This window comes from Trichosurus vulpecula, chromosome 1 (genome assembly GCF_011100635.1).
Source record: "Trichosurus vulpecula isolate mTriVul1 chromosome 1, mTriVul1.pri, whole genome shotgun sequence".
Lineage (NCBI taxonomy): Eukaryota > Metazoa > Chordata > Mammalia > Diprotodontia > Phalangeridae > Trichosurus > Trichosurus vulpecula.
In genome coordinates, this window is record NC_050573.1 from 102,269,098 (window position 1) to 102,371,780 (window position 102,683).

The window sequence follows — 102,683 nt, forward strand, 5'->3', positions numbered from 1 at the left end:
TAATCTTAATAGGGGAGATGAGATGCAATTGTGTACAATGTTGTTACAGTTCAGTCCAACAGATGAGATAAAATGGAGATCATTTCAGAAGGAAAGTGGTAGCATTAAGGTAAATCAGAAAAAGCTTCTTCCAGAAGGTAAAATTTTAGCTGAAACTTGTATAAAGCCAGGAGGGAAACACAGGCAGGAAAAAATTCCAAAAATGAGGGACAACCATTGAAAAGGAAAAGGGAGATGGAGTGCTGTGTATGAGGAATGGCAAAGAGGCCAGTATTATAGAGTACGTGGAGAGGAGTAAGAAGACTGGAAATGTGGGAGGAAGCCTAACAGAGTTTTTATTTGATCCTAGAGTAAATAGGGAGCCACTGGGATTTGTTAAATGGAGTGTGTAATGTGTGTGTGTGCGTGTGTGTGTGTGTGTGTGTGTGTGTGAGAGACATGGTCAGACCAGTACTATATGAAGATCACTTTGATATCTGGGTGGATGATGGATAGGAATGGGAGGAGACTTGAGGCAGTGACCTCAACCAGGAGGCTGTTGCAACAGTCCAGGTGTGAGGTGATAAGGGCCTACACCAACATGGTGGTGATGTCAGAGCAGAGAAGAAGGGCTATATAAGAGATATTTCAAAAGTAGAATCTGTAGGATTCGGCAACAGATTGGATATGGGCATGGGGATGGGGTGAGAGAGTTGAGGATGACAGGAGCCTGGTGGCTGAGAGGAGGGTGGTACCCCACCCCACCCCCTGCAGAAAAAGGGAAGTTTTGGGGGGAAAAGATAATGAGTTTGGTTTTTGACATGTTGAGTTTAAGCTGTCTATGGGACATTCAGATTAAAGTGTTTAACAGGGAAGTTAGAGCTTCAAGAGAGAGGCAAGTGTTGGATGAACGCATCTAAGAATCATCTGCAGAGATGATAACTACATCTATAGGAGGTGAAAAGATCACCACATACAGCTTAATGAAGCAAGAAACAGGATATTTTGAGATCTATTCAGCAGGCTCCCCATCCTCTCCCCTACACCCCCACCCCCCCCTCCCCCAACACAGATTTTTTACTACTAAAACTTTGTTGCTATGGTGTCCTGACTGGTGAGAACCCTCTATAACTGGCTAATGGTAGGTGTAAATTTCCATTGAATTCCATGCTATTTCAGTCCGATCCATTGTTCTAGCTTTCAGTAACTTTTTATACCTTGACATTACCTAGGTTGTGAACGGGGTGACCTGAAGGATAGCTGTGCCCTCAACAGTAATAGGGAAGATAAATGCTTAATGAGTATTGAATGGATGAATAAATAATTTAAATGAATGTCAGAAATGGAAGCAACCTTAAAAATCATCTGGTCCAATCCCATTGTTTTATGGAGGAGGAAACTCCAAGGAGACAAATCTTCTCCTCAACTTCCCTGCTCTTATGGATCCTCCTCTTAATAACCCAGCCTTGAAACCTAGGTATTATTTTTGACTCCTCATTCTCTCCTCAGTCATTTTTCACTCTTCACGACCCCATTTGGGGTTTTCTTGGCAAAGATACTGGAGTAGTTTGCCATTTCCTTCTCCAGCTCATTTTACAGATGAGGAAACCAGGGTGAAGTGACTTGCCCAGGGTCATACAGCTGATGCATGTCTGAGGCTAGTTTTGGTCTCAGGCTCTCCTGACCCTAGGACCTACACTCTATCCACCACACCACCTAGTTGCTCCTCCTCTCTCATATCAGTTGCCAACTCCTATGGATTCGAACTCTGAAACATCTCTTGGATTGGCTTCCTTCTCTCCCCTGGTGCAGGCCATCATACATAGCCTATTGGCTGGCTTCCCTGCCTCAAATCTCCCCTTACTCCAGTCCATCCTCTGTTCAACTGTCAAAGTGATCTTCCTAAAATGTAAGTCTTTCGATTTATCCTGTATATAGCTTGTTTGTATGTAGTTGTTTGGGTTAGAATGTGAGCTCCTTCAGGGCAGTGACTATCTTTAATATTTTTTTTTGTAACTGCAATGCTGAACATAGTGCCTGGCACACAGCAGGTGTTTAATAAATGCTTATTGAGAAACCGATTGGTCAATCAACTCCAGTGACTCCCTGATTGCCTCCAGGATCGAATACAAAGCCCTCAGTTTGACTAATAAAGCCCTTAGGAGTTTATATGATGATATTCAGAAGCAAATTTTCTTGCTCAGGATCCCAAAATTCTGAGCTAATCTTACTCTGGGATTTTTTTCTTCTGTACTTAGAAGTTCATGTTTTCAAATCATAGTGTTAGAAATGGATGGGATCTTTCAGGCAACAATCCACCCTTTCTCCCTAACACCCCCCACTCCCCCACACATCTACTCTAATCCAGCGATGGTGACCCCCTAGCTGTTCCTCACACAGGTCACTCCATCTTTTCCCTCAGAGTGTTTTACTGGATGTCCCCCATGCTTGGAAATTTCTCCCTCCTCATCTTCCCTTCCTGGCTTGCCTGGCTTGCTTCAAGTCTCAACTAAAAGCCCATTTTCCACAAAAAGCCTTTCTTGGTTCTCAATCTTAGTGTTTTCCCTTTGTTGATTATCTCCATTTTATCTTGTTACATATTGCTTGCATGTTGTTAGCCTTAAGTGTAAGCTTCTTGAAGATGGAATTTAAAAAAAAAAATTTATCTCAGCCCCAGAGCTTAGCACAGTACATGACACACAGTAGTAGCTTAATATATGCTAGTGGACTGCCTGAGGGACAAGGAAGGGAAAGTGTTTTGCCTAAAGTTACACAGAGAGTTAGTGACTTAGCCAAGCTTAGAACTCAGTTTCTCTCAAGCTAGCACTCTTCTCACCAAACCAGGTAAAATTGTCAGAGAAGAAGCAGGAAGCATGCTTTGCCCTGGGTACTGTGCCAATGAAGCAGTCTTGAATGCAGGGAGGCCAGTCAGTGTTCCTAGTCTTGTTGCCCATGGTGCCCAGATGAGAAGTAGCTGGGACTTCATTGTTGACTCTAGGCTCTCCAGGGAAAGGTCACAAGCATCTTTCTCATGTGGTCAAAGAAAACAGTAGGCACCATGAAGGTAGACAGAGGGGAGCATGAGAAGGAATCACAACATTAGCATTGGAAGGATCCTGAATGCACAGAATATAAGAACTGGTAGAGTGCTTAGAGATCCTCTAGTCTAACCTGATTTTACAAAGAAGGAAACAGAGGCCACAGTGGTGAAGTGCTTTACCCAAGGTCATAGGCTAGGTCTAGGACCATGTATAGTAAGTACAGTGAGAAGAAGTGGGACTGGTCTCACAAAACCTCAGTACAAATTCAGGCTCAGCTAGTTACTGTAACCTTTGTGTCCTTAGGCAAACAAATCACTTATCTTCCCTAGAGTCTCATTTTCATCATCTGCAAAATGTTGGGGGGAAGAGGGGAGAGTCGTAGCTGCGTAACCCTGGGCAAGTCACTTAGCCTTTCTGTGCCTCAATTTCCACATCTGTAAAATGAGGCAGTTGGACTCTGTGGTCTCCAAGGTCCCTTCCGGCTCATGATGGATCTCATGACCTCTAAGGCCTGTTCCAGCTCCCATAAATTGAAGGCCTACAAAGTCAGGCAGAGCCACAGGGATTTCAGAGAGCCCTGGAAGTTTAGACTTCCCCAGACGAAAGCAGGCAGGTGTCAGTTTTCCTTAAGGAGCTGGCCCCACCTCCAAGCAAGCTCATTACAGAAAGGTGTGTCCACCTTGTGACTGTGATTGTGGCATTTGGCCACTGGGTCCTTCGGGTGGGTGTGGGTAGGTGTGTCAGCAGAGGGCCCAAGGCCAGTACCTTACCCGAGTTATCTCGCTAGGGGAAAGAACCTTGGCCCTGACCTACTTACAGGGAGAGGAGGTGAAAATTCCCTGCTGCAAAAGGCTTCCGAAAGGTGCCGAAGCTCTAACAACAGTATCCAGAATTTTAGGCATGAGTTTATTTTTAGAGATGGAGGATGGAAGCAGAGAGAACCCCTGGGCTTTTATTTTTTTTAAGATCATGGTATCATAGAATCCTAGAGTTGGAAAGGACCTGATCCAATCTCTTCCTTAGTAGGACTCCCCTCTATAATGTGTCTCTGATAGGCAGTCTTCCAAGACTTTCAGTAACAGGGAACTCATTACTTGCTAGCAACATAGTCCATTGTTGGCTAACCATGGGTCAATCAAAAGACACACTTAACTCAGAGGACCTGGGTTCCAATCCAGCCTCTGACACTTACTACCTGTATAACCTTAGGGAAGTTACTACATCCTAATACACTTCATTTGTTCTTACCCGAAAGCTTAGGTTGGATTAACAATAATGATGATAATAACTAGCATTTAGATAATAATTTAAGGTATGCAAAATGTATCCCAGTTTCTTACAACTCTGGGAGGTAGGTGCTTTTATGATCCCCATTTTACAGATGGGGAAACTGAGGCAGAGGTTAAGTGACTTTCTCAAGGTCACACAGCTAGGAAGGGCCTGACAAAGAATTTGAATTCAGTCTTCTGTCTCCAGCGCTCTAAACATTGCACCGTCTAGCTGCTTTTAGCTTTAAGAGACTCTGAGGCTTTTAGCTTTAAGAGACCTTCCAGGACTAATTTGATGACTCCACAAACTTTAATTTTTAGGAAGTTCTTTATATTGGCCTGAAATTTACTCCTCTGAAGCTTATCAGCCACTGTTTTTAGTTCTCCCTTTTGGGAGCCACAGAATGTCTATACCTTTTCCAAAAATGTCTTTCAGATATTTGGAGGAAGGGATAATATTCTCCCCAAGTTTTCTCTCTTATGTGGTAAATGCCACTATTTGCTTCAACTAATCCTTGTGTGTCAAGGGCTAATCAAGTGTTTCTTTGGTATTACATTAGGTCCCACAGAGGATGCCAAAAAGCATAAAATATGGCCCCTGTCCTTAGGAGTTTAATGGCACATGACATTCAGAAGCAAACTGTCCGAACCATTTTTCTAAAACTATTTATTTTCTTGCTCATCCTGCCAAAACTCTGGGATAGACTAACTCTAGGGTTTTTCTCCCTGCATTTAGATTAGAAATTGATGTTTTCAAATCATGGAACATTAGAGATGAGAGAGATCTTACTCTGTTCCAGGCATTCTGCTAAATGCTTAAAAAAAAATATCCCTGCCCTCAGGGAGTTTACATTCCAATGGAAGTAACCACAGGGGTAACTGGAAGGAAATTTGAAAGAAGTTCTTAACAGATGGAAAGACTGGGAAAGTCCTTTCACAGAAAGAGACCTCCTAACTCCAGGGTAGGGCCTCTAGCCATCTAGCGGCCCTGCTACATTCAAAATTTAAGGAAATGTTAAGTTTCATGTGGACGTTAATTAAGGAAGCAAGCATCTATTAAGTACTTACTATGTGCTAGGCATTATCGTAAGCACTTTATAAATATTATCTCCTTTGATCTTCAAAACAACCCTGGGAGGTAGGTGCTTTTATTATAGACATTTATAATTGAGGAAACTGAGGCAAACAGGGTTAAGTGACTTGCTCAGGGTCACACATTTAGGAAGTGTCTGAGATTTCAACTCAGATCTTCCTGACTTCAGGTCTAGCACTCTATCTACCATGCCACCTAACTGTCTTTAACGAAAATAAGTTATTTTTTTTCCCCCGAGTTCATGGACCTCTAGAAATCTAAACAGGGATGTTTTGGATCCAAATGTAAGAATCCTTCCCTGTAAGAACAGAATGTTAGATGTACAATGGATGGGACAAGTATGATACAGTTGGAAGAGACTCCAAAAATCTTCTGGGTCAGCTCTCTCATTTTGCAGAGAAGGGAACCAGGGCCCAAAGATAGAAGTGATCTGGGCAAAAGAACTCTCTGAGCTTTTTTTTTTTAAATTTAGATCACGTAATTATAGAATTCCAGCGTTGGAAAGGACCTCAGAGGTCATCTGGTCCAACCACTACCTGATTCGGAATCCTCTCAATAATAACATCTCTGACAGGTAGTCTTCCAGCCTCTGTTTAAAGACTTTCAGTAACTGGAAAATCATTACCTATCGGGAGCATACTTCCTCGTTGGACGACCATGAATCAATCAATACTGACAACCCAGCTTGGAGGACAAGGGTTCCGATCCAGTCTCTGGCACTTACTATCTGTGGGACCTTAGCGTACTATACCCATGGACCTCAGTTTTCTCATCTGGAAATTTAGGATTAATCATCCTAATAATTAGATTATAATAAGATTAATAATACCTAGCATTTAAATAGCTATACAACCCTGTTAGGAAATATTGCAGGTGTATAGTAAGCAAAACAATGACCCCTGATATGAAGTATGATCAGAACTACTGACAGTCGCAGGTACAATTTATAAGATTACAAAATGCTGCATAGACATTATCTCATTTGGTCCTCATGGTACAAGTCAACAAGAATTTATTAAGTGATACTACATGCCAGGCAGTGTTCTGGATCAATGGCTCATTAAAGCAACAAGCATCTACCTACAGTATGCCAGGTTCTAGTTAGGGCTACAAGGACAAAAAAAAAAAAATGAAGCAATCCCTTCTCCCAAGGAATTTATATTCTATCCAGACAGATCTGACCACAAATACACATATGGATATTCATGACCATGATACGGAGTCAATGTTCAAAATAATAACCTTGTATGAACCTTGTATGATAGTTACTATCATTTCTATTTAAGCTGGGGCTCAAGAGATGAAGACATGTATTAAACTCTAGGCATACCAGGATTTGAATCCAAGTTTTCCATGTATAATGAGTACATGATGCTACCTTACATCACTTTAACCCAGACCTAAAACACCCCCAAAGTAGTCTCAGGCTGGGATCTATTCCAGAGTTCGTTCTCTCTCTCTCTCTGTCTCTGTCTCTCTCTGTCTCTCTCTCTCTCTCAATTATTCTCCAGCTTTCCTGTTTTCTAGTACTGACCCAAGTGTCTCAGAGCTAGCAATGCCTGGCAGCGATCTGGCATGAGTTCCCTTGCCTTATGGGGCCATCCTCAACCTCCGGAATTCTCTTCAGATCCCAGAAAGGAGAGGAAGAGGAGGAGGAGGAGGAAGAGGAAGAGGAAGAAAAAGATTAAAAAAGTATGAAAAGGAAGAAGGAGAAGAAGGAAGCAGGATGGCATGGGGGGGTGAGGAGGTGAGGGTAGGCTGAGGTTGGGTACTAGGCTCGAAGCCAAAATGACTTGAATTTAAAATCCAGCTGTGTGATTCTGGGCAAGTAACTTAACCACTTTCTGACTCAGTTTCCTCAACTGTATGGAAATAATACTAGCACCTCCCTCCCAGAGTTGTTGTGAGGATCAAATGAGATATCTGTAAAGCAATTAGCCCAGTCCCTGGCACACAGTAGGTGCTTAATAAATGCTTGTTCCTTCCTCTTCCCCTGGAAAGCATTTTCCTCATAACAACCCTGGGAGATGGTTTCCTGGTATAGTAGTGAGAGTGCTGGATTTGGTGTTTGAAGCTTCTAGATTAAAATCTTAATTTGTCCTGTCTCCTCCATGTCAAGGGACCTGTTTTTGCCCTTGGTTTTTTCAAGTCCCTATGCTATGGTAGCACTGAGTGTGAGGAGAAGAGGGAAATCCAGTGGGGCCAGTCTTCAGAGGAGGAACTGCAAAGCAGATGTCATACTCTTTCATATCCTGAGAAGAGATGGTATGGGTCATATGCACCATTGCTGTCTACTCAACCCAGGGTAGGGCACTAAGAAGAAATTCCTCTAAGGGACAGTGGCAAGAGCACTAGACCAGAGGGCCCCAACCTTCTTGAGCAGGAAGACCGTTCCCCTCCCTCCCCTTTTTGGAGGTAATTGGGGTTGAATGACTTGACCAAGGTCACATTGCTAGTCTGAGGCCACATTGGAACTCAGGCCCTCCTGATTCCAGCGCTGGTACTCTTGTCTATTGTACCACCTAGCTGCTCCATGGAAGGCCCCTTTTTAACACCAACGAACTTTACTATGCCTCCCTCTTCTCCTCCCCCACTTCCCTCAGTAGAGTAGTTATACCATTAAGAACATAGATTTAGAACTGAAAGAAACCTCAGAGGTCATCTAGCACAACTCCCTCGTGTTATAAATGGGGAAGATGAGTCTCAGCCAGCTTGAGTGATCCGTCTGAGATCAACTGAGTTAATGGCAAAGTCGACCTTCACACTCAAGACCTCTAGACTCCAAATCCTGTTCCACTGCCCCATACTGCCCGATATTCCAAGACTCCAACAAATCCAGGAGTGCTCTTAAATTAATTTGCAGTTCGTTAATCAACGCTCAGTCCACAGGTATCTATCAAGTGCCTGCTATCAGGCACCATGCTAGGCCTTATAGAAACAAAAGTGAAACATCTCTCGGGGTGCTTATATTCTATCGGAGGAAACTAAATATGCACATATAAATTAATATAAAATAGATACAAGGATGGAGGCAGCTAGATGACTCAGTGGATAAAGCGCTGGGCCCAGAGTCAGGAAGACCTGAGTTCAAATCTGGCCTCAGACATGTACTAGCTATGTGACCCTGGGCAAGTCACTTCACCTCTGTTTGCCTTAATCTACTGGAGAAGGAAATGGCAAACCATTGCATTACCTTTGCCAAGAAAACTCCATGGACAGTATGGTCTGTGAGGTCATGAAGAGTCAGGTGTGACTGAACAACAAGATACAAGGTAATTTTAGGAAAAGTCTTACATATAGAATGTGCGAATTGGGTTTTGCTTTGAAAGGAGGTAAAGACATTTTTAAGAGGCAGGGGCGAGGAGAAAAAGTAAACCAAATACAACCCCCACCTTGACAGTTACTCTCCCATTGAAGACTCATGCCCACAAATTGTATCCCCAAAAGCCAGCTGACTATAGGATTTCAAGTAACCCTATTATTACCCATGGGTCCCCACCAGTGTGCCTCCATCAACAATAGGGCTGTAGCCTGAACTAGCCTCTAGAGAAAGGAATCACTGAGCTTGTATAACAAGAACAAAATACTCTTCTTAAACTAGGGATTACCCATTCTTCCTATAAAAACAAGGTCCCTGGAGAAAGTGAGCACACCCTTAAAGTATGAAAAAATATAGGTGGCAAAGGATGACCTCACGGCCCCTGGTTACTGGAATTCCTTTTTCCTCTTTAGGGTCTGCATGAAGTTCCCCTTGGATAGAGGACTCTGTTGGCTCTGAGGTTTGGTATCTCTACTGAGTCCACAGGTAATAGTTCTCTCTGCCACTTTGCTTCCTGATGCTGTCATTTGTCCTTGGGGACTGCCAACATCCGTCTGTAGGTGACTGCTCCCTCACTGGCCACTACTGCTCTAATGAGGCCTCTGGATTACCAGACAAGGAAAGGGGGTGCGGAGAGGGAGGAATTCTCTCCTTCTCCCTCTCAGGGGTTGCTCCACTATTAGATTTGCCAGTTTCTGGACATTTGAGATTCTGAATTAGTTTGCTATCTTTACAGATAGCCCCAGAGGTGTGTCTAATTCTTTCATCCATTCTCAAAAATATTTCCTGTATGGTTCCATCTATCTTTATCCAAAGATCGAAGCACTAGGTCATTCCCAAAGCGATCAAGGACATCTTTGAATCTTGTTTCCACTTTTGATTGAGTGGGCCTGGAGTCAAGGAGGCCTGAGTTCAAATATGGCCTCAGACATTTTCTAGCTGTGTGACCTTTGGCAAGTCACTTAACTTCTGTGTGCCTCAGTTTCCTTAACTGTCAAATGGGGATCATAATAGCCCCTACCTCCCAGGGTTGTTGTGAGGATCAAGTGAAATAATATTTGCAAAATGTTAACACAGTCTGGCATGTAGTAGGTGCTATATAAATACCAGCTAAAATAATAATGACCATTAGTATTATTATATAACATATAATATATAATACAATACAATAAAATATATAATATAAAATATAATAATAATATTATAATATATAATGATATTAATATAATATTACATTATTATGTGATTATGTTAATGGGCATAAAGTCAGAAACCCCATCCTTACACAGACAAGGGAAATAGACCATGCAAAGACATGGGGATGGGAAATGTTATGTTGTATGTTGGGAACAGCAGGGATGCCAGTTTGGTTGGAATATAGAGCACATAAAGGTGAGGAATGTGTGATAAGCCTGAAAATATAGGATGGAGCCAGATCATGAAGAATGGTTTTACATGTCAAACTGACATGTTTCTATTCTACTCTAGAGGTAACAGGGACCCACTGAGGAAGGGAATGACAGGGCAAAAGCTATGCTTTGGGATATCACTTTGCTATGTGGAGGCTGATTGGGAGCAGAGAAATTGAAGGCAGAGAGACCAATCAGGAGGCTACTGGGTAAGTATAATGCTAGGTCAAGGGGCCAAGGGAGGGATCAAAGTGCTTTGGAACGGTGGGACCATAAACAGCTGGGGAGTGCCGTGGGGACGGGGAGAATGGGGGAAAGCCCTTAGAAGAATCTGAGCTGACACCCGAAGGAAAACGAGGGCTCTGAAAAGTGGAGATGAGGAAAGAGTGTATTTCAGGCCTGGGAAGTGGCCTGTGCGAATGCAGCAAGGCTGGAGATGGAATGTTGAGTCTGAGGAACAGCTCTGGTCCAACAGCAGGTAAACATGAATTGAATGCCGATCGTTCATCCCTTTTTGATTTACGCCTCATGATGGTAAGGAAATTTGCAAAAGCGCTGTCACTGTTGTTCTGTCCATCATTATTCATTTGTTTCAGTCCTGTCCCACTCTCCGTGACCCCATTTGGGGTTTTCTTGGCAGAGATCCTGGAGGGGTTTGCTATTTCTTCTTCCAGCTCATTTTTACAGCTGAGGAACTGAAGCAAACAGGGTTAAGTGACTTGCCTAGAGTTACACAGCCAATGTCTGAGGCTGGATTTGAACTCAAGTCTTCCTGACTCCGGGCCTAGACCTCTGAAGTTCCATCAGGTCCTGCTAGTTGGGAAAGGCTTCAGTTATCGGTAGGACAATATACTGTTTTTTATCTGCAGACCAGCTGAACCAAATGCAGAGAGGGTCATCACTAACGGGAGAAAACAATTTTTGGCTGTGGCAAATTACAAAACCAACTTTTAATGAATAATCTTTGCTCTAGAGTAGTAGCTGCAATCCACATAAAGATAAAAATAATAAAGATGACAATATAAAGATATATTTATCATATATTCATATGTATGTATACATATACATGTGGGTATATATGTACATGGGATATATGTATACATACATATACACAGGAATGTGTATATACATATGTGTATATATATGCAAATACACATATAGATGCATATATACATATACACACACACATATTTCATATATCTTAGGAGGAGAAGGTGAGGCTGGTGACCTTGCACAGCCCTCCCTCACTCAAATCAAAGTCAACTGCAAGTCATGTCATTATCTCCCTGACGTCACAGAAGGACAAACACAACACAAACAACAATCTGTAGCTGTACCATACACTATGGAAGATTAAAAGATTACTAAGACATGGTCCCTTCTGTCAGAGAACTTCACACTTCCACTAGATTATAAACGCCCTAAGGGCAAGGACTGTCTTTTTCTTATTTGTATGCCTGCTGCTTAGTAAAGGAGCAATAAATGTTTATCGGACAGAATTGAACACTCTAATAGTGGAGACAAAAGATGAAGGCAGCACAGCATGTTGGCTTGAAGGCCTGCCTAGGGAACCAGGAAGGCTGGGGTTCCAGTTATTGCATGTTGCTCTGCATTGGTAGAGGGACTTTCCTCAATGGTAGAACAAAGTAAACATAAGTGGGGTTCAAAAGAAGAAAAAAAAAAACAAAACACAGACACAAGTTATTGGAATACAAAATAGCACATAGGAAGTGCATAGGAGATAAAATATTGAGTCCTGAGAAAGGAGGGAGGTCTCGCTACTGGGTGGTTGGAATGGGGCCTTCTGCATTGGTATAATCAGAGGGTTGAACTAGATAATCTCAAAGGGCCCTTTCTCATCACTAATGTTCTGTGATAGGCAGATAAAAGAGAAATTGTACCCAACTGGAAATTCATTCATCCAAAGATCCAGATGGCTCCGGAAGTGAAAAGTGAGGCTGGTGACTTTGCACAGCCCTCCTTCACTTAAATCCAATTCACCCGCACATCATGGCATCACCTCCCCGATGTCATGATCCTCTTCCAAAACAAGGACAAACAACAACTTATCAAAGCTGTCACTCACGTATACCCTTCTGAGCCTAGTTTGCCAAAGAAGACAAACTTTCCTGCAGCAGTTAAGTAACCACACCAGGCGGGTTCATGCCTAAGGGCTTAAAAGAGTGATGGAGATATTGAGAGCTGTAGGTGCCAAAGGATCAGGGGATTTATCCCTTCTAGATAGGTAGCAAAAGAGAATGGGAGAAAGGACATTCAGAATAAATTAAAGGAAGCGCTAGTCAAGGGGAGACCATAGAGAAAGAAGGGAGCAGGAGAAAGGGAAATTGTTGCAAGGGCAGAGCAGAGACTTAAGGGGAGGAAACATCTGGCGCGTTGTCTTCATTTCTGAGTGCCACGTTTTAGGAAAGATGGACCAAATGGGCTGTCCCTAGAAGAGGGCAGTCAGAATGGTGCAGAAGGAGCACCTGATTTGAATCTGGGTTTGCACATTGATCCTGCTTCTCTTGGCTTTAGTATCCCCATCCACAGAATGACTTTGTACTACATCATCGCTCAGGCCTCTTATAGCTTGAGACAATGGCAAAATGACTTGAGACCATCAATTAATAAGCATTTATTAAGACCTACTGTGTGCCAGGCTGTAGAGATATAAAGATAAAAAAAAAACGAAGTCTTTGCCACAACAGAGCTTATATTTCTATGGAAGATAAAGCATATACACTAATAAATACAGTACACATACACAGAAATTTGGAGAGAAGTAAAACCAGTTAATAACTGGGGAACAACTCAGAAAAGGCCTCATGCAGTTCTGAACTGGCACCCAAGGTGTACCTCAAGGAAGCCAGTGACACTAAGAGACAGAAGTGAGGAGGGAAGGTATCCGGTGAGCAAAGGTAAGGAGGAAGGAGATGGAACTTCCTGTCTGGGAAACTGCCAGCTGCTGAGTTTGACTGCAGAAGAGAGTGTAAGAAAGAGGGTAATTTGCAGGAAGACTGGAAAGATTTGGAGGTAGAAAGGACCTCAGAAGTCACGGGTCCAACTCCCACATTTTGCAGATAAGGAAGCTCAGACCGGAAAGGTGGAGTCCAGGTGAGAGTCAGATTGAAATGCCAGGCTGCAGAGCTTGTATTTTCTTAGAAGCATTAGAAACCTTTGCATATTTTTGAGAGTAAGGGGAGACCGGTGACCAGTTTAAATTTGTGTATTAGGAATCCTCCGTCCACCTAGGTGGAGTATGGATTGGAAGTGAGACACAGGAAATGGGAAAGCTGCTTAGGAGGCACAAAGGGCAAAAGATTAGGAGAGCCTGTATTCTGGAGGGACTGAGTTGTGAGAAGTTGATAGATGTCAAAGATTTTTTAGAGGTAGATTAGACAAGAAATACCATACAGCAAAACCACCTATTGATGAGAAGTCAAGTCAAAAAGTATTTCTGAAGTTGTGATTGCCTGTTGACAGCAGCTACCATGTGTGAGACTGTGTGCTAAGCCTGGGATACAAAGAAGAGCAAAAGTCCCTGCTCTCAAAGAGCTCACCCTCTAAACGTGATGCAAACAACTACGAAAAAGCAAGACACACACAAGAGAAGGTGTTTAATGTGCACAAGTGGAATGCATTTCTTCGTAAGACGATAAGAATTATCCACTTAATGGAGATTTTAAAGAAGTGACCAGAGAACAATTGGTTTTACTACGTGCCTGGCACTTAAATGCTTCTTTCCCTCCTTCCCTGGAGAGAGGATTCTTGCAGTTAACTGGTCGGACTAGATGGCTGAGGAGGGAAATGAAAGTGTTGCGTTGAGGAGAAATTAGAGGGTCACAGTCGGAGAAAGGGAGATAGCTGGAAAGAGAGAGACAAATCGGGTGTGAAGAAAGTTGGAGGAAGACTTTGGGATCCAGGGGACTTCCAGGAGGAGCGAGCGGGAAGGAAAATGGAGAAGGCACGGCGGGAGGATGGGCAAACGAGGCTAGCCGAAGCTGGCGTTAATAAGCCACCCAGCCACCGAGGAGGGGTGTGGAGGCGTGCACGTTCCCAACTCCCATATGGTGGAAAGGAAATTAACCACAGAACGCGCGTGCGCGCGTACACACACACACACACACACACACACTCATGCACACGCACACATGCACACTCACACACGCTCATGCACACGCACACCACGCAGCCACCCCTCCACTTCCACCAAACACAAAGATCTTGGGGGGCGGGGGGGGGAAGGGAGTGGTGTGGCGAGCCCGGAGCCCCGAGGACGAGGACGCCCTAGCAGAGCGGCTTCTCGCTTACAAAGCATTGCGCAACAGGCGGCCGGGGCTCGCGGAAGGAGGCGGAGGAGGAAGAGCAGGAGGAAGGAGGGAGGCCGGGCGGTCGGGGCTGCTGCGTGCAGAAACAGCAGCTGCGGGGACGGTCGGGGAGAGGAGGGCGGGGCCGCAGCGGCTATAAAGCGTCCCTCGCCAGCTAGCGCCGGACATAAACAAACCTCGCTGTCTGCGCGCACGCTGACTCCGTTCACCCACGCGCTCGGCTCTGAGTTCCTTAGCTGGACACGAGACTAGGGCGCGGCTGAGTGCCTTCCCTGCGACCCGCGTTCCTTATCTCCCCAACCTCTCTCCCCAGGTAAGGCAAGCCTCTCACCCCCCAGCTCCACCACGTGGACCAAGATGGGGAGCCCAAGGGTCATTGGTTTTACGTCTCTGAGGCTGGACGGAGACCCGCACCTTAGAGCCTTGGGACCCCGCGGTGGGATCCTCGGGGTGGGCGGGGCGCGCAGCGCTCGCTGCAAAACTTAGGGATGGTTTGATCAAGGGTAGCAGATATTGAGGTTTAATGGGGAGAGGAGCGCTGGATCTCGGGCTTGGTTCAGCCGCCGCTTGGAGGTGGGAGAAGAGGGCTTCAAAAAGGAAGGGCGTGCTACACCCAGCCCCTCTAGGATGACTCCCAAGAGCGGAGGGTAGGAGCTGGGATCCCTCCCGATGGAGGTCTGCGAACCATGGGTGTACGAGTGTGTGTGTACACACTTGGGAAGAGGGATGGCTGTGAACACCTGGCACACATCGCCCTGGTTCCGTGCCCAACTTCACAGCTGGAGCCTCTGCCCGGGGGGTTCCTGCGCGACGTGGGCGCTTTCCTGGTTTGGGCCAGAAGAGGGAGGTGGGTCAGTGTAGACCTGAAGCCCGGAGTAGGGCCCTGCGGTTAAGGGACCCCTTTCTCTTGCCCTTCCTGAGACAAGGGAAGGGGGAGCGTGTGGGCGTGGGTGTGCTAGCTTGCGTGTGATGCACAGTTGGGAAAAAGGGAATGTGAGTGAGTGCCCTGACAAAAGGGTTCGACCGTGGGTTTCGAGCTATGGACTGGGAGGTGGAGGAGGAGGGAGAAGAGATAGCGCCCTCGGAGGAAAAGAGGTTGGGTGGGTGTGTCTGGTTGCCCTTGGGGCAGCGGTGTCGGTGGGGTGGGAGAGCTGGTTGGTTATCTGATTCATCTTGGACTTCTAAGTGATCGGGGGGCTTGGCGGGGGGGCGGTGAGCCGAGGTCGGGAGAGTGAGCCTTAAGGACCACCTCACCCAATCTGCCACCCCTGGCCGACCTCCCTTTCTCACCCTCAGTCCGGCCAGCCCCTCCTGCTTACAAGTAGTGGAAACAGCTGGAACCGCGCAGATACTACTTCTGCAAAGAGCTTGCCTCTGGCTTGTTTTAGTTCGGCTGTGATTGAGCCTCTCAGAAGAGGGCAGGCTAGGTAGGACTATAGACATTGCTCTCCCCCTGGAAAAAGAAAAGAAAAGGTGCCCGAGCCTGCAGAAGCGATTGATGCCCGCTCTCCCTTTGTGATTCCAGGCTGACTTCCATCCCCATTTTGTCTCCTTAAGGGCTGGTCTGTGTGCATGGGGTATTTTGGAAGCGGGAGCAGGGCTTGAGAAGATGCAATTCTGCCCTCTTGCTTCTGAGATTGGCATGGGAGGACTGAGGGGAAGAGCCCAGGACTGGAAAGTCAAGGCTACTTTAGTTATTTCCTTTGCACTTCAGTTGCTTGACTGTAAACCCTAAGCCTGAAATGCCCCCCTTCCTCCGCTCTTATTACTGACCTCCCTGGCTTTTTTTTAAAAATTCCCAACAACAAAAATCCCAGCCTTTTCCAACCCCTCATCATTCTGGTGCTTCCTCTGTTTCCTATTTATCCCGCCCATAATTGCTTTGTATGTATTTGTTGGCATGTTGTCTCCCCTCATTAGACTGTGAACTCCTTGAGGGCAGGGACTATTTTTCTATCTCCAGCACGTAGCACAGTGCCCGGCACATAGTAGGCGATCAGTAAATGTTTAATTGGTTAAAGTGAGGGGCTTGGACTAGCTCAGGCTTTCTCCGAGGACCTCTGAGGGTTAATGGATAGATTTCAGAGAGTCTGTGAACTTGGAAGGGAAAAGTAAATTACATATTTATGTTCACTAACCCTTACCTGAATTACAGTATTTTTTTAAAATTATTAATTATTTTTTTTTAAAAAACCTTTTTTTCTGAGAAGTGGTCCAGGGGCTTCACTAGACTACCAGGTTATAGAGAGAGGGTGGCCCGTGATACTAATAAGGTTAAGAACCTCAGATGATGGCTTCGGGTCCCTTCCAACTCTAAATTTGCAGGGTGCTGTGTCAGCCTCTGGGGAGACTACAGAAAAATGACACTCACCCACCCTCACCCCTCCCAGCTCCCTCTGGTTCTGGGTAGATGGCTAATTGCTTTTTCTTTACTTTCCTGGGGCTGACTCAGGGAGGGTAGGGTGGGTGGAGCTCTGGTTCTCTGTCCTTATCTTCCGGAGGACTGGGGAGACAAATTAGAGGCACCCCGTAGTTTTCTGGCTTTCTCTTTGTTGAACATCTTTCAGCTGAAGAGTTCACTTGCCCTGTGATTTTAGAGAATCTATTTTTTAGTCAATTTAAATAGATTGTGTGTAAGGGTCCTGAGTTTTTTCCCATCCACCCTTAAAGCAGCAACATCTCAGAAGACCCAAAGTACCTCCTACTTGGCAGAGCTGGGGTTAGTGCCTGTGGAGTAAATGACATTGATTCTTAACCACAGCTGCCACCGTCCTCAAATGTGAAGGCATTGGCCAAGTTTGCCATTCCCATTTTACAGATAAGGAAAACAAACTGAACTAGAGCGACTTGCCCAGGGTCACACAGCATGGGGCTATAAGAGCTAGGACTCTTAACACAGTTTTTCTGACTCCTAAGTTAAATACCATAATACCATAACCTCCAGCCTACCTGGCTTAGTTTCTCATTTTTCTGGGCAGGGCCTAGACTGGATGACCTCTAGGGTGACCTGGCTTACTCAACTCTGAGCCTCCCAAGGGCAGTGGAAAGGGAGACTTTTTGAGCCCCAGTATGTAATAAATTCAATGGCAGAAGATGGTGGAGCTGGAAGGAATTCTTAGAATTTAGAATGTTAGAACATTGTACGCTCCATACCAAATATTATTTTTAATAACAGCTAGTATTTATAGTGCTTCAAGCTTTACAGTTATCATCTCATTTGATCCTCACAACAGCCCTGAGAGGTAGAGGCTGTTATATCCTCATTTTACAGATGAAAAAACTGAGGCAGGTAAAAGTCAAGTGACAAGGGTATGGTCACACAGGGACCAGATTTGAGTCTGGTCTTCCTGACTTCAGGCTCAGGGCTCTTCCAACTGCTCCATCTAGCTGCCTCCTAGAAAGATAAGGAGGCTGGACCAGATCAGGAGTTCTTAACCTTTTCAGTGTCAAGCACCTTTTTGACAGCTGAAGCCTACGAATCTGTTCTTGGAATGATGTTTTTAAATGCATTAAATGAAGTCCATGGTATTAGAAATGCAGCCAATTATATTGAAGTAAAAAATTATAAAGCATAATATAAAATAAAAATAGTTGTTGAAGAATTCCTAGACTAGACCAGATTGTCTGTCTCTCTGTCTCCCCTGTCTCTGCCTCTCTTTTAGAGGCAGTCTGGGTTAAGTGACTTGCCCAGAGTCACACGGTTAGTGTCAGGTGTCTGAGGTCAAATTTGAACTGGGGTCCTCCTGACTCCAGGGCTTGTGCTCTATCCACTGTGCCACCTAGTGATCTCTTAAAGGTTTGAACTCGAAATTCTACCAACAAATCAACAAGCATTTGTTAAGTGACTGCTTTGTGCCAGTGTTGTGTCCTGGGGATAAAAAGAAAGGCCGACCCCCTCCCCCCAAAATAACAACAGGAACATCAAAACCAAGGATTTATTAAGCCCCAGTGCTCAGCAGTAAAGACCCAAAGAAATGGTCCTTGTTCTTTCAAGGAAGTAACATATACAAGATAAATGCAAGGTAGTTGGGTGGGGGTCAGGAAGAATTCAAATCTGGCCAGAAGCTCACTAATTGTGTGACCTTGGGCAAGTAGCATAACCTCTGTTTAATAAACCTAAGTATTTTTGCCCCTTGGGGTTGTGAATTGGACACAACTCAACAGTAACAACAAAGCTACTTACTTTCATGTAGAGGGTGGTATTTGGGTGGAGCTGGTGAGAACCACTAAGGATTCTGCTAGGTAGAGGTGAGGAATGAGTGCATTCCAGGCATATGGCAAAGAGCCAAGACAAAGATTTAGGGAAAGGAGATGGAGGGCTGAGTGTGAGGGTCATCAGCAAGAAAGCCTATTTGGCTGGATGGTAGAGAGTGTGAAAGGTACTAATTTATGAAAAGGTACCTGGGAGGTTCATGGATAGGATCTGGCTGGGGCCACTACTTTTAAATAAGGAAGTTATCGATCCTCCCTAAGTAGGAGGGGGGAGGAGGGATGGAGAGATGGGGGTTAGAACCTAGGTTTTTTTTTTCTTTTTAAAATATTTTTAAGAAATTAAATATTTTATTAAAAACTTAATATTAAACATCAACGTAAGTATCTTCATTTTACAGATGAGAAAACTGAGGCATCATCATAGTACTTGCTTAGTAACTTTTTCATGTAAATTAGTTGATTTTAAATGCATAAAATTTACTAATACTTTTTGAGTTCCTCCTAAGTCCTTTTCAGGATCTTCTGTCATTCTCATTCACTTTTTCTTTCTTTTTTAAAAAAAATTATTTGTTTTCAACATTAACTTATAAGATTTTGAATTCTAAATTTTCCCCTCCCCAAGACAGCATGCAATATGATACAGGCTATACATGCATAATCATATTAAACGTATTTCCACATTAGTGATGTTGTAAAAGATGAATTAGAACAGAAGAGAAAAACCACGAGAAAGAAAAAACAAAAAACATCCAAAAAAAGATAATGGTATGCTTCGATATGCATTCAGACTCGTATTTCTTTCTCTGGATGTGGCTAGCATTCTCCATCATGGGTCTTTTGGAATTGTCTTAGATCATTGCATTGCTGAGAACTAAGTCTATCAAAGTTGGTCATAGCACAATGTTGTGTTACTGTGTACGGTGTTTTCCTGGTTCTGCTCACTTCACTAAGCATCCGTTCATGTGAGTCTCTCCAGGTTTTCTTGAAATCTGGCAGCTCACCATTTCTTATGGAACAACTGTATTCCATTACATTCATATGCTACAACTTACAGAACCTAGGTTTTCTGAATTGTCCAAGGTCAGAGCGGCCATTCAAGCCTTTGCCAGTTATCCCACTGATCACTTGGGATGGAAGGTTAACACGTCTTTTCCATTTCTGATAATAATTTTTCCTCTGTTTTGCAGAGTGGGTGTGCAGACGTTAATAGTGATGGAAATCTAATTTTTGTGAGGCTCCCAAGAGATGAGGGCTGGGTGTTGCAGGGGAATAGTCTAAATCATACATGTATGAGAGAAACAACCTGGGTGACTGTGGGAGAGCTAGGGTGGGGGAGTAGGTTAGTAGGATTCCAATTGCCCTTGTGATTCTGAACTAGGACTGTTTGCCCCTTTGCTTAAAAAAACAAAAAACAAAACATGTGACACGTGACCTGAAGCACACCCACTGGGAAAGAAAGATTGTATTGTCTGATAATGGCCTTCAGGAAGGCCAAGCTTGCCTGGAAAGATCAACAAAGGCTTGAGTCAAAGTTTGTGCACCTTCTAGATGGCCAAGATGATTCAACGTTGGAAATCCTTGGATTTGGAGATGGAAGGGAGCTTAGAACAGAGAATGTTTGGAGCTGGAAAGGGATCTTAAAACTGTTGGAACATAAAATGTTACCATTCGCAGCATTGAACATAGGAAATTGGAAGTTCTTAGAGTGCTAGAATCTAGACCATCTACTAAGGCCATCTGCTACTGCTCACCACCTGACCAGTAATCCTTTCCACTACCTACGATGCCTCATTTGTGACTCAGAGAGGATGTGTTACTAGTCTTTGAAAGGCTATTGTGTGAGAGGGAGATTGAGACTTTTTCAGTTTGTCTTAAGGGGCAGAGCCTGGAGCCATGGGTAAAAGTTAGAAAAGAGCAAATTAATCGAGAAGGCTTCCCCAAAACACAACCAACCAACCAAACTTTCTAATAACTTGAGCTATCCAAGAATAGGATGAGCTGCCTCCAAGGGAGCGGATTCTCCCACTTCCGGGAGGCTTTCAAGCAGACTGGGTAACATCTGTGGTGATGCTGCAGTGGGATTTGTTTTCAGTTAGGGCTTGGACTAGATAGATGGCCCCTGTGGTGTCTTCAGACTCTGAACTTATATGATTTCTGGTGGTCCAAGACTCAGAAGACCTGGAAGGAGGGCATTCATTGGCTCATCCTCTCATTTTAACTGTAGGAAACTGGGGCCGAAATGACTGGTTTAAGGTAACCTACCTCGTAAATAGGTGGGAATGTACCCCTATTCTTCTTGACTCTAAAATATGATGCTGTTAAATACCAGCCAGTCTGTGTTTTCCTTGCTTGGACCAAACCACTCTCAAAAGCTTGAGGAATGTTTTGGTTATTTAAATGCAAAGGGTGTTTTTCTGACCTGAATCTTTTTCAGTTTTATATTTGATGGGCAGAGCCTCCTTGATAATCTACTTTGAGAGGCCTCCCAGTAAGCCTGGGTCGCCTTAGGGATTCTTCTAACTCCTGTTATGGTTTCCCTGACACCCAGCCTGGCCTGAGGCCTGCCTATCTGTGGTCTTGATTCCTTTTACCCTGACATATCTAGGGTGAGGCATGTAACAGAGACCTTAGTTAGTGTACATACATTTAGTACTGGAAATACTGAGTACCTCAGTACAGTTTGTAGAATTAGGAGACTGGAGTTCGGCCTTGCCTTTTACTAGCTGTGAGGTGCTGGGCAAGGCACCCAAGACTCAGTTTCCTCATTTATGAAATGGGTGCTTAAGCAGTGCTTAAGCTGCTTACCTCATGGGGCTCCCCCAAGGATCAAATGAGATAATGGATATTAAAAAAAACCAGCGTTTTTTGGGGGGGTAAATGAAGCATCCCTTATATAATCACAAGCAGTTATAGTGGGAAACCAAAAGGAATATAAAAGGATATAAAAGGAATATAAACCCACTAATTGCCCTCAAGGAGGTTATAGTCTAGTAGGCAAGGTAAGTCATAAATACTTAAGTGGATTTTTGATTTCATTGATTTGGATGTTCCCTTCAATGAAGCGTCTTTCAAACCATCTGTACCTGCCCGTCCTTTGTGACTCTTGTCCATGTCTTCCCATAAACTTTCCACATGGAATGCAACCAGATCTTCCTTGATTTTTTTTTTTCCTGATTTTGGAGAAATGAGGCAACCTATGAAGTACTTGGGCCGTCCAGCCATGGTACACTCACGGTAATCTCTTGGACCAGGTCATCTTTTTCTACTTAAGCATTTCTCTGAGATCCCAGCTAGGAATTCTTCAGGTTCCCTTTTTGCCCACACCGACTCTGCCTACTGGGTCATACTCTGTCTTAGTTCTTCAGAGACTGTCACATTCCATGACTCACAGCCATACAACAGCAGGAGAATATTAGTATTTTCGAAGGTGAACTTTTGTTACTGGCTGAAGCTTGGGGTCATTCAGAGAGACTTAAGTGATTTCCTGAAGGCCATCCAGCTTGTCTTCCTATTCCCTCCCCCCCCCCCAAGGTATCTGCTATTATGGAGAAGAGTCTCAGAGTCCAAATTAAAGAGGAATTATTCTGTATGGATGGTGAGGTCTCCCAGATGCTTCTGTGGGCAGATAATGGCTTGCTGGTTGTTTTCAAGCTTACTGGAACATTGTAGAGCATTCTGGAACAGATCCATAATGACTTAAAAGAGTATGGTCTAACCATCCACACAGGAAAAATCAAGTGGATGAAGCACCATCAATGGCCAAGGTCATGCTAAACCTTTAAATGGACAATCAGTAGAACTTGTCTATCAGTATATGTGTGGATATAGATATCTACACAAATACATACCTGTGCGGGAGTATGAATGCGTATGTATATATATATATATATACATACATATATGATAACAGAATATGAAAACATTTATACACATAACTAATACAAAATAGAATGTGATTAGAGCCATAATGGTATTATGGAAAGAACCCTGGCCCTGGAGCCAAAGACCTGGGTTCAAATTCCTGTGATACTTATGACCATTGTGACTTAGCCTTTCACGGCCCTTAGTTCCTTCATCTGTAAAATGAGGGGTCAGGATAAATGTTCTCTATAAAGCCCTGTGATCTGTATGTATATTGGAGCCTTTTCCAAATAATCTCTTCTTTTTAATGCACACTAATTCTTCTGTTACAGTGAATGCCATTGTAGCCCAGGGGCAGGTACAGGTTCCAAATAAGTTTTTGTTTTTTTTCTTCCATACCCTACAGTTGTAATACTGGCGACATTCATAGGATTACAGTGAATTCACCAGTAGCCGCTGGGCACATGATTGCCCAGGTCTCAAGTTTGGGGACTAGCCCTCCTGCAAACTAAAGCTTTTCATTCCCCTGGTGGTTATCCTTCGGGTCCCCTCTGCTCCAGTGTTTCCATGCCAGGAAAAACCTCAAGCCTGCCAAAATACCATCTAGACAAAAAGACCTACAAGATCCAGGAACTCAGCAGAGGGGAAGAGGTGGGTGGGGTACGGGGCCCTTCCCTCTGTCCCCTGCTGTGGGCAGAACAAGTCATCTTCCCCTCTCTTGGTTCAGTGCCGCATTTAGTGCCAGGGGATCATCTCCCAGCCCCCATAGGCTGGGAATGTGCAATCAATCGAATTCCCTGGACCCAGTAAGACTGTACTGCCATGAACCAGACATTCTCTGTCTTCCGTAACCTCCTAATGACTCAGGAGGCTGGAACTTCCAGAGGAGAGGGGCTGCTTTTTGTTTGTTTTTTGAGATGGGGGGAAGGCGGGACAATTGGGGTTAAGTGACTTGCCCAAGGTAACACAGCTAGTGTGTCAAGCATCTGAAGCCGAATTTGAACTCAGGTCCTCTTGACTCCAGGGCAGGTACTCTCTGTGCCACCTTGCTGCCCTGGAGCTATTTTTTAAGGGTTATAAATCCTTGAGAAATGGAGATCTTGCCTAGTAGAAGTTTGCAGATACATACACATTTGCCTTGGGCAAATAGTGAATTAACTTTTCTAAACTCAGCCTAGAATTCTAATCTTCTGTGGCACCAACTGGCTGTGTAAATAGGGGAAAGTTGATGCCTTTGGCCTTGTTTTTTTTTTTTTCTGCAAAATGTGGAGATTGGACAGGAGGACCTTAACAGAGGCAGCTAGGTAGTGTTCTAGTCCAGAAGTCCTGAGTTCAAATCCAGCTTCATATACTTCCCAGCGGTGTGACTGTGGGCAAGTCACTTAACCTCTGTCTCAGTTTTCTCATCGGGACAGTGGGGATAGTAATAGCACCCACCTGCCAGGGATGTTGTGAAGATCAGATGCTGTAATATTTGTAAAGTGCTTAGTACAGTGCCTGGCACGATATAAATGTTAGCTATTATTTACAGGGCCCCTTCCAGCATTAAGGAGTTGGCATGCCACGCCAGTAGGTTCTTTAAAAAGTCAAGTTGGTCCCTGTGCTCCTGGTGGTTAAATGTTCCCTCCCTCCTCAAATACTCTTGTAGTTACGGGATTAAATGTAGTACTGCCTATTAAAAAGTATAATCTGGCTTTAGTAGACTGTAAACTCTGGCACCAGACCCGTGCTTTATCCAGTCCAGGTGTCTCGCCAGGAGACCAGGGCCTGGCCAGCATGATTCTCGCCTCTCTGCTCCCCCCATCCCCCCATTCCTTACTTAAGGAATCCAAATAGCGTTGGCACTGCTAACAGAAAGGTCATGTCCAGCCTAGAGTGCCCATATATGGGTCAACTCACAGTCCCTCCATGGACTAGACCAAGAATTCTTAATCTGGGACCTATGAGCGTGTTTAAAAAAAAACAAACTCTCAATAGGTCATATTTCAATTTAATTGATTTTTATAATTCCCTGTGTGTTATTTTGTGCAATTTAAAACGTAATTCAAAGAAGGGATCCATAGGCTTCAGCAGACTTCCCCAAAGGGCATTCATACCACAAAAAAAGGTTAAGAAACCTTGGGCCTTTGCCCAAAGATGCTTCCAATACATACTGTGTCTCCCTATCAGACATTTTTAACCTGGGATCCACCAACCCCCCCCCCCCCAGTAGATTTCACATAGGAAATAAATGACATCTGTTTGCAGATTTTAGCATTTTCATCCCAATTATTTAAAAACATTCTGAGAGGGGGTCCAGGACACATAAAAAGTTTAAGGACACCTCTATAAACACATTCTCTCTCTCTCTCTCTCTCTCTCTCTCTCTCTCTCTCTCTCTCTCTCTCTCTCTCTCTCTCTCTCTCTCTCTCTCTCTCTCTCTCGTTATAAGCTTCTTGAAGAGGGGAACTTGGTCACTTTAATATTTGTCTTCTCCAGAGGCCTGGCACACATAGCAGCCACTCCTTGGAGACAGGAACCCCTATCTTGGTGGAAAGGGCATTCTGGTCAAAAGACCTGGAGTTTGAATCCTGGCCCTACTCCCACTACTTGGCTGACCCCTGGGCTAGTCCCCTTAATTTGTCTGGGCTTCATCTGTAAAAGGAGGTTGGACAGGATGGTCCCTTTTTAAAGTCCCTTTTTAGCTCGGAATCTATGCTGCTTTGAACCAAATGACCCAACCGCAGGTCTCTGCATACAAATTCAATAAAAAAAATAAATTCAGTAATTCAGTAATAAACAAGGCCGGTTGTTATGATAATAATTCAAGTGCTCTAATCCCATTATAGTGAATAAGACATAAATTTCACTCCGGGAGAGTAAATCACTGAGGAGGTGGCAGTAGAGATTTTTTGCAGTGGAATTTGCTTTGGATGTTTTTATGGCCTTTAGCAAACTTTACTCAGCTACTAATTAATTACTATTTAATACTTTAAATGTACCCTCACCACCACCCCCTAAACTTTTTAAAAAAGTGAAACACTTTTCACCTAACAGATAACAGACCCATATCCTCTGTTCATGGTTTATGTAAGAATGCATTTAAAATTCAGGTTGCCAACATTCTTCCAAGCTTGGGGCTGAAGAAGGGCCAAGAAAGTATCCAAGAAACCACAGTTTGATGGTTTGGTTCAGGGCCACGTATTGCCATGATCCGGAATTTCTCCATCTCCTGTAACTTCCTGTCCGTCTCTATCAGCTAGTCCCGGGCAGAAAAGTGTAGACTATTCTCCCCAAAGTAAAGCAGGAGTCTGAGGACTTCCAGTCAATGTGATTAACTCTGGGTTTGGCTCTCCAGGAAGCCCTTTGGCTTCCTCTTTGGGGGGGAGGAAGAAGAGGAAGAGATAGGGGTGGTAGTTAAATTTGAATAATATGTAATAAATTAACAGAATCTAAAAAATCCAACTTCTGAAGCGCCCACTCAGCCCTCATAGACAGACCTCTTTGAAGCTGGCCACTAGGAAGTAAATGGATAGGCAGCTGAACTGCTGGTGCATATTATAATAAGGGTGAAAAACATCTGGGCTGAGACCATAGTGGAAGAACTCAGTGAGATCAATGGCGAACTTTCCAGTAAGCCTCCTCACTCTGTCCCCATTTGATGGGCCCCTTGCGCTCCCCCAAACCACGATAGCCTTATCAGTCCTCCACCCCCCATCAAGTTTGTTTTATCTTAACAGCCCAAATGTACTTAGCTTTTGTTCTTCCTGAATGATAGTTCAAAAAAAAAAAGCTAAAAGATTGTAGGGAGTTGTGGAAGAAAACAGATTGGACAGGAGAGAAGGAGGAATGATAAAATACCATTCCTTGCGTTGTGCCTGTTGAGACCTGTGAGTTCATTGTGAGGGAGGGGCAGGGGGGGATTTCTCAGCTGTGGAAATTGCTTGTACTGATGGCATATTGGGAATCCTGTCCAGTGATCTGGGGCACACAGGTTAAATGACTCACTCAGGGTCACAGAGGCAGTGTTACATTAGTAAAATGTTCCTGACTCCCAAGGCTGGAGGGTTGTGTTTGAATCCCAACTCAGATACTGGATGTGTCCAACGCTGAGAGCTTTGGGTGCATCATCTCTACAGTGGAGATCCATTGTACCTGCCTCATAGCAATGATAGGAACAGATGAGAATGCATGTGAGGTGCTTTGTAAATTTAACTTAATGTGTGTGATTTCTTCCTGTCTTCTCTATCCTCCTAGGAGATGTGTGAGGGACAATTGAGGCAGTGAATGGATGTGTGTGTGTGTGTGTGTGTGTGTGTGTGTGTGTGTGTTGGGGGGTTATGGAAAGTAGAAAGTACTGGACAGTGATAACCAGCTAAAGAGCATGATGTCTAGTGACATAAGCTTCCCCGCCCTTCTCCTTTCTACTCTTCCTGGGAGATTTGGGGCTCATGGTGTAGTCAATGATAACCAGCCAAAGGGCATGATGTCTGGTGATATAAGCTTCCCCGCCCTTCTCCTTTCTACTCTTCCTGGGAGATTCGGGGCTCATGGTGTAGTAAAAAAGAAGGCTGGATTTGGAGTCACTTTGTATAAGGTGGATTTGGAGAGACCTGTGCTACTAAGAACATAGTAATCAGACTATTAAAACATCAGGAAAGTGGGGTTGTCTGTACCTTCTCTCCCATTTCCATAAGTCAGTTAACAAGCCTATATTAAGTGCCTACCATAAGTCAGGCACTGTACTTAGCATCGGGGATGCAAAGAAAGGCAAGCAGCCATGTGGCAGTGGATAGAGCAGTGGGCCTGGAGTCAGGAAGGCCTGATGAGTTCAGGTCCAGACTTGCACACTTGAATTTGACCTGTTTTCCTCAGTTCCTCTACTGTAAAATGGAGGTCATAATAGCACCTACCTTTCAGAGTTGTTTTGAGGATCAGATATTTGTAAAAAAGCTTAGCACAGTACCTGACACATAGGTGCTATATAAGTCCTGCTATTAGTCATGATAATTTTAATTATATCATAATGACATAATTAATAATAATGTTACTGTTAAATTATCCCTGCTCGAGGCCCTTCTGTTCTAAGGGGATGGGATGGGGGGAGTTGGACAATGTGTTTACAACATATATGTATACCCTGTGTGGGAAGAAGGCAGGTCTGTGGCTGTTCCCTTATCTATGTGACTTCACGCAAGTCACACAGTTTTCCTGTCTGAGAAATGAGGGGGGTAGTCTAGATTCTCATAAATCATAGGATTTGGAACTGGAAGATAATAACTTGACCTTTTGGTTCAAGGCTTTCATCTTAAAATGTGAAAAATTCTTTGTGCAGAATTCTGATGAATGCACGGTACTGGGGAAATAGCAGAGGACAAGCAGCTAGGTGGGGCAGCAGATAGAGCATTGGACTCGGGTTCGGATTTAGATTCAGACGCTAACTAGCTGACCCTGGGGAAGGCATATGTGTGCCTCAGTTTCCCTAGCTGTAAAATGGGGATAATAATAAAAGAACATAAGGGTCTGATCAGCATCCTTCCGGTGTCTCTGGGTTGCAGTCATCGGTGCTTCTGGTTTTTCCATCTTGTGTTTCACAGCTTGGGTTCTCCCAAGGGCATGACCAGGCTCTTCTGGAGTTCTTCCCCACCCAACCAAATGGAAGCCAGCAACATCAGTGGCTTAGAGAACACATCTTTTGGCAGAGTTCATGTTCACCACCCATCTCTTCCACCCCCTGGGCAAATCATTTTAATTTTTCTGGACTCAGTTTACTCCTGTGTAAAATTGCTGGTGGGGTTAGACTAGAAAGTCCCATATATGATGATCCCTCCCAGAACACAAATCCTGTGATCTTGATAGCTATAGACTATAGGGAAGACTGGCTTAATAATTATAGTTGCCCTTGAATAGAATGGGCTGGGGTAGTGAGTTTCCTGTCACTGAAAGTATGCAAGCAGATATATAACCAACTATTAGGGATACTGTAGACAGCACATGATTTTCAGGTAAAAAGGATAGGACTGGGTGACCTCTGATGTTGTGTTTCATGAGGTCTAGTCAAGACTCCCCAACCAACTGGGGTCCCTGTTACCACCCTCCTATCCCTTAGCCCACTGGTGGACACACAGAATCACAGGACCCTGGAACACCTAGACACTCCAGGTTGGAATAAACCTGAAGTCATCCTCGGCCCGGCCAGACGCCTGAATCAAGAATAGTTGGTTGTTAGCAGAAGGCTTCCAAAAGACTGGTGTTCCGGTCCAGTCAGGCGTACTGTGGCTCCATAGAATCCAGGTCTGCCACTGCTGTGACCATGAGAAAGTTTATTCCCTTGGAGCCTGATTTTTCTGGACTCAGTTTCCTCCTGTGTAAAACTTCTGGGTCTAAAATCCAGAAAAACTAAAGAGAGATGAAGGTCCTTTCAAGCTGCAAATCACAGATACTGAGTCATAGGAAGGAAGGAAACAGAAACATTTATTATTATTAAGCACCTACAATGTGCCAGGCACTGTGTGCTAAGCACTTTACTATTATCATCTCATTAGATCCTGGGAATAGACACTATTATGGACCCTGTTTTACAGATGAAGAAACTGAGGCAGATAGGGACTTGCCCAGGGTTGCCCACCTAGTGTCAGAGTCTAGATTTCAGCTTGTCTTTCTGACCCCAGGCCCGCTGCTCCAGCACCACTTTGCTGCCTCACAACATCTTCCTACACTCCGAATTGGAAGGACCCTCAAGGTCACCCAGACAGGCACTTAAGTCAGTGGTAATTGGTTGGCTGCTTTGGTGTCTAAAGGAATTTGACACAGGTTTTCCGGTTGAGTGAATAAACTCTTGAGGTTTTCAGAGCAGTTCAGGCCCTTTGTTCCCTTTCCAGGCCTTGTTGGGCAAGATGCACAGCCGGATGGTAGCTCCCCTGGTGTCAGCAGCCCTTCAGAACCAACACTCATTAACCTGGAGTTTGCCCCCCTCCTCGTCGGATCTCTGGCTGATGGCAAGCACAGACCCTTCCAGGTGGCTGTGTTATCTCAGGGCAGCCCTGAGCCTACATATTTCCTGAGGCCCCTTGAGACTGTGGTGTGTTTCTCATTGCTGATTCAGAGAGAAGACAACCTAATTAAAAATAGTAGCCAGTGTGGCTTTACTAGGAAGGCTACTAGGGGCAGCCAGTGGGGAGGTTGGAGTTCAAGAATAATGATAATAGTCATGATAATAGCTAGCCTAGGTACTTTAATTATTCATCCCCACTTTACAGATGAGGATACTGAGACAGGTTATGTGACTTGCCCAAGGTCACACACAGCTAGGACAGTCTTCCTGATTCCAGGTTCAGTGCTCTGTCCACTGGCTGTCTCCGTTATAATGACAATAATAGCTCCTGCCATCTTTCCTCCTGCTATTCCTTCTTTCACTTCCCCATTTCTGTCATTCAAACCACCATCTGTTTGTCTGCCCAGTCTCCTGTGCTGAATACCGCAGATCTTTCTCTTAACTCTTCCCTCTCCTTTCTGGGGAGACTGTCAAGTGCTGATTGCAAGTCTTTTAACGTCCTTTGGAAGCTCTTTCTTCCCAAGGCCCTGCCTGGGCTGTTGAAGTCTAGCATCATAAAATGGTGGTCTTCCTTCAATCTTCTGCTGCTCTTCATTCAGTTAGCAAGAGTTCTTACGTGCCGAGCCCTGGGCTGGTACAAAGACAAAAATGATGACAGATATGTGGGTGTGTACGCCTATGTTTGTGCAAAAAACAGACAAGAACTCCGGGAAGTAATTAAGTTAAATTAATCAAATTCATTTACTTATAATATTTATAATAAATTAATTAAGTTAAGATGAAGAACCTGACACTCAGAAAGCTTAAGGGACTTGGCCTTATTAAAGCGATGGAGTCTTATTTCCAGGTAAGTGAGGGTCAGAGCAGGATTTGGCATCCCACTGTCATACCTTTAACATCACACTGATTCCCGTGTGTTCTGTGCTTCAGCTGGTGTTTCCCAAGCCAGGGTCTTTCTGCTGCTGCTTGTGCCTCAGATGTCCTCTTAGCCTCATGGCCCGTGGCCTCTTGGTTTCCCAGCCCTCCTTCCTCCCCTCCCTCCCATCACTGGTAGTGATGATCTTTCTCCTGGGACTTCACTAACCTCTCCACTGAACTTGTCTTGTGATGAGTCTATATCTCTTGTCTCACTCACATTCTTTCATCTCGCACACCTGGCTGGTTGCCGATTCTCACCCCATTTCCACCACATCTTATGTGGCTGCCCTCTTCTCTGCTCATGTGGCCGCCGTCTTTGTTCACTCACTGTCACGACCTTCATGCTGGTCTCCCTCACTCAAGTCTGTCCTCACTCTGGGGCATCCCCTTCAGCCAAGTCTCCTCCTCAGTAAATTCCAGTGGCTCACTATTGGTTCAAGGATAAAAAAGAGATACTCTTCTATTTGACTTTTAAAGCCTTTCATAGCATGTCCCTAACCCGTTTTTTCAGCCTTAAATAAAGCTGAAGGGTAGGTACCCTTTCCTAAACTCTACAGCCTGGCCACACTGACTGTCATCTTACAGGTGAGAAATTCTGAGTCTGTGATACCTTTCTTCACCTCCTGCAATCCTTTCAGAAATAGTTCTATCTCTCTTTAAGTTGGAAGGCAGCTTCCTCATCTGGTTCCAACATTGTTAATAATTGCACATGTTAATTCAACAAACCTTTTAATTAAATACCTATTTTGTGCTCAGTGCTGGGCTAACTTGTGTAGACCCTAGGGGAGTAATTCCTTCCCTCAGACATTCAGTGCTTACTTTAATGTGCAGTTCTCAGCTCTAAGACATAGTCCCTGCCCTAATGCAGCTTAGTCATAATAGGATAAGATGCAAACATTGATTACTGTAATATACAGTAATAAAATATGGATTCTGGGCTCTACAAGCTTGCCACATAATAAAGATGGGGATGGGGATGAAAGATACAATGAATATGATGGGGGTCTAAGAGGAACTTAGGGGGCTTGGTCTTTCTACTGACTGTATTTGTCCTAGATGTTCTGTTCTTGGATTCTCACAACCTTCCTGTAAAGTCAGACAGGACTACTGCAAAATTGGAAGCCAAGGGAAGAAGCCAAATCTTTGTAGGCTTTAGAGCTGGAAGGGGCATTGGAGATGTAGAGACTCCCATGTATGAGGAGTGGGAGGCAATGGCCTTAATCTTGGCGGCAGAAATTTGAAAGATGAAGAAGTTTGCACTTTTGGAAGTCACACTTCTCACTTCTTGGACATCATTTCTTGATTCCTTTCCCAGGAACGTCCGTTTTAGGGAACCAGTATTTGGAGGGGTGAGGGTGGGTAAGAAAAGCAACCAAAAAACCAATGAAAGAGCTGTTTTGGCAGCACTGTATATCACTGTATTTTACCAATAACTGGTCAGATATGTGACTCAGTTATACCAGGGCTTCTCATTCCAAAATCAGTAGGTTTTTTCCCTCTACTTAGATGGATTAGAAACCCATTTTAGATTTCCTAATCTTGTTCCTATCTTCTCTTAAGTTCCCCATTAATTAGATTATAAGCTCCTTGAGGGTAAGGACTGTCTTTTAAACTCTGGGGATACAGAAAGCTTGGCACATAGTAGGCATCTCCTGAACCTCTTTGCTGATAACTTGTAGAATTCTACTTACCACCATGCGTAAGCCTTTCTATTATCCTTGGGGTGACCTACAATTTTAATTCTTTAGAGATTGTGGCAATACATGACTTGCAGTCAAGTCAACAAGCATTTATTATTTATGAAGCATTTCCTAAATGCCAGGCTCTCTGGTCAGTGCCGGGGCCACAAAGATTGGCAAAACCCCAGTGGTTGCTGCCCCCAAGGAACTTGCTTTCTAAAGGGGGGACAACTTACAAATAACTTTATATACAAGATGGAAGCTCTTTGGTATCTGTAAGATTTGAGAAAAAAAGCACCCAAAGAGACTTAAGTGACATGTCCCTAGAAACACAGGAGAAGAAGGTGTAGCTAGAACACAAGACTTGCATATGATTGATTCATCCCACCCCCATCTCTCTCAAGTGAGTTTTTGTTTGTTTTTTAGACAGGGTGCCAAGGACCCCTAATCCAAGCAGCGTGGATCACAAGGACTTTTTTTTTCGCTCATGAGGTCAAGGGGAATACCGCCAGGCCCCCAAGTTTTGGAATGTCCCTGTGACTGTGTAGGCGAGGTATTCTGCTGGCAGGGCTCTCATGACCACGGGCACGCTGATTTTACAAAGGCCAAAGAGAAAAAAAATTGTTGGGTTTTCTTCTTTTCTCTCCCCTTCTCTGTCCCTCCCTCTCCTTCCAGCTCAACCCCCCCACTCCCTTTTTTAATAGAAAAACTTGCATATCCAGCACAAACTTTGTCTTTGGGTTGACCCTAGAGAACATCCTGAGAGATGAATAATGAAAAGTCAGTGGAGTTGTCTTTCTGGGGAAACGGGGCTATTGCTTCATCAGTATGGAGGAGCCCAGCCCAGAGCAGTGTGGGTTGTTTGTTTTGGGGGGAGGTTGAGGAGAGCGTGAGCATACGTGCACATACACAGAGTCCACTTTGGCATCCGTTTACTTTTCAGGGATTGGATTGAGATCAGCTTTATTCATCTGGGCATTCTCATGGAGTTGGGGAGATAGTGCCACTGACAGAGACTGACAAAAGGTCCAAGTTAGAAGGGGCCTTACTTAGAATGGAGAATGATAGAGCTGGAAGGGACCCTGAGATGCCACTAGTTTATTCCTTTAATTTTGCACCTTGCAAAGGAATTCAATAAACAAGTGACTTAGCCGGTTTCAAAACTCATCCTTCAATACCCCTACCTGAAGCTAAGCTCTTTGAGGTTAATCAGTTAGGAAGGATTCATTATTTATTTATTACACATCTCATGTGTCCCAGGCACATTTGGTGGGCTCTGGAATCAAAACAGTAAACATACAGACCCTGTTCTCAATCCATACACAAATATATACAAAATACAGAGTGAATATGAAGAAAATTTCAAGGTTAGGAGAAGGCACAAGAAGCTAGGGAAACTAGGAAATTAATAATAATAATAAACCAGTAATAATTATATTATTATATTATTAATTATATAATGTTATATCATTAATTATAATAATATAATATTGTTATATTATTAATTATAGTGGTGCCTCAGGTTCCCTAACCCCGGACTGTAATCTGTAATAGAGTAATAGTTAACAATAATAACAAATTGAGTATATCTTATTATTATTAATGATAATAGATAACATTTACATAGTGCTTACCATGTGCCAGGCACTGTGCTAAGGACCTGACAACTGTAATCTCACTTGAGCTTCACAACCCTGGGAGGTTGGTGCTATTATGATTCCCATGTCACAGATGAGGAAAGTAAAGCAAACAGGTCTTGACCTGCATTTAGGTGTCCCAAAATGGAATGAGCCGTCCCAAAAGGTAAAGAGCTCCTGAACAAGCTGAATAATTGCTTGTCTTGGTTATTCAGTTCAGTACACATTTTATTAGCTATCTACAAAGTGTATCTGAGGCTCTAGGTTGACTTGTGGTTCCTAATTTCATAGAGCTTAGAGTCTAGGGAGGCTGGGCAGAGTTTTGGGAAGAGAGGCGCTGAGCCATTAATAACCGAGGGATTTCTGGAGTAGGATTTGAACTGAGTCTTGAAGAATAGGCAGGATTCCAAGAGGCAGCTGGGGATTATAGGCCTGGATGAACAAAGACCTGGAAGTAAGGGCAGTGAATGGTGCAGGGGGATAGCTTGAGACGCAGCTTGAAAGGTAGGTGCCTTGGAGGACCTTGAATGCCAGCATCAGGGGTTTAACTTTTGGTGAGGAGGCAATGGGGCAAGACAGCAAGCATTTTAAGTGTGTACTGCCAGGCACTGTTAAGCACTAGGAATAGAAATACAAGTTGAAAAGAACGTTGATCTCTGCCCTCAGGGGGCTTATATTCTAACGGGAGAGACAATATCAGGGCTGAGGGGAGAGGTTGAGCTGCCTGCCCAGAAACATGGTAGCAAGGTGCAGAAAGTCAGAAGCACAGCCAGGAAGGAGGGGAATGAAGCATGGCCGATCTGGGCTTATCCAAAATGGAAGTCCTAGGAGGTCCCCAATGGGAGAAGGCCAGCTTGGGAGTGGGGTGGGGGAGGGAGAGTTCTCAGGTTAGAAAGTAGTTGAGGGAAGAGTCTAAAGGGGAGATATGGAATAGGACGGTGCTAAGATATACAATTCAGTATCAGGGAGGTCCATGTGGAACATCTGAAGACCTAATTAGTCATTTATTAGCTGTCTGATTCTAAGCAAGCACTTTCCCCAACTTCCTTGGCTCTCTTTTTCTCACCTATAAAATAAGGGCACTGCTTATAGTTCCTAACCTTTTATTCAGTTTACTTCCAACTTGAGCTCTTGCTTTTTTTTCTCTAAAAACCTTCAGAGGAAAAAGAATAACAAGACGTTCATTTGTCCCAGTATGTAAGGAATCCTGCCTTTCTGGGGGTGGGGAGAGGATGAGAGTAGGCAGGAAAAAATTCACAGCGATTGACAACACAAATATTTCCCCTTTCCTCATGCAGCCCTCTCCCTCACTGGCTGGGGTTAGTTTCCAGCAGAACCTAGCCTCTGTGGGCATCGGTGGTGGCATGGTTTCAAGAGCTTTCGCCGGGATGCAGGAGGCCTGACTTCTAGACCGGCCTCTGCTCCCTAGCCAAGCTGTGTGACTCCGAGCAAACCCCTTCTCTTGAGCACTTTGGGTTTTTGTTGTTGTTGCTGGTTTTTTCCAATTCTAACATGAGGTCATTGAATTAGATGATCTCCGAGAACCCTCCCAGCTCTGACATTCTGTGTTCCTTGTTTCTAATCTGGTGGCTCCCGGTGGGGAGGGATGGCCAGGAACTGTTGGGAAGTCAGTCTGAGGGTTTTTTAGCGTTTGCCTCTGTCTCCCACTGGGACACTGGCTGCTCACTCTCCGTCAGATGCCCCGACCAAAAGACCTGTGGCCATAAATACTGAAAATGCCCCTTCTTTCACAGCTGGTAGCCTCAGCTCCAGCTAGGGCTTGTTCCCCACTGTGCTGCTGCAGATAACCATATTTAGACTTCCCTCAATGACTTGCACCTCAGGATGCCTTCTTCCTCTTTTGTTGGTTCATAACCTGGGGTCCACGGTCTATGCATAGATTTCATGGGCTACATGAACTTGAGTGAGAAACACTCTCTCTCTCTCTCTCTCTCTCTCTCTCTCTCTCTCACTGTCTCTCTGTGCATATGCATCTGTAGTCTTTTTTTTTTGTACTTATATATAGTATACATGTATATGTGTGTATATATGTATATATAATAAAAAGAAAGTTTTCATTTTCACCAACCTCTAACTGAAGTTTAGTATTTCCTTCAATTATTTAAAGGGAAGGCTCCATGGGCTTCAGCAGATGGTTCAAGGAGGTCCCTGACACACAAATGGTTAAGAACCACCTAAACTTGCAGGAGTGGGGAGTCTTCAGGGCCAAGGCCTTCTCAAATTTTGGATTCAGTCAAAGGGCTGCACTCGAGGACATAGAGGGCTGTATATGGCCTTGAAGGCACAGATTCCCCACCCCTGACAAAGGTGACACATCTTCAAGGGTCCAATTCTCAATCTTTTTTTTTTTTTCTCTCTCTCTTTCCTGTAGCTATATTGCCAAATTTGGGACTAGATAACATGCAGGCATATCCTACCTAAGTTATTAATTGGGCCTCTTAGGTTAAACAGTATATTAGAGGTCATTTAATTCCCCAGGAACAAAGTTGAGCAGAAAGGAAATTGGAGACTTTGGGGTGGGGGAGAAGCAGGGAATTTGAGGATTTTGGTTTAATATTTTAATGACATTTGTAACTATACTTTGGTCTGCGTGTACCTGTACTTCCCTTTAAGGCCTACTGCATTCATTCATGGTACAGTGGACAAAGTGTTAGATTTGGATCTCCCAAGTTACTGGAAGGAGGTGTAAAGATTTGGATCTCCCAAGTTACTGGAAGGAGGTGTAAGCACATAAGGGCGTATGACCTTAGGCAAGATGCCTTAGCCTCTCTGGGCCTCAGTTTCTTTCTTTCTTTCTTTTTTTTTTTTAATAAGGAGGCTTGGCTTACTGTTCCTTGCAACTCTAAAGCTAAATAATTAAAATAAATAATGAATAAAGTGTGAATGCTCACTGAGTATCCTCTCAGCAGGTACTAGGAGACTTAAAAAGTTGGATAAGACATGCCTGCCTACAGGGAGGTTATGGTCTGTCAGAGAGATGGAATTTAGAGGAATATCTCTGCTATAAGACAGGCTGTTTTTAAAGTTCCTTGAAGGATAGATGATTGTAGGAACTGTGAGACAGAGGAAAGAGTCCTGCATTTGGAGGAGGAGAAGGATGTGGATTCTAGACCTAACAGATCCACAAGGTATAGACAGGTTGACTTTGAGCCAAGCCTTTCACCTTTCTGTGATAATACTTGGATTCCTTCACTTACCAGCTAGTTATGAAGCTCAGTTGGGAGAACTTTAGGATAAGTATAACGTGCTATACAAATGTGAGAGGTTATGTTGGTGGGAGACCTTTCTTGTCCAGCACTGCCCTCCCCTACTTTCTCCCCTCCCCCCACCTTTAATCCACAAAAGCCTTTCCTTTATGAGTTAACAGTGGGCACCTCTAAGGCATTGTGCAGTCGCAGAATGTTAGAGTTGGTAGGGACCCGAGATCATTTAGTCTGGACCTTTCATTTTGCAGGTGATGGAAGGGAAGATTTAGAGCTGGAAGGAAACCTTAAAGGCCCTCTGGTCTAGCCCTCTCATATTATAAATAAGGAAGCTGAAGGCCAAAGCGATTCAGTGACTTGCGTCAGGTCACATGTTTAGCAAGTAGCCTGGTTGGGAGTTGACCCAAATCCTGACTCTGTCCACTGAGGCCCAGGTTCAGGAATGGACTGGCTTAATGAAACAGAACCAGGGCTCAGACTTGCTTCCCACCTCCCAGTCTATGTGATTTCTGATACTAATTTGCTGGTCCTGTCCTGCCAGGATTGGGGTGGAGTGGGAACTACAAGTCTTCATTTAGGGTTCTTTCAGCTCTTCCCTCAGTACAATTTTCTACTGGGGTGGAGGGCAGGGGAGAGTGAATATAAAGGTCTAGGGCAAGCATCGCTGACCCTAAGGTTTTCGTACTTTTCAGGTAACAGTTTGGGACCATGTCGAAGGACCTCCAGGATGTGGACCTTGCAGAGGTCAAGCCTCTGGTGGAAAGAGAAGAGGTAAGGAACAAATGTGACTTTTGTTCTTGGGCTTGGGCTCAGGCTCAGTCTCAGGAGTCCTGAACTCTTAGTTCTTGGAAAGCTCAAAAGATGCCCTATGTGAGAAATTGTAAAGTGGTTAAGTTTTGGAAATGGGAGTCCAGAGAACCAGATGTATCTGTGTTTATTAATTACCCTTTATTTTATTTTTTTAATTACCCTTTATTTTAGGAGTGAAATTTTAAAGAAAAAATTAGTGAATTCTGGAGAAAAAGCCATTTCAAGGTTGCCATTTTAATCTAGCAGAGTCTAACAGGAAGTATTTTTTATTAATTCCTTTCCTTGTTGCCCAGCAGTCTAGAGGACAGTGCTAATTAATAATGACCTGTAAGACTTGACCGCACAGTAGTATAGAATTGCTGAGCTGGAACAGGTCTTGGACATCTAGTCCAGCTCCTACCCAAAGCATAAATCACCCTGCATTATCCCCAATAATAAATGATTGTCCAGCTGTCCCTTACCCCCTTTGCCACCAAAGTGGATGATTTCAGGGAGTTTTTCCTGCTGTTGAATGGAAATCTGCCCATTGGTTTCCACCCATTGGTTCTAATTGTGTCATCTGGGGCCAAGGAGAACAAGTCTTCTCCTTCTATGTGATGGCACTTTGGTTATTTGGAAACGGCCTTATGCCACCCACAGAGATCCTCCTTTCACCAGACTGAACACCCTGAGTTCCTTTTACCCATCCTTTTGAGGCAGGCTCTCTAGACCTCCACCCCCCACCCCCACCTCCTACCTGCCTGCCTCCTAGTTACCCTCCTCTGGGAAACCAACTTATCAATGTCCATTCATAGACATGGGGCATCTGGAGATTATTTCCATAGTTGATGTTTTAAATTCAAGTGCAGGGTTTTATATTGATTTATTCTTCCACCCCCATCCCACCCTTCTCTTGCTAGTTCCATCCCAGATTGCAGGTTGTTGAAATGTTTGGTATCCTGGGGTATCTTTCTCCTAGTTTTGCCGCCTCATCAGAGCAGGCCTTCTCTGTTGGAACCAATTATTCCTTCAGCCCCAGGGCCAAAGACAGTCCCTCTGACCCCAACTTAATGTCTTAAGAGTCACGTGCCACTAATCAGTCACAAGAGGTATGGAGTATGGATGGTTCACTGCAACTCCATCCCTGCTGTTGAATGCACAACTTGTTAAAATACACAACTCAGAAGAACGCTCTGGCATCTGTGAAAAGTCTAGTGCTATAATCCAAAGTGAATCTTGGAGATGAAATAAATAAGCCTCGTGGTCTTGTCCAGTTGTGATTGGGGCTGGGAGAGATTGATTTTCTCCTTAATGGTTTAAAAGGAATTTGCTTTCTCAGATTTGTCACAGTAATTCATTGCTATGCTTAATATGGTGCTTCCTTCTACCCCTGCCCAACATTCTAAAAGGGGTGACTGCCTGCCTTCAGGCAAAGGCCCGGCCCATTCTTCCACATCAAAAAGCAAGACTTGAAGGTAGTAACTTCTGCCACTAACCTAACCCCACAAAATCTACTTTTTTGTCAGAGGGTACTGTTGGTGTAAAACTATTTTCATTTTTGATAGAAGTTGAATTTTTAAAAAATCCATTTTTCTTGCCCCTGGCTCTCCCAACTGGGGCCCCATTCCCAGAATGTGGATTTTGTTATTTTCTCCAAACAGTCACTTCCCTCAGGGCTTTGTAAAAGTCATTCGCAAAGAAACAGCTCTGCTGATGTGGTGTAAGGGCCTCTCTTCAAAGTCGTGTGGATTTTGAAACCGTAGCTGAGCAGTTAGCAGAGTGTATGACATCACTTAGCCATGATCACACAAGATAATATTTGTTAAAAGAAAAAAAAAGCCCCAGTAATGAGCGCAGTGCTTGGCATGTAGTATGTGCTGTGTAAATGCCAATCTTGCCTGGTGCTTAAAAACTGTACATCAAACGGGCCCCGGTTAGGGAGTGAGATAATTCGAGGAATGGCTAGGCTCCCTACTGGATCACTGGTAGAGGAAGTCATTGATTGCTTCCTCTGCCCAGCAGGACATTTGTACCATCTGGACCTCCTTCTATTCAGAAGGACATAGAAGAAGGGCTGATACTGTTACCACCAGCACTAGATCTAGCTACCCTCTAGTGTAGCCCATCCTTCCTTCTTCACTGAGAGGAATCCTCCAGTAATGGTATGGTATGGCAGGAGCAGTTATAGCTTTATTAACACACAGTCCCTAGCATCCTGGATGTGGTTCCCCTGGTAGTACGTGTGGCCTAGGTCTGGTACTTGTAGTAGTTCACTTTCTTGGTTTGACCTGTGGAAGGGGATCAGGGAGTGACATTTTTTAAACCAGAACCAGGCTGTGGGTCCTATCTGAGTTTAATGGGTAGATGTTCTCTCAGAAGGTATAGTAGGAGATCTGGGGGCACAGCTATCCCAGGCTCCATCCCCTTCCCTTTGGGAAGTTAAGACCTCAGTTCTGTGCTTTTCCCCACATGGCTGGTGTGTTTGAAGGAAACTGACCTCGATTATCTCTTTACAGACCATCACTGGCCTCCTGCAAGAGTTCGATGTTCAGGCAAGTAGAAATGGTTTTTTTCCTTCTTTTCTCTTCTTTCTTTCCCTTGCTTTGAAATTGAATACTATTCAAAACCCCTGCAGGGGAAGGGAGAAATCAAACTAAGCTTACATCCCCACCCAGGGTAGAAAAAATGTCAGATGTTCTGAATGTCGTCCAAAGAAATTGAAGTCCTCCTCTAGCCCTTGAAGCAAAATGGGGAAACATCCCAAGTTGGGGATACTTTGGAGTTTGGGAAAGAGACTGTGTGCTCCAGGAAAGGCACAGAGATGCTTCAGTTCAGGGTTTTTTCCCAGCAAGGGAATGTGGCTGGAGGGTCTTTAGACTTGGCAGCCCCACAGGAAAATGAAACATCTTTCTGGGTTTGTTTGGCCCAGAGTGGAAATCTGTCCATTTTCCCCTCTGTGCTGGGATGGTTCTCTAGGACTCGCCTCCAGGAACAAGCTGTGTGCAGAACTGGCTTCCCTACCCCTGTTTATGGGAACAGGGCAGTAGAAAGTGATGGATGGGCAGGGCTGGTCGAAGAGAAGACACGGATTTCAGATTTTTTATTCAGTCACTCAACACGCACACTTAATTTCCATGTACATACTGTTGTGCTTGCCTCTAGAGAGAATGGATGGATGGGTGGGTGGGTAGGTAGGTAGATAGATAGATAGATAATAGATATGTGCCACATACTGTGTGTCATGCTGGGAATACAGATAAGAACAGAAGCACTAGCTATCTCCCTAGGTCAGAAGCACAAATTGGAAGGATTTTAAGCAGCCTTAAATTCAGCAGTCCTCAATCTTTTGTAACCATGGTTGGCCAATGCTTTACTTAGCCTGACCTTTCCTCCTGGGGCTTCGGCTTTACCCCTCTGGTAAAGGGGCTTGGACTAGTAGACTGGTGCATCTTCAAGTTCTTCTAGTTCTGAAAAGTCTGAGTCATTTATGCATTTGTTATTGTTGAGTTGCTCCTGGCTCCATGACTTATAACTGTTGGTGTTGTTAAATTGTTTCAGTCCCAAACAACTCTTTATGACCCATTTGGGGGTTTCTTGGCAAAGATACTGGAGTGGTTTGCCATTTCCTTCTCCAGCTCATTTTACAGATGAGGAAACTGAGGCAAACAAGGTGAAGTGACTTGCCCAGGGTCACACAGCCTAGTAAGTGTCTGAGGTCAGATTTGAACTTAGGAAGATGAATCTTCCTGACTCTGGGCCCAGCACTCTGTTCACTATGGCGCCACCTAGCCCCCTTCTCATGTACTCATTATAAGGGCTATTGGTGATGCCCTGATGATAGCCAACTTGAAAACTGTTAATTACATGCTTCATTGCTTTATGGTTCTGCTCATCCTGAGGTAATGGGATACTGAGGCCTTGAGCACTGATGATAATGACCACCCTGCATCACACAGATCATGTGAAGGGTTCTCACAGTATTTATAATCTTACCTTTTCTCAGCCCTAGGAGGCAAGGAGAGTCTGTGACATCTTCCCTACCTCATAAGTAAGGACGCTCAGATTAAATGTGGGGAATTCAGTCATGCAGTCAGGATTTCCCGGCCTTGGTATTCTAACAGACCATATGTTAATCAGCAAACATTTATTAAGTGCCTACTGTGTGCCAGGAATTGTAAATACAATAATGGTGTTGGATGTTCTCCTCATACCCAGCACTGGGTTATTTGTAATAACTAGTGATAATAACTGACTTTGTTAAAGCGCCTACTATGTGCTAGGTTCTTTGCAGTTATCATCTTACTTGGTCTTCATGACGACTTTGAGAGGTAGGTGCTATCATTATCCCCAGGATAATAGGTTAAGTGATTTGCCCAGGGTCACCCAGCTAGTGAGTGTCTGAGGCCGGATTTTAAATCGGGTTTTCTTGATTCCAGGCCCTGTGCTCTGTCCACTGTGCCACCTGGCTGCTGTGAGAGAGATGGTACAGACTTAAATGAATAGGAGTTTTCTCACCTGGGAGTTCCCTTTAATCAATAAAATCACTTGTTCAAATCTAGCGTCAGACGCTTCTGCTGTGTGATCCTGGGCAAGCCGCTTAACTAACTTTGCCTCAGTTTCCTCATCTGTAAAAGAAGGTTAACTAACTTTGCCTCAGTTTCCTCATCTGTAAAAGAAGGTTTAGGTGCAGTGGAGTCAGGAAGACTCACCTTCCTGAGTTTTTAAAAAAAAATACTTTTAAAAGTATGTAATAATTAAATATATAATGAAATCAATCCGTAGCTTTCAAAGCTATCCTGTTTGCTGATTTCTGGTTTCCTTCTGTTCTCTTCATTTAAAAAAAAAATGACTCGATGACTTTATCTTTTTAAGAAGGATGACTCGGTGACCTTTTTTGCTTCTCTGTCATGCTCTCCTTCCCACGGGGGCAAAATAAAATAAAAATAAAGCCCTTGGAAGAAATTAGCTGTGTCTGAAAATCTGTCTTGCTTTTTGTCTTAAGGCCATCACCCTTCTGTCAAGAAGATGGTGGCAACCTTGAGCCGTGGTTTTGTTTTTTTAATAACACAAAGGATAGTCTCTAGAATAGCTAGATCAAAATAGGTGACTCTCCCTGCCTCGAACTTGGTAGTGGATACAGGCTCATCAGCCCTGGGGAGCAGCACATATGGCAGTGGGTTGCTTGCTTGTCCATGATCTTGCTTCCCCTAAGGGCCCTTGGATGGCCTTGAAGGAATGCAGTCTCACCTGAAATGCAGGGGGAAAAGCTGTAATCTCATTCAGATTTAGAATATTTTTCCTTGGGGGTAGGTGGTGATGGTGATGGGGGAATCACTGGTGTCAGAAAGAGAGTAGAATGAGGTCTACCACCTCTCAGCACAGTTTCAGTTTGTCTCTTCTCCCCACTCCCTCCGTTTCAGAACTTTAGGGAAGTACCCAGGAGACCCCCCAGTGGTCCTTTCGTACCTCTTGGGAAATAAGATGGCCCTAGAGGGAGAGAGAGGAAGGATACCTGGGCAGCCTACAGAGATAGATGGAATTCTCAGCCCTTGACTGAGACTCACATGAAGGAAGGAAGCACTTGAAGCACTTTGTTTCTTCTCCCTAGAACAGTGAGATTTCATATTATACATCTTTTCCTGCTTCCTTTCCACCATACCCAGGGCAGCACTGCCCCATCCGTAGTTCCTTATTCTGTTTTTGCCAGCTTTGATTAAATCAGTCAATCAGTTAAGCATCTACTTACAGGAATCCATTTTGAACTGTAGTGCCAGGAAGGTCCTTAGGGAGCTTCTAATGCTGCACCCCACCCCCCCAATTTTATAGATAAAGAAATAGCAGCCCAGCGAGGGGGAGAGGAGAACTGGGGTGGAAGGTTGGGGAGAGACTGAAAATGTGAAAATATAACTGGGCCCTCAGGCAGAAGATTTCAGAGCCAGAGTCTTGTCATGGCCACTTAGTGACCTTATGAGCTCAGACAATGAGGTCATGGATTTAGAGCCAGAAGGGAGGGACCTTAGGTGTTCTAGCACGCTGCCTTCACTTTTTTTCAGATGAAGAAACTGAGGCTAAATGTCTTGCCCAAATACGCACCGGTAATATGTGGCAGAGAAAATCCAGGCTTTTTCCCATACTGCTTCTCTCAAGATCAGTCGCACAGCTATTTAGTGCCTGAATTAGTAGGGTTTGAATTTGCTAACTCCTTTTCCAGTGCCTTAAAAGTAAGTTTTATTGCTTAGTCTTTTTATACATTTGCTTGCCAATTGACCCCGTTTCCTTGTTCCCCAATAATAACCCTTCCTTGTAACAAATAGAGTTGAACAAGACAAAACAGTTCATTGGCTGTGTCTGGAAACATGCCCCATTCTTCACCTGTAGTTTACCACTCAAAGGAAGGTACATTCGATGGCTGCAGGCTGCCACCTTACCTTTGGGTTTAAGAACGAAGCCTTGAACCCAGCTCACCCTGGAGCTTATAGATTGGACAATGGGTCTCTGCCCTCCTACCACAGAGTGAATGTTAATACTGAATAGTGACTGTTTCTCTTTTGTCCAGGAACCCTGAGGGTCTTCCCCTCCCAGTTTGATTTTTTTTTTTAGTTTTGATTAAAATGGCCATCTTTTAATTAACTTCTTAAAGAGGCTCATTGACTGAATGGGCATTACCTCACTTAAAGTGAGAACCTGAGAAAACCTTACCCTAAAAGGGCCAGGGTCTCCCAATGCATCCTGGGCCATCTCCAGTCTTCCTGGTGAATATCAGGCCACTGGACCCAGATGGCTCTGGAGGAGAAAGTGAGGCTGGTGACCTTGCACAGCCCTCCCTCACTCCAATCATAGTTAACTGCAAGTCATGTCATTATCTTCCTGATATCATGGTCCTCTTGGAGAAGGAAGGACAAACAACCACCACCACCCCACTGCATCATCAGCCCTCAGTGTTCACGGTTGGTCTCCAGGGCCTCTTTAGAGGTGGCAGCCTGTAGTATCTGGAATACTAGGGTTGCGACTGGGAAGGATCCTTGCGGGGATTACCCCTCTCATTTTACAGAGACAGTGTGAAGAAGTATAGTAATAATGAAGGAAGGAAATTAAATTTATGAAATACCTACTAGGTGCCAGCCACCATACTAAGTACTGATAACATTTCATTTTAAGCTTGAAAGAATCCTCTGAGGTAGATGCTGTTGTTTCCATTTTACAATTAGGGAAACTGAGGCAAACAGCAGTGAAGCGACCTCCGCCCAGGGTCACACAGAGCTAGTGAGTGTCAGAGGCCAGACAGTCCCAGCTCTTTCCACTGCACCACTCGCCCATGATCATGTAGCTTGTAAATGTGTCAGAAGTGAAATTCAAACTTTGGTCTTTCCTCGTTCCAAGTCCAGCCCTGAGCTGATGAGGGTGAAGGTGGTGGGGGTTCGTTTGTTCTTTTGTCCATCTCTCCACCCAACCCTCTTCTTTTCCAGCCTGTCTTCTGAACATTTTGCCTATCTCTTCCCCGCCACCCCCCAAAAGAAAAGTTACTGGACTCGGACAAAAGATCGGTCATTAAGGCGGCCCCTGCGTCAGTGGGTTTGATGTTGTGGTCATTAGGCTAGGGCAGCAGGTACAGTGAGAATTGTTCTAGCCCTGTCCGGAACATTTATGTGATTGAATCCACCAACCAAGCAGAACTCATTGGCTGGGTCCTCGGGGCCCAGGACCCTGTGTTCAGCAGCAGGGCTTTGGCACAGCCTGTGGTCCCCATTGACGTCATCTTCTTGAGTCACCCTCTCTGTGTTGACGATTTCTCCTGGGTGGCTTTCGTCAGCCCCTCATACCCCTGCATTTCCTATCTGTCGGCTTGGCTGTTTCAAGGAGCCAAGAATCCTGCTTAATTGACCTTCTCTTCCTCCCACCTACTCTTCTGAGGTCCTTTCCTTAGGAAGATAAGCAGGAGATGCTTCCAGCTAGCCAGGCACTGTACTGAGGGCTTTACAATTATCTCATTTCATCCTCCCAACAACTCTGGGAGGGGTTATTTTTACCCCCATTTTACAGATGAGGAAACTGAGGCAGAATAGGTCACACAGCTAGTAAGTGTGGGAAATAGAGTTTTAAGCTTAGGTCTCTAAACACTGAACCCAGTATTCCTTTCCACTATAATGCCATATAGACTCTCTGGACACTTCTAAGTTTTTCCATGGTTCATCTCTAAAACAAAAAGGAATTAACAGATAGTTAGAAGGATGCACCTCTCACTTACGGCAATTCCTCTCTTCCCCTGGCCCCCTTCCCAGAACAAAAAAAAAAGCTCTACATTATTTTATCCTTCCTTATCAAATACAGTATCCAGAAACTGCACTAAGCCTTTTGGGACACTGTAGGCCAGAGCTCTTCTCAGGCTCTCCTTAATAATGAGATTAGCATGATACAGTGGGTAGGGCATAGCCCTGGGAGTCTAAAAGAGTTTTGTTTTGGAATTAGGCAGGGCTCTAGGTCTTCTAAGCCTGTCATCTTATTTTTACAGTTGAAGCCTGATCAGTGATGTGCCTTAGAGTCATAAAATTCAGTAACAGTGGAGCTGGTACCAAGGCTCAGACCTCCTAAACCTAAGCTGTACGCCTGGCACATACCCTGGCCAAGTTGCTTTCCCTCTGTGGTTCCAATTCCCTATTAAATTGTCCTGTCTCTCTTAAAGGGTCTTGTCTCCATTAGACCTCACAGTGGAAGTGGAAGGTGCTTTGACAGAAATAATGTTTTTGATTTGTCTTCCCCAGAAGAATCTTTCCTTTTAGAAGGTCGACTTGGAGACTAAAGATCGCAGAACTTCTGAAATCATGGACTCTTAGGGCCCAGATGGGCCTGGAGAGGTTATTTAGTTTATACACCCCCGTTTTTCCTCATCATGCAGAAGCACACAGGAATGCAAGTTACAGTTGAGGCCGCTCTGTTTTCAAGTCTTTTATTCGATCAGTCGTAACTATGATAATTATAATACCTAGCATTCCTATAGCACTCTGCAGAGCGCTTTACAGATATTTTATCCTCACAACAACCCTGGGTTATTACTGCTTTTATTTTTCACATGAGGAAACTGAGGCATCCAGGTTAAGTGACCTGCCATGGGTCACACGTGGTTCAGATTTGAACTCCAGTTTTAATGACTCCAGGTCAAGTGCCCTATCATCTGCTGTGTTGCACCTAGCTCTCCATATTATGTAAAAATATTTATGTAAACCCTTTAAGACTTTCCCCAAACTTACTTTACATATTATCTTGTCTAACCCTATGTCATTATTTCCATCACAATTAGAAAGTGGTAGTATTTGAACTTGCAGACCTAAAGTCCAGTCCCCTGTACCAAAACCTGTTGTTTCATCATTATAGGAATTCCCTTCAAAACAGATCTCAAGACCTTGTGTCTTCATAAATAGAACAATGGCATTGCTATAGCAAAAAAAAAATAATTTTAGGGTGGCCAGTGTAGCTAGCCTAGTTCTTAGACAATAAATATACATCTTTTCCCTACCTGTGTATAATATACATATATATACACCGACATTTACATATATATACATGTGTGTAAATATATGCATGTAATTTTATTTTTAGTTTTCAACATTCATTTCCATATGATTTTGAGTTTTTAATTTTCTCCCCCTCCCCAAGATGGCATGCATTCCGATATAGGCTCTACTTACACAATCATATTAAACATATTTTCACATTAGTCATGATGTAAAGGAGGATTAGAGCTAATGGGAGGAACCACTTGAAAGAAGAAACAAAACAACAAAAGTAAAGGAAAGCAAATACTATGCTTCCATCTCCATTCAGACTTCAGAGATCTTTCTCTGGATGTAGATGGCGTTTTCCATTGTGAGTCTTTTGGAGTTGCCTTAGATCCTTGAACTGCTGAGAAGAGCTAAGTCTGTCAAAGTCGGTCATCGTGCACTGTGGCTGTTACTGTATACCGTGTTCTCCTGGTTCTGCTCATTTCATTCAGCATCAGTTCATAAGTATTCCCAGGTTTTTCTGAAGTTTGCCTGCTCATCCTTTCTTACAGCACAATAGTATTCCATTATATTAGTATTACATTACATGTATATACCACCACTTGTTCAGCCGTTCCCAAATTAATGGAATTTCCAGTTCTTTGCCACCACAAAAAGAGCTGCTGTAGATTTTTTTGTGCATGTGGGTCCCTTTCCCATTTTTATGATCCTTTTTGGGATACAGCCCTAGAAGTGGTATTGCTGGGTCAAAGGGTATGCATGTTTTTATAGCCCTTTGGGCATAGTTCCATATTACTCTCCAGAATGTTTGGATCCGTTCACAACGCCACCAGCAATATATTAGTGTTCCAAATTTCGCACATCTTCTCCAGCATTTATCATTTTCCTGTCTTATGATGTTAGCCAATCTGATATCCCTTCCTCTTTTAATTTAGTGTCTTCTCTCTTTTATCCTTCGTATCCTATATATGGCTTATTTTTGCATTATTATCATTATTTTCCTTTTTCTCTTTTGCATTAGATTGTGAGCCCCTTGAGGGCAGGGGCTGTCTGTTGCCTCTTTTGTATCCCCAGTGCCTAGTACTGAGTAGGCATTTGATAAATTTTGGTTGCCTGACTGAGCCTGTGAGTAGGGTCTGTACTCAAAGCCTTTTAGGCCTGGCTAGTAGGGCCTTGCAGAGCTCATGCCCCACTAACATAGCCTTTGAGAGTCCAGAGTTACCTGCATGAGGCACTGGACAAGACATTTTAGCAGAAGGTGCCCAACATAAAGTCTTCTGCCCATAATGGGCACTTTAATAAGTGTTTGTTGGTTTATGTTAAAAATGAGTCAGTCTCCACATAGGATGGTGAAGTCAGGGGAAGTACCTCCAAAGGGGATGCTTTCAAAGTCAGGGAAATATGGAATCTCAGGTGTGGATTTTGTCAAAGCCCAGGTGCTTAGGCTACTGCAGTTACATGGGGAGATAATTAATGGATTAGACTATGGATTGTCAGTCTTTTTTTTGTGACTTGGACCTGACCTGCTGGAGCCTTCAGAGACCTCTATTCAGGACAGTATTTGGTGCCCACATTTATAGTTGAAGGAAATGGTAAATTTTGTTAGGAGTTAGTGAAAATAAAGATTCTTTTCCATCCAACTTCAGACCCTCTAGAAATCTAACCATGAATTGGTCTGCAGACCCCAGGTTAAAAAATCTCTGGCGTTAGAGTTATAGAATAGTGCTTGGGATATAATATTCAATTTAAAAAGCATTTCCCAAGTGCCTACTGTGGACACAACCATGTGTTAAGCATTGAGGATACAAAAGCCAATCGAAGGTCCCTGCATTCAGAAGCTTCTGAGGATGATCAAGGTGCTCAGTAAATATTTGAATGAGTAATGAGCACATAGCCTGGTAGCTGCGCAGGGGAGGTGTGAGAAATAGTCTTGTTGTGGGATATGCTGATATTTGTGGGTTCCCTTAGTAATGGGTATGAGAGAGTCAGTTACATCCTTGGAGCCCATTGTTCCCTGCCCCTCCTTCCTCCCATGTTCAGCATCCAGCTTGACTCCAGGGATCACGTGGAGCATCAGTCAGGAAATAGGATGCTGTCAAAGGAAGGGAGGACTTAATTTAGGAGATTGCTTGGAGCTTACCAGATCATTTCACCTTCAGGGAAGGTTTGTTAAAAGGACAAGTTGTCGACCTGATCAGACCTTAGAAGTCAAAATTGGATAGGTGCTGTGATCCCGTTTGTGGGTAGACCCTTCACCTTTGCAGACTGCAACTTTATTTGCATTTTACAAATGAGGAAACTGAGGCAGACAGGTATTGACTTGCTCAGAGTCCCACAACTAGTAAGTGTTTGAGGCAGGATTTGAACTTAGGTCTTGGTGACTCCAGGACCAGTGCTCAGTACGCTGAGCCATCCAGTTGCCTGATGATCCAAGTAATGCACGAGGGTCCTACCTTTGGTTCTTTGCCGTAAAAGGGTTGTTTCTCATTCTCACTACACCACCTCTTTTCCATTCATATGTAGCCTTGATAGTCTCACACTTCTACTGCACTCTTAATCTTTGGTAATAAGTGGCAGCCCACTTAGACTCAAGACTTTTCCATTTCCCTTCAGTTTACTTGTAATTTTGTAATTCTACCACTGTATTCTTCCATGGAATCTTGGAATCTCCTGATCTCTTAAAGAATCAGAATGGTATTTGAAAATTTGGACAGGGCTGGCCTGAGGCTGACCTTTCCACTGTCCATAAAAAACATAAGAAACTGAATAGGGTAATTATTACAAGGAGACATTTATCCCTAAACCTTGAAAACAAACTGTTGGTGCTTCTAACTGAATAATTGTTGACTAAATACAAGCCATCCTGATCTCTTCATAAAAAGATCATCTTGACTTGTCCCTTCTATGAACCTTTTAAAAGAGCACATATTTAATTAAAATTTGATCACAGACTTTTCTGTCTGGCCTGCTTCACATTATTTCAAGCTCTAGCCTTCACTTTCATGAATAAAATCTTGGAACCTCTGTGGACTAAACAAAATAATGCTTTTGTCATCCTCTGATGTGTCTTTGTGGCATGGAGGTGATCCTGGGTTGTCAGTACAAATGGAGCACAATGTCTTCCAGGACTTCCAAGGCTGGAAAGGCCTAGTGCTTGGACCCAGTAATGGCTTGGGTATCATATGAGGCCAGCCTACGAGAACTCCATCACCAACTTGGTTTCTGAATCATTTTGGGTCCATAAATTTTGAAGATCCATCTGTCTACAAAGCTGGAAGAGGGGCTGCTTTCCTGTCAAGGGAGTAACCACAATGATGAAATTGCGTAGGCCTGAAGTATTTAATTAGATTAATTCTTTCCAAGAAGAAAAAGTCAGCTCTGGCTTCTGTGCAGTGTCTGGTTGTGGGACATCCTGGAACTGTTGACATCTTAGAAGAAGACCAGGAAAGAGATATGATCAAAAGTTACTTTTTCATCCCTTTTGTTGCTTGATTTACTGCCTGGATAACTCCGGCAAGCCACTTCTTTGGTTAGGGTTGACATTTCCTGACTATCAAATGAGGAATTGAACTAAGAAATTTCTAATGTTGTTTGTTCCTGACATAAAGGCACTCAACAATTGATTCCTAAAACCTCCTACGGAATTGTTCAGTTGTGTCTCATGTTTCTTGGGTTGCCATTTCCTTTTCCAGTTCATTTTATGGATGAGGAAACTGAGGCAAATAGAGTTAAGTGACTTGCCCAAGGTCACACAGCTAGGAAGTGTTTAAGGCTGGATTTGAACCCGGGAAAAGGAGTCTTTCTGACTCTCTAAGCCTGGCATGCTAATACACTTGCCCACCCTTCCTAAAAGATATTGCCAAGCTAAGACAGTGGGTTTAATTTAAATATGATGAAGCTAACAGAGACTTACACTTGATGTTGCCTAGTTAGAGAGCGTTTTCTGTGACTTGCCTAAAAATTTGAACTTGCATCCAGTTCTCCTGACTACTTGGCAACCAGTCTGTTCATTGTTTCATTAAAATAATATTTATCATGTGGTATGAAGACTACCACCCTGATGCCTTGGGATGGCATGGAGGTAAGCTTGGGTTCTTGAGACTAGTAGAGCTCTTCCAAGCTGGGAAGGCATTGGATTTGGGTGTAATGATGGATTCTTTGTGTGTCATCTGGGTACCAGACTAGCTGAGTTTGGAGAGGCTTATTGCAAGAGGTTGGTCAACAGTGATGAAATTTTAATGACAGGTCAGAAATCCTTTCTACTAGTGCTTGGACCCAGTAATGGCTTGGGCATCATATGAGGCCAGCCTAAGAGAACCTCATAACCAATTTGGTTTTCGAATTTGGGGTCCATAACTTTTGAAGACCCATCTGGAATGGGAGAGTTGGGGTGTCTGTGATATCTTGATTGGCAGTAGAGGGGATGTGCTCTGTGTTGTGAACTGTGTTCATGGGGTTGAAGGGATGTGATCTGTTTTGGCAGGGATATTGCCCACACAAATGAAATTAAACACAAATCATAGAAATATCAGATCATATAGACCTTGTTTTTGTTGTTTAGTCATTTCAGTTGTTTTCTGACTCTTGGTGACCCCATTTGGGGTTTTCTTGGCAGAGATACTGGAGTGGTTTGCCATTTTCTTCTACAGTTCCTTTTACAGATGAGGAAACTGAGGCAATCATTGTTAAATGACTTACCCAGGGTCACACAGCTAGGAAGCATCTGAGGCCAGATTTGAACTCACAAAGATGGGTCTTCCTGACTCCAGGCCCAGTGTTCTATCCACTGTGCCATGTAGCTGCCCTAGAAGGGATCTTACAGATCCATTAATAAAGGATAAGTTTGTACGAGTAGGACAGGTGTAGAAGGTTGAATGTACAGTAGCCCCATGAAATAATCCTTTGTGTGTTTACCAAATAATTCCCACAAAAAAACTACTTTCCTATGGTTTATTGGCTTCTAAAAATGTAAGACAAGGATTTTGGGGTCCAGGTTGGTTGGGTCCTAGTTAATCCATTTTCCCACTATCTTTTTTTTTAAGAAGGTGAATAAAATTTTATTAAATTTTTTTTAGTATTTAATTTATTTTCAGTTTTCAACATTCATTTCTATAAATTTTAAATTCTCTCCCCCTCCCTCCCCAAGATGGCTTGCAATCCAGTATGTGCGCTACGCGTACTTTCCTGTTAAACACATTTTCACGTTAGTCATGTTGCATAGAAGAATTATAACAAATGGGAGAAACCATGGGAAAGAAAATAAAACAAAAGAGAAAAGAGTGCTTCACTCTGCATTCTGACTTCTTAGGTCTTTGGATGTCCCACTATACTTTCAATCCGCTATTCTTCTAAACTGTGATTAGTTTTGGTGTTTGCCAAGACTGGGATGGGGAGAGGGAAAGGAGATGAGATGGCTTTTTATCCTATGTGTTGAACACGATCACATTCTTTGAGTTTTCCCGGTTGTCCTGCAGTCCCGGGAGTGGAAAGGGGACTGTGGGCAGAGCTTATCTGAACTAGCATCAGCTGTCCTAGAAAAGAGCTCTCTCTGCTGTCAAGGCCAACAAATCAAGTCAACAAACATGTATTAAGGGCTTACTGTGTGCCAGGTACTATGCTAAGTTCTGGGAATACAAATAGATAGTTGGTCCCTACCCTCAAGGAGCTTACATTCTAACAGGAAAAGACAGCACATAGAAGGAACTAAAAATTCCGGGAGAGAGTACTCTTGGGGCGTGGTAGAGAAAGACTGGAGAGAAGTGAAGATGTGCTGGCCTGGGTGTCCACCTTAAGGTGGAAGTTTGGGGAAGAACCACAGACAGGAGGAGGCAGCTACAAGAGGTGGTACTTGGGCATCATAAAGTCCAGGCAGGAGTCCAGCCTTTTTGGAAGTCAAAGGGATCCTTCAGTTGTCTGGCATCAAGATTGGTTCTAACAATTCCTTCTCAGTGAGTGGACTTTGTCCAAGTACCCCCCAGGTGTAGGTGTGCATTGGTTATAGAAGAGAGAGACCCCATGCTTTTGTTGGGGGACTGAGTAAATAAATAAGCAAGCACTGTGGAGGAGAGGGTGATTTAGAATCTTTTTGGATGAGTGTGAAATTTTTTTAAGTTTTCTTTTTGGGATTTATTTTGAAAAAGGGGATTTTTGCTCTGGGCCTCATTCCTCATTCCACATCCTCCCTCCTCCCTAACCCCAACCCCCACACAAACATAATAATACAGCCAATGTTTTCAAGTGCTCCATTCAACCACAGACTATGTGGGGTTTTTGTGGCTGGTTTTCCTAAGGGGCCATTAGGGCTGTGGGGCCATGGGGTGAGATGACAGAAAAGGAAATTCCATCTTTATTTCTCAGCCACCCTCACAGTAGCCTGGATGCAGACATGCCTCCTGGCCAGAGAAAGGCAGCTGGTTTGGGAATTGACTGGACGGATGTGTGAGGTTAAGGTCAGCTGGAGTTTGGGAAGCATCCCTGTCAGAGGGCCTGGTGCAGATAGTTTTGGGGAAAAAGGCAGAAGAACTTCATGGGGGCTGGAATGGATTCTTTTGACCACTTGGTTTGTATGTGTTTTCCTTTGGAAGGTTGGGGGTGGGAGTTTGTGTTGGTTGTTAGGACTCCTATATATGTGGATAGGGTTGTTTTTAGTTTTTATACCTATATGGTTAGGAGCTGCAAAGGATTTTAATTTCTTTTATCTGTTGTGAGGTTTTGTGATAATGGATGTGAGGATACCACAAAAAGTTTACTTCTCACAGCAAAGAACCACAGGATATAAGAGTAAGAAAGAACCCCTGAGGCCATTTCAAACAACTAGTACCTAAATAAAGAACCTCTCTACAAAATTCCTAGGCCACTCAAACACCTAGTAGTGGGGAACTAACTATGTCATACCAAGGTGGTTGTCATTCAGCATTCTGTGGACATTTATTAGGTCTGTAATGTGCATGAGACCATTGTCCTAAGCACCAGGTCCTTCCCTGTCCACATAGAACTCTGTGTTTAATTGAAAGGACAAGACAGTATAAACACATGATTCTAAGACAAAATAAATACCAAAAAATTATTTTTAGTATTATTTTATTCACCCCCCATTACATGTCAAGACAATTTTTATCATTTGTCTTTACAAGATAGCGAGTTCCAAATTTTTTTTCCTTCCCCCCCCCCCCCCCGCTTCCTAAAATGGCAGGCAATTTGATGTAAGTTATACATGTGCTATCATGTAAAAATTTCCATATTAGTCACAATTGTGAAAGAAGAAAAAGATCAAAAAGAAAAAAAAATAAGAAAGAATAAAGTTAAAAAAAAAAAAAGCTTTGATCTGCATTCTGAGTCCGGCAGTTCTTTATTTGGATGTGGATATTATTTGTGAGTCCTTTGTACTTATCTTGGATCTTTATGTTGCTGATAAGAGCTGAGTCATTCAGAGTTGATCATTACCATGTTGCTGATACTGTGTACAGTGTTTTCCTGGTTCTGCTCATTTCACTTTGCATCAGTTCTTACAAGTCTTTCCAGGTTTTTCTGAAGTCTGCCTGTTCATTTCTTATTGCACAATAATAATCTATTACATTCATATACCGCAGCTTGTTCAGCCATTCCCCAATTGATGGGCATCCCCTCACTTTACAATATTTTGCCACCACAAAAAGGGCTAATGTAAATATTTTTGCATATGTAGGTCCTTTTCCTTTTTTTATGATCTCTTTGGGATACTGATGTAGTAGTCGTATTGCTGGTGCACAATTTGATTGCCCTTTGGGCATAGTTCCAAATTGCTCTCCAGAATGGTTGGGTCAGTTCACAACTCTACCAGCAATGCATTAGTGTTTCAATTTCCCCACATCCTCTCGAATATTTATCATTTTTCTTTTTTGTCATATTAGCCAATCTGATAGGTGTCAGGTAGTACCTTAGAGTGGTTTTAATTTTCATTTCTCTGATGAAAAGTGGTTTAGAGACACTTGCTGTAAGTATTGTTTCCCAGCTTTCTGCTTTCCTTCTGATCTATATTTTGTTTGTACAAAAGCTTTTTAATTTAATATAATCAAAATGATCTATTTTACGTTTCATAATGCTCTCTGTCTCTTGTTTGGTCATGAATTCTTCCCTTCTCCATAGATCTGACAGGTAGACTATTCTTTGCTCTTCTAATTTGCTTATGGTGTCACCCTTTATGTCTTTATGTCATGGACCCATTTTGACTTTTATTTTGGTGTTTGGTGTGTGATGTTGGTCTGTACGTAGTTTGTGTCTTATTGTTTACCAATTTTCTCAGCGATTTTGTCAGATAGTTTTTATCCCAATCTATTCCTCTGATCCACCACTCTATTTCTTAGCCAGTACCAGATAGTTTTGATGATTACTGCTTTATAATATAGTTTGAGATCTGGTATCATTGCTAGGTTACCTTTCTTTGTATTTTTTTTTTCATTAATTCTCTTGATAGTCTTGACCAGTTGTTCTTCCAGATGAATTTTGTAATTTTTTTCTAGCTCTATAAAACATTTCTTTTTGTAGTTTGATTGGTATGGCACTAAATAACTAAATTAACTTAAAAGGTAGAATTGTCATTTTTATTATTTTGGCTCGACCTGCCCATGAACAATTGAGATTTTTCCTATTGTTAGATTTAACTTTATTTGTGTGAAAAATGTGTTGTAATTATGTTCATATAGTTCTTTGGTTTGTCTTGGGAGGTAGACTCACAAGTATTTTATACTATTCATAATTATTTTAAATGGAATTTCTCTTTATCTCTTGCTGCTGTGCTTTATTGGGCGTATAAAGAAATGCTGATGATTTATGTGATATATTTATTTATATATCCTACAACTTTGCTAAAGTTGTTAATTATTTCAAGTAGTTTTTAGTTGATTCTCTAGGATTCTCTATGTATACCATCCTATCACCTGCAAAGAGCGATAGTTTTCTTTCCTCATTGCCTATTCTGATTCCTTTTTTTTTCTTATTGCTAATAGTTAACATTTCTAGTACGATACTGAATAATAGTGGTGATAATGGCCATCCTTCTTCACCGTGATCTTATTGGGAAGGCTTCTAGCTTATTCCCATTACAGGTAATGCTTGCTGTTGATTTTAGACTGCTTATCATTTTGAGGAATGCTCCATATTCCTATGTGCTCTAGTATTTTTAATAGGAATTTTGTCGAAAGCTTTTTCAGCATCTGCTGAGATAATCATATGATTTCTCTTGGTTTTGTTATTGATATGGTCAGTTATGTTGATAGTTTTCCTAATATTGAACCAACCCTGCACTCCTGGTATAAATCTCACCTGGTTATATTGTATAATCCTTGTCATTTATTGCTGTAATCACCTTGCTAGTATTTTGTTCAAAATTTTTACATCAGTGTTCATTAGAGAAAGTGGTCTATAATTTTCACTCCCTCTGTTTTAGGCTTTCCTGGTTTAGGTTATCAGCACCATATTTGCATCAGAAGGAGTTTGGTAGGACTCTGCCTATTTTTCCAAATAGTTTACGTAGTATTGGAATTAATTATTCCTTAAATGTTTGATAGAATTCACTTGTGAACCCATCTGATCCTGGAGATTTTTTCTTAGAGAGTTCATTAATGGCTTGTTCAATATCTTTTTCTGAGATGGATTTATTTAGGCATTCTATTTTCTGATCTGTTAATCTAAGTGATTTATATTTCATAAATATTCATCAATTTCACTCAGTGTCAGATTGGTTGGCATATAATTGAACAAAATATTTCCTAATGACTGCTTTAATTCCTTCTTCATTGGTGGTGATTTCACCCTTTTCATTTTTATAGTGGATATTTGATTTTCTTCTACAAATTAACCAATGGCTTAGCTATCAAAAAGAAATTCTAAAGCAAAATAAACACATTAGTGAGATCCTCTAGTCTGTCATCCCCATTGTAAAGGTAAAGAGATTAAGCCATTTTGGTTCTTCTTACAGAGGTTGGAGCTGTGCCCTCCAGAGTTAAAAGTCCCCTCATGTTTGGCTTTCTGTTCTGTTTTTGGATAGAGACATACACATCTGCGGGAGGGAGGGTTCTGGTGAGTCAGGAGATAATGGAGAATATCATGATCCAACACTGGGCCATTGTGCTAGCATCTGGCTCAGAACCATGGCAAGGGGATGCTGGGCCTAGCCTAGAAATCTGCAGCATGGGTTGGGTGACTGGTCCAAAGGGGCTGCCTGGGCATCTATCATGCCAGCTCCTTCCCTCCAAGTGACCTCCAATTTACTCTACATATCCTGTATTGTCATAGACTTGTTGTCACCCCCATTCCAGTGTAAGCTCCTTGAGGGCAGGGCCATATTTTTGCCTGTCTTTGTATCCTCAGTGCTCAGTACAGTGGCTAGCAGGTAGTCAGTACATGATAGAAGCTGCTATTGATGATGATGCTGCATAGGGGGAAGAGGAAGGACTTATTTTCATAAAACATGGGTTCTAGTCCCCAGCACAGCATGGATTTGGAATCAGAGGTTTTAGGCTCACAGTCTAGCCATTCAGTTTTTTGGGACTTTCGAGTGACTCATTCAGTAAGCATTTATTAAGTGCCAGGAATTGTCCTGGGTGCTGGCACGTAGAGATAAAAATGAAAGGTTTTGCCTTCAGGGAGCTCCTGTTCTACCAAGGGAAGCTACACACACATAAATATACAGTATACCAAATGCAGACTGTTCTCACTTTATGTAAATGGACCATTCCTCAGACCACTGCATAAAGGGAGTTTTAACCTAATGTGAATTTGACCCCCTGGACGTGAAGAAGGGAGGTATACACCTGTTTAGGAAAGTAACTGTCACTTTATACAAGGACACACGGGGGCCAGGGACGGACAAGCTCAGGCAGGAGGAAGAATAGCCATTGGGGGGACTGGCCAGAACTGAGAAGAAGGACATGTAGTGGATGGACACATGGGGGCCAGACACGGACACAGGAGAGAATGGGTGATACTTGGGGGCCAGGGACAAACTTGAGGTGCCCAAGCATGGACGGCAAAAGATAGATACACAGGTGGGTTGGTGGAGCAGGGCAGAGGTCTCCTTTCTCTGGAGTCAAGTCTCCAGATCTGGGGCAGTGGCACATTCTTGGGGAGTCTGTTCTGCTTTCACTTGGAGGGATCTTTCTGGGGGTTTTTCTTTTAAGCTTTTTTCTTGGGAGGGGTGGTAGTGGGGGGAGTTTGCAGAGTGCCAAGCTGAGAGGCAGGAGCAGAGGGAGTACTGTACAGAAAAGTTAACAAAGGCTTTTTTTGGAACGTGAATTTTTTTCAGAACTCTTTACAATCTGCATAATGTGAATTTATGTAAAGTGAGAACTATCTATAAATAAAGAGTTTGGGTCTGAAAAAAGGCAAAGAAGACCTCGTGTATGAAAAGTGGTGCTCGAATTGAGCTTTGAGGGAAACTAAGGATCCCAGAGAGAGTAAATTCACCTCTGTGGGCCTCTGTGTCCTTGTCTGTAAAGTGAGGGAGCTTGACTAGATGACCACTAAGATCTCTTCCAGCTCTAGACATAAAATCTTATGGTCATGGTAAGACTCAAGGAAGGTGCTGAGATGAAGCCCTGGCCTGGCAACTCGCCTGGTATCTGTAGAATGCCTCTAGAAGGACAGTGGGTGAATCTTTTTAAGATACACATCATTGATCACAATTGTTGTCCTTTTGCGCAAGGCTGAGAGAAAGCTGCCTCTTTTGGTCAGAGAATAAATCCCTGCTCATTCCTCATGATGGACTTGAGTTTAGCTGTAGCATAGGTGAAGAAGGTGGAGGTAATTGTAGGGCTCAACCAGCCCAGAGATAGGATCCCCAGCAGCCAAAACCCTGGTCCAGGAGGAACGGGAGACACGGGAGCTCTCGGTGAAAAGTATTTTTCTGTGTTCTTCTTTCCACAGGAGCAGGACATTGAGACTTTACACGGCTCGGTCCACGTCACCGTATGTGGAACCCCAAAAGGGAACCGTCCTGTCATCCTCACGTATCATGATATTGGCATGAACCGTAAGTAGCCCAGCCAATCTCTTGGAGATCCAGGAAAGATGTTAGGCTGCACTGAGAGAGAGCTATTGTCCCAAGTTACAGAGGGGATGGGCTCCATGTAGGCTGCCCTGGCAGGAGCACATAAGCATGCTGTAACAGGAATGTCAGTGTGATGTGGGGAGATGGGGGGATGCATTTGGATTTGGAGTCCAGTACCAGATTAAAGTAAATAGCTCATGCTGTTTGCTGCCTCTGTTGCCTTGGGCCTAACAAATCCTTTTATTAAGGGGATTTGTTCTGTGAAGTTTGGACTCAGTCAGAGGGCCCTGCTTGAGGACCTAGAGGGCCACATATAGCCGTGAGAGGGCCACATATAGCCGTGAGGCCGTAGGTTCCCCACCCCCTGGCCCAGGCACTTAACTGAGAATTTCCATTTTCTCATCTGTTAAATGAGCAGAGTGGCCTAACCATCCCTGTGGCTCATTCTGGCTCTAAACCCTGTTACCCTGTTGAATGTTGTGTTCCTCTCTGGGCACCAATTTTCTGGAAGGACACTGATAAACTAGAGAGGATCCAGAGGAGGAAGTAGCGAGGTGGCACAGTGGGTAGAGTGTTGGGCCTAGAGTCGGGAAGACCTTATTTCAAATACAGCCTCACTGACTAGCTGTGTGACTCTGAACAAGTCACTTCCCCCTGCCTCAGTTTCCTCATCTGTAAAATGAGCTGGAGAAGGAAATGGCAAACCACTCCACTATCTTTGCCATGTAAACCTGAAATGGGGTCATGAAAGGTTGGACACAAGTGGAAAAAATGACTGAAGAAGAGTACCAACGTCACCAGAAGGCAGCTATCATTTCAATGTCAGAAAATCTGGAGGAGGGCAATCAGAACAGTGAAAGGCCTGGAGATCCTGTCATGAGAACCAGTAGGAGGAACTAAGGTTATCTAGTCCAGGAAAGAGGAGGCAGAGTAAGCCTGACAGCTGTTTTTGAGTCTTTTTAAAGGGCTGTTTTGAGGAAGAAAGATTGACCCTTGTTGCTTTTAGCCCCAGAACTTGGAGCGGTGGGTGCAGAGTTGCAAAGAGGCAGGTTTTTGGCTTGACACCAAGACCAAGGTTCTTCTAACCAGTGCTGTCCCAAGTGGGCTGCCTCCGAAGGTGTGGATTCCCCATCCCAGAGGTCTTCCGAGTAGTTGGTATGACCCTTGGTCAAGGGTCTCATAGAGGGGGTTTCATGTTCATGTATGGGATGGATTGGATGATCTCCCAGGGCCCTTCCAGCAGTGTGGGATTCTGTGATTCTGAGAATCAGAGGGTTCTCTCATTTTGGTGCATCCCTCCCCAGGGAGGAGAGAGCAGTAAGAGGAAGTAGTCCCACTGTATTCTCCTCAGAGCCTTCTTTCTCAATCTGATCTTCTTAGAATAGCAGGGCTACGCATGGCGTGGCTTAGAGTTCCTGGTATTCTGTATTGAACTGTCCGCTTCCTACTGTATGGTAGCCACGCTGGGGATACAATAAGCTCTCTTGTCTTCTGCCAGGGTTCAAATGCAACTCAATAGATGCTTTATTATTAATAATAATCAACATTTATGTTATGCTTTAACCTCTCTTGTTGCAATACAATAATCCCATTGGGGCAGTATCACCGACCCCGTCTTAGAAATGAGGAAAATGAAGTCAAAAGAAAACTTGGGACTAAGCAATTTCCCGGGTCATATAGCAAGAATGACACAGAGCTGGGAGGATGAAGTAACTCCAGTGTTGTTGTTCATGGAACGTGAGTTCCTTCCTAAGCTGATCTGGCCTTTCTCTTTTTTTGTTGTTTAGTCATTTTTCAGTTGTGTCTGACACATGGTGACCCCATCTGGGGTTTTCTTGGCAAAGATGTTGTAATGCCTTGCCATTTCCTTCTCCAGCTCATTTTACAGATGAGGAAACTGAGGCAAGAAAGGCAAAATGACTTTTCCAGTTAGTAAGTGTCTGAGGCCAGATTAGAACTTGGGAAGATGTGTCTTTCTGACTCCAGGCCTTGCACTCTATACCCCTGTGCCACCTACCTGACCCCCTTATAACATACTACACTTCATAAAGCTTAGCCCTCAAGGAGTTATTAGTCTAGTAAGTGAGATAAGACTGATTTACACAAGTAACCGATACAAGGGTGAATGCCGTAAGCATCTGGTGGAAAATTGGTTATTAGAGGTTAGGGCTAGGGCAGAGGTTCTGAACCTTTTTTGTGTCATGGAGCCTAGTCTAGTGAAGCTGGACCCTCTGCTCAGAATGATATTTAAAAAAAAAATATTGAAAGAAGTGCTAAATTTCATGGTTTGTGGTGTTTCCTAGCCACCAGTTTTCTCGTATGATTGTTTTCCCATCCAAATTCACAGACCCTGTGAGGTTGGTCCATGGACTCCTTGGCCCTAGGGTTGGGGTGTACCTTGGGCTAGGGATGCAGGGGAGGCTTCATGAAAGAAAGAGGTGGCATTTGAAATGGATTTTACAGGATTGGTTATCTTTTAAAAGGCAGAGATTATGGGAGTGATAGGAAGGAGGAAAGGTCATGGAGGCAGGAGAGGGGTGGTTGATGAATGTTAGGAAGGTAATTTAGAGCCATGATGCGATGGCCTTGAATGCCAGACCAGAAAGCATGGAATGAACCTTGTTTGGTGAGATGCGGGAAGAGGAATATTCTCATTGAGTTAACATACTTCAGGATCGGTGATTTCATCCCTGTGGGTGCTTCTGAAGCCAATTCAGACCACAACCCCCATAAGCTTTAGTGTGGTGGCGGGGAGGGGAACAACAATACCTCATTCTCAGATGGCTACCCCTCTGAGTGAGCTTCTCCTCACCCAGGCTGATTCTCCAAACATTGAAGCACAGCCTGTTGTTGGGACCCTGTTCCATCTGCCAGTTTGCTCCTGCCTGACATGACTTGTCAAAACCAATTCATAGCCATCATGCCGGGAGGAGGCAGGAGACATCTGCAGAGGCCTGGAGTGGGAGAAGGGTTAGCTTTATCACCTTTATCAGGGCTGAGGAGGACCTGGGAGGTCCAGTGGGCCACTGCCCTCATTTTCCAGATGAAGAAACTGAAGCCTTGAGTGGTGTTAAAGGTCATGTGTATGGTCAACATCAGAGTTGATGTTTATACTCAGGACCCCGAGAGCCAGAGCCCTTTCCACTGAATGTCTTGGACTTTGTCCACATGGTGCATTACATTCACAGTAGGGGCCTAAGGATGCTTACCTTTCTGCTCCAAGGAGGTCGGTCCATTTGCCTGGACTCTTAGAAACCTCATCAACCCTCTTACGGAGGCTCAAAGTCTGGCCTCAGTCTGGTATACACTTGCTAAGCACATCGAGTGGTCTGGGCAGTGGCGGGAGTGGTGTGGAGGATATACTGGAGAAGTAGGGAGTAAGGAGAGGTAAAGAAACACCCTCAAGGCATTTTTACTCTTATTGGAAATTTAGACACATAGACAAGAAAAAAATGACCAACTTTGAATTGGCACTTAGAGGTCATCTCTGGGTCAGCTACATGGAGTAAGTGGGTAGGGAGCTGGGCCTGTCTTAGGCCCTTACTAGCTCTGTGACCCTGGGCAAGTATCTCTGTTTGCCTGTTTGCTCATATGTAAGATGGGGATAATGACACCCACCTTATAGGGTTGTTTGCCAGGATTAAAATGAGATAATATCTGTAGAGCACTTTGCAAACCTTAAAGCATTATATAGATATAGACAGTCTTATTGGCTATTGTTATCTAGTGCAGCCCGGTCTGACAGCGCCGTTGCTTGAGGACTGAGGAGGGGAACCCACTGTAGCTTGTTGGTATTGTTATAATTTCCAGGCAGCTAACCCTTATTTACTATTTTTTTTTGCAGAGGGGAAGGCAGGGCAGTTGGGGCTAAGCGACCTGCCCAAGGTCACACAGCTAGTACGTGTGTCAGGTGTCTGAGGCCGGATTTGAATTCAGGTCCTCCTGACTCCAGGGCCAGTGCTGTCCTCACTGCACCATGTAGCTGCCCCAGCTGACCCTTATTTACATCAGACCTTGCTATAGCTGCCGCTCATTCCTCCTGGGGTCAATAGGACAGCAGTTCTGATTGATTCCTCTTGGACAAATTGTGTTGTTTGGCTGTGAACAAGCCCTAAGGTGGAGGGACAGGGGTAATTGTCCAAATGCCCCTGCTAGGCCCCAGTGCCGCTCTCACACTCACCACTGTCACACCTGAGGGAAAGGAGGAATGTGCCCAGGAATAGGGGAAAGGCACAGGGACCACTCAGAAGTGCTAACTAGCCTGACGGGCCTGGGTTCCGGATGCGGACCACTCCTCTGGGATCCGGATGGGAGCTAAGCCGTGACATTGGTGTATAAGTGTCAGAAGTGGGATTTGAGCCTAGTTCCTAATGACTTGTCCTCTGCTGCCTGCTGAACTCGAAGATGGGGAAACATTCATGGAGGGACTTGACCTTCCAATAATGAAGCATCTAGGTGGGGCAGTGGATAGAATGCTGGACTTAGGAGGGCCTGAATCTGATAACCCATTTTAGATATTAGCTGCATGATCCTGGGCAAGTCACTTATAATTTTTCTCAGCCCCGGTTTCCTTTAAAATAGTACCAATTTGCCAGAGTTGTGAGGATTAAATGACCTTATATCTATAAAGTGCTGCTTGCAAACTTAGCTTATAGTTGTTAGCTGTCATTAGCTATTAAATTTCTGAGTGGTGTAATTTGGGAAGGGGGGTCAGATGTTGACCCTGAGGGCAGGCCTAGACCTAGTGGAAGCTGTAGAAGATTTGGGCTCAGTCCAAGGAAGTATTTCCTGATAATCAGAGCTATCCAGCATTTGAGATAGAGACATTCAAGGAATTAATAAATTAGACATTTGTAAAGCACCTACTATGTGCTCAGGATGGCCTGCATGATCAAAGATTTTGTAAGAGATGCTTCTCCAGGTAGGGGCTTGGTTAGATGATTTCTAAGCTTCAGTGACTGTAGGTATGTATCTCACATAGACTTCTGCTTGGTGTGAGCAAGAAGAGAAGCCCCCCCCCCAGGATCATTTAAAATTAATTTGTCTTTCCTCTCCCCTCCTCTTTCCGTCCTACAGACAAAACCTGCTACAACCCTCTCTTCAATTCAGAGGACATGCAGGAGATCACCCAGCATTTTGCCGTCTGCCATGTGGATGCTCCTGGGCAACAGGATGGAGCCCCATCCTTTCCTGTGGGGTGAGTGTTTGAAGGCTGGATGTCCTTTGACTCCAGATGCAGTGTCTTCAGCTAATGTTAAGGTGTTGGGAGAAATGGCCTGACTAGGGTTGGAATAGTGTTGAATCTTAGGGTCGTAAATTTAGATCCAGAAAGGGCCTTTAGTGGACATCTGTCTCTCCAGTTCAAACCCTCCACCCCGCATTTGCCAGATGGGGAAACTGAGGCAAGAGAGATGAAGGAACTTGGCCAAGGTCACTCAGTTATTAAATGGCCAAGCCAGGAGTAGAACTCATGTATTCTCTTGACTTCCAGGCCTCTCTGATGCCCTGTGTTAGACCTTGGGTAAAGACACAAGAGGGAGAGAAATGAAAGGACCGTGTTTGAGGAGATGAAGAAGGGAGGACAGATTGAAAGATAGCCAATGTCTGTGAATCATTTCCGGGCTGTTGTTTCTTTTTTTCACATGGGGCACCTTGGTGTTGGCTAGAGAGCTGGGCCTGGAGTCAGAAAGACATGAGTTCAGATGCGACCTTATTAGCCACTTCCTGGCTGTGTGAGCCTGGGCAAATCACTTGACTTCTGCCTTAGTTTTCTTATCTGTAAAATGGGGATGATGATTATAGCTTTCCTACCTCCAGGGCTGTTGGAAAGGTCAAGCGAGGTCATAATTGCAAAGGCCTTAGCGTAGTGCCTTTACACAGAAAGCACTATCTTATAAATGTTAGCCATCACTGCCACAATTTGTAAAATGCAAGGGTTAGATTTGATGAGATTAGATTAGGAGGGGTCCTTTAGAGTCATATCTCCCTCCCCCTCTCCTGTTTATAGTTGGAAAAAACCGAGCCCCAAATAAGGTAGTAGTGACTTATCCAAGGTACAAAATTTGTTGATAGAGCTGGGGCTGCTCTTTGAGTAAGGGAAATCGACTACATGACATCTGTTTCTCAGGTTTTGTGAGATGGGGCACAGAGGGAGGAAGGGGTTAAGAAAGGGTACTAGTTAAGGGCACTCCTTCATTTCAGCACCATTTACTGACTCCTGCTCCAGTCCCCTAGTTCAAGAAATCATGATTCCTAAAAGTCCCTTCCAGACTCAGCCACTGGTCTTTTACAACTCGGGGCCCTTTTCTGACTCCCCTAGTTGTTAGCATCTCTCTTCCCTGAGATTTCTTTTGCCTTTTGAATATATTCTGTATTTCCTGATCTGGGTACATCTCCTGGAAATAGAATATAAGCTACTTGAGGGCAGGGTCTGTATCTCGACACTTAACAGTGCCTGGCATGTAATAGACACTTAATTTAAAAAAGCCTTTAGAATTTGAATGAAAAATTAAGGCCCAAAGAAGGGAAAGTGACTCGCCTAATGCTATATACCTAGTTAATTAGTGGCAAACCTGGGATCGGGAGCCCAGCTTCCTGACTCTTTCAGTAGAGGGAGATTCTTTTCAGTAGAATGGGCTTTCCATTCTGCCACACTGAATGGACCACGCCTGTGGTTTAATTATTATCAAAGTCCTTGGGACTTAAAACAACATGATCTTTCTCTACCACAGTATTGTATTAACCATTCAATTTTTTTAGGCAGATGGAAATGTACTCAGGGAGCTCTCCACTGCTGGAGACTGATCTCTTGGAGGGCACCTCCTTTCCCAGCTCCCTTCTGATTATATGATCAAATAATGAGATATACTGGTGGTGGGGAGGAGCAGCTCAGTGCTTAAGGGATTAAAAATGGGCTTCTGATATTATTAGAAATGGGCATTTATTCCTTAACTCATAAATAAATGGGACCCACACTGGCCAAGTAATTGAAATGAAAAGCCTATTGACAAAACAAGGACTTAGTTAATTATTAACCAGCTGTTAAAGTAATGTGGTCAGTAAATCTGTCTTTGGCAGAATGGAGCTACTTGGGTTGCTAGCTTACTAGTAAGGCTTTCACTCAAAAGGCCTCTTTAAAAGTTGGGGGCCTTACCGCTGTCTTATGGAATTCAGGGTACTCTTTCCCTGTAACTACTCTAAAGAATACATTTTTTCCATGGTCTGAGAGCCAGGGATATTGAGACCTGACTTCATTTCTTGGGTACATCACTTTTTCTCTGAGCTTCATTCAGTATCTTCATCTGTGAGGGATAATAACACCTTTCCTGGCACATAGAAAGAATGAGACTTGGTCAGAAAAACTTGGTTTGAATGAATCCCAGTTCATCCAATTACTTGCTGAGCAACAATTGAGCAAATCACTTGACATCTCTGATCCTCAGTTTTCCCATCTATATAATGGGAGGGTGGAAATATTCACACTGCCTACCAAGGTTATGGCAGCTAGGTGGCACAGTGGATAGAGTGCTGGGCCTGGAGTAAGGAAGACTCATCTTTCTGAGTACAAATTTGGCCTCAGACACTGAACCAGCTGTGGGACCCTAGGTAAGTCACTATCTCAGTTTCCTTATCTATAAAATAAGCTGCAGAACAAACCGCTCCAAGCATTTTGCCAAGAGAACCCCCAAAGGGAGTCATGAAGAGTCAGACACGAGTGAAACAACTAACACCAAAGAGCAAGTCTAAGCCCTCCTACAAATGAAGGTATTTCAGATACTTAGAAAAGGCTTAATTCTCTTCATTCTTCCCAGGTGCTTTCAACTGATCTTTCTTTGTTATTTTGAACTGATTTCATTTTCCTGCCTTGCAAAACATAGTACTCAGGACCAATATCCATGACCAGGGTGACTAGCAGGGACATCCTCTCCCTTTCTTTAGACCCTTGGTTCTTAAAATGTGATCTTTGGGTCCCTGGGAATCTCTGAAAGTCTTTCAGAAAGTTGACACTTTTCATGATAATACTAAGATGTTTTAATTTCTAACAGCAATAGTTGTAACCCACATAAAACAAAAACTCTTTGAAGGGGTTCTCAATTTTTAAGAGTGTAAATGTATCCCAAGACCCCCCAAAATGAGGACTGCTTTTTTAGACACTCCACAGCCAAAGATATTCTTTTTGGCAATCACATCATCCTGTTGACTTTAATGAAATTACCATGTAATAAAACCCTCGAGTTCCCACTAAAGAAGTATTACCTAGCTATGTCTCTACTCCACCATCATACTTGAGCAATTGATTTTTTGAACCCATGTACAGATCTTTACATCTTCTACTGAATTTACTGTCATCTCCAGCCTCTTGTTTTTAACCTGTTGAGGGCCTGGGGAGTACTACATTTTCCATTAGAGACTGTTTTAAGTACAGTGATGGCTCAATCAGCACATCTTCTGGGAAGAAAGCTCCTTTTTCACAAAGTGATTGTTCACAATACCTCAGAGTTGGAGAAGCTCATTTGGGGTTAGAGTTGGAGTCAGAGGCTCTTGTGGTTTACAAAACTCTTTCTTCACTCTGTGAGGTAGTGTAAACTAAAATAAACTATTCTGTTGTTCAGAAGAAGAAAACAGGCTCAGCAAAGTGAGATACCTTTGCCAAAGTCACATAGTTTGGAAGGGATAGAATAATCAGAACTGGATCTTGAACCTCGTGTTCTCAGTCCAGTGCACCATAGTGCTAGTGAAAGACGGGCTAGATCAGCCTCGGAAATGGAGAAGGTCAGTGTAGGAACAGAATCAGTCCTGTTGGTTTCCATTTATCTCAGGGTCAGGTTTAAAGGAGGCAGAAGGTTGCACTAGGGCTGGTATTTGCAGGAGCGTATGTTAGGGCCTCCCTTGATTTAAAGGGCTGCAGCCTGTTGGAAGGTTTTAGACTGTTTCTAGTTGCGGTCTCTTTAGGAAGGAAGGGAGTAAGGAAATGACAGCCAACTATTTGCCAGGCATTATGCCAGCTAAGCAAGCACTTTATAAATATTATCCTACTTGATTCTCGCAGCAGCCCTGTGAAGTAATAGTAATATTTCTTTTTTTTGCAGTTGAGGAAACAGGTTGATAGAGATTAAAACATTTATTGAGCACCAACTATTTGCCAGACATTATACTAGGTCAACACTTACTATCTCATCAGATTCTCCTAACAGTCTTGTGAGGTTTCTTTTTATAGAAGTTAAGGCAGATGGAAATTAAGGAAGAGGGAGGAAGGAAACAAACATTTATTAAGTGGCAACTATTTGCCTGGCATTATAATACTAACCAAGCATTTCATAAATATTATCTCATTTGATCCTCACGACAACCCTGTAAGGTAGTACTAATATTTCTTCTACTGTAGAGTTGAGGAAACTGAGGCACATAGAAGTTAAGTGACTTGCTCAGAGTTGCATAGTACATGTCTGAAGTCAGATTCTTGACTCCTGGTCCTGTGCTCTATCCACTGCACCACCCAGCTGCTGACTTTCAAAGTCACAGCACCTCAGAATGAAGAGGGCTTCGGTCTAACCCATTTCTGAACAGGCATCCCTTCTACAACTCTCAAGAATGATGATCCAGCCTCTGCTTTTTAAAACCTCCAGGAGGGAGGTCTCTGATTCCGGAGATTGGCTATTATAGCTTTTGAGTCGTCCTGTTATTAGCAGGCTTTTCTTTCTCTTGAGCTGAAGTTTGCGTCTGTGCAGCTTCATACTAATTCTGCCCACCAGGGCCAAGTAGAAAAAGACTACTCCCTCTTCAAATATGTGAAAACAACCATTTTATCTTCCCCCTAAGTCTTTTCCAGTTTAAAAATTGCCTGCTCCTTCAACTGATTCTTGGATGTTTGTATCTTGCGGCTTCTCACCATCCTAGTTTCCTCCTCTGAATGTGTTACATTTTGTCATTGTCCTTCCTAAAATATGGTGCCCTAAGCCAAACACCACCACCACCATTATCATAACAGAGCCTTATATTGCAGACCCCACAGGACCAAGGTCTCCCAGGACTTTGACACTATCTTGCCAGGAAAGGCTTTGATTTCTGATTTTCTGCTTCTGCTGTGAATAGAAAGATCAGCATCGTAGGCTTGGAGCTAGAGGAAACCTTAGAAAGCACCCCATTCAACCCATTTATTTTGCAGATGGGGAAACTGAGTCAGATTGGGGTGAAGTGATGTGCTCTGAGTGACTGGGCTTTGTTATTAGGTAATACTCTTTCTTCCCACAGGTACATGTATCCCTCCATGGATCAACTGGCTGAAATGATTCCTGGAATTCTCCACCAGTTTGGGTAAGAAAAACAAATGTGTCGGTGGTAGAAAACAGTTTTTGTCTATTTAAATGGTGCCTTTGGTTTTAATCCTTTTTTGGCAAAATTCACATGGATTTAGAGATAGGTTTTGGTCGGTCAGAAGAGGAGGTACACATGTGTGTGTGTGTAAGGCTCTCTGAAAAGTTTGCTTCTCCAGTTTCATGTGCAATTATCTTTTATTGTGTTATGCTGTGGAAATGCTTGTTTTGTTCCATAAATCAAAAATAAAAAGAAATTGGCAAATGCTACCCAAAAAAAAAATTTGCTTCTTGTAATTCAGTCAGCTTAATTTTCTTCTGTTGTATCCAGCCACCTGGAAGCGTAGGAGTATATTTTGTAGATTGTAGAAGGTGTCCAATCATTTAACCAAAATTAAGTACCTACTATGTGCCCAGCTCTGAGACATGTCAGGGCAGCGGTGATAGAAAGGAAAGGGGTCAGAGGAGCCCAGTATAGAAGAGAAGGCATTTATTGAAAGACCTGACCACCAAGATTCAAGACCCAGTAGGGAAGGGAATTAGGCCACTACTGGGCTGTTAGACTGGAAGAACATGGAGGGGTTAAAGGGTAGCAGCTAGTTGGGTAACCTCGCCTGCTTCCAACCTTCCCCATGGATCCATCTTGCCATTTGAGTAGAAATGGTCCTTTGCTGTTTGTCTCCTCCCATTTACTTTCTCCTCTCCTGTTATTTTATTTAAGACTGCTTCCTTCTTAAAGAAATATTGCGCAGTAAGAGCTGTCTTTGCATCCATTCTCCTGCCTGCATATCCTACGGATCCCAGGGCCATGTTCTTTTTTACTCATCAAACGCAGAGTTAAGCTCTCCAAGCAGGAAGATGCTATGTTGTAATAGTCATTCCAGTAAATGTCACAGAATCTGGCTCTCAGAGACTTGATGCTCAGGGCAGGAAGGGCATGAAGGCACAGCAATGGAGAGGTCGAGGTCCCCTGTCTAGTTACAAAGCAGTGATTTGTTTGGGGGAGAGGAGAGCGTTTTGCTGTTTGGATGGCACGCCATTGTGTCTGTTGAGTTAGCTGTCAACTCGAAATAAATCTGACCTCGTCAGAAGGGGGCAGGTAACTGGAGCAGAAACTGGGCTTTTGTTGTTTGTGGGTTTCTCGGTCCCATTTAACAGGAGGTCCTCTCACTCTCTTTGGGGGGCACTTGTTTTCTTCCTACAGACTGAAAAGCGTGATTGGAATGGGAACTGGAGCTGGTGCCTACATCTTAACTCGATTTGCTGTAAGTCTCCTGGCGTCTTGGAAACATTTGAGCTCATTTCAGTGGACACGAGAGACCACAAACAGACAGACCGTTATCCTGTCCTGCACCACTTCCAGTGGGTGGAGGGTGGCTTTTTCTCTGTAACAATTGCATCTTGTTTAAAGATGAAATACATCCTTCTTGGCTTTGGTAGTCAAGGTATCTGCATTCTCTGCTCAATTTCCAGAACTTCTTAAAAGAATTTGAGTCTAATAGGAGTAGGACCATAGTCTCCACTGGAGCTAAATGATTCTTTTGTGTGGGGTGAGGATGCAGGCTGAAGTAGAGAAGATAAATGGAGAGTACCCTAATGGCAGCTAGGTGGATAGAGTGCCAGGCCTGGAGTATCTTCCTGAGTTCAAATCTAGCCTCACATACTGACTAGCTGTATGATCTTGGGCAAGTCACTTCACCTTGTTTGCCTCAGTTTCCTCATTTGTAAAATGAGTGGGAGAAGGAGATGCAAACCACTCCAGTATCTTTGCCAAGAAAATCCCAAGTGGGGTCACGAAGAGTTAGACATGACTGAACAACAACCACAGGACATCTCCCTAGAAATCCTAGCTGCTCAGGAGCAGTGATAGGTGGAAGCTACCAAGTGTCCAGTTTAGACTTCCCTAACAAAATTTCCTTGGGAAGCTGTGAATGTCCCCTCATTGGTGGTCTTCAAGCAAAAGCTGGCTAGCTGTGCCATAGCGAGAGTTCCTTTTGGGTACGGGTTGGTTCAGATGGCTGCCGAGATTTCCTTCCAGCTATAGTGAGAAGAGAAATTAATACCTGTCTTTGGGTCCAGATACCAGCTCTGATACTTGGTAGCTTATGGTAAATGGGGATCATTATAACTAGAAGAGACATCAGAGATGATCTGTCCCTGATTTTTCAGATGAAGAAATAGACCTAGAGAGGTAACTTCAATGTCACACAGGCAGTAACTGTAACTAGCAGAGCAAGGAGTTGAAATAAGGTCCTCTAGTCTCTTTTGGCCTCCCAGGACCCTTCCAGCTACAGATCAGTATTTCTGCTTGTCTGGTCCATTCTCTGACTTTATTGTCTTCCTTTGCAGCTGAACCACCCAGAAATGGTGGAAGGACTCGTCCTCATCAACGTGAACCCTTGTGCTGAAGGGTGGATGGACTGGGCAGCGACCAAGGTAAAGAAATGCGGCTTTGGAAACGTGCGTGTGTTTTCTGTAAGGAGATCTCCTGGCAGGGAGCCACGATCTGCCCTGATAGGAAGCAGCACCTCAAGTTCTGTCTTATTCCTCCAAAAAAGCATTTTCCTTGGCCTGTGCTGCCCCTCAGCTGGGAGCTCTCGGCAAATGTGGGTGGGAATAGCCTCAAACAGCACTGGTCTCTGAGGCTGGCCCCTTCCTGAGGCAACAAGGGTCCCTCTAAGCTAGCACTGACCCATGCAACTCTTAGCTAGACATTTATTGGCTTTTTTAAAAAAATATTTTTTTGAAAGGATCTCACATCTTTGCCAAGGAGAGAGTAAATTGTTCCAGATGAAATGAGATTAAATAGCCTTTCAGTCTGGGAGCAGTTCTGACTTCTCATTTTGAAAATGTGTTTTTGCCAAACTTGGGGTGGCTATCAAGTGACATGGAGGCAGTGAAGTCATCCCACTGCTGAAGGCTTAATGCTACTGGTACATTGAGTTCATCTGTGCCATCTTTCCTTCTTCCTCAAGCATGGGCTGGGGTGCAGGGGGTTCCCCCTCAGCCCTTCACTGGAAGTCTTCAGATGTAGCCTGTGTGGCTGGCGATAGTATGGAGAGGCTTGGTGTTCAGGAAGAGGCTGCTCTGAGTGGTCTCTATAGAGTTGTGACTGTATTGTGGCCCTGAGGTCTTATCAGCCTGAGACCTTTCACAGTGGGTCAAACTCATTTAACTCCCAGGTCAACAGTAGGTGTAGTGGAAAGAACCTTATCAAGCTTCACATCACCTCCAAGGCCTCAGTTTCCTCTCCTCTAAATCAAAGGGGATTGGACTAAGTAATGCCTAAAATCACAACTCTAAAACCAGGTGAGATTGGGACCCGACCTCCCAGGAGGTTTGAGAGAAAAGCCAGGGGTCTTAGTTCATAGCAGCATTCTGATAGTGACCTTGGGTCACGTTTACTATTAAGCTTCCTCTCTGTTTCTAATCCTTTTCTCCCCATCATTTTTTGGAGGAGCTTAAAGTTGTATTTTGACTTCTTTTTACACGATCATTTCCTAACATCCCACTGCCTCCTTGGAGTCATTTTGCTTTTGTAATAAAAAAAAAAATTAGGCAAAACCCAACTGGTAGATGGCCATTTGTGATAAACAATACCCATGACACCTGTAGTTCCACATGCTACCTAGAGGGGACACCGAGATTGTTCATTGCAATTAATATGAATTTGGCTGCCTTTTAATGTGGTTTTTGTTTGTATTGTCATTGTCTTCCTTTGTCATCCTGTATCAGAGCATCCATGCTTCCCAGAATTCCATTTAGTTGTTGGTTTGTTTTTTTTTTTTAACAGAATAATAGTATTCTATTACATTCACATTCCACAGTTTGTTGAGGTTTTCTCCCATAGATAGGTCCTCCCTTTATTTCTGATTTTTCCTGCCCTGGGGAGTGCTGTCATGAATCCTTTGCTATGAACTACCTTTCTTTCCATCAGTGACCTCCTTGGGGGCATATGCCCAGAAGTGGGCACACAGAGTCTGGGGGTACAGACAGTTCGGTGACTTGGCTGTCTCTCATTTTGTTGTCATTTTTTTTTTGTTTTATCTGGTTTAGATCTCTGGGTGGACCCAAGCTCTTCCTGATATGGTGGTGTCTCATCTGTTTGGAAAGGTGAGCCATTTAGTCAAATCCTACAGTAGTAGTACCCAACCCCCACCCTAACCTTAACACTGTATAGTTAAATCTACCCATAAGTCAGATCACACCCCTCAGAACACATCAGCTGCATGCAGAGAAAGCATGACACCAGCCCAGGCAATGTGGTGTCTACAGATGCTTCACATTTCTTTGTCAGTAAGCGACAATTGTATTTTTTACATTTAGACTTTTAGCTGCTATTCAGATCTCACTCAGGTTGTATTTGGCCAGGGCTAGGTGGGGTGGGGGTGTAAGAAGTGGATGCAGCTCCCCCCTTCTCCTTTCTTCAGTACTCACACTGGTCTGTATTAATAGCTCATTGGCAGCAGCTCATCTCTTTAATTTAACTCATCTCTGACCCTTGAAGAGCTGAAACCTCTTTTTAGGGTCCATAGGATCTTAGAATTTCAGAGACCTAGACTAGCTCCCATTCTTCTCTGAAGTAGAACCGTTCATTTGCAAGGCACCCCAGAAGTCATCTCTGCCCAAGCATTCATTTCTTGATTGCATGCTTATTAACAAGTGGTCTCGCACTTGTCTCCAGGCAAAACATCCCACAGGCAGATTCTCCTTCAGGACCTTCATTGACAGGGACCTCACTACTTTGAGGCTGCCCATTCTGTCGTGGGAATGTCTTGTAGATGCTGAGCTAAAATCTGTCTCCCTGTAACTTCCATCCATGGCTCCTGGCTTCTGCCTTTTGGAATCACACATCCCCCTTCTTTATGAGGGTCCTTCAGAGGCTTACAGACAGACATCTCTCAGCCCCTTTACATCTTTCCAGGGCCAAACACTTTTCAAGCAGAGGTCTCACTTAAGTCCAAAGCACATTTTTGTTCTGGTTGCCTCTGATGTCCTGGACTTAGTTGAGGAGTTCTTAACCTTTGCGGGTCCCAGGCCCTATTATAAATCTGCCTATGGACCCCTTATCAGAATAATAATGATCTATATTTGTAATTGAAGAGAAGGATAAATTTCAGGTAGAGGCTAACGCAAATACACATTCACAGACCTCTTAGAATTATCCCAGGCTATGCTCCCTTGCCTTGCCTATCAGTTATGATGCTAGGCCTATTGGTCCCTACATCAGCACACATGTGGCAGCACAGTTTGCTCCTTGGCCGCCAACTTCTGCCACTTGGTTTTCATCTGAAATAACAGGAGGATTACTCACAACCTAATTCTTCTAGTGGTGTTTGTAGTTGACTGACCTTTTTCCTGCTTAAATAATCCCAGACTCTGTTTTGACAACATCACCAGCTCAACATGGTCTCATCAGGCCTCCTCCTCCTTTAGCTCTGAATGTTACTGGTTAGGCTAACACTTCCAAGCCCATGCGCATCCCTAGGGCCCCCAAGCCAAAGCGGGGGTGGGGGGGTGCTGTTTTGAGTTGTTGTTTGGCCAATGATTGACCCTTCCTGAAAATCAAAAAGAAAGGAGAAAGGAACTGAGTTTGTGTCAATTTGGGGTCAAGCTTCGTGTAGATTGAAATGCTCTTCCACTGCCCCCTGCTTAAAAATGTCGTGCATTCCACTGATGCTGTTGGCTTTCAAGCAGAGAAGTCAGGGTAGGTAGTACGGTGGACGGAGGATTGAGCCAGGAGCCAAGAATTCTAAAGGCTACCTCTGATTCTGTCTGTAATTGCTTGTATCACTTTCCCTTTCTGGGCCTGGAATTCAGATTGGACAATCCCCAAGGTCTCCTCCAGCACTAATGGCTCACATATTTACAGGGCCTTAATGTTTACAATATGCCGCCTTCACCACAGTACACTCGAGTAGGCCGTGTTATGAGTATCATTATAACCTTTCTGCTGATGAGGAAGCTAAGGCTCAAAGAGGTCAGCCAGCTAGTTGGTAAATATCAGAGCTAGGCTTTGAACTTGGGGCTCCCGACTCCAGACCCAGTGCCCACTCCACTCTATAACCACCATTCTGGAATCCCAGGCAGTCCCTGCCCTGATAGTTTTCCCAGTTGGACCAAACTTGACTGTGGCTTTCCACTCCCATTCCCTCCTTCCTTCCAGTGTGGCCTCTTAGATGATGAGGTCGTTTATGCTTTTCTTCCCCCTCACCCCTTGCTCTTGATCACAGGAAGAAATGCAGAACAACATAGAGGTGGTGCACACCTACCGCCATCATATCGTCAATGACATGAACCCAAGCAATCTCCATCTCTTTATTAACGCCTACAACAGGTAACTGGCTTCGTAACCTGGATCGGTTCACTTCCTCTCCTTGCCCTTCAGGTTTCTCATTAGAAAATGAGGGGGCAGGCCCGGATGTGCTCCGAGGTCCTCAACAACTGTAATTGTGTGAGATTATCTTTCACAGGTCAGAGTCGTTCAATAGAATGTTAGTGCTGGAAGAGACCCAGCATGACATAGAATGTTAGAACCTAGAATGTCATAGCTGGAAGAGCCCTAATAGTGCATAGAACGTTAGAACCTAGAACAGGTATGCGGAACCTGCAGCCTCACATGTGGCTTACTGGGTCCTTGAGTGTGCCCCTTTGACCAAATCCAAACTTATACAGAACAAATCCCCTTAATAGATTTGTTCTGTCAAACTTAGACTCAATCAAAAAGCCACACCCAAGGACCTAGAAGGCCACATGTGGCCTTGAAGGCTGTAGATTCCCCACCTCTGACCTAGAACATTAGAGCCGAGAGAAGCCTAATAGGACATAGGATGTTAGAACCTATGGTGTTGAAGCTGGAAGAAGCCTGCGAATATAAAATATTAGAACCAACCAGTGTTAGAATTAGAAGGACCCTTTGGACATAGAATGTTAGTCCCGAAAGGGATCTTAGTGTTGGAAAGGGCCTTCGAACCTAGAAAGTTGATAATAGGAGCCTTAAGATGTAATGTACAAAATGTCAGAGCCAGAAGGGACCTTAGAACTGAGAATTTTAGAGTTGTTAGTTGTTCCTTAAGTACCTTAGAGGTTATCTGACCTGAAATTTGGTTAGCAAATCTTCAAAATAGTTATTTCTTCCCCATCCCCATCTTTTTGGTCTCTGGTGGCTTTGCTTGAAGTAGGAAGGGGGAAGAGTATCATGGGTAGCCCCCTCCTCATGCTGTATAGATACGACTTCACAGCCAGTAACATTTGCAGTCTTTTCCCCCACCCAGGGCTGTCACAACTTTAAGAATGCAGGAGGTATTTGCTTCTCATGGAAGGTTGGCAACCCTGGTAGAAAGACCATACATGAAACAGTCAGGAAATCATTATACTTGTTTCCTAGGAAGTGGCTGCACCTTGGTCTCCTGGCAGACCCTGGCTTCCACCAGACATGTTTTCACCTAAGTCAGTGGAGCCAAGAAGGCTCTGTGGCCTAGCGCCCCAGCTGATGCTGACTGGTTCTGAGGCATGTGGAGTCGGGCGGGTCATCCCAAAGGGCGAGGGGGGAGGCGCTCTGCTCCCGGGTCCTTTATGCTATTGATCCTTCCCCTGGGGAGGCAGCATCTGTTAATTACTTTGGCTTATTTCCACAGTCGCCGCGATCTAGAAATCGAGCGTCCTCTCCCCGGAACCAATGCCGTCACCCTACAGTAAGTGACTGTCTTCCACATGTCTGTCTGCAGACTGAGCCTTTCCTAGAATTCCCATGATCCCTTCCAAAACCGACATTAGTAAACCACTTTATACATAAATTATCTCCTTTGGCCCTTACCATTCTCTCCATTTTATTATTGTGGAAACTAGCCCAGAGGAGGGAAGTCATCCTCTCAGGGGCAAACAAGAAGTTAGTGATGGAGCTGAACCTCGAACTCTAGGTCATGCAGAGGAAGACCAGATGGGTATAATAGCATGAGCCTCAGGTTTGTTGTGAAGATTAGGAGAGAGAACATTTGGAAAGCACTTTGCAAACCTTAAAACAGAAAGATAGCTAGATAGATAGGCTGGGGATTAGAAGTGTTACTGGGTTTTCTGATTCATAGTCCAGTTTTTTCCCCAGTGTGCAGATGTAAAGGCTTAGCCAAATATCGCAGTAGCCACAAGCAGAGTTTTCTTTGGTCTCTTTTTCACTGGAGTTGCCATTTGTTTTTCTGGGACCAGTACCTGAGACAGTAGCCCCCCTGCAAGCTATGTCAAGGTAGAGAATGAGCTATGTACAATTTTCACATACCCCAAGTTCCAACCTGCCAGGGTGATGGGATGAAACTGGCTCTTTCTGGAGCTTTTCCTGAATAAGAAATAAGAGTAGTATTAATTAATTCCTTCTGCACACAGAGGTACAGGGCTGGACTTAGACATAGTTGCCCATTTGGTAGGTTTTTAAGGGGGTGTCCAGAAGGCCCAGCTCCTAGGCTCAGATGTATTAAATCCGCCTGTGGCTGAAATTCACTTCATCTTAAGACAGAATTTTGTATTCAGCTGTTAGAAAACTCAAAATGAAGATGTCCCCGGTAAGGTCCACTTAATTCGTATTCATGCGTATAAGATTGCTAACTGATTTTGATGGTAGGACAAGACGTGCCTAAAGGAATAGTAAAGAGATGGTGAGGGGAGCATGTAGGGAGAGGAGAATGTACAGGAAGAGGACTCCTGCGTTGTTTTTTTCTGGGCAGTTGGGGTTAAATGACTTGCCCAAGGTCACACAGCTAGTAAGTATGTCAAGTGTCTGAGGCTGAATTTGAACACAGGTCTTCCTGACTCCAGGGCCGGTGCTTTACTCACTGCGCCACCTAGCTGCCCCGGCCTCTGGCATTTCTTACTGCTGGCCCCTGTGACTGACACATTTCCTTTCTCTCTGACCACGCCTAGGTGCCCTGCGTTGTTAGTGGTTGGAGACAATTCACCTGCGGTGGATGCTGTGGTATGTATTATTTAGTTTTCTGTAATTACAGCTTTGCTATAAGGTAAGAGCTTTATCATCTGGTGTGTTGGGAAGGCCCAGAAGATGAAGGATGAGGAGGTGCAGTGTACTAGCTAGTTTACAAAATGGTCAAGTTGTATTGTCCTAAGCATTTTTTCTCTTTCTCTGTAGACGAGAGATTCCCAAACTTATTTGGCCTACCACCCCCTTTAGGAAGAAAAATTACTCAGTGCCTCCCTAGAAATCTTCTTTCTTTAACCCTTTAATGTTTTTTTTTTTTTGGAAATTTGCATCATTTCAAAAAAAGATAATTTAGAAAAAATGATGCATCTTAAACATAATTTTAAATTTGCGGGTTTTTTCCTGCGTTGAAATTTTGATGATGCGTCATGTAACCATATAGCTTATTGTAAGCAAGTCATTACATGCACTTACTCCTGCCATTGAAGGCTGGACTTCCCAGCAATGCGCGACCCTCTCATCTGCCAACACCTGCTTGTTAAGACCTGTTGGCAGATTTGATCACTGATCGTTATAACTTACATTTTGTGTGTTTATTCGAAAAGTAATGTTATCATTACAGCTTTAACTCTGTTATACAACAGATGAAACATATAGATATTTTTCAAGATTTTCTTCTCTTCTTTCCTTATGCTTCCACTGCCCTCTCATTTTTATTCAATGCCTCACAATTGCATCAGAGGCTATTCCCCCCTCCTGGATCATTGCAGTGCTCCCCAGGAGGCAGTATCACCCACTTTGGAGTCTATTCTATACTGTGGTCTAGGGAGAGGCACAGTATATCACAGGGAGGTGAGAATCCCATGGTACTCTGCCCTCATCAGACCACACCTGGGATGTCATGATGGGTTCTGGGTACCGCCTTTCAGGAAGGATATGGGTAATCTGGACAAAGGTCAGAGGAGGGTGATCAGGATGGTGAAGGAATTTGAAATCATGCCGAATGAGGAGGAGGTGTATAAGAAATAAAGGCTGCCTAGCCTAGAGGAGAAAAAGAATACTTGCATGATCTTGTCCCTTCTTGTATTTGAAGAGGTGTTGGTAGAAGAGAGAGTAGACTTGATTCCTGAAAGCAAAATAGAATTATTGGATGGAATTTAAAAAATATTTTATTGATACTCTTTTTTTTTTTAAATCACCCTACTCACTCAAGCCATTAACAGTCTCCTCCCTTTTCCACCATAAAACCTTGTTACCAAGGAATGAGTTAAGAAAAATGACAAAGTGTGCTCTACTACACACCTGTAGTCTGCTAAGAGGCAGCTGACAGGCTTAGCCTTAGATCCTTGCATTGAGATCTCTTAATCTTGTTTTCCTTTACATAATTGTGGTCACAATGTAAATTGTTCCCTCCCCGTTCTGTTTACTTTGCTCTTGCATTGTGGCTGGAAGCTTCAGGTAGGCAGATTTGGACTCTTAATAGCGCTTGAAGGAGCACTTTCTAGTGATTGGAACGGCCCCAAATAAAATTGGCTGGCTTTGGGAGAGAGAGAGTTGTTTGTCACTGAAAGCTCGCTAAGTAGGGGCTGGCTGGGTAGCCAGCTGTCATGGAAGGTGTGTAAGGGACAATACCTCAGATGCTTGGTCTCCAGCCCTTTACAGCTCTTGAGATTCTATGAATAACACAAGTGACCCACTATTGCTTGTAAAAGCCAAGCAAAGAAGTCCCTCTCCTTCCTCCCCTTTTCAATAAAGGGCTAAAAACCATCTTTTCCTCGGCTTATTGCCTCTTTTGCAAAGTTTATCTCCCTTATTTTTATAGAAACTGAGGCCCGGAGCGTTAATACAAAAATTTGAGAATATGCTGTTCATGCCCTGGTAAGCAGGGATTGAGCCCCCATATGAGGATTGGTTAAAGGTACTCAATGAGTCCATCAATAAGTATTTATAAAGGACCTATTATGTGCCAGTGAGTCAACAAGAATTTATTTAGTGTATACTGTGGGTCAGGCACTGGGATACAAAGAAAGGCAAAGACAATCCCTGCCCTCAAGGAGCAAATGGCTGTGGCACTAGCCTTAAGGGGCATTAGGAAAGGCTTCCTGGTGAAGGTGGGATTTTAGCTGGGACTTGAAGCCAGCAGGCAGAGAGGAGGAGGGAGTGAGCATTCCAAATATTGGGGAACAGCCAGGAAAAATGGACTGGTATTGAGTGACTCAGGTCCTGGGTTCCCACCTCTTTGGAGGTTAAAACCTGGGATGCCCACTTGTCATATTTATGGGATTATATGAGGTGGCAGAGTTGAGATTTGAACACAGGTTCTCCGACTCAATCTCAGGCTCTTAGATGCCATGGCATCTTATCCTTACTCACCAAAAACCATCAGGGTTTTGGCCATTCTCAAGGAGAGAGCAGATTCTGCCCCTCTTCCAGGAAGCTCTTCCCAGGGCCTCTGTACCTCTCCAAGGAAGGTCGCTTGGGAGTTTGGTTGTATTTTAATTGCTCCAAGGTAGGTCCACATAATGTGGGTCATCTTTTGGCAGAAGTCACAGCCACAGGACCCTGTCAGCCACCTCCTATCCAGGGTGGAGAAAGAGCCAAGATCTTGAGACTGGCTATTAAAGTAAACACTTTCTTTTTAGCTGTCCATCTGGGTCTGCTCATCCACTCTGCCCCTGATGCCCTGCCCCTCCCCCCACCAGTCTCTGGATGATTTCACCTAAATGCCATCTCAGCCTTAACTCAGAAAACCAGCTGGCATCTTTGTCTGCTGCCCCATTCAGCGGGGACAGCCCATCCTCTTGAGGCTTGTGTTGCCTGGCAACAGGGCCCTGCATCTCCTTTCTCTGCATCTTTCTGGCTGCTTTTCACTTGCTGGCTTTTTTATGGGCATGTTTACCACTTTGTTCTTGGGCCTTCAAGTGGCTTGCTGAGCTTTTGGGTGGCACAACCAGAGCCAGGAGTGCTTGACCCTCTTGTCAGGGCAGTTGAGGGGAAACCCAAGGAAACTATGATTATGATGAATGCCTAGCAGGTGGGTTTAATCTCTTGAGTTCTGTTAGGATTCTGGATTGGGGGGGAGTAGGGAGGAGAAGAGGCCCCATTTGAAGAGAAAAATCTGTATATGGAATGTGATCTTACATGTACCCTATGGCCAGGGAGAGAATTGGAGGTTGTTGATTCTAGAAACTTATGTTGCTCAAATGTAACATAAGTGAGTCTTGATGAGAAAGAATGGGGTTGGGAGTATTTTTTTTTTTTAACTAAAAACCCATAAGCTCTTTGAGACTAGGAATTGATTCCTCCTTTGCTTGTATCCCTAGTGCTTGGCACACAGTAGGTGATTAATAAATGCTTTTTGATTATCACACAACTACTCCAAAAAGCTAGTGTGACCTCAGACTGCATTAACAGAAAGATGGTATCTGGAATGAAGGATGTGATAAGCCTCTGTGCTACTCAGATGATGGTGAACTGTACTGTGTTGAGTTCAGGGTCCCACTTTTTAGGAATAACACTGACAAACTGGTTTGTACCCAGAGGCAGGCACCATTTGGAACAGTTGAAGGACTGGGGTTGTTTAATTTAGAGGAGAAAAGGCAAGAAGTAGGTGGCAAATGAGTCCCGACCAAACACTTAATGAGGATGTCAAAAGGGAAATAGCCTCTCAGGCGACTCCAAAGTCTCTTCCAATTCAGAGAATCTGTAAAATGGGTGAAGAGCTATCATGTAGAAAAGGAAAACAGAAAGTAGCTCTGTTTGTGTGTGGTTCCAGACTGCAGAACCAAGACCAGTGGGGGGATATTGGAGGGAGGCAGATTTTGCCTCCGTGTATGGAAGAATTTCATCATGATTAGGGCCAGAGGTAGAGGGAGGTAGTGATTCCCCCTGTCCCGTAAGCTATTGTTTATATAAAGGCTGAATAATGATGTGTAGTGGCTCCTAGAGAAGGGTCCCCAGCGCTGGGTGGGGGTGCAGGTTGGCTTGGGGGCTTCTAACATCCTTTCCGACTCTTAAGCCTGTTATTCTGCAGGATTTTAGAGACAGAAGGGGCTCTAAAGGTAATTTGCTCCATTTTATGCATGAAGAGGATATATGCCCAATATGTTTAGAAAGAAACTGAGGACATGAAATTAGGAGGGTTTTTTAGCCTTTGAAATCAAAGATCATTCATGCAAATCTTCCCTTCCCTTGCATAGGTGGAGTGTAACTCTAAACTGGATCCAACCAAGACCACACTCCTAAAGGTAACATGGCAAATGAATGGGCATGTTGGGTGAGGAGAAGGTAGGGGAAGAGAGAGAAAGACGGAAGGGTCAGAAGCATTTATTTATTAAACACTTGCATTGTGCCTGTACAAAGACCACTTATAAAAGGGAGCTGATAAAGGGGGGGTGGAGGGGTGGGAAGCCAGGGCCAGAGAGTCAGTAGCATAGCCAGGAAGAGAATGAAACGTGGTCATTCCGGGCCTGTCTCTGAAATGGAGGCCCCTGGAAGGAACCCCACAGTAGGACAAGGGGGCCAACATGGTAGATGAATGTTTCATGGTGGGAAAGCTCCGGCGACTGAGGGAATTTCTAATCATAGAGTCAGGTGTGGGGTCCGGGTGACGGGCACGTTGAGTGTGTGTGAGAAGGCTGTTGGGTTTATTTATTGGATAAATGCAAGTTCTCTTGGGGATCCAAAAGATCCCCAAGGACACTGAACCCAAGCCTAGATGAAGTAATGATAGGAATTGGGGAGGGATTTCCCCAAGCAATCCACAAGCATTGCCAAGTGCTGTACCACATGCTGAGGAGAGAAAGATAAAACTCAGTCTTTGTCCTTAAGGAGCAGCATGTCAGTGTGGGTGTTTACTACACTAGTACTGATCACCACTGCGCTGTCCCATTTTTGTCTCCTGTTCTTCCATAAATTCCCCACAGAGAGGACACCTTATGGAGGCATGTTTATTCTCCTAATAGCTAACGTTTCTATGGCACTTAATCTGTGCCAGGCACTGTGCTAAAGTACTTTCCAATTATCATCTCATTTGAGTCTCAACAGTTTTAGGTAAGAGGTGCCATTTCACAGAAGGAAATACTGAGGCAAACTTGCCCGGGGCCTCAAAGCTAGCAAGTGTCTGAGGCTGGACTGGAACTAAGTTCTTCTTGGCTCCAGGCCAGTATGCTCTGCCCTAGCTGCTTCAAATTAGAATATAAGCTCTTAGAAGGAAAGGACTAGGCAGCTCTCTTACATTCATACCTCCAGGGCTTAGCATGGTACCTGAATGTGTTTGGTTGTTTTTAGTTGTATCTAACACTTTGTGACCAAATTTGGGGTTTTCTTGGCAAAGTGGCTTCACCGTTTCCTTCTCTAGCTCATTTTACAGATGAGGAAACCGAGGCAAACAGGGTGAAGTGACTCACCCAAGGGTCATATGGCTAGTCAGTGTCTGAGGCCAGATTTGTATTCAGGTCTCACTCTAACCTAGCTGCATCACCTAGCTGCCCAGTAAGACTGTAATACGTATTTTTCCATTTGTTGTACTCTTTTCTGGATACCGGTGTAACACTCATATTGTCTCAGCCTTCAGTCTGGCATGACCTTCCCTTTCCAAGCATACATACCTTTGATGATAGGAGAGAGAACAACCCTATAAGTTCTTTCAAGTTCTCCAAGTGCTTCCTCACAACAGTCCTATGTTGTTTATCTCCGTTCTCAGATGAGAAGATTGATGCTTAGAGAGGGTACACGACCTGTCCCTAGCAGTGCCGCAGGTTTCAGGGAAGGGTTGCTTTTCATTCAGCGCGCCTTCCATAGAGGAGGGCAGCTGCTGGCCCAGGAAGCACAAGAGAGGGAGACCTTGACTCTCAAGGCCACTGAAGGGCAGCCCAGGCGCTGGAGCCCAGCCAAGGGCTCTGCTGACTGTCTGTTTGGGAATGTATTCCATAATGATTTTTAAAGCCAGCCTGAAGGGGAGGCCAGTAAGCCAACAGCCTGTGGATTTATTTTGCTGTTGCTTTCTAACAGATGAAAACATAATGAATTGGCAACAAATGGTTCTGGTAGGTCCCTGTTGGGGGCCACGGGGGGGGGGGCGGGGGGCGGGTCATCAGACTTTTCCTTGTTTTCTCTTACTTGGATTTGGGAAGGGTCTAGCAGTTCCATGAGAGGAAGGGAGAGGAGTCCCTACAGGTCACCTTCCCTTCCCATGAAGCCTTATGAAGCCTTCGAGCTTGGTCAGGGAGGGGAGGGTCAGGGCCTCCTGTACTTTTAAAATGTAGCTACTTCCCTAATAAGTAACAAGTTTAATAAGTAACAAGATAAGGTCATTCCAGTTCCACTGGGCCACCTAGCTACCGAGATTAATCAATGAACACTTAGAAAGTACCCACTGTGGCACTGTGCTAGGCATTAGGGAAACAGACAGAAAGGAGACAACACCTACAGCCAACTCGTGTTCTACTTGGGAAAAATAATGTGGATGTTCATAATTTTTATATATATTTATATTTTTATATATATATATAAATAAAACACATATACATATATATTGTGTGTATATATGTGTGTGTATACACACACAAACACACATTTGATTATAAAGTAAACACAAGGTAATTTCTAGGGGGTGGAGAAGAAACCAGTAAAATTGAGAAATCAGGAAAGGCCTCTTGAAGGAGGCGGTTTTGAAGAAAAATTAGATTTAAAGACAGAGGTGAAGAAGAGAATGTGTTCCAGGTATAGGGGATGGGCTTTCCAAAGGTCCAGAGGTTGGCAATGGGATACCATGTCTATACACCAAGCATAGAAGGCTAGTTTGGTTGGACAGTTAAGTCTATGAAGGGAGAAAGTAGTGTGGAGATAAGCTCCAGTAATGTGCTAGGGAGCCACCTGATTTAAAAACCAAGGAGTTCATTGATGAACCTTGCTTCCTGAAAAAATTGAGCAAACACACCTACATGGAATGTGTGTGATGTCTCCATGATGTTTCCCCTTCATAACCCAAATTTTCTTTCCTTCTAGATGGCGGACTGTGGAGGCCTGCCACAAATTTCTCAGGTAACATTTGGTTACAGTTGGTTTTCCAAACAATACATAATGCCTTTAATGATGAACGTTGCAAAACTGGGAAGTGGTTGCAGCTTTAGGAAATCATCAGGCCCTTCTCTGCAGAATAGTTTTGCAACAACAGCTCTACCCACATTTCCCCCTCTCCTTCTAACCGATCCCCACCTCGGTCATCTCCCATGGTTTGTTGTCCAGCCCTGGCCATGGTAAATGCCCTCACCGTTTACACAACACACAAGGATTCCCAGGGAGACCTCTGCACTGGCACAATTGCCTTTTTAACTCATTTAGTCAATCTGTTTTTCATTAAATTTATCCTCAGTTTCAACGTTCCTTTTTTTCCTCTCTCCCTTCCTCCTTCCCCCTCTCCCTTTCCCTGCCACAGTCTCATTTCTTCCTCATCTTCCCCTTTCCTCTCTCTTCCCCTCTTTCATTTCTGTCCTCACCCTTCTCTCTTCATCCCCCCTTTTTTATCCTTCAGTTTCTTTCTGCTTCTTCATAGTGCCTGGAACACAGAAGGCACTTAATGAGTGCTTGTTGATTGGACCTCCCTCTCTTCTTCCTCCTCAGGAATCTATTCTGATCCTCTCATTGTAAAGATGAGGAAACAGCCCATAAAAATTGAGGTCCCTTCCAATCCAGGTTGTGCATTTCTATACTATTAAATATCCTCCACCCCATTTTTAGTTTGGCTTTTCACTTTCTGGAAAAAACCAAAAAGCCTCACCCTGAAACACCAGCTCTCAGATCCTTTGCATAATTTATCTTCTCATTTCGGGAGATACGTAGTACCTAGAAGACATTTGTCTTGCCAAGCCCCAGAAGGAACAGATGGCCTTGTAAACAGAAACCTGCTTAGGCCTAAGCTGCCAGACATGTTAATACCCGCCAGTTACACACTTTGGCGAGTTCTGAAAGCAGCCTCATGAGGGTATCTCTGCCGAGGAGTTGACCTTAAGCCCTTACTGGCCTGGGATCACCAGACCTGCTATTTGAAAGGAGGAAGAGATCTAATTAAATATTTTATTATTTATGCTAAAACCAGTATTGCTTTATAGCATTTTATTTTGTAAGGAATAGTTAGTGATGGTGTAATTTCCCTAAATAATTGTACTGGTATTTCGGAGGAAAAGAAGAAAGCCAGGAGGTGGGGGTGGGAAGGAATGAATTTGCTTCAGAAATCACATTTGCCCCACCCCTTGAAATTCCTGTGTTGAAATGTTTAGAGTAAGTGGGGACAGGGTCCCCAAAGACGTGTTCAGCAGAGCTGGAAGGGCCCTTAGGAATCATCTAATGTATTCTGCTTGATAGAAGGATAATAGATAAATCTATCCATTTGGAGAAACTGAGTCTCAGAAAGGGGGAAACAACTTAACCCAAGGTCACAAAGCCAGTGAGTGACTTAGTAAGAGCCATAGTCATAAATCATATAGTATTGTAGATTTTAGTTCTTGAAGTGACCTTAGAGGCAGTCCCATTTGTTTTACAGAAGAAGCTACCATGGTTGAGACAGTCTGTTTATATGACTTGCCCAAGTAGTCTGTGGCTCAGGCAGGATTTGAACATAGGTCTTCCCAAATCCAGGCCCTGTTCACAATGCCCAGCTGCCCCTCAGATTCTTGGAGTTTGCTGCTTATCCTAGGCCAGCCAAGCCCTCGTGCATAGACTTTCAGGGTATGTAACACACAGCCTTCTGTAGATTTCATTCCCTGGGATTGAGGACAGAATTTTCAGCAACTGGAAGACCCCATTCCCCTCATTTTCTCCCACTTACATCTTACACCACCCAGTGCCGGGAACCTGAATCTGGGCCCAGGTTCTGATGGTTCAGCAGAGGCCACAGGATACTCAGGGCCCCAGCTTCCAGGTTGGAGAAATGACCCGATTGACCGAAGCTTTCCCGTTTTTTTCTCTATCTCGCAGCCTGCCAAGCTCGCCGAGGCTTTCAAGTACTTTGTCCAAGGAATGGGATACAGTAAGTATGTTCTGTACTTGTTCCACAATGCAGGAGGAGAGGTCCGGGCAGCCCTCATCCAGGATTGGGGGGAAGGGAGTGGGTCAAAGCCCAAAGACTAGAATTGAGAAATGCTCTGAAGCAGATGGAGCTGGTTTGCTCACCTCATCAAGTGGTCAAGGAGGAGAAGTCATTTGTGCAAGGGGAGGAGGGGCCGGAATTCCAGCCTCATTGGTATAAGGAGCCCCAGGCTAGGATCTGTCCCATTAACGCCACATTTATCAAGTATTGTTGGGGCAGGAGCATCCCTGTGAAAAATTAAACAGATAACTAATGTAAAGACCTTTTCAAAGCCATTACCTGCTTGTCTAGCTTCCTTAAACAGTGCATTTTAGCATGATTGGGTCATTTCTGGTACCCACAGTCTATCTCTTAAGGTGGTGTAGGGTACTTTGCCTACACTAAATAGCCCCAAGAGGCTGTGTTTTGCCTGTGGTCGCCCTGCTTTTTTTTTTTCCTTTTCCCTTCATTGGATGTCAGCCATTACTTCTTGGTGCTTACGGTGGGCTGGGAAATTAGCAACCAAGCATGTTAGAATTGTGTGTAAAATCAGAATCAGTGAGGCTTGAGTGGTAAGATTAGAGCCTGATTGCTTCTCCTACAAAATAAACCACAGAGTTTATTTGTGGCAGCTATTTCAGATGCTGAGAAGCCTTAAGTATCATGGATAAGTTGTGTACCTCCTTTTCCCTTGGGGTGTCATATGTTTCATTCATCCCAATGTTTTATTCCACCCTGCTTTTAGGAGACTTAGGGAGCTAAGAGTAGGTTATAACAATATGCTGATGCCCATATATAAAAACAGGCTATTTACGGGCCCCGTAGGATTGGCTCAGTCCCTACAGTGCAGATGGGGCATAGTGAATAACGTACACTTATATAAAGCATGTTAAGAGTTTACAACAGTCCTGTGAGGTATGCAATAAAAATATCATTGTCTCCATTTTTCACTGGTGAGGTTCAGTTGACAAGACATCGAAAGTCATATAAGCAACAGGGGCTGAGAGGTCTTCTGATAGTAAATCCCAGGGCATCATTCCTGCCAATTTTTCCTTTCCAAGTGAAATCAGTCCATCCATTTATTTAACTGATAACTCACATTTCTTTTCTTATTTAAAATTTTCTTATTTATTTAAAAGTAATGTGAACAATTTTTATTATTTGATTTTTAAAACATTGAGTTCCAGATTCTCTCCCTCCTTCCCTTCCCCACCCCCTGAGAAAGCAGATATAGATCAGGGCTGTCCAACCTTAGGTATTCATTGAAACAATAGACAATATATTTTGATTTGCCATTTTAGTGAGAGCTGTGTGGTAGCTCGGCTTCATTTACTAAAGCATTCATGTAAGTTTCTATGCTTGTAGGTGGGCCGCATTTTGAACAGCCCTGATATAGATTATAAACTCACATTCCTATGGCACTTTTTAGTGTTTGTGAAAAGAGATGCCTCTCCTAACAACCCTACAGGGCCTATAGTACAAATACTATCTCCACTCTTGGGGTTGAGGAAATATCATCTTAAAAAGGTTAGTTGAACTTGGCTGTGTTCTGAGAGCCAGGCCTTGAACCCAGTTCTGTTTCTACATCCAGTCCTCCATTCCAACACATCTCACTGCCGTGCAATACCTATTTAAGACAATCTGTCCTGTGGCCCATTTATCTGGTGGCACCATGGTACACCTAGAGTCAAGAAGACTCGCATCTTCCAGAGTTCAAATCCGGCCTCAGACCCTTACTAGCTGTGTGACCCTGGGCAAGTCACTTAATCCTGTTTGCCTTAGTTTTCTCATCTGTAAAATGAGCTGGAGAAGGAAATGGCAAACCACTCCAGGATCTTCGATGATTGAACAACAACAAAAGCCGAAACACTGGCTGACCTCTCCAGGAGGGAGGAATCAGACTCATGGATTATGTGTTGGCTTAGGTTTCTTCTCTCAGGGGTAAGTGTTTCAGACTGACTGTTTGGCTTCAAGCCCTGACTTCATGAAAATGTTTAGCTCTCTGGTGTAACGTGCCGGAAAGAATATTAAAAAAGCACTTTGAAAACTGTCAAGTGCCGTGTAATTAGAATCTCTGATTATTTACTTCTGACCTATAATCAGGCAGAAGGCCTTAGTTCAGCCATTTGATTTTAAAGTAAGACTATAAATGGGAGCAAAATGTATGAATTTGCCACTTTCTGTCTTCCATGCTGAGACTAAAGTTTGTTCTTCAGCCAGGACAAACACACACACGACCCAGTTCTGAAATGTGGGCTCGTGCCCAAGACAGATGCCGTGATTTCCTGTATTCTCTGTTTAGGACCGTGGCAGTGGTAGCTAGTCATGGGCCACATTTTCTAGAATCTTTTGATGAAAGGGACCCCAGAGGTCAACTTAGTTCAACCCCCTGCCTCCTCTTGAGATGCCTGAGAGATACCACTTCTTTGGTGGCATTTGTTCGTTGCAACAAACTCTCTGGTCCATGGGATGCTTTTTGTTGGAATTTCTTGAGGAAGAGAGGAGAGCTTGTTGATGGAGTGGGAGGGTCAAGGGAAGGTCTGATTTTTTTTTTTTTTTGGTGGATAGGGGATATTTGAGCCCTTAGAACAGACTGCCATATATTCAGTCTTCCTTATATTACATCCATCCTGTAAGCTCTTTGCAGGAAAAGAATGCATTGTAGTTATCTTTGTAGAGGATTCCGCATAGCTTTAGGAAAGCTTCAGAAGTCATTTAACACAGCCCTTGTTTCACAGTCAAGAAAAGATGAAGGCGGGAGAAACCAGGTAACTTCTCCCCAAAGTTATACTGACTTCAAGTCTGTCATTTCTACCATTATTCTGGTACCGCCTCCCATACATGGTAGGCAGGGGAAGGAAGGGAATAAGCCCACTGTGAGCCAGGCACTGTGCCAAGTAAGTTTGAACCTCACAACGGTGTTGCAAGGTTGGTGTGGTGGTTGTCCCCTTTTTGTAAGTCTAGAGGAAGTAACATTGCCCAGGGTCACACAGCCAAGTATCAAGGTGGATTTGAACTCTGGTCTTCCTGGCCAACTGCACCACCCATCTGCCTTTAATAAATATCTAAGGAAGGAATTTGAATTTGTATGTATTCACTCATGATCTTATTTTTAAAAAAATTATTTATTTTTAGCTTTCAACATTCACTTCCATAAGATTTTGAGTTCCAAATTTTCTCCCCATCTCTCCCCTCCCCCCACCCCAAGATGGTATGTAATTTGATATAGGCCCTTACATATAGATTCATATTAAACCTATTTTTTTTTTGAAGGGGCTGAAGGGGACCAAGACCTTTTGGTTTTTTTTTACGTTTAATTTTATTTTTCTCAATTACATGTAAACACAAATGTTAACATTTTTAAAAATTTTGAATTCCATATTCTTTCCTTGCCTCTCATATTACTTTATTATATATGTGTGTGTGTGAGAGAGCATGAGCAAGTACACATGTATATGTGTGTTGTGCACACACTTACTCAATACATATGACGTGTGCATATAATTTCACATGTATGATTGTGTATGCATATGTGTGTTACGTATGTATACAGGTGTCCCAAAAGTCATAGTGCAGTTGTAAGACTGGTTTAAGCTTAAAGCTTTTGGGGTGCCTTATATATACTAGCAGCTGTTTATGTAGCGCCTTCAGGTTTGCAAAGTGCTTTGGTGACGCATAGCTAACGCTCACATAGTGCTTTAAGGTCTGCAGGGCACTTTGCATGTGTTCTGTGCGCTTGGTCCTCACAACAATCCCACGTGGTAGGTGCTGTTATCATCCTCCCTGCCCCTTTTCCCTGGCTTTCTTCTATGAAACACACACACAGAATGAGGATCCCCATTGTGTGGTATCCTTTCCCCCTATTTCTTCAAGGTTGCGTGTGTATTATTTATTCTCTTCTACGTGACCCAGGCTCTTTGTCTTACAGTACTGTCTCCCGGTGGTGCGTCTCTGTCTCCTCTCCTGTCACCCCCTGAACCTTTTGAGCTAAGTGTTGAAACCCCAAATAGTACTTGCTGGCAGATGAGGTAACCGGAGAGACCCACCAAGCCTCTCACATTTGTTTACCTTACAGGGCGTGAATCAGGGCTGATTTGTCTTGGAACGGGTGCTGAGTGTAGGCTTTCCTTCCCCCCACCCCCAAATGTATGCTCTTGGTTGCAGAGGAATAGGGAAAGCTGAGTCAGGCACTTATTTTCCTCACAAAGCATCTGTGGTTTTTCTCAGGAGTCCAGGTTGCCCATTGTGGATGGAGAGAAAGGAAAGGCAGGAGCCCTGGAACCTATTTACTTACTCATACTTTTTTGCATGATCCCAAAGGCAGGGAAGAGGTGGTGGGGGGCCAGGGCACCAACCTCAACAGTGGTTTATCACTATGGTTTGCACACAAGTATGGCAGCATGTGTTCCTGTCATGCAATGGATGGTGCCGTCAAATGCCTGTGCATCAGATCGATTGTATTTGTTTATTACTTCAACAAACACTGCATACCTACCATGTGCCCAGGCTGTTTGACTATTAGTCACAGTGAGGCACTTCCTGGCAGGATGGGGAGGGTACAAAAAAAGTCTGGGTTAAGAGCCTGTGTAGTTGGAGACATAAAGAAAGGCAGAAGACGGTAGGAGTGCACAGTCTAAAGGAGAAGTTATTTGTAAACTAATATCTGCAAACAAGCCATGTACAGAATTATTGGAAATAATTAACAGAGGGAAGATACAGAATTAAGAGGGACTGGGAACAGCTTCTGGTAGAAGGTGAGTTTTAGCTGGGACTTGAAGGAAGCGAGGAGGAAGAGCATTCCAGGCATAAGAGACAGCCAGAGAAACTGTCCAGAGCCAAGACAAAGAGTGTCTTGTTCAGGGAATTGCAGAGAGACTAGTATGTGAGGGAGGGTACGATGTAAAAAGACTGGGAAGGTTGGGAGAAATAGTGGCGGTGGGTCATGGAGGGCTTTGAATGCCAAATGGGTTTTATATTTAATGATGGAAACAATAGGGAGCCATTGGAATTGTTATATAGAGGAGGGAGGTGACTGTGATCAGACTCATTCTTTAGCAGAATCTCTTTAGTGACTGAATGGATGGATTGGAGTGGACAGAGACTTGGTAGATAGACCCATCAGCAGGCTGTTGGCAGTAGTCCAGGCATGAGGTGATAAGGGTCTGTCCTTGGATGGAGGCAGACAAGAAGAGAAAATGTAGGTGAGAGATGTCACAAAAGCGAAACCGATAGAGTGGATGTGTGGGATTGGGGGGCAAGGTGGGAGAGAGTGAGAAGATGAGGATGACACCTACCTTTTGAGTCTGGGGGACTTGGGAGCATTGCATTGCCCTTGACAGGGAAAGTTTTGGACCTGCTTAATCTAAAATGTCTACTCTACCTTCCATTCAAGATGGCCAGCAGGCATCTGCAGATCAGCAGAGAAATTAGGACTGGATTAGTAGATGGGAGAATCATCAGCCTAGAGATGATAATTAATCCATGGGAGCTGTTGAGATCACCAGGTTCTGGGAGCCGTCGTTTCAGAAAAGCATTGATAAGTGGAATAGTGTTGAAGATAGTGGAAGGTCATTGGGTTTCATATCCTATGAGTTTGGTGAAAAAAGCTAGGTAGGTTTAGCTTGGGAAAGAAAAAATTTAGGAGGACCATTATAGCTTTGTTCATGCATTGGAAGGGTTCTATCCCAGAGGTGAGATTAGACGTGTTCTATTTGATAAAACCAGAAAAGAGTGGGTGGGTCCCCAGGGGTATGGAAGCTGTGTAGAAGCAATGTTGGAAAAAACCTTGCTAACCTTTGGAATTGTTCAGGAGTGGAGTAGTCTGTCTTAAGAGATGGTCAGTTCTCTTCTTTAGAGGTCTTCAAGCAGACACTGAACATTCTGGTATTTTGTTGTGGAGATTCATTTCAAGATGGCTTCCACCTACAGGAGGTCCCTTCCAACTTTCAGATTTCGTGATTCTGGGTCCCAAAGATTTATAGCTTTGTTTAGGGGGTTTTACAATACAGAATTCGGTTTTTTTTTTAAATGACACAGAACCTCACAGAATGTTAGAGTTCAGTTCTATAAAATGAAGGGGTCTTAGAGTACATGGATTAAGCTGACTCCCAGAAAGATTTAACCAGTAATTGTGAATAGTAATTCAGCTTTTCCAGAGCTTCAAGTTTCTTATCTGTAAAATGAAAGTCTTGGGCTCTGAGGTTCCTTTGAGTTCCAGGCCTATGGTCTTAAGATTCTTTGTGATAGGATAGCTTTTCAGACCTAGAATGACTGAAAGAAAAGATGACAAACCTGGGGAGCCAAAAGATTTGAACTCTGGCTATGTAGCGAAATATCTCCATCGCCTTTTTTCATGCCTCTTTGATGCTTTGTTTGCAAGATGGGGAGTTGGACTGGAGGGACCTTCTGTGAGTGCCTCTGTCACTTTCTTGTCTCTTTTCAGTGCCTTCTGCCAGCATGACTCGCCTCATGAGGTCCCGCACAGCCTCCGGCTCCAGCGTCACCTCCTTGGAAGGCAGCCGCAGCCGCTCCCACACCAGCGAGGGCACCCGCAGCCGATCCCACACCAGTGAGGGCACCCGCAGCCGCTCCCACACAGACACCCGCCTCGAGATCACTCCCAACTCGGGGAGCACCGGGGACAGTGCTGGGCTCAAGTCCATGGAAGTCTCCTGTTAGACAAGGACCCCCACAGAGCCCCCTCCTGGCTCTGGTTTGAACTCTGTTTTAAGTAGCTGCCTCCTTTCCCTCCTCCCCCAGCCCCACATCCCACCCCTCCTGTATCACACTGCACATAACTTGGTATTAATCCAAAGCTTATTTTTTAAGAGTGAGCTCTGGTGAGAACAAAGTGAGGTGGATTGAGAAAGAGTCATTTTGATGTTGGGGGTGGGGGGTTGAGTGTGGAAAGATTACGGGGACCAGTCTAAAGCAAGCATCCAGAGATGGGTCTCTTGATTAAATTGTTCATAAAATTCTGGTTGCTGCTGTCTTCTCTCACTCACATCAGACTCGAAAGAGGCATTTTGCCCCCCAAAAGAGATAGGAGAAGAGAAAAACTTGTGTTTAAAAAAAATAAACCCTCAGGCTGGCCTGATTAATGAAAGTCAGACAGGCCTTTGGTCAGTGGTACAGCCGATCTACTAACTTGTGTTTCTTTGCAGCCAAAGGAAAAACTGACCCAATTTGTAATACAGGCAACACTATTTGGATGTAAGGAGGGAGAGTGCAGTGCATTGTGGGTGGCTTTTTTTTTTTTAATAAGGGGAAACGGTGAAGCTCACATTTATGCTGGTGGGTTTTTGTTGTTTTTTTTTTTTTTTGCAAACTATCATAATTGTAGATAGTTTAAAATTACATTGTGCATTTATACGCCTTTTAATTTTGAAGCATAAAAAGCCGTTTTCTTCTCAACCATTAACATTCAATTAAAATAGCCAATGTAAACCCCAGGCTTTTAAACACAATGAAAGTTATCGATGGGCTTCTGGTATCTCATGTTTTGTGAGATATCAGCCTTGCTGCACCTCCTTAAAACGCAGTGAGGAACCTTCCTTTTTTTTTTTTCTTTGATTATCACCTTATTTAAAAGGCATTTTCATTCCTTGGCGATTTCACAGAGAAGTGTTTCATCACATAGGCTGAGAGCTCCTTCCTGGCCCTCCAGTTTTCCTGATCTATGAAATAATGATCTCTAAGGTTCCTTCCAACTCTGCTCACTGTTTTAAACAATGTCCCATGCTTCTAAGGCCCTTCCAGCTTGAACAGTTTGTTCTATGTTCTGAGACATTTTCTAGCCCTCGACAGTCTGTTCCATGCTTTCAAATCTAAAGGCCCTTCCAGCTTGATTCTACAGTTTTCATTTATGTGAATAGTGGGGAAGAGAGTTGCAATAGTATGTAATATCTCTGGGGCCTAGGGGCCTGTTATCTAACCATACCTAAGAGGTGGGGTACAGGGTGGGGAGGAGAAGGATTTGTTGGATTTTCTAGAACATTGAACAGAAGGCTGCCTTCTGCAGTTCCTTGAAGGAAAAGAATATTGTATTCTAATATCAGCTTGGCTAAAGAAAGCAATATCCCCATCCTTTCTCCCCCCCCCCCCCGCCCAAAATAACACTCTAGAATCTTAAATCCTGATATGAATTTGCCTCTCAATTCTGTTGTAAAGAATAAGTCTTAGAATGATGGCATGATCTTTAAAAAAAGATAGCTGTGAATTTTGACTTTGGCATAATGTTGTTACTTGTTTAGACCCATTTCCTGAAAAGAGGGTTTTTGGTCTAGTGGTCAGTTGAAGAGAACCCTTAGGGGTTTGGAGGGTGGTGGTGATAGGAGCAGGTAAGATGTAATGATTCTGGAATTCCTGCATTTTTCAATTAACCTCCCCTCCACCTTTTTGGAGAAAGCATTGTCAAAGCAACCAATTATGATGGTTTTTTTTGTGGCTTTTGGACCTATGTTTTAGCTAATTAATGCATTTTCCTATTGGAAGGATGTTAATTGCAAATCAACCTTTGGGAGGATGGCTGACCTGGGGTGATGTCATTTGACTTACTGGGAGCCTCCATTTCTGGGGGCTTCACACAGTCTTTGTGCCAGAAGAGGTGGTGAGGGAGGCATAAGTGGCTGAGAACCAGAGGTGGACAGTGTGGTGTCAAGTCTTGCCAAAAAGGTTTCTTAATGAGATATTTGTATTTATTTCCAGACCAATAAATTTGTAACTTTGCAGTTCCTTGTGTCTTTATCTTTGCCGTATACATCAGGCCTTTGTGGGGTGAACAGACCACAGATACTGGGCTACTAATAATAGTTTCCATATTTTGTAGTAATTGACAGTTTATTAGGTAACCTATACATTTTCTCACTTTGGTCCACAAAATACCTTTTTTTGGAATTACAGAAGGAAGGGGGGGTGTTGCTCACATGTGCTGGATGAGGAAAAAGGGGCTCAGAGAGGTTCTTCAGTAAGCCTCAGGTCATAGGCCCAGTATTCTTGCATAAAATGTTTCCTTACCTTCTCCTCATCCCCAGTACCCCTTAGTTAGACATAAGGCTTAAAATATCAGTAGTCCCTGAGAGCAGAAATACATATTAAGTATATGTGACTACCTTGTTTTGAGTCTAGGCAAAATAAAATTTGTGGCCACACACCTACGTACAAATATGTATACATGTATATATTCACATATGCCTATATCCACCACATGCATAGACATGAATATGGCTATGCATATAAAACTGGAATAATTTATATTACAGATTGGAAACAGTAACAGCAAATACAGGTATTTCCCAGATTTATAGAAATCAGATTGGGGAGATGAGTGACTTATTGTAGGATCGATATAGTAGAAGTCAGTTGTTTGTTACAATTGGGGGGAAAGGAAAGCTCTAGATACTTGAAAGGATAACCATGAAGAAAAGTAGGGATAAAGAAGCATATTTGGGGATTCAAAAGAATTTTTGCCAGGACAGCTAGGTGGCACAGTGGGTAGAATGCTGGCCCTGGCTGAGTTCAAATTCGACCTCAGACACTTGACACACTACCTGTGTGACCTTGGGCAGGTCCCTTAACCCTAATTGCCCTGCCTTTCCCCCTGCAAAAAAAATTTTTTGCCCACTTCCCACATGGGTGGCCATGTAGAGAAACATGGCATTCTGTTCATTAGATACGAATTCCTCTAAATATGAATAAAATCCAAGTTGGAAGGGATTTCAAATTGTCTGTTAAACATGACTGACATAATTCAGCCTTTACCCAGGCCCCGCAAATGATGGAAAACTCCACTGTTTGCAATGGTTGTTCCCCTTTGGGACATCTCCAAAGGTCTATCTTGTACCAAGCCAAATCGTGTCTCCCTATTCATTTCTACACGTCGTTCCTGTTCTGAGGACCAGCAGATGTCTTAAGTTCCATATATTTGGTGGCTTTTTATGTCAGAGGGGTCCAGGACACACAGAAAATTAGGAATCCCTGTGTTAGAAGGTGCTGGGGAAGTGTGCTGAATGATAGGATGGAATACTGGAGCAAATACAAGTCTTGGCCATGGGGGAAGGGCTATGGGAGAGGTGGAAATAACATTTACAGAGATCTTAGGAAGCCAACTCCCTCAACTTACAGGTGTGGAAACAGGAGCACAGAGTGACGACAATTCACTCTAGCACATGACAGTTCCCAACAAGTTCACACATTACGATACAGCATTGCTGTCGGGTAAGTCCTCATGTCATATACTACAGGGCTGCATTTCAAAGGTGCTCTGTTAGGCACAGCACTGGTGGAAAAGTATAGGTGGTGGGATTCTAGGACGTCAGGAGCTAGCAGTTCCAATCTTTCGGAAGCTCTAGCTCCTTTACAAGTAGAGGCCGAGGCCAGAGAAGCCCATTTCATGGAGCTCCACGTTGGCCTCAGCAGGAAGACCTTTCCTCTTAAAACAGTAACTGGATGCTGTCAGTAAAGGAGTCAAATCAAGAGTGAGTTTTGGAATCACCTCCAGTTCTGATGACCCAGCTAATTGAAAAAGCTTTTCTTAACACTGTGTTTAGCAGGGTAGACCCTTTGCAGAATGTCTACACATGTTGCAAATCCCTTCAATGCCCTTCCATTATACTGTTCTGGAAACAAGATCCCTAGCCTCATTCCCATGGAAGGTGCTTCATCAGAGCTATAAAAATACATGTGCCAAAACCCCGCATAAGGAAGGAAGGCAGTTGGATCAGGAAGCACCTAAGTTGTCCCCCAATCAACTTTGTTAGGATTTTAGAGTGTGGGCCAGTGTTTGGAGGCAACTGGAGCTCTGAGGTTCAAAGTACTATCTCCACCTACTAGAACTTGACTGATCTTGAAAAGACCAGGGCTTTGCACTAGGGTGCCGATGTGGATGGATGTGTCCTTCCCTCTCCATCCCATCCCACACACACTATAGCAATTGTGGTGGAAGAATAGGGCTTGCTGGGGGAGAAAGGATTGAGGTTAGGGGCAAGAGTTTAGGGCATCAGGGGAGGCAGAGAGAGATTCTGGCCCGATGATTGGCATATTTTACCCATGCCCTATCTACTGTTAGAAACCCTGGACTGCCATTCCATTCCTTCCAAGTGACTGAAAGAGAATGGACATCCCTCTGGCATTGCAGTTGTAGCTGGTTGTCATGACACAGAGACCTGGAGCTCTATAAACCTAGAGCAGAGTAGTGGGTTCCAGACCAGACTAGAAAGGAGTTAGTGGATGGGACAGCCTGCCCTTCGAATTCTCTCAGTGGCCTTGAGATCCTCTAGGGTGTGATGGCAATCTCTAGCACTCCCTTCCCCCACCCAGGTCTCTGCAGAATGTTTACTAACCTCAGAGAATTCTCAATCCACAATTTCTGCCCTTTATTCTTTCCCCCATCTATCTCTGGGAGAAGGTATGTATATGGGGAGGGGAGGAAGCAGACTCAACCCAACTCTGGTTTCATGGCCACTTTCTATTTGAAAGCGTCTTAAAGTATTGTTATACTGGCATTAGAGTTACCCTAGTGTGCTTCCAAAAAAAAAAATCAGGTGACCCTTAAAAAATAAATTGCTGAAAATATAAATGAGATTGGTTGGCAGTGAATGAAAAGGGGAACTCCAAAGCAGGGATGAGGGCTTAAGAGCTGAGATTTTACTATTTTTTAAAATAAAGTTGCTCTTTTTTCAGTCATGGGCTTCCTTATTTTAAATTTGCTGATCAAACTCTTAGTTATGATAACTGGCCAAAAAGTCTCAAGGGAAAAAAAAAAAGATAGTTACACAATATCTGTCGTGTTTCCACTTACCTCTATTTTTTACCTTTAGAATTGGTGAATAAAGAGCTGGCTTCCGAAAAAGGATGACCTGCATCTGACATACTGGTAGTGTGACTGGGCAAATAATTTAATCTGTCATGATTTTATGAAACTCTCTAAGATAATAAATTATAATGAAGGTGTAGAACTGACTTGATACAGGGAGAACCATAAAAGGATTTCTTCTATGAAGTTTGGATTCAGTCAAAGGGCTGCACTTGAGGACCTAGAGTCCCACATGTGGCCTTGAAGCTGCAGGTTCCCCACCCCTCCTATACCAATGAGATTACTGGATTCCTCTCCCTAAGTACCTTACCTCTAGAAATACAGAGGAGGAGAAAGTAGATTACCCCTACATAGATCAGCATTTAGGGGAGTCTACACTGACCACTATGTGTGCTGGTGGTCAGAGGCAATAGCCACCTAGTGTCCAAAATATATAATAACAAAATATACAAATATAAATATATAACAAAATATACAAATATAAATTATATATATAATAACAAAATATATAGTAATATTTATTTACATAATGCTTTAAGGTTTGCAAAGCACTGTAGTATAGATTGTCTTATTTGATCCTCATAATGCTACAGTTATCCTCATTTACAAACGGGGGAACCAGGGCTCAGAGAGATTGAGGAATTTCCCCGGGGTTAGGCAGAGAGTATCTAAGGCAGAATTTGAATTCACGTTTTCTCGACTCCACCTACAGCATGCTATCCGCTGCACCACCTACCTCCTTAACTAATTAACTTACTGCCAGCCTATTCAATTGTAAAAAGCGGGGCTCTTAACCAGAGTGCATCTGTCCGGTGAAGAAAATGTCAGGAGTGATTGAAATGTGAGTCCTTGTTACTAATAAACGCAGACCCCTTTTTTCCTGGTGCGGCAATAGGTTGTATCGGAGTGTTATTTGGTGGGATCTTGTTTCTGCTAAATCAGAGAACATTTGTTTCTCCCAGCTGATAAGGCATTTCATCCCCCCCCACCTCTTAGTTTCAGAAGGTTAGGTTGTTGAGGGATGGAGGGAAAAGGAGGAACCACTAGAGGTATTAAGCTGGTATTTGCATAGGGCGGGTCAGCCAAGTGTAGAGAGGTGTGGAAATCAGGTTTTATTGGAAGCTCTCGAAGCACTCCATTTTTACCAGCTGTGTGCCCTTTCCTACCTTCATTTGTTTGTGGGTATTTGTGATTCTCTTGTCATCAGAAGATATACTCTGACCTGGAACGCTTTAAATCTTGTAACAGCTGTTACTCGGGGCTGGGTCCGGTTTTACAAATCCTTTCTATAAGCCAAATACAGGATTTATGTTTGACCCCACTGATTAAACCAAGATTTAAGCAGAGGACAGCAAGGGTTTTAGGGAAGTGTGGGGCACTGTGTTCACTCCCCTTCTCCAGCCCTCCTCCCTTCTCTTTAGGGCCTCCCTTAGTAACCTATTTAATTATTAATAGAATGTTTGGAATGAAAGGGACCTAGAACTAGAGAGATCTTTATATGATATAGATTACTAGAGCTGAAAAAGACCTTAGAATCTAGAATGTGAGGCAAAAAAGAGACCTTAAAGAACAATGTTAGAAAAAAAATAGGAGAGACCTTCACAATGTAGATGCTAGCATTAGGAGGGATCAAACAGTCTTCACTCCCTCATATTTATTTAGATCTATTTATTTGTTAGGTGGCACAGTGGCACAGTGGTGAGAGTGTGGGACTTGGGGAGTCCTGAGTTCAAATCCCGCCTCAGACACCAGTCATGTTATCCTAGGAAAGTCACTTAATCTGCCTGTGACTCAGTTTTATCACCTGTAAAACAGGGATAATAATAACATATACTTCCCAGGGTTACTGTGAGGATCAAATGAGATATATATTAAAGTACTTTGCAAAATTTAAAGGGATGTGTAGATGCCAATGTTTCTGCTTCTCCTTCTCCTCCCTCTTCCTTTTTATCCTCCTCTTCCTTCTCTTCCCTTTCCCCTCTTGTCCCTCCTCCTCTTCTTCTTTCTCCTCTTTTTCTCTTTTTCCTCTTCCCCTCCCCCTTCTCCTTTTCCTTCCCCTTCATCCCTCTTCTTCTTCTTCTTCTTCTTCTTCTTCTTCTTCTTCTTCTTCTTCTTCTTCTTCTTCTTCTTCTTCTTCTTCTTCTTCTTCTTCTTCTTCTTCTTCTTCTTCCTCTTCTTCCTCCTCCTCCTCTCCTCCCTTTTTACTTCTTCCCCTCCCCTTCTCCTTCCTCTCCCTTCTCTTCTTCTTCCCTTTCAGCCTCCTCCTCCTTCTTGTTATTATTAATATTCTTTTTAAAATACTTTCAGTGATAGGGAGCTCACTACTTGATGAAACAGCTTATTCCATTTAAGAACAACTCCAATTATTAGAAAACATCTTCCTTATATTGGAATCTGGCTTCAGACATTTACTAGCTGGTGTGATCCTGGGCAAATCACTTAACCTCTCTCAGCCTCTGTGAAATGAGGATAATGATAACATGTACCTCACAGCACATACTTCAGAGGTGTCCTAAGTGTGTGACCCTGGACAAGTCACTTAACCCTGTTTACCTCAGTTTCCTCATCTGTAAAATAAGCTGGAGAAGGAAATGGCAAACCTTTCAGGTATCTTTGCCAAGAAAACCCCAAATGGAGTCACCAAGAGTTGAACACTACTGAACAGCAACCTAATGAGACTGATTTTCATCATTGTGGTATTTAGAGCTGGAAGGAACTTGGAGATAGATCATACATATATTTTATTAGCCTCATTTCCTAGATGAGGAAATTGAGGCTTGGAGAAGTCAGTTCACTTTTCTGAGTCATACAGGGAAGCATAGAGCAGTTTTGAACAAATGCCCTCTGACTCTAAATACAGTGATCTTTGTGGTACGTATTTCCTAAATCTTCTGAGAATTATTCAATCAGTCAATAAGCATTGATGAAGCAGTTGCTATGTGGGAGGCACCATGCTAAGTGCTAGGGATACAAAGAAAGGGGAAAAACAGGCCCTGTCCTTGAACTCACCATCTAATAGGGAGAAGACAACAAGCAAACAAATATATAAAAATAAGCTATAGGCAGGATAAATAGGAGATAAGTAAGAGAGGGAAGACACTAGAATTAAGAGGGCTTGGGAAAGGCTTCCTATAGAAAGTGGAATTTTAGCTGGGACTTGAAGGAAGTCAGGGAAGCCAGGAGGCAGAGATGAGAAGCTAGAGCATTCCAGGCATAGGAGCAGCCAGAGAAAAGGCCCAGAAATGAGGAGTGGAGT

General features: G+C 43.7%; 1 protein-coding gene across 1 annotated transcript; it reads left to right on the top strand.

The window, feature by feature from the left end:
* The first annotated feature begins 14,197 nt into the window (after positions 1–14,197).
* NDRG1 (N-myc downstream regulated 1) lies at positions 14,198–96,347 on the top strand. Its single transcript, XM_036761906.1, has 16 exons — positions 14,198–14,750; positions 37,694–37,772; positions 40,307–40,342; positions 59,189–59,294; positions 64,389–64,509; positions 69,564–69,626; positions 70,830–70,890; positions 71,975–72,061; positions 73,682–73,738; positions 75,859–75,962; positions 77,263–77,319; positions 78,536–78,587; positions 82,748–82,795; positions 85,557–85,592; positions 87,525–87,576; positions 94,058–96,347. The coding sequence occupies exons 2-16, from the start codon at positions 37,710–37,712 to the stop codon at positions 94,291–94,293; spliced, it is 1,179 nt and encodes a 392-aa protein (XP_036617801.1). The 5' UTR covers positions 14,198–14,750; positions 37,694–37,709; the 3' UTR covers positions 94,294–96,347.
* The last annotated feature ends 6,336 nt before the right edge of the window (positions 96,348–102,683 follow it).

Coding starts and splice junctions, on each gene's coding strand:
- NDRG1 (XM_036761906.1), top strand. CDS start 37,710: ATGTCGAAGGACCTCCAGGATGTGGACCTTGCAGAGGTCAAGCCTCTG. Junction 37,773..40,306: donor CTCTGGTGGAAAGAGAAGAG/GTAAGGAACAAA, acceptor ATCTCTTTACAG/ACCATCACTGGCCTCCTGCA. Junction 75,963..77,262: donor TTTATTAACGCCTACAACAG/GTAACTGGCTTC, acceptor TTATTTCCACAG/TCGCCGCGATCTAGAAATCG.